Genomic DNA, 117,257 nt, shown 5'->3' on the forward strand with positions numbered 1-117,257 from the left:
ATATATGACTTATGTTAAATCATGTTTTAAGAGCTAATTAGAATTTTAAAGTCTAAGCTATGTGACAGAAAATTAATACCAATTTTTTTTTGAATTGTAGTAACTGATTCTTTTGCATTTGATGAGGTCAGACATTTTAAGATATATAATATTCAGTGGATATGTGTTGATCAAGCATTTAATAACATGCCAGCAAAGCAGAATATTTATTAGGTCATTTTTTTTACTTCAGACCCTGGGGCAAGTTTGGAGAGTTGCACAGAATGCTTAAAGAACTAAAGTGTTGAGAATCAGTTCCTGTTTGCAGTGTGTGTATACCACATGATAAATTGCGTCATAAATGCTATGTCAGAAGGCAATATTTTGATTTGAAAAAAAGACTTTAAACAAAGATAACTTTACTATTTCTTCACCATTTTAAATGAAACAAAGCGCAGTCTACGCCACCTACGGAGCCTTGCTTTCGGCCATTTACCAGAGTTTGATTGCGAGTTTAATTTCTTTAACCACTTCGACAAACCTTTTCACAATACGGCCGTCTGATGGAGCACTGTCAAAACATGATTTTGAAAACGGGTTTGTCGAAGTGTTTGATGAAACTAATGACTTTATCAAATGTCGGTAATAAAACAAATGCGGGGCTCTTTAAGCGGCATAGACTGCCCTTTGTTTCATTTAAAATGGTGGTGTAAAAGAAAAGGTATCTTTAATTTAAGTGTTCATTTTAAGCAAAATGTTGCCTTCCGACGTAGCATATATGACGTAATTTATCACGTGGTATACACACACTGGTTTGACTATTGGTAATCGGTTCCACTCACGTTGCTGTTTATTAATAGAAGAAATGTTTTTTGACAATACCTGGTACCGTACTTGTAATTTTATTCTTGTACAAAAACTCATCAACCTTTACTCTACTTAAATGTTAGGTAAAGGATTGAAAATATCTAATTGGTGTATTTTATGGAATTATTTTTACCACCTGTACAATACAATTTGGGAAAAAAAGTTGACATTGGGAAAAATACAAAATCAGGCTTACAAAATCAGGCTTAAGTATCTAATTTAGATTTTAATGGCAAAATATATCATCGAAATTAGAGTTCGGGATGAACAAGCCTGAATTATTACTCTATTGCTTGGCATTTTTTTTTAACAAGCCCTGCTATATTAAATTCAGAATTAGAACAAGCCCAGATGACATAATTTTCACCAGTGCAGGGTTGTGGGCTTGTGCTAATTCGATATACTACATGTTTTTAAGATTTTTATGCATATATTATTTTGTTAATTTATAGTAAGTGTTGTCAAGATTTTTATTCATTAATGTTATGAAATCTCCACTTATCAAATTTGGAAAACATAAAATATGGTGAGAAATGGACAAGTTTTCACTAGGGAAGAAGGCAGTAAGGCAGTAAATTTCACCAAAAAAAAACACACTATTAATGTTGTTGTTGCTTTAGCCATATTGTTAATGATTACAACTGAACAAAATTGACAAGATGAAAGAAGAAAAACTGAGTTCAGGAACATACCAGTTATTTTTTCATTATAATTGATCATCAGAACATCACTAATTAGTATAGTCTATCTATATCATAATTAAAAAAAGAACATGGAAATTATATGATATGTATATGAAACATATTACTTGAAACTTAATGAAATCTCAAAACGCTGAAGTATAAGCAATAGTGTTGTGCCGATGATCAATTATAATCGACAATTGATCGGAAAGGCCTTCATCGGCGACAATCGATAGTGAAATTTGAACAATCGATTATAGAAACAAGAGACGTAAACACTACCAACTACCAGTTAAAAGATTGTCTTGAAATATATTTTGTTTCTGGTCAATACATGTTAATGTTGAAATGTTCATGTGGTACTATGTTGTGTTATCTAGTCATATCATCATGTCAGTAGCTCACTACAGTACATTATTACAAATTTTCTTTGAAATTTAACTGCAAAAGGATTTGTTCTCAACATCACACTTTTGTGGTTTTAAAATGTTATTGTTTACTTCTTATATCATGTAAGAATTTAGTTTTCTCAGTTTTCTGAAAGAAAATGTTCTTGTAAAACATACAGAATATTCAACTGCTTGTTTTACTTGTTACTGACTGATTATCAAAACGAAATTGATATTTTTCTTTGTGTTTACTTTACACATGTATTCAATACCGTACACAAAATTTAGAGCCTGCGGTCTCATGATCTGTAATAGTAACTTGTAAACACTAAAGTATAGTTGCGTTGTGAATAAATAATGTAATTTATACAAATAAATGTACAAATAATATTGTAAGGGAACATTTTTTCTTAAACTGGTTCATGTAGTTTATCTATATGCCTTATATATGATGACCAAAGATAGTTAAATAATGATTAAAGCGATTAATAATCAATCATTGATTGTTTTTATAAACCGATTATCTATAGTAATATTTCAGTCCGATTCCCAACACCTATAAGCAATAAAAACAGTCAATTGTATATATAATATATATCAACATCTACAGATACTTAGCCATAAGTTTTCAATTTTGGATAAAATTAACAAAATTAGAATTGCATACCTTCTTGTGCACATCTGTTTAATAAAATGACAGTTTTTAAAATAACAATTGAAGGATTAAAATGTTGAGCTACTAATTGCATTACCATAGATCTACTCAAATTTCGACACTTTTTAAAGAATAACCAATAATAATTTCCAAATCTTCAAATTTCAAAATCTACAGCATTCTTCCAAAATGGAAATATTTCATACTTGACTGAGTTCTTATTGAAAAATTGTCCTGAGGTAAAATGGTATTATTAAAACATGTGCTAACAATATTCCCAAATAATTTGGTACAGTATGACAAACAAATAAGCTCATGATTGTGACGAATCACTGTTTCTATGTCTGCATAAGCTCACGATTGTGACGAATCACTGTTTCTATGTCTGCAATCATTTTTTTGGAAATAAAAGGTAAAAAATGTTATTGTTTATCCTTCAAACTAAATTCAATGGAACGCCAAGTCTATTGCTAATTATTGCACCAGTCAATTGTAACCATGGCCTCCCCAGGTCCGGGGAATTAAGTGGGGATTTTCGGTCCAGCCAACCCCGGCTTTATAAAGCTACAATAATTAGCGATCAGGGATACTTTTTTATTATTTTGACATTTGTTATTAAAGTAAACCTGGGAGGAAAAGTTTGCCCGGTGTGGGGCTCGAACCCACGACCGCCGGAACACTAGCACGGCGCTCTAACCAACTGGGCTACCCGGGCGGCTGGTTCTAACCGACACTAACTACATTATGTATCCCTGTCTCGAGTCTGCCATAGTCTAAAAATCTTCAAAAGACTTGTTGAAGACCATTTAGGTGGACAACCCCCCCCCCCCGCTTAAATTCCTTCCTGCAGGGATGAACTGATGGTAAAATGTCCTTGCACCAAAGGGAACCTAGGTTACGCCCATTACCGGTTAAATTTTGCGGGGAAAAAGCAGACAAAGCTTTGCGGAGTAATGTCACTATGTGGGGGGGGGGGGTGCGCATACCTGTGCGTGATCAAATATAACAAACATTTCTTATCATTTAAACCATCATGAAAACAAACGGCATTTAGACTTACCATACAGTTGTCTTCAATAAGTCCATAGCCCAAAATTTTATGATTGTCCATTTCAATCCATTTTTTACACGAATGTTCGTCTGAGGTCACCGGAGTAGGTCCTACTTGATTTGATGCTAAACCGGTTTAAGAAAATGTTCGTCTCCTATGCAGTAACCTCCCCTATTGTACAGTAGCAAATATAAAATCTATCACAAAACCTTCGCCTAACTCTCATAAATGTGATTTAAAAATATGTTAATATTTAATCAACGTGTTTAACGATCTAGCATTCATCTTTGAAACATTATTACAGTATCTTTATCCTCCATTCACAAACACGTGGACATGATAAGCAAAGTACATGCGTATATTTGATAAACGGACAAAAACATGCAAACAGGTAGTAGGATAAAATGATATGAACAATATCATTCCTAATGCTTAGAACGTATACTTGATCAAAGATAATGACATTCAAGACATGAGTTTTTAAACTATCATGAATTGCGTGAAGGGCTATACACTTTTGCAAAAAAAAAATACCCCTTGCAATAGTATTTGGATATATTTACTTCTTATTTATCAATGTAAAGCTATCATTCAGTTACGGCAGGTGTTCAATGTAACTGGCACAATTTAAGAGTGTAAACGAATTTCGTCACTGCTTTTAGCTACAGCTCCTAAACCCTGACAATAAGTGAACTGAGAAAATGGCTCCTTTTCAAAGAATCATTTGAAATGGGTGAATTCTGAAACAAAGAATGATTGTTGAGCTTATTTTTTACGAAGTATTAAGTCAATACACAATTTTATAGAACATTTATAAATAATATCACTGACTTATAAATAATTGTTTAACCTATAATAGGTTCGTGATAGTGCTATCATACATATATGTACCCATTTCATATGGCAAGAAAAATAACATACCGTGAGACGAAATAATAAAAAGAAGCCACTTTTGCATAAGATAAAAGATACACATCGAAAGGTTTTTTTCTTTAAATTGGAGTGATCAAATTAAGTTTGTCACTAAGTCAACATAGTTTAATGTACCTACTGACAATATAAGATGGTGTTCTCTAACCTATTCGATTAAATGAAAGACACAAATTGAGCCCACCAGGAAATGAAAATTAGTAAGTTATTCTTTTTAAAAGTATTTAATATTTTCGAGCATCTAGGACCACAAGGCTTCAGAAAAGGATAAATAATTCGCAAATCTGACGCAGTTGTATATAAGATCACTGTTTTAGATTGCACACAACGTCACAAGTGAAAACACCGATGTAATACTCGAAATCATGTAACATCTTGCAGTGTTATTTTCTTGAATAATCTATAATATTAAATCAATGAGCAATAATATCATGGCATGTATAGATCTCAACTTTATTTCTCCCCAGCAGATGTTATACGGTGGAAGTCTCCAACTGGTGATTCCTCCAACTTCTGTGATCACCAACTTCTGTGATCTCCAATTGGTGGCTTTTATCAATAGAAATTGACTGTGGAATTCTCCAGTTGGAATTTCCCCAATTGGAGAGCCCTTTTTACAAAACCATAATTTTTGATTATTTATTAGATTTTAATTATGTTTATGAATCTAGTACTACAGACATACATAGAAATGTAATTTTCTGTTCCAAATTGTAATATTTGATTTTTTTTCAAATTGCTGATTTTTTCCCCTGTTTCGGCTCATATGGAAAATTCTCCAATTGGAGTTTGCCAAAACCCCGCGGGGGACCTAAAATCCAATTGGTGGCCAATGGGAGAAATCAATTTTGGAATTAAAATTTTCATATTTCTTAAAACTTTTTTTTAATTTTACTTAAAATATTTCTTATTTAATGGGCAAACTTTCTTTGTGTCGCTTTTGAAGTTGATATCTAAGATAATAAAAAACTAAGTTTGCAAGTAAACCAGATTTGCAAACTTATACCGCATGCTGTTTTTACCCGTTTCTTGCTTGTGCGTGCATTTGCGGTTGCTCGTTTATTTGATAGTAAAGGCTTTATCAATTGAAATCGTAATTTGCTTTCAAGGATGTTTTTATATAGTTTGAAACAAAGATTGTACGCATTAAAAGCCTAGTTTAAGGATTATTTGGCATAATAATCCCCTGTTGTACCCACAGGCAAAATTAATATCCAATCACTTCTGTTTAGTCTGTCTGACTTGTTTATGATCACAGTCTTCAACGATCAATATCAAACAGTTGCAATCAAGTTAAACTTATAACCAAAGACTGGTTTACACGCTTTCCTATAAATAAGATTGATGATTACTACCTACAGATAAATGATTAAATTACAAAAAAATGCAATATTGCTTGAAAAGCAATGACATACACTTTTCATCAACATGTGTCACAGGACATGTGTTGAATGTATTGAATACATTAATAAAATATATTAAATTTGCATTAAGTCAGGAGTCTTTGTATTTATTACATCCACGATATTCGTATTATTCTTATTTCCTATATTTCTACTTTTGTCCTTACCTTGATCCAACTTAACTCCGCCCTAGGTGTCCTGTGATCATTATTTTACTTTACATTTTATTCTACCATTGTTCGTACTAACCTGTCACGCGTGATTGGTCATCAGGTGTCGAGTGTGTTAATCTTTGCACTTGCCTTCCTGATTTTATAGTGACCAGTCACATTATTGTTAGAATGAAATATCTAGGATATTTTGATTTGTTACAGGTTAGTACATTTTTGGTATTTAATAAGCATATAATATGTGTTGAAATATATCTTAATAACAATTAACATCTGATGTAATTATATCTTTACATGAGTATTATAACTATATAAGTATATAGCCTGAATCTCGTTTGTCTTAATATCTACATGTTTGTTATTTGTATTTGCATTGTGCATTTGTAAATCGGCACTTGCCTTCCTGATTTTATAGTGACCAGTCACATTATTGTTATAATAAAATATCTAGGATATTTTGATTTGTTACAGTGGTTACTCTACACAAACGGATCCTAATTAAAAATATATGCCGACTGGGCTACGTCGACATTGGCGCCCAACGATTGGTTTTGTGTGAAGCTTCAACGTCTTGGACTGAAGTGGAAATTTGTTGAGATATAACCACATTTTGTACATCAGTATACATTATACAGGTGTATCCCTGTTATACCTGTGTTTACCTGGACAGTCCAGTGTGTACATATATTTCCAATACTCGGATTTAATGAGTATTCACGAATTGAGTGTCGTGTTGTAAAGAAGGATTCTCATTGGTTAATAGCAGTGCGGCATTATGCACTTGACCTGGTAAACTTCATCACGTTGACCGGAGGAGTGTATCTTATTGGACGGTCACAGTGCGCGATTATGCATTTGACCCGGGGACCTTTCCGCCTTGAAAAAAGATCGCTTCTATTGGATTAGCCTCTAGCGGCTTGCCATATTTGGGATATCATATCCAATATACCTTTACGGATATAAACATTGTCACGTGTGCGCAACGTTATTTTTTTGGGCCCGTTTAAAACATTGTTCCATGGAATTAAACGTTAACTCGAGACGTCGAGTTGGATTTACTTCGTGAGGTGCAGCGGTTCTTCGTGCAGGATTGTGCCACAGACATTTGGATTTATATTTCACCTATGGTGAAATTGAGTGCTTTGACACTTAACTTTGACAGTGTGTTTGTGTTGTGAATGTGTTTATTTGTGTATGGATTTAGGATTAGACCTGTAAGATTTATTTTATTAATTATAAAATGCAATTTTAGATTTTTGTGTTTATATTGTTTAGTTTAAGTGTGCTAGATTTTGATATTAGAGTTAATTGATTGACTTAGTCTTTCATTTACACGTGCATTAGTATATATTTTTTCTCGCTGTTAGATTAAGTGTTTCATTTTTTAAGTGCTAATTAAATTATTGCCTCAGATTCTTAAGGTTTGATAAATAGGCATGTAGGTTCACTTGCACGATACTAACTAGCAAATTAATCTTGCATTGTATTTCCCAGTCCTCTCATTGACCTATTCATATCCATTTATCTACCTGTGTCTGAATATCAGTCCCGATAGCCCTGTGGTTACGTTGAGAGCTCGCAGTCTAGAGGTCCTTGGTTCGAAATCCCGTCATTCTACATTATTTTCTCTAATTTTTTTTTTATATTTTTTTTTTCTCTTATTGGATGTAAAAAGTACATGCATTTAGATATTTTTGTGGAAAAGCAAATAATAGATCACAAGTTTGAGTTTACTTCAAATGTGATTTCATATCTGATTTTACATTGGAAGTAGATCATTGCGTATACAATCCTTGCAAGGTAGACTTATATAAAATACGCAGAAACCTTCATACGGTATTTTTGAGTTCGCGCTCTCTTGAAATATTGTAAAAGTTTGCAGATTTAAATATCTGGAAAATTTACATATATTTTAAGGATTTGGTATCCGAGGTTTAAATTATTGATTTCTTTCGACACAAAGGTACTGGAGATTTAGCGATAGTTGTAAATTAGTAGTATCCTGTATCTGTATAGAGCATCAGAAGCGATAGCCTAGTGGTTAAGACGGTAGCTTTGTAAGCCTGAGTTCATGAGTTCGACCCCGGCCAGAGACAGGTTGAACATTAAAAAGTTGGTAGTTTAATATTCTGCAGATATCTGTGTGTATAAATGTAATGATAGCTTCTAAGTAATACTAGTGCTATGATGTAGTAATTGCTATGGTGTAGGTAGGCACGATAAATCTACAGATAACGTGAAATTATTATGATAGCCAATAATAGTGAGTTGCTTCCCTTGTTTCTAATATAGTCATTAATTTGTCTCAAATATTAGTTTATGTGACTTTGCACTGTGTACTTTGATTATTGTGTTGATATTGATATGCTTTGTGTGCATTTTTATTGATTGATTTGCGTGTATGTGATTATCTTTATTGTGTGTTTTGTGACCAGTGATGTGTGATTCAAATGGATTTATGTGGAATTTAAGTGACCGAATAGTGTTTTAATGAACTTTACATTTTACAGACACATTTCCAGCGAAATAAAGTTATTGTGTTTGAAGCGTATTTAGTGTTGTGTAAATTGTGAATTATGGTTGAAGGGTTCCCTTCTCAAAAAAGTGCGGAAAAACGCGCGTTTAACACGCGTTAAACGTGCAGAAAACGCGCGTTAAACGCAGCGGTATTGGCACTGCGTTTTAAGCGTATTTTTCTTACCGAGTGCGTAAAAAGTGAATAAAATTGAACAGAAAAGCGCACTTAAGCATATTTTTTCTGCGCTTTTTATAAAAAAACGCACTAAAAACGCACTTGAGTGTATTTTAAGTGCGTTTTTAACCAAAAAAATACACTTAAAAGGAACTTACACAAAAAAAACGCACTAAGTGTGTTTAAACCGCGTTTTTTTTTATAAAATGCGCACTTAAAACGCAGTTGAGTGCGTCTTTTCTGAAAGTGCGTTTTTTACCTCCAAAAAGCGCAGTTAATACGCACTTAAGTGCGTTTTTTAGAAAGAATACGCACTTCTTGAAAGTGCGTTTTTAGTTCGCTTTTTGGAGGTAAAAACGCACTTCTAGAAAAGACGCACTCAACTGCGTTTTAAGTGCGCATTTTTTGGTTAAAAACGCAGTTAAACGCACTTCAGTAAAGAAGTGCGTTTTGATCCCTAAAAACGCGCTTAAAAACGCACTTCCGTTTTTACTGATTAAAAGTGAATCGTTTGCATCCAAATTTTATGAAAAAAGAGCATTTTTCTGTGTTAAAAAAGAGCACAAATTCACTCAGGTGCATTTTACCTGCTGAAAACAAAAACCTAAAAGATTCACTTTTAACGCACTTCTGTATAAAAAGCGCACTTATTGACAGAAAAAAATACACTTAAACGCACTTCTGTTAGAAAAGACGCACTTATTCACACAAAAAACGCACTTCAGTTAACAAAAGACGCAGAAAAAATACACTTATTTAGAAAAGATACACTTATTACGCAATTATTCATAAAAATACGCAGAATAAATACACTTTTTCAGAAAAACGCAGGAAAAAAATACACTTTTTAATGCGTTTTAAGCGCGTTTTGGTATAAAGTGTATTTTTTTTTTTGAGAAGGGTTAAGTGAACGTGAAAAGAGATTGATTCGTCGGAACATAGTGAGGGATACAGAGTTAAGTGCTGAGCCTGACAGAATGAATATCGAAAGTGATGTAAGGAGACGTTTTAGTGAAAGTAAAAGCTATGTTGGTGCATATGATCATGGTGCACATGCTATTGAAATGGATAGATTAAGTGACATCTCAGATTTGAACACGATTGATGAATATTTTCACGAGAGTACTTCAATGGAGATACGGGCCATGGAAAGAAGTGTGGATTCAAAAACCAGAGTGAAAGAAAGCTTAAATGAAAGTAACTTAAAATATCTTGCTGATCACTATGAAAGGATAGAGCATACTTTGCGAGAGCTTAGATACGATGATGATTTGCTTGATCAGAAGCTTACAACTGAGCCTATGAGTAAATATGGAATTAGGGCCAATTCCATCGGGGAGAGGGGAGAAATAGAAAAAGCTAAACGTCTCAGGCACTTTGACGATTTGAGTGAGACAAAACTGAAAGGTAGCTATAAAGCTTTTGATATGAGGTATGATGTGATGAAAGATGTAAAGCACAAAAATGTTCAAAACGAAAGTTCTCGTGATTTAAAGACTGAAATTAGAAGTTTAAGATTGGACCAAGAGGAAATTAAAAGTCAATCTAGTAGATATGAGCGTGAAAGTTTGAAACTGAAACAGTTACAAATGGAGGAGGATAGAAAGCAGCGATTCATGATGGAAAATAGACAGAGATTGAACTATGAAATGGAAATGAAGAGAAAAGCGGAACATGAGTTAGTAGAAAGAATCAAAATATTAGAGCAACAAGAGTTGGAACTCAATAAAAGAAGGAATGAAAATGAGAGAATTGAAAGAGATTTAGAAATGAGCAGAGAACATGAAGAGGAATTGAATCATAGATTAATATTATTGAAAGAGAAAGAACAGTTGCTTCTGGATAGAGCTGATAACAGAAAAACTGAATTTAATGATCGAAACAAAAAGAAAGAGGAAAGATTGAAAGGTAGAGAACAGAAAGCTGAAAGCGTTATGTATAAAGTTGGTTCACCAAAGATACCAAACTTGAACGGAAATCATTTTGAGCAGTGGAAAGTGGATGTTTGTAGTATTCTAGAAAGTAATTCTTATCCAGATCATGCTGTAGTACAAGCAATTAGAAACTCATTGCAAGGAGATGTAAGACAAGTTCTCTTGAATCTTAAAACCACTGCTAGTGCTGAAACGATAGTGAATAAGTTGAAAGAAGTATATAGTAATGTGAAAACAGGTGATAGAGTAGTAACGGAGTTTTATTCAGCAAAGCAAAAAGAAGGAGAATCGTGTTCGTCTTGGGGAGTAAGAGTAGAAACATTGTTTCAACAGGCTGTTGAAAAGGGTGAAATTGATGAAGAGAAACGAGATAAGAAGTTGAAGGAAAGATTTTGGAGAGGATTGAGATCTGAAAAAATACGAATGACCACTAGAGTGGCATATGAAAGTAAAGACTCATTTGAATGTTTAAGGAGAAAGGCTAGGTCAGAAGAAGAGGAAGAGAATAGTGAAGTCAGAGAAGAGAATACGCGTAGTGCATCTGTAAATCAGATAAGGGATGAAAGTGGAATGAAAGAACTCTTAGAAAGATTGAAATCCATGGAGATAGAAATGAAAAGGTTGAAAGGGCAAAGTACTAGTTATAGAGGAAATAATTACAACAGTAACTTCAGAAGACCCTTTAGAGGAGGGTACAGAGGTGGAAATAGAGGATTCAGAGGTAGAAGTGACGATGGGAAAGAAGAGCAGAACAAGGAAACAGAAAAAGGACCAGAGCAGAATGAGAAGTCTTTAAACGAGAAGAAGCTTTTATCGGGGGGCACGATGGAAGCGAAAAAGTAGATAGCCCCATCAGAAATTCAAAGAATAACTTACATGAGAGATTAGTAGGGAAGTCGAATGAGAACTTTGTTGAAATAGAAGGGCAGACAGTTAAAGCGTTGATAGACACGGGGTCTATGATAAGTACACTATCAGAGGAGTTTTATTTGTCCATGAATGAAAAGCCTAATTTGAAAGGCCTAGATGAGTTTGAATTGAACGTTACAGGAGAAATGGTCAACAGATACCATATGGTGGTTATATTGAGGCCAACGTTAGTTTACCTAACACTGATATGCCACCATTAACAATACCTCTGCTCATTGTTAAAAGCACAGAGTATAACAGAAAAGTACCTGCAATAGTTGGCATGAATGTTATTCGTGAATGTGCCGTGTGGTGTAAATGCGAGAATGTAGACGACATTCCTGATGAATGGAGCATGGCCTTTGAAATGTCGTGTTGTTCTAGTGTCGGAGTAGTTAAGGCTACCAAAGATTTTTCATTACAGCCGATGGAAGTGAGAACTGTAACAGGTCTGGTACGAAAGACATCAGAGATAGAATCTGCTGTAACAGAGAACTTCGATAATGCATGGTCCAGATAAACCCACTATAGGTCCAAGAGTTGTTACACTTAGTAACCCAGGGAAAACTACAAGAGTGCCTGTACGTGTGTGTAATCTTTCAGCAAAGGTTTTGAAAATCAAGGCTAAGACGCCTATCTGTCAATTACAAGAGGTGAAAGTGCTTAGATCAGCACCAATTTTTGAAAAGAAGAAAGACGCCGAAGAACATGAAAAAGAAAATAAGATACTTACCTCTGAAGTTCCCTCCGCCTCTGTCCATCAGCAAACCGCACCTGAAAAAGAAAACATAGATAATGAAACAAAGTGTGACATGAATGATTCTCCTTTAACTAAAGAGCAAAAGGAAAGGGTATTAAAGTTATTCGACAAGTGGGAGTCGATATTTCCCAAAACATCACTCGATCTAGGAAACACATCAGCAGTGAAACATCGAATAGTACTGACGAATCCAGAACCTTTCAAAGAAGCGTGTAGAAGAGTACCTCCTTCACTATTCCAGGAAGTGAAACACCACCTGCAAGACATGTTGGATATGTGTGCGATCAGAGAATCAAGCAGCCCCTTTTCGTCCAACGTCGTGATCGTTCGGAAGAAGGATGGCACCATCCGATTTTGCATCGACTTCCGGAAACTCAACTCCCGCACCAAGAAGGATGCCTACGCACTTCCACGCGTCGAAGACACGCTACATATGTTGTCGGGAGCGAAGTATTTTTCTAAACTTGACCTCAAGTCAGGTTACTGGCAAGTGGAACTTGAAGAAGATGATAAAGAGAAGACAGCTTTTCAAGTCTGGGGTCTAGGATTCTATGAGGCGAACCGTATGCCTTTCGGCCTCTGTAATGCGCCAGCGAGGTTCCAACGCCTTATGGAACGTTGCATGGGAGACCTCAACTTGAAAGACTGCCTAATCTTTCTGGACGATATCATCATCTTCAGTCAGGACATCGATAGCCACCTTGATAGACTCGATGCCGTATTCCAACGCCTTGCCGACTATAACCTGAAGATCAAGCCTAGCAAGTGCGAGTTCTTCAAAGAGGAGACTACGTACCTCGGTCACGTTGTATCAGCTGAGGGGATCAAGGCTGATCCGAAAAAGACGGAAGCCGTCAATAACTGGCCCAAGCCTAAGTCCACAAAGGAAGTCCGGCAGTTCCTTGGTTTCGCCGGCTATTATAGGCGCTTTATTCGTGGATTTTCGACTATAGCACGGCCTCTTAATGATCTTTTGATTGTACAACCGACCAAGAGGAAGACGGGTTCTAAGACCCCGAGGAAGATCAAGAAGGTACCATTCCAATGGTCAGAATCACAGCAGAAGGCATTTGAGGAGCTGAAGGCACAGCTTACAAACCCTCCAGTGTTGGCCTACGCGGATTACAGCAAGCCGTTTTCGGTGCATACTGATGCCTCATCACTTGGTCTTGGTGCCGTATGGTACCAGCGTCATGATGGGAAGGAGCGGCCCATAGCATACGCCAGCAGAAGTTTAAAGCAGAGCGAGCGCAGTTATCCAGCGCACAATCTCGAATTCCTTGCCTTAAAGTGGTTGGTCACTGAAAAGTTTCACGACTATCTTTATGGCGGGAGATTTGAGGTTGTGACTAGGGATGCAAACGAATATTCGAATATTCGAATATTCGATCGAACGTTTAGTATTCGAATGTTAAAATCGGTATTCGAATATTCGATTATTTTTTTCAAAAAATAATGATATAAACCTTGGATCTTTAGGGCAGTTGTTGTGTTTAAAATTATATTGTCTTGTTTTTACAACAATACGCATCTTGTGCCTGAGGCGTTAACGAGATGACAATCGAGTGTGCGTCATGTGTCAATTAGGGATCGATCGTAGGGTACTATAAACAGTGTCCATAATTGTAAAATAACTGGCTATTAGGAAGTAACATCAAACAAGTTTAATTGATTTTCAGTTCTTTTAAATGACCATGCCAATTAAGAATTTAAGGAAGCGGCCTTCACACCCTCTTGTCAGTTTGCCTGCCAATTAAGCTGAGCAATATTGCTCAAATCGGTGATTGATATTATACGCTGAAAGTAGATACCACTTCATTCCTTCAGAATATATGTTCGCATAACATTATAAGTTAAACTTATTATTATTATTATTATATATTAGATTTGTATTTCTTAACAACGTAAAAGATGCCAGCCACATCTGAAGTATGGACTTATTTCACGCGCTCTGTTGACAAGAAATCTGTCACGTGCAAACTATGCAGTGTGAGGTTGTCGTACATGGGCACGACGACTAATCTCTGGAATCACGTGAAGGCTAAGCATCCGAGTTCTCAAAGTGAAAGCAGTAAACAGCAATCAATGAAAAAGTTTAGCGTTTCTGGTCTTAAACATGATTTGTGTTTTGGGTGCTTTGGGCAAAAACTGCAGCTGGCCATCAAGCCGGCATTAGCTCTCCCGGATGTCAACAGGGTCGTCTCCAGATGTCGTAAGCTGGTCGGGCACATCAAACACTCGACTACATTGACGGCCGAAATGCGCAAGCGCCAAGCTACTCTAAAGGTGCCCAAACACGAGCTGGTGTAGGATGTTACAACCCGATGGAACATCACGCATGCTATATTGGCCCGGCTGAACGAGCAACGCCGCGTCCTGTCCAACCTCATGCTGGACACTCGGGTACCCGGAAGGCCGACCAGCACCTGTCGTTGAAGGACGGCGAGTGGACCGTCGTCTCCGAGCTGAGTGACGTACTCCGTCATTTGACTGAGACGACTTCGTATATGTCAACGGAGAAGAACGTGTCATGCAGTGAAGTTTATCTCATCGTGACAAGTCTTTTGGACAACACACTCCGTGCATGCGAGGCTGATTCTCATGTCGTCAAGGAAGTGAATGGTGTTATTGCTGCTGAGCTTCGTCGCCGCTTCCGACCTTCGAACGATGCCACCGCCACATCCACCCTAGTCCTTGCCGCTCTATTGGACCCCCGCTACAAAGACCTGGACTTCCTGTCAACGGAACAGCGGCGCTACACGGAAGACGCGCTCGAGAGTAGATTGGACGATGTTCCATTTCGGTTGCCAACCCCGACGAGAGTGCGTCAACACCCTCCAAACGACCCCGTCTTAGCTTCATGGTTCCAAAGACGACCAAGACGGCTAACGACGAGCTGCGTCGGTACCGGCACGAATCTTCCGACGAGGAGGCCACTCCACTTGCATGATGGAAAAAGAACGAGGGACGCTTTCCTCGCGTTGCACATGTTGCTCGCCAACTGCTTGGGATACCTGCGACGTCTGTGCCATGAGAAAGAATTTTCTCCTGCGCCGGACTCATTGTTAACAAACTTAGAAACAGACTGTCATGTGATCTTGTTGATAAGATAATATTTCTGAATAAGAACAAGGCCATCATATGTGATGATTTTATCGATGAGTGATTTCATTGAATTGTACGTGCTTGTTATGTGCTTGTTATGTGCTAGATATGTATTTCATATGTCGATGTAATAATATTCGACACGCTGCTATGTATTGTATTGTATTACGATAACACTAGAAACATTCGACAGATAAAGAAAAGGGTATCGTGGTTTATAACTAAAATTAATAGATAACTATAACTTTTTAAAGATTCAATTTTTATCGAATATTCGAATATTCGATCGAAAGAATTACCGAATATTCGAATATCGATTTTGCCATTCGTTTGCATCCCTAGTTGTGACGGATAACAATCCGCTCACGTACGTAAACACCACTGCCAAGCTGGATGCCACTGGACATCGATGGCTCGCTGCGCTTTCCAACTATGATTTTACGATCTCTTACCGGAAGGGAGCGAATAACCAGGATGATGATGGCCTCAGTAGGAATATTCCGACCGATGTCATTCACGCCGTCAGTCATGCTGCGACAGCAGAGACAGTACCGCTGTCAGAGACGGTACGCAATCCGGAATCGACACCACCCAGTCATCATGTGGATATTCCAGATGATATACTCAGTGCCCATAGTCTATCCTCTACGGATTGGCACAAGGCACAAGTCCAGGACTCGACCCTCTCACTGATTGCAGACCATATATCACGCGGAACCCGACCGGCTACGCCGATGGACCGACATATGACTACATATCTGAGGGAGTGGAACCACTTTATTGTGCTTCAGGGTGTGCTGTATCGGAAGTCCAACCTCCATACAGAAGAACGCCTCCAGTTGCTGTTGCCAGAGAACCTCCGTACCGAGATATTCAAGGCGCTTCACGATGACCTTGGTCATCAAGGACGCGACCGGACGGTTGCACTCTTCAAGGAGCGATTCTACTGGCCTGGGATGGACAGTTTTGTCGCTGATGCTGTCAGGAACTGTGGACGTTGTATTCGCCGGAAGTCCCGCGCATCTGTGGCAGATATGTGTCCAATCACGTCTACAGCTCCGATGAACATTATCTGCATCGACTATTTGTCATTGGAGCGGTCCAAGGGAGGCTTTGAGAACGTCCTTGTATTGACAGACCATTTCAGCCGGTATGCTCAAGCTTACGCCACACGCAACCAGACTGCGAAGACCACCGCCAGAAAATTGTTTGAAAATTTCATCGTGCACTATGGTTTTCCCGCAAGAATCCACAGTGACCAGGGAAGGAATTATTAATCTGCGCTCATCAAGGAGTTGTGTGCCCTGGCAGGTGTGGAAAAGACACGCACTACGCCCTACCACCCCATGGGTAATGGAATGGTCGAGCGGTTTAACCAGACGCTACTCAAGATGCTCGGGACCCTTGAGGAGTGTCAGAAGCTTGACTGGAAGTCTCATGTATCGGGTCTGGTGCACGCCTATAATGCCACGCACCATGAAAGTACAGGGTTTTCTCCGTACTTTCTGATGTTTGGGAGGCACCCCAGGCTCGCTATTGACGCTTTTCCTGGGCTCCCCACTGACAGCTTGTCGTCGAGCACACATTCGGAGTACCTTGGTAAGCTGCGAGGACCGTCTCCAGTTCGCCTACGCCAAGGCCCGGGAGGTAGCAGCGAAGACCTCGTCGACGAACAAGGCCACCTACGATAGCCGTGCCCGCAGTTCTGTGTTACTGCCAGGAGACCGTGTTCTAGTCCGCAACGTGTCCATCAGGGGGAAACAAAAGTTAGCAGATAGATGGGAGCCACATCCGTATATTGTCATCGACAAGCCCATTGATGACATACCTGTATTTGAGGTGAAACGCGAAGGAGCACGGTATAAGAAGTCTAGGACTCTGCATCGTAATCTACTCCTTCCGTTCATGTCTACCACTGACAGGGATGCTCTTGTAGATGATGTAAGAGCGGATGACAATGAGGCATCAGATGTCAGTGTTTGTGTGGATGAACGGGAAGATGATAATAATGGCGGTGTACAGGATGATGATGACGACAACGATGTGGATTCCGTACCTAGATTTGCTACCCCTGCCAGAGAACATCCACAGGATATTGGTATCACCCCAAGACCAAAGAGGATACGGAAGAAGCCGACCTGGATGACTACAGGTGATTGGAAAGTGTGAGAAGTGACCCTTGAGTGGTGTTAAGTGGAGTACAGATTTTAATGAACTTTACTATTTTAGCAGAAGGTATGCGTGATACGTGTAAATTGCTAATGTTGACATATGTTATACGTTGTCATTGTTATTTGTGGAAATGTATGATTTTCAAGCCCATATCTAGAAGAAGATATGAGTTTGGTAGGTTTTGATACAAGGTACTTACCTTTTGTAATACTTACCTGATGTATTAAGTATGGTATGAAGAGTACTTACCTGTAGTTGATACTCACCTTTGGTAAGTGTCCGTTGATCGCCCTTAGATCTGCATGAGTAGATGTTTATACTTACCTTGGGTAGTTATAAGTTGTATTTCGTACAGGTTCATATTTACCGTATGATCTGTATGTAGTAGAGATTGCTCTAGTTGTTGAGTTCCCCAATTACTCTAGTTTAGTTTAATACTTAACCTTCTAGATGTAGATACGCTTACCTCTGGTAATGTGCATATTATTGAGCGGTAGCCTAGCCAGCGTGCACATATTGATTTATTTGTGTGCTTACTATTCTTTTAAATTTGCATGTTTTCAGTATTTTATATATTTTCAGGCTGTATAACGGAAAAGTCAGGAGCCTTTTTATTAAGCAGGGGGAGTATGTCACAGGACATGTGTTGATTGTATTGAATACATTAATAAAATATATTAAATTTGCATTAAGTCAGGAGTCTTTGTATTTATTACATCCACGATATTCGTATTATTCTTATTTCCTATATTTCTACTTTTGTCCTTACCTTGATCCAACTTAACTCCGCCCTAGGTGTCCTGTGATCATTATTTTACTCTACATTTTATTCTACCATTGTTCGTACTAACCTGTCACGCGTGATTGGTCATCAGGTGTCGAGTGTGTTAATCTTTGCACTTGCCTTCCTGATTTTATAGTGACCAGTCACATTATTGTAATAATAAAATATATAGGATATTTTGATTTGTTACAGGTTAGTACATTTTTGGTATTTAATAAGCATATAATATGTGTTGAAATATATCTTAATAACAATTAACATCTGATGTAATTATATCTTTACATGAGTATTATAACTATATAAGTATATAGCCTGAATCTCGTTTGTATTAATATCTACATGTTTGTTATTTGTATTTGCATTGTGCATTTGTAAATCGGCACTTGCCTTCCTGATTTTATAGTGACCAGTCACATTATTGTTATAATAAAATATCTAGGATATTTTGATTTGTTACAGTGGTTACTCTACACAAACGGATCCTAATTAAAAATATATGCCGACTGGGCTACGTCGACACATGCATATGCTACTTACGGACATATTACAGAATGATATTATTTGTTTATTTCCTATATTTAATCTGGATTGTAACTTAACTGACTTAATATTCGCACCCGCTATCAATGTACACGCCGTTACGATTGTGTCTGTCTTGGGTATTGATGATTATGGTATAACATTATGGTAGTTGATTTATGTGTATATCGGGTAAGCGTAGGCCTTTTTCGACCATACCTTTTTCGACCATAGAAGTTGCGAGGAAAAAGCTATAATTATTTGAAAAACTTTGATCTTGTTTTCTGACTGTCAATTACCCTCCTTGCTTGTGTCGATTTAAATCCAAATGCATGTCCGATAACCCTATCTGATAATTCCTTCGATTTATCAACATGCAAGGCTTCTGGTCCTCATCACTAACTTTTTTTAAAGGAGTTGGCATGTAAACTAGCAAAACCCTCTATGTTGCCTTTTCAATTATTGCCTTTGCATGTGTAAGAACCTAAGAAGCCGAATTCACCCATGTATTTGTTCATAAGAATAACGACTATTTCTAGTTTGCGATTTATGGAGCGGTATTTGGGTCAAAAATGAAATTGGCAATGTGTTAACATTTGAATGTTTTATTAGTAATCTCTACAATACATTCCATTCATGTATTGTTTAAATCGTTGTTATAAAGTGCTATATCGTAATTTACATTATGTTTTCCATGTTTCATGAATATACATTGTCCGTATCATGCTAGCGAATTTCACGATGTTGCAAACCGCTATGTGTCTAATGCTAAACACCAAACCGCTATGTGGCAGACGCATTACGGCAAACCGCATTACGCTTAAACTGGATTTCGATTACGAAACTAAGCATGTCCATATTAACAAATCACAGTGAAGATATGTCGTTATAAATAAAACTCGTTTATTTAAAATGCAGAACTCTATTCCTCAAACTTCTAACTCGAATCTGCATTATTCTAAAACTGCAAATTGAATACGAAACCAATCACGAGCTTGTAAATGATAGCTCCATCTAATAAAAGTAAAGTTACTTCCCCTTGATTTAAAATTGTCATTTACTATAAGGAAACTTGCGCGCTTTCACTAAACACATGGCTGGTTTAGGAAACATATTTTGTAAATCAAGAAAACAAGACCGATGTAGCTACGTTTTCAAAATTTAGGTAAGAAACACATTTATTAAAACATATTTCTGTATAAAAACTGGCTTGCCATCTTTTTTCTAAAATGTCTGAAATTAAATGTCATCTGTTTCGCAACCCGTTTGAGCTTCCAGTAGCCTAGGCCTCCCAGTGCCTGGTGACTGTATTGGTTTTGTCTTCTCGCAAATATAGCGGGAAATTGGCTTTAACTAGAGTCCCTTGCGTGCGGGGGCATATGGTGTGTGTGTGGGGGGGGGGGGGGTTAACTAGCAGATCGTTCCCACAGGGCAGAGATTTAGTCTAAAATAATAGACGTGTTATACGGGATTCTTCCAATCCCTAACGTCTAAAGGGGAATGTGCAAAAACGATTGAAATTGTTTTAAGTGAAGTATTTTATGGTTGAAATTGATCATAAAGAGTTATATTCATATTTTACCATGTACGTGAAATGTTATTTTGCACTAAACAAGCATTTAATGCATTAAAACAAGTTGTTTACCTTTCCAATAAAACGAAAGTTGACTGACACAGACAACAATTAAGCGAAGGGGAACAACTCGATACAATCTTAATAACTCGGCCTCCTCCGACAAAGCTTCGAGATAGACCTCGTTATACAATCGTAACAACTCGGCCATGGCCAAAGTGTTCCGAGCGATTTAAAACTGTGCCCTGAAGCCTTGCAGGTGCCCTTCATGTAAATATCGTTATGTTTTGACAGAATGAAATGAAGAAAAGCCGTCAAAACTCATAATTATAAGTTGGATATTTATTTTTGGTGTACGGAACTAATATAAAATAACATTATCTGGTAATAATTCTTGTTTTTATTATATTTTATAGACGCAATGTGCTTTAACCCGGAATCCCGATCGGAACAACTACCCACTTTTGATACTAAATAATTTGTACGTGAAGGATTTGCCATATCAAAAATCTAAAAAAAATCCGTCAACGTACAATTATTTGGACTAGGCAGAGATTCTGCCCGGGCTTGGCTGGACCGAAAGTCAAAGTCCCCGCTATTCCCCGGACCTCGGGGGCCTAGGTTACAATTAACTGGTGCATGAAGGGTTTGGGTCTCTCAGAGCCACCGCTTATATTTGTGCATGGTACAAGATCTTTCTCCTCTCTTCTGTTTCCCATTGAGCCACCATTGGACCTAAGACGAACCGGGGATCTTTCTATTCATGGAATTGAGGATGTTTTATACCACAATGAACTAGGCAACCTTGACGCACCTGACATTACTGCCCTTGGTATCATTTATTTTGATTCATGGCAATTTTTTATTTAATTTTAGATAAGATGTCCCAGCAACAGAAAAAAGTGGTGTCTTTGTTGCAACAAGCTTGCTCTCGATTGGGAGAATTGCAAACAACACAACCAGCACAGCAATCAATTCATCAAGTAGTAATAGTAGTAATACAGCTTCTACGTGTGCTAGGCCTACTGTTCGGCAGCTTTTCGCACGGTACAGGACTAATGGACCTGCAAGGCGACGGATGCAGCATCCGTCACCAAGTGATGAGTTTACAACATGGACTCGTAGGTTTTTCTGCCTTTCAAGGATAGATCAGGTTAATAAAGAAAACAAGGTTTAACAAATCAATAAAACTTCCTTGCTTACTATCTTTTACGTTCTTTATTATAAATTTATAAACATATCTTCCGACTAGTATGTTATTGGTCAGTTTTTTTCATTTTTCAACCAAATGTGCATGTTCGAGCAAACTTGATTTCGTATTAGCCAGAAGGTTTGTTTTTTTCATGTTGATATATTTTACAGTCTAAACAGATATTTCTGTTTGTCATAACTTTAAATATTTTAAAATTTGAGGTTAATTAAAGATATTATTAAATTAGTAAGGCATTTTACCTAATGTTGTTGCTGCTTCAAGCATGTTATATTCAATAGTGTATTTCAAAGTAGGATCTGTTATGTATAAAATAAAAACAGTAAGTTGAAAGTTATAATATGTCCTCATGATACTTATGTACTTCAATTTAAAAGCATTTTATTTCATTAATGAATTGAAAATTGCATATGAATCAATTTTGTTATCATATAGGATGGGACTCCATCTCGGGAAGAAAAAAGGGTGCTTCAGGAGGCGGGGCTAGGGGAAATTAAAATCACAATTCCAAAAACCAACTCCTTCATTGACCTAAGACAAAAACTGTCAGAGTTCTTTCCCAAATTAAAAGAGGCTGGAGGATTTCAACTGCTAAGATCTGCAGTTGGGTCCAGAAATTTGCTAGAAGTGATCCGTTTGCCACCAGAAGGCTACACAACACAGTATTTAGCTGACAGATGTGGCCTTGGACAGGCCATTATATATGTCCGACCATTACAGACATGTCTGTCTGTAAGTCCTGTGAAAAGTCAGAGTGGAACGGTAAATATGCTTTGAGTTTGTGTTTAAAAAAATGAAACAGTAACTTATTGACATGCCCTAAATTTGAATGTTCATAAATGATGAACTAAAACTAATGAATTATTCAGGGAAGAGCGTGCAGACAACTTCTTTAAACCATTCAGGGCTTTTTCTATAGTACCCACGGGTCCGACTATCGGACCCATTCCCAAAGCAAAATATAAGATATTTTTCCCAATCTTCAGAAAAAAATCCCAATCCAAAAAAAAAAATTTTATTTTTTAATTTTTTTTAGAGATTATTTTTACCTGTACTGGTTCATTTTCAACATCCTAATAAATTAGGTGATGTGAAGTTTTTTTGGTAATTGAACTCAGAAATCATTGATTTTCATCACATTCAGAGATATGAAATATTATCTGTCATGATTTATTGCAATAGATATTTACACCCCAAGGATTGATATTTCAGCCATTGTGGGTCTTTTAAAAGGGAAAACAAACTAATATTAAATCATTTCCTAATTCACAGGAGACTAGACTAGACCTTTTTCTTTTCACTGTAATATTTCCCAATTTCCGCATTTTCACGACGCAAAATTTCGCAAAATGTCTAGGGTCTTTTTCCCAAAATGGGCAGAAAAAGCCCTGCCATTGTATAATACCGGTACATGTAGTTGCATTAATTATTTTGCTTTATTTTTACTGGTCCAAAGAAATAAATTGAAAAAATCATAGAATAATTTGAATAATTGTCAAAAAGTGTAAAGTTATTTAAATAACTTTGAACTTCATCACTCAGAACTACCAATAAGGTCAGAAAGCAGAATATGATATGCACTCAAAAGCTTTAAGAAAATAATGTTTTTACCAATTGCTTTCAAAGAAAGAGGGTTCTTGACTGATTTCTACACAGTAAATACATATATCTATGTTTCTCATTCATCGTTGCAGGAAGTTTTTCATGAGAAGTGCCTGAAGTGTGGAAATGAAGCATATAGAAGTCTGCGGAAATTCTGATTTGGTAAGGTATCATATGTTATGATGTAATTCATGAATACCGGTACAGGTTTAATTTACAAGAACCTTTGTTATTGTTCATTATGCCACTAGTTCACTATATGGATGATTTTTTAATGCATGCACAGATGATTGGGATTGATGTATAAATGTTTGTATAGAAAGGATTTTCTTTTATGTTACTATTTTAGTTGGGCATTTATTTGCCTTCTGAAGTTATCATAAGTAAAGTGCATCTTATGCAATTTTGGAGAACATTTGCCTCAAGCTCCTCTATCCACTAAGTGCCGTGTTTGTTTCAAACTAAGATAGATGATCATCAAGGATATATTTTCTCCAGTAAAGTTTTAAAGTAAGAGTATTGTTCTGATATTTGTCTTATATAGTAGACAGTAGAAATTTATATGTCGCTAAATGCATGAGTTGAAGTATCAGTTTTCAGTGAACATCTAGTTTAATTATGCCCCACTTCGAAGCAGAGGGGTTATATAAATTGCTTTGCACATGTCGGTCGGTCTGTTGGAAGACCAAAGCTTGTCCGAGTGATAACTCAACAATTCCCGGACCTATGGTCATCAAACTTGACATGAAGATTAGGTATGACCAGTAGATGACCTGCCTCATATGCATCCAATGTCAATGACAAATCAGCTGTCATTTCAGTCCATGCATATTTCATTCAATTGTCCAAATATTTCTGACAACTTGGCACTCAGGGGGGCATAATGTTTGACTAACATCTCTTGTTAATATATCCATAATGTGGTTGCCTTGATTACCAACTAGAAACACTTAGAAAACTATTAGGAACCATGTTGCTTGGCAATATAAGAGTGTCTTCTTATTAAATCATAAACAGGTAAAAGAAAATCGATCCGAAGAAGAAGCGAAGTAAATATAGCACCTGTTTAAGTTCAAAAGTGTTCCCTTTAGATTTGTTTTGTTTCATGTTGCTTAACCTTACTTGGCCAACAGCTGAAAGTGAGCTCTTTAGGTCACCAGAGCACGAAGTGCTCTAGGTGAGCTATTGTGATCGATCTTTGTCAGGCGTCCGGCTGTCAGTCATTCAGTCCGTCTGTCCGTCCGTCAACAATTGCTTAAAAAACATATCCTCTTGAACTACCTGGATGAATTCAATGAAACTTTACAGGAAGCTTCCTTGGGTGACACTCTACAAAAATACAACAAGGGGTCAAGATTGATCAACAACAACATTATTATGAAGTTGATCCATGAGGAATAACAAATTCAAGGAAGTTTCAAATAAATGATTGTAGTTGCTCCTTGACCAAATATCTAATTAATGTACCAACTTATTTTTTAGATCAATATGAGATCCTGATTGCATGATTTTTCTTATGATTTGTTTGTTATGTTTTGTGTTCATATTGATCATTTTTGTTTGAATAAGCAGCATGTTTATTACTTTGCAAATGCCTGTTAGACTGTTTGTTGGAAAACTAGAGAATGATTTGAACTATGTTACTCAAATAGTAGGTGGGTTGATCATAACAAGTACCGGTAGATGAACCCTATCAATTTCAAGATAAACAGGAGGAAGGTCATGGTGAAATTTAACGCAAAAACATGTCTGATCAATATAAGAAAATTCAAACTCATTAATTTGGTGCCATCAGGGGGGAATACATGTTGTACAAACATCTCTTGTTTAGGCCTGAAATGTTTGTGCCTTAAAGTTATAACCCTTTCTGTCTGTTCACATTTTCAATGTATTTTTTCTTTATAACAGCTTTAAAACTATTGAATTTTTCAACTTTTAACTTTAAACACTCACTTCCAGTAACAATGTGTTTTTTCTTGACAAGTTTTATTATAAAAACATTTATAGTGTCAAGATTTATAGCCCTTTATAACCTACATGTATTAAAATTTAAAAAAAAAATGATATGTTTTGAAAGGAATTCAATGAGACATAAATAAAATAATGGCAATATGACCTTGAAAAATCAAGAACCACAACTCTGACCTGTTGTCAAAGTGCTTCCATTGATTTGAAAGAAAATGATTCAGCATAATAATATTAATCAATATATTATATATTGATAAGAAAGGTTTTGGATGAAATTAACAGTCATTTTTACAATAAAACACTAAATATCATGACAGTCACATAGGGATTATATTTATCAATAGGCCAGGGTAAAAAATGAATATCAATATATATATAGCCTGTAATTCACACTGGGTTTTCATGTGCCGGTACAAATAGAAGGTAAATTTCGAGCTATTGAAATTCATGTAAGAGTCCAATGACTCTATTGTTTCCCAAGTATTGTGTGTATATTAAAAAGGTATAATTTTGTTTGCACTGGTGGATTAGCTTGGGAAAAACAGAATATCTATAACTGCTGGCTTAAACTATTAAGAGGCTATAATTTATTCCATTTTTAAATATCAAAAAAACAGTTTATGGTTTCTTGAACCAACATATGCTAAATATGTTCAGAATACTTGTACAAGTAGTACTAATGCACAATTTGAAGACAATTTACTATTTTGCAGAAGAGATGTTTGTTCCTGTCCAGTTTGTGGAATGTCTGTTCCAGCAGTTGATATTGAGCTCCATGCAGATCAGTGTTGTGAAAATGATCAACTCGAAGGCTTTAAGACAGGGCCCGTAAAACACAAGTAACCAATTATTTTGAGTACAGGTACATATACTAAGCTGAATATATAAATTAAATGAAAAAAAAATGTAATGAGGTGTCTGTTGAAATTCTGTATTAAGTTAGTATCATTGTTTATCTCATTTAGAACAAATGGCTATTGGCTAGATTACAGTATGCCTTAAGGTATGGCCTACAATTCGAGAGGTGAAAGCGAAAAGGTTATATCTGCTTCTTTATTTAATGTCACTTAGAACCTTTTCGCATTCACTCCTCAAATTGCCTGACTGCCTTTATGTTACCATAGCTGTAAATAAGTCGTAAAATTCAACACACATGTTTACCCTAAGTTTTTTAACATGGTATTTGACACAGGTATTCAAAAAAGTGCCTTTACCCTGGGAATTATATGTTTAAATGGAATAGCCCTAAAGTTTAGTTGTATCATCTATAAATTTCTATAAATGCAGGTCTCTAGAGGAGACGGTTACAGAGATTCGGGGTAAGCTGAAAAATAAAAAATGGACACTGTCTATAAGGCGCACCAAAATCATAGAAACAACAATGGAAATGATGGCAGATGCAGATGAACAGGATTTGGCGTCAGAGCTTATGGTCAAGTTCATAGGGGAAGAAGGGGTGGATGCTGGTGGTCTTCGAAGAGAGCTCTTTAGTCTTGTGTTTGAAAAAACTCCTCTCTTAGACAGAAATACATTTTCCAATGAAGCATGTTCACTTCAACATGGAGAATATATTATTCTTGGAAAGCTTGTGTCTTTAACATTTATCTATGGGCACCCTGGATTAAAGACATTGCATCAAACTATCATAAAATACATATTGAATGAAAAAACGCCAACTACAGAAATCCCTTTAGCAGATGTTCAGAATGCCACTGTACTGAGGGCTATAGATACAGTAAGGATCCGTTTTTAAAATATTTTATTGCTAAATAATAGCATTTTGTAACGAGAACCACTACCACCATTTTACACTTGAAAGGAGAGCATATTTTCACAACTTGGTGTGTCACATATTTTGGTCCCGAATATAAAACAAGAACCATTAAATGGATCTTATGAGCTTTAAGTATACTGCACAAGTTGCATAACTCAAACTTATATTACAACTTTTTTTTTCCATTTTCAAAATACAATAATGACTAAGTGCAATGAGAAGATGTGCTGTGCAATGTTTAGTATTAAATTGTAGAACTAAGCTGCAACTGATGATTTGCTGGAACTGCACTTTATAAAGCAACACTGTTTATCACCTGGTCAATGTTATGGTACACAAAGTAAGTGAGGGTATTATTAGAACTTGCATGTTGTCATGTCTCTCCGTTCATTCAATCCAAATTTCATTTTCTGTCCATATCTGTGTCAATCATGGTTTGATTTGAAAGTTTTTTGGCAGAAATGACCATCATAGTATAAGGATGTGTGTGCACAGGACTCATGTCCTTCAAGGTCAAGGTCATAGCAACCTTTTGAACTTTAAGCTAATTTTGTTATAAAAGGCCTTACTGATGATGTGTCCAGTCCATTCCTTTCTCATGTATGGTTGGTTTTTTAAATATTTTGGCAGAATTGACCACAATGATATGGGGAAGTGCCTTGATTTCATAAACTGTTCCATTCAGGCAGTTTTCCTAACACTTGGGCATACGGCATTTATCATATTCTGTGATAGCTCTAGTTTGATTTCAATTTCAGATCCAGAAAGCATCATCTAAGGAGGAGTATATGGAGGCAGCCATAGAAACAAGTGATTTGTTAGAAAGATCAGGCTTCAACAAACCTCATACACAAGATTCCTCTCAATCAGCAGTCTACACAGTTAAAGAGTACCACATTTTCTACAGGTGCTTTGGCCATATCAGACAGTTCATGGATGGTGAGTGATATAATAGTCATTTATATCATTTGCATGGATGTGTTGAATATAAATGTGTGCATTATAAATGTATCATTCCTTCAGTCTGGACTTAATACACAAATAATCATTTGATAGGCAATTTACTCAATACAGGGTCTTTATTTGTACTTTTCAATAATTTAATTTCATTTAATTTCTTGGTTATGCCTTTGTTTTTGATATGCAGGGCTGAAACTGCATGGAGTTCTGGATATAATGATACTTCATCACCAGGAGGCAACACAGTTTCTGGGCGAAGCTACAGCTTTAACTGCAGAAGTGGTGAATAACTTTTACAGTTTCAGCTTTTCTGACAAAGGGGATCCAAACTGGGAAACGGAAGAGGCAATTGAATACAACTTTCGCTGTTTCATATGTCAAGTTAAGAGTAAGTTTTCCACACCAACATAACAGCATAAGTTTCCTGAAAATGCATCCATTAAATGATAATTGTGCTCTAGCTGAGCTTTTCCAATCGCCCAACGTATGTCATCTATCGACAACTTCTAACCACAGAACCAAATTGCTTGGCCCATTTAATTGAAACTCAACGGGGATTTTACTTTGTGGTGCCCTTTTGAAATTAGAATTATTCAAAGACATTAATTCAATGTAGAACACTGGTTGTCATGAAAATTGAAAGGAAAAAAACTTGACCTAAACTGTAAGGCCTTCCCTTAAATATTTGGTGTGTATAATGATAGTGTAATTGTCCTATAAAGACCTTTGAAAGACTTTTCTTAAACTGCCAAGCACAGGCCTTTGATATTTGATATGCAGTCTTGTGCAGTAACCAAGTTCTGCCCCTGGGTCAAAGCCCGACTCCCTCCAGAGGTCTCATGTGACCTATAGATTTTCCAGGCATTTTTTCGATACTCTTTCCTGAAACTTCACAGCACTGTCCTTTTAAAAAGCTTAGGTGGGTGAGTCTGGGCCACAATGGCCCTCTTGTTCACATGCAATGTAGTCATATTGCGCAGAAGAGCAAAGTTAAGAATTAAAAATACTTCTCTTTTGTTTTTAGCTCAGCTGTAAACAACCCATATCAGTCTTATCTGTTTGTTTTCAACATTCTATACCTTAAAAAATCTTTTATAATTTGTGAAATATTTACTTCTTTGAAAGTATTTAGGCTTGTATTGAGGTGTATCTGACTGATAAATGATGTGAACTGATTTTCAATATGATTTAAAAGGAATTTTAAAACAAATAGCACGTTATGAAGCTTAGTTTCCTGATATTGGGGCCTTGTCCTGAAAACTGTTATGTGGTCTCATAAAGACCCATAGGGTCTCAGATGAGCATTTCAGGGCTACAATGGCTCTTAATGAGTTGAGATTTAATTTAGTGATGTTCATTTCAGAAGGCCGGATCAGCTCAACTGTAATAAACATTTCCACAGAAACTGCTGAGGAAGACAGCATTCAAGTTACCCTTGAGCTGGTGTTGCAAGCCTTTGTTGGTTGTCAAGGATTACCAAAAGACATTCCATCTGGACTAATAGAGTTCAATCATAACAGTTCAGCTTTGAGCCATGTCAACACTTGTGCCCCTAGTATAACATTTCAAAATACATCAAAACTCCTAAAATTTGAAGATTTTGAGCGGACAATGCTGGATATCATTTTTGGATGTAAAGGCTTTGGCCAAAAGTAGTGATCAACTATTAAAGTTAATTGTTACTGAACCAGAAGTATTTTTATGTTATCGAAGTAAGAGCATTTAGTCTCCGCTTCGTCTGTCTGTCCTTTAAAACTACTGATGGTGATTGAATTAAAACTTGATTCATAGAAAGATGACAATGAGAGGAAGAGCACTGCACAAGAACCATAATCCTATCATGCATATATGTATTAAGTTATCTCCACTTAACAATTTCTTTCATAATTGGTGCTTGTTTGGGCCTTACCATTGAAAAAAGTTTAGGTTATTGAAATAAAACTTGAAATATAGACAGATGGCAGGAAAGGCAGTAAACAAGAACCATAACCTCCCATTCTTTTTTATAATGGTTGCTTGTCTTAAAGTTATCAAGGGATTGCAATCAAAGAAACTTGTAGATAGATGGAGATAAGAGTAAGTTCCCAAGAATCGAATCCTATCCTGCATATTTATTTAGTTATCTCCCCTTTTGTTTCTACATACTTGGTGCTTGTTCGGCAATATTATGGAAGGTTATGAAGGGATTCAAATGAAACTTGGTATATAGTTAGGTGGCAATGACATAATGAAACATTTGAAGATCAATATCAGGCCATCATGCCAATTCCCTTTAAAATTAATTCTCAAGCCTGCCCATATCTTTCCAGGTTATGGTTTATTTTCAACTTGTGTATAATAATGCTACAGTCATTCACATTCTACCAGAATTTCAATTGTAGGTCAATTTTTGCCTAGTATCCAAAGAATGTGGATGAATGGGGCATCCATAGCTACCAGTGATACCCTTTTTTTAGAAAACACCAACATTGGTTTTATAGAAATAGTTCATTGGCAATAACAAAGTGCAATTCACTACAAATGAGACTGATTTTCAAAAGATTATAGCGTGGGGATAATTGTTATATTCCTGCAATAAATGACAAATCATTCACTAATTAAAAACAGTGTGCAGGTGGATGCAGATTAGACTTTACTCACTTTTAGTGGAATAATTATATCTTTATTATTCATCTATAATCTTGGGGGAAAGAAATTTAATTTCCGTAAGGCACAACTATTAATTTAGTGACATTGTAGTATGTAACCATCTTGTGGTATGTAACATTTATTGTGGTCTTTCATGAAAAGAAAACAAAGTTATCAACACCCCTGAGCTGACTCCGCTATGAATGCTTTAGGGCCAAATGGTCCTCTTGTTAAATGGTTTGTATTGGCAATATTTGTAATCGAAATGTATGACTTGTATATCATGAATTTTGCTCTATATTTTTAGCTCTACTGGCCAAAGGCCAGAAGAGCTTATGCGATGGTACTGTGTACGTAGTACATGTATGTGCGTCCGTGCGTCTGTAAACAATTCATGTTAACACGATACAGCCTTAAGTTTTGTATCTTGATGTAACCTGTACAGTATCTACATATCCATTAGAGCTCGGTTCCTTTCGAACACCAGCCAGATCCGCCCATGCATGCCTAGATTATGGGCCTTGATAGTATAAAAATCCTGTAAACAATTGCTCGTAAACACGATTCAGTCTTCAGTTTTGATTGTTTCTTGATGAAACTTGTACAGTATTTGGATATACATTAGAGCTTTGTTCCTTTAGAAAACCAGCTAGATCTGCCAATGCATGCCTAGATTATGTGCCTTGAAATGATTAGATTATGGGCCTTGATAGTATAAAAAAATGTTATTGTATAATAAATGCTTGCGAACATGATACAGTCTTCAGTTTTGAGTATTCAGATACTCATAAGGGGTTGGGTCTTTTCGAAAACAGTGATGTTGACCACACAAACCCAGCCAGTAGAGCATAGGCCTCTTGTTTTCAATGGTTTCTATTTGTGTTAGTGTTTCATGTCAGACTAAAAGAACGAAACCAGGGTTGTCTGCACAGCTTGTGCTGTTAACCAACTTCATTGTTAACTGTCAACAACAACCCCTGGAATGGTTTTTGAAAATTTTGCTCAGAGTACTTAAGGGGATGTAGTTAAGTCAATATTTTTTTACGACGTAAGTCTCCTACTTCTCTCCTGCATTTAAGGCATGAATATGTGCATGCTAGTATTGTGAATAAATCACAAGGTATCTTACTGTCAGAGAAAATATTTAATGCTAACATTCTAAAATTTTTGGTGACCTAAAAAAGATGGTTATAATTTTCATATCATTTTTACAGTGAAAACATTACTATTGCTCAATCATAAAGACAACACTACTAAGTTCATCGTTCTTTATCTGTGATAAGATCAAATTGAACAAGTTAGATATTTGGAAACAAAATACGCTTGGTATATAAGTATAAAAATAAATGAATCTTTTATTTTCATAATTATTTGCTTTTCATTTCTTTCTTTTTCTAATTGGAGATTGAATAATATGTTGTCAAGAACTAATCTTAGTTGCATTATGTTTGTAGATAATTATTGCATGTATTCATTGAATTGCTGGTGAATTGGTAAAGATTTTTACAGTAGCAAATACTAGGTTATTTAAAGTTAGGGTTATTCTGGACAACATTAAAAGCATGTGATGCCTCCTTGTTTACATTATCTATTGCTAAGAAGTGATCATGAAAGTAAATGTTTAATTTCATATTCATCTATCTTGCACTATATGTACAATAAATTTTGCAAACTAAAACTTATAAAATTTGGTATTTATAATGCAAGTCTTTAAGTTTGATCATACTTAAACAAAATGTAGAATGCATCTAGTTATTTTGCCACCCCTTGTCATTGATCAATTATGTTAGGATTTCTATATTAAAGCTGCACTTTCATAGATTAAAAGTTTGACAACTTTTTCTTTTTTTGTCTTGAAACGAGCCAATTTTTGCGAAATGCATGGAAACCAGTTATATAAGACTGCTGACAAAAAAATTAGATTGCAGATTTAATTAGATTGCAGATTTTTTTATTCAAGTTCAAAAACTGAAAAATGTTTTATGATTTTTAGCTCTACTGGCCAAAGGCCAGAGGAGCTCATGTGATGGTAATGTGTACATAGTATGTCAGTCTGTGTGTCAGTGCTTCTGTAAACAATTTCTTGTTAACGCGATACAGTCTTTAGTTTTGATTGTTTCTCGATGAAACTCGTACGGTATTCAGATATCAGATATTCAGATACCGCCAAGGCATGCCTAGATTATGGGCCTTCAAAGTGTTAAAGAAATGTTATTTTTAGCCAGGCCTGCATGAGCAAATTCTCCTTTTAGCCACGTTAACATGTCAAGTCTAGGATTAAGGGAGACAATTTGCTTTTTGGTTCTGCAGTTGATTTTGTGAATTACTGTGCCTTGTTCTTGTTGATAGCCCAAAGGCCATTTTTTAGCTCAATTCTAAGTGTCTGTAGGTTGTGCATTCATCTTAACAAAATTGGTTGTGAATGTTTGTTCAAATTATGCACCTGGGGTCATTACTGGCCACGCGCAGGATTCCCAGGTTTGGTAAACTTGAATAGGGAATGGTTTGAAAATATTTTTGTTGGAACCAGCTTTGCAAACACTTGCTATTTTGAATTAGGCACCACAAGGCTCAAAATATGCCCCTGATGCGAAAGCTGGCCACACCCCTTTTGACCTCTGTTATTCTTAAAGCTTCAGCAATGATATTTAGACCATGTCTACAGTTTTGCAAATGAGCATCAATGTTGTCCTCAGATGCCCTTGACTTTGACCTTTTGACCATTTTTTTATTTTTTAAAACTACAGAAATTATTACCATGAGTACAGTTTTTAAACCATTTTTAGCTTGACTATTCGAAGAATATGGAGAGCTATACTACTCACCCAAACGTTGGCGTCAGCGTTTGCATCACACCTTGGTTAAGGTTTTGCATGCAAGCACACATAGGTTAATATCTCAGCAACTACTTGAGGTATTAAGCATTCAGACTTTATACAGTGGTACTGAACCTTTCAACCTACTTAATTAACCAAGTTAGAAAACTTGCAAATATGCCTTTATTATTGGACATTTTTTGGAATAATTTTTGCCCCTTTATTATCGGGTATGCGATTAAATTCTGGTTAAGGTCTTGCATGTTAGCACACATAGGATAATATCTCAGCAATTACTTGATCTCAGCAACTACTTGAGGTATTCCATTGAGACTTTATACAATGGTATTCAACCACACAATGCAATTGAATAACCAAGTTAGATAACTGTATTTTGCAAATAATTGCCCTTTATTATTAGAATTCTGGTTAAAATGTTCCATGTAAATACATTAATGTTAATATCTTAAAAGCGGCAGAATAGTCGAGCGTGCTGTCTCTGTGACAGTTCTTGTTTTTTGTCAGATGACCTTAACTTGGCACATATTATAATAGTTCATGCAACTAATCTGCTTACAATACTTTCTGGGCTCAGATGTTGAAAGCGCAACGTTTTCAGGTAACCCAAACACAAAACGTGAACTATATGTCTGTTGCCTTTTACACATACATACATGCTCTGGATTAAAAATGACCTCAAGAGCCATGCCAGTAAAGCATAGTTCCCTATGGGCCTCTTGTTTTAAAACTGTTAGTAATGGTTTAAGCTGATCTCTTGTCAGCCATTTACACAAAAATTTGCTATTTCATGACAAAAAAATACCAAAAATTGTAAAAACGGTATATTTGTGAGAGTGCAGTTTAAAGCAGTCTTTGTTTATGAAATATTTAAATTCTTCCCCAAATGTTTACAGTTGTATATGTATTTTTATGTTAAAAAACAGTGGCTATATTCTGAAATGGCCTAGTTGTTTGTTATAATGAATAAAAAGGTTTGAGTTAATTTAAGTTAGTTTTTAGCTCAACTATTTGCAGAATAAGGTGGCTTTACTAATCGCCCCAGCTTCAGCATCAGCGTCCTGTTAAGGTAGGGAAGGATAACATTCTTACACAGTTGTTCAGGGCCATTACACAATGAGGTTGCATAACTCCATATATTCTTAATACAAATTATGGCCCCTGATTGACTTAAATACTAACTTGGTTAAAGTTTAAGGGCAAGTTGGGATTTTTACTAAGAATGTCAATACTGTTCATCTAATTGTCTTAATACCTGTCACAATTATAAATTACAATCTTACAATAACTTAAGGTTACATATCACAATGTCATCCTAAATACAAACTATGGCCCCTGGTGGACTTAAGAACTTGGTTTTAAATTTTAGGGCACATCATTTCTGGTTAAAGTTTATGGGCAAGTTGAGATTTACTTAATATATTCTCTTCATTAAATTGACTTAATCTTTTCACGCAGTCTGTAACGGGCAGCACACAATTATGTTACAAAAATCCATTTTAAGTTTAGTTTGACATATGTTAAATAGAATAACATTTGGTACTGAATAACTTGAGATATAGTTGACATATTGCAGCTGTTTATCTTTGAAAAGGAACAGATTATAGGGACCTTTCATAAGATTGTATTTTGGGCTCTGAGTCACTGTCACTGTTACTTAAAATAGAAAACTGTTTGGCCCCAAAACCTTGTAAATGACATATTGTGACTGAACTTGGAATATAGGAAGTGTATGCAGACCTTTCATAGGATTGTTATTGGGGCTCCTAAGTTCAAGGTCACTGTTATAAAAACACAAGCTCTTACAGTTGGTACTGATAACTCCAGTTAAGAGTTTACATTTCGCAACCGAACTCTGGAAACTGCGAGTACACAAGACCATTATCTCTCAAGCAACTATGTGCTTAAGAGAATCATAACTTTCTTTATGATCGTTGTAAAATATGTTCAAATTAACTTTTGTCTTAAGCTTAAATATCAACGTTACAAAATATGGACTATTCACCATGTCTAAGCAACTCCTTTACCATTGGATGGATTTCAATGAAACTTAGCAAGCAATTACTGTACAAAACTTGATTTATTTTCATTAAAAAATATTGTTTGGGGTCTGTATCTTTAGGGTAAATGTGAAACAGAGAGTTCGGTCAGAGTGAGTGTTTTATTAAATATCTATGTCCTGAATATTTCAATATGATACACTAGTGCTTAACTGCTCTACTCTCTTAAGTTTTGGCATAGTTGAGAATACAATCATGCTGGTGTGAACTATCATTCGTCTTTACATATTAAGCTAGTAGTCATTTTGTGGCTGAAACACAATCAGAACATTTCTTGGCTTGACAGATCAAATCCTGATGTATACTGGTGAACTTTGTTCTAAGCCTTGTTAGGTGCATGCTGATAATTGTTTGTATGCTTTAGACAAGATTGCCTGAATGCATCACAAGTTGGTGTATATACAGGTGAATGCGTTCTGTACTGAATAACAATCAGCGAACATTGTTTACTGCTGAAGATGGATAGGAATTAAAATGTGCAAAAACACACATTACACACATAACACTACATGTGCATTTTCTAAGAATTAAAGGGTCTCATGTTAAATAGCCACTTTCAACATTTAAAGGGCCCATAATTCATGAACAGAACTGGTTGGTTAAGAAAGAAACCAAGCTTTTATGTAAATCTAATGACTGCATAATTTTATTGAGATACAACCAAAATTTTATTGTGTTGATGTACACTGCACAATCTTGTAAGCTCTTCTGGTCTTTGGAAAGTAGAGCTAATAATATAATTGAATACACAAATCCTGGTAGTTTCATCTGATGACACAGTACGGTAGATAATAACTGCAATTCTTTCTAATGATTAATAATTGATAACACTTCCTGATAAATGTCAATACCATTATTCAATGACCTCCTGTCATGAATATCTTGTATATTGTCAAGCACATGAGGATCCACATTCTCTTCATTTTCGGGAACAACCACAGCTTCGGGAACATTATCTTCATCAGGAATAAGGTCACCAAATTCCATACCAAAGGTTTGAAGCTCATCCTAAACAACAAAAGAACAATAAGAAAAATTATGTTAAGTATAAGAAAAATTATGTAAAGTATAAAGACAAATAGATATTGTGCATATTTCATGATCCGGTTCAATCTCGAACTTAGACCCCCAAACCAAAAAAGGTCGTCTACATAATAAGATATATCATCATAGGAAGGGTTTGAAAATCTGAGAAGTTCTGGCAAGAGTGACAAATGACAGAAAAATGAACCTAATATGTATGATACTTGTGTAAAACAATAAAGAAATATTTCTCAGAAATGCTAACATTAAGAAGAAATGGTATAATTTGAAAATAAATGTATTGTATCAAATGATCTTGACCTTTTCACAAAGTGATTGATGTCATGTGATGTGATGGTAATGCTCTGTATCCTACACTCATCATACATGTGAAATTTCTTTGGATTCTTCGATATACTTATAAACCTATTGCATTGTTAGTTAAACCTACACGCCAATTGGTATTTATGTATTTATTGAATCATATAAATAAAGGTAATCTTGTTACTTTTGTTATACCTCACTATTTGGATTCCATTTAGGATCCAGCATTTGACCACTTATCCAAAGTTGTAGTGGGCTTTTATTTCGTTCTGTTCTTAATGGCCTGTGAGAAATAGCTTCTCTAAAGTTATCCAGGTGTTGCTGTATCCTGGGCTTGAACACAAGATGCAGTGCTAGCATGTGCCTCTCATTGGTGACATCCAGAATACCATCATCCTCCATCGAGAAGAAGAGTCCATAGTACAAGGCATTGCAACCAGTCCAGACTTCCCGCCATAGTCTCTCAATTCTTAAGAAAACAATAACCAATACAGTGATAGTAACATTTTTGGGATCTGAAAATGAATCAAGAAAAATGTATATACATTTTTTTCAGTGTAATAAATGCACACACAGTTGCAAGCAAACATCATGTGCTAACAAGGCATACTAATAAACACTAGAGATTGCTTTTTTGAAATAGCGCTAGTCACCCCTATTGTGTGGTCGTAGCAGAATAAAAATAAATGATGGACATGTCACGGCGACCTTTACCTTCTGATCTCAAAATCAATAGGGGTCATCTACTAGTCGTTACCAAAAAGCATACCAAATATAAAGTTCCTGGGTGCAAGCATTGTTTATTTATTGATTGGAAACGAAGTGTGACATACAGACTGACTGATGAACTGATCACAATATCAATAGGGGTCATCTACTAGTCATGACCAACTTGCATACCAAGTATGACGTTCCTGGATGCAAGCGTTCTTTAATTACATAATTCCTGTTATCTTTCATTATTAGGCTAATTCGTTTGAGCAAGGTGCAACACAAAAAGGCACATCTAAATTTACACTAATCACTGTTTTAGTTTAATCTATTTAAGAGTTGTCACCGAGACAGTGCACTAGACCTTTCCACTGTCTTTTAGTTAAGGATTGCAATGTTAAGGTGAAACATCAAAAACTATCAAAAATAATTCATAATGGATAGACTAGGTCCTGATGGGTGCACTCAAGCACAAAGCCTGCCCCATGCCGCCTTATCATGATAGAACCTTCCAAGGTTTTTGGAAATTCTACAATCATGTTTAAGATACATGTACAGCCAAGACAAGGCTTTCCACAGAGATGATTACCTTTGATTATGTACACTGCGTCCGGTTATAAAAGACCTTGTGCCATTATGTTGAACCATGTATTCAGCAACCAAAACATTATCTCCTCCTTTGTCAGACCGAACTCTCTCTGGCAATCCATACAGCTGTGTAGCTTCTGTAAAAACACTAAGGACACTCACTGCACTGTTGTTAGTGTTTACCTTCAAGAAAACTGGCAGTCTAGAATACCCGTCAATTCCACCATGAATCACGAATCTCCATCTGAAAAACATTATGCTGTTCTCATTTCTACAAAGGGTAAATGAACAAATAAGTATGGAAGTGGCAATACAGAAGATCCCTTAAACTGAAGTAACTGCATACACTATTGTTCAACAACTGGATTTTTTAATGAAAATTAATTATTTTTAGTAAAACAATCTGCCTTCATGATATCAGCAATCCTATTGATTTTAGAAATAAACAAAATCACAGTATAAAATATTTTATTGCGGTATACCTGCTATACTGTTGAATATTATTGCTGTTTTGATAGCAACCATCAACAATTGTGTGATGTTTCTCTTAAAACATGTGACAACATACATATATGTATCCTAATGAAAAGTGCCATGACGAGTGTCATTATGTCTCAACCAAGTTTGCGGAGACATGCTGACTCCATTTCTTGTCCACTCCATATCTCATGAACCACTTGGAAGGATTTTAAAATAACTTGCCACAAATGATCACCATATATATATACATATATTATACCTTACTTAAATGTGTCCTTTCTTTGCGTATATAAAGTTGATCGGTCCGTATATCAATGTATTTTAATAAAAATCAAGTTTTTATGACGTCAGCGGTCCATATCATGTTTTTGGCCGGTCCGGACCTTGCCAAAATATAATATGGACCGATGACGTCATATAATATGGACCGCTGACGTCATAAAACCGGTGAGTGCTGCTTGCAGTTTTCACAAGGACATTTTTTTCGCATCTAAACATTATTAGATTTGTTCAATAAAACACATCAAAGGCGCTTTAAAATTATCAAATGGTAAAAAAGTGTTTGGTATGATATAAGAAATATAACACACCATTTCGGACCATATGGCATTATAAGGACCGGCCAGTCAGCCCCGGAAGGTGAATGGACCTTGGCTAACGCCTCGGTCCATATACACCTTCGTTGGCTGACTGGCCGGTCCTTATAATGTCATATGGCCCTCAGTGGTGTGTTATATTTCTTAAATATACGGCTAAATGTTAAGGTCACAATTTGCAGTCATATGACCATAATATAACTAGATGAAAACAACAACTGTGTGCATATAGGAAACAGACGTTCTGACATGCTGCGTTCTCCATAAATCTGCTTTTACATTTTGAATATCATAACTAAATCCTCTAAAGATCCCCATGGTGCACAGCATCAATACCTTAACAGCATTATCCAGCATTCTCCAGGGTTAAATGACTAGTGCAACACAAATTTGAATATGAACAGATATGTCTGTATCATTTTTGACCCCTCCCCAACCACTTTTATGGGGGCATCTTATAATGTACAAGATCAGGACACTACATAAAGTTTATTAACTTAGCTATGCTATTTTATCAGTAAAGGTCACCATGCAGAACATCTCAGTGTTGTTATACTTTCTTGTCCATTAGGACCATTCCACAACAAAATTGATTAAGGCAAAAATGAATCTATAAGTATTGGAATACTCAGTGGTCAAAGTTAACACAAGTCTGCAAGCCCTGCACTGGTTAAACGTATTCTGGGCTTGTTAACATTTTCAATCTTATATAGCAGGCCTTGTTTAACAAAGCAATAGTATAAGAATTTGGGCTTGTTCGTCCAAGAGTCATATTTCAATGGCTGGAACACTTCAACATTTCTGGAAATCATACCTGGTCAATTTATGATTTCCATCAATGTGCCACAATGCTAATGGTGCACGCACATTGTATGCTCTACGCTGCACTCTACAAGCTGACAAGAACAACCTCCTGAACAGAACACCTTGTGGATCACAATATTTGAGGGCATCTCTCACTCGTTTTTTCTGCACTCGGTGACCTACATGTAACAATAAAAATAAATTTACCAGGCATGAATATGTTGCTGTGTGCATATTATCTGTACAGTTTTCACTTACTTTTAAATCGAGATGTTTTTTTTTAACCAAGACTAGTTAACAACAAAACTTGAAAAGCATATTTCTAATAAAAAACAAAGCACCCACATATTTTCAATAAGGTCATTTTGGACCTTCTGAACAATACAATATTTATATATTAGTTATTTTAAGTATTCATCCAATTTCGTAGTTGGAATGACTACCATTGTCATGGACTGGCAATTCAGCAACCTTGGTTAGATTCCTGGATGTGGTGGCTTCGATTCTTCCTAGTATTTAGAAATGATTTCAAACATGTCACATCTTAGTCCATAAGAAAAAAATTGAGTAAAAAAAAATTGTGCAGTTTAATTTGTATATGACATGACAGTTACTATACTAATCAGACACAGAATGGATTTTATTTGAAAAAAAAAATTAATACATAATAATAAAAAAGTATATATAGTTTAAGCTCTCAGTAATCATGCCTTTTCCAGACATTTTTTTCCAAAATAACAAACAAAGTATATTCAATCTTTAAAGGATTATGCTCCTAAAATTCTTACAAATATTACTAGTAAGTACAAAATATACCCTTTTTCTATTATGATTTTAACACTTCCTGTGATCAGTCACAGAGTTTACCATACAAAACACATACCTTTAGATGATAAAACTCGCATGACAGTTCGATATCCTGCATTTGGATATTCGTTGGTGATGTTCCTCACCAAGTCCTCTAACTCTCCCTGTTCCATAATAGAATAGGTGTTGCCGATCTTTATATTATAGTCCTTAAGTCGCCTTTTTATAGTACTTTCACTGGTCATTAATAATCTCGAAATGTCCTTCACTGTAAATTTGTTGTCTACCAAAAACTCAATTACTGAAACAGGAATTAAAAACTTCGGTCGACCTCTCTTTCCACACTCTAGTGGCACTTCTATGTGGAAAACGTCTTCGATCCTATCAGTACCATGCAACATCAAGTCCATGGCTTGCCTTACACAATTCAAAGGCCCATCTAAGCAGGTAAGTAATGATAACTGTTGCATTAGTTCATATGTTTCCCTCATCTTCTCCTCAATATTTAGAGTACGTCCATTTTCAATGCATTGTATGACATGGCAAAGTTTCACTCTTAACATATTCTTCATTTCTACTATTTCTTGAGTCATTTTCCTTTATGAAGGACCAAGGTCAAATTGAGATTAAGTTAATAACCTTTTATTAAAAGGTCAGTAAGAATCTGAAACGAGAAATGAGCATTAATTAAACAATTGCATTATTTGAGTTTTTAAGCACTTCAATATTTAATATGAGTTTCCATAACATGCCTAAACTGTTGTTTGCTCAGTGTAGTCTACTGTTGTGACAATGATCAATTATAATCGACAATTGATTGGAAAGGCGACAAACAATAGTGAAATTACGGGACGTAACCATTACCGACTAACTTTCTTTTTCTGGTTAATACTATTTAATGTTGAAATGCTAAGGCGTTACTATCTTAAGTTATCTAGTCATATTCTTTTCAAGTCCTACAGTACCTTATTACGAATTTTCTTTGAGATTTAACTGCTAAAGGATTGGTTCTCAACTTCTCATGTTACTAATATTCATGTACGGAGAGGAAGTCTTGGTTTAGTGGATAATGTAATGATACACACTTCAAAGCATAAGAAAGCACCCTCTTGATATGTTTTCAACCGATCACCAGCAAACTTTGAAAAGGTTAAGGGCAGTAAAAAACTATAAATATACTGTAGGTAGCGCGAATTGTAGCTACAAAATTCAGAAACGAAACAAATGCATGGCTCAAGTCGATAAAGGCCAAGTGAATTTCGGAAAATAATTAAAAAATCGAAAAATCAGGCTGACCACACTTTAAGTCTTTTTTGACTATTTTCAAGATTAAGCGGATAATTCAAATCAAGGCCCGGATATAATACAGACATTCTTAAATGACTTTGAAATGAATAAATCGGGCCGCAATGTGATGATTGAAGAGCTTGATGATAGAATTACAGCAACTGAAATCGCAAGGGCAATTAAAATGCTAAATATAAATAAAGCCACTGGATGTGACACTATTTTTACGATTACTTCGTTGAAAGTGCTAATATATTAATCAAGCCCCTAAGCGTACTTTCTTATAACATTTTCGGCTTTGTTATATCATCAAAGTTGGTAACATGGAGTGCTTTCACCAGTATTGAAACAGAAGCAAAAGATGAAATTAAATTTAATTAATTAACAACAGGGATATAACCCTTATACGTTGGTTATGGAAATTAAACTGTACTGTTATAAACGAAAAATAGTTATGGTCAGTCGGTCCGCATAAATGAGCGGCTTGAAAAAAACACGCTTGCATACGTGTATTCTTCATTCAAGGTTGTAAACCGGGCTGTTATACACAGAAAACTGGTTTGCCTTCCCTTTCACCCTTTACGATATTGTATATGCGTGTGTAATCTTGAATGAAAAATAGCAATGTTGGTGGTTCCAAATGCTCTCAGGATACCAGTTTAAAGAACAGAGGAAGACGACAAATGGAATAATGTAACATGTCGGTAACATTCAAACGAATCGTATATGGCAAGTGGCTCAATGGTTTTAAAATCACTTTCGTTTCAAATGTACAACAACTGTTTCATCATTTCAGTGATGACATCGCCTTGTTCAGCTGAAAAACAACTGTTTCATCAATTTAATGTTGACATCGCCTTGTTTCCGTTAAACAACAACTGTTTCAACATTTCAGTGATGACATCGCCTGTTTTAATTAAACAACAACTGCTCAACAATTCAATGTTGACATCGCCTTGTTCAGTTGAACAACAACTGTTTCAACATTTCAATGATGACATCGCCTTGTTTTAGTTAAACAACAACTGTCCCAACAATTTTATGTTGACATCGCCTTGTTCAGTTGAACAACAACTGTTTCATCATTTCAATGTTGCCATCGCCTTGTTCAGTTGAAGAACAACTGTTCCAACAATTTAATGTTAACATCGCCTTGTTCAGTTGAACAACAACTGCCCCAACAATTTAATGTTGACATCGCCTTGTTCAGTTGAACAACAACTGTTTCAACATTTCAATGTAAACATCGCCTCGTTCAGTTGGACAACAACTGTTTCAACAATTTAATGTTTGCATCGCATTTTTCAGTTGAACAACAACTTTTTCAACAATTTGATGTTGACATCGCCTTGTTTCAGTTGAACAACAACTGTTTCAACAATTTAATGCTTCCATTGCCTTGTTAAGTTAACAGCAAATGTTTAAACATGGCAATGTTGACATCGCCTTACGGACATAGATAATCGTGTTTTGTACATCATGATGTATAGTTTGAATTGTCATGTGACCGACGCCAGAATTCACGCCAAAATGGCAGACATCGCAAACCCCAAATGAAATCACATTGTCATGATTTAGGACTTCGTTTGTGTATTTCAGCCATTCAAGCGTTTATTAACGTGCATAAAATTTGACGTTGCGATAAAGAATATATAAGACTGCTGACAAAACATTAGATCGCAGATTTTTATATTTATGTTAAAAAATTGATGCTTAATGCATTTTTCTTAAACAATTATTAACGGTTTAAGCCATAACACATTAATTTTCGAACGGCAATATGTAAATCTACGATCTGATTTTTTGTCAACAATCATATATTATTGGTTTGCAGATATTTATTTAAAAATTTGCTCTTTCCAAGACAAAAAATAAAAAAAAGTTGTAATAATGGTATATCTGTGAGAGTGCAGCTTTCAGCCCTAAGGTTGACATTTTGCTGATAGGGAAACTGACATTTATCAGACATAAAAAAAGAATTCCATGAAATAAGCAACGAATGTAAAACGTTATAGAACACACATAACATATTTTACAAATAATGACACTTTTTTAATTTTGCAATGAAACAGGGTCGCTGCGTATGTGAGATACACGCTCCAGCAGTCTTAAGGATGTGGTCAAATTGTAACCGGGGATAGGGACCAAGGCCCTAACAGAGTGAAAAGAGAAATTGAACAAATCATCAGTAACATGCATTTTTTTAATTCTCGAACATATACAAAACTGCAAAATGACACTGCAAAGAGGATTGGAGATGTATGCCAAAATAATAAAATAGATTTCAAGCATTCGAAAATATTTGGTAACTTATATCTTTGAGCAATCCACAAATTATATTTTATGCGTTATAGATGGTTTTTTTTAAATGACCTCAAGTTTTAGCATTTTATTTGAACGACGTCACATTTCTTCATATATGATTGATACCATTGTTTGAAAACAGGAAGATTAACCTAAAATGTTTTGGCTGTCTAAATATCAAATTTTAAGATCTTCATTTAAATCATACTTGAATATAGGTATTGTTGTGGAATAGCCCATATTCATTTTACAGAAAGAGTGTTTTCATTAGCAATAGTAAATCGTTGTGTCAACTTTCAACTTTGGTACATTGTAACAATTGGAAAAGGGACAAAACCATATTTGCTCAGTGGAAGGGAGGAAATCCCTTGCGGTGTGATGCACAATATTTGAGTGTTGCCTACCCTGATAAAATTGATTTAAAGCGAGATTAATTCGAATTAAAAAGGCATTAGATAAGCAAACAGGTTACATAAAATTGACGATGATGAACACAATTATAATGATGAAGTAGTTAAATCACAGCTATCGTTAATGTAGATTTTCCAAATCATATTCAAAATCAGGAACTCATTTATACACGAATTCTAAGGCTTTTGGAGAAACCATTCTGTCTGGGTAAAAGCTAACAGCGTGGGCCCGTGTTGTCCCCGTATGTCAAGAAACCGCCGTTACAAATCGGCTGGTACAAAAAGAAGACGAAAATGTGAAAGTGAATATAACGTTTCGTACCCTTTCTTAACCTGGGAGAGATATAACAAATGAATGAGGATTTCCTATCTGCAACACCTTCCCAACTGGAAGCAGTAGTACTTGACTGCCAACCCGTTGTCAATTTCTAATTGTATTATAAACCCATCAATTAACATTTCTTATTCTTACTATGACAGGCACAGGTCACTCAAAAGATGTTTTGGATTCGATTGTTATTACCTGTGAACATAATTATTATTAAACAAATCAGAACTCTTCAACGCTTTCAGCACTTTAATTGTAATTAGGAAGCGAATTTAAGTTTATGTTACTATCTTTAAATCATGTCAAATTAAGAAGCCACAAAACATTTGTGAATGGAAATATTTAAAATGTTGGCACACTTTTTTTCCTTTTGAAGTAACTCTCTGTCAAATGAAATCGGAATACTACGGAGTACTAGTGTACTTTTGAGAGGTAATGAGAAGGTACTGCTGATGCTCACGAACCAACAATCTTTATACCACCAGATCAATCGTATGCTCAGTAAGGAAAATGGATGATGATAGCAAGTCAATAATATTCATCAACAGCAACATGTATATAGACGTGTAGGCTATTAAAACAAAACACTCATATATACAATCATAATAACCCAGGCATTGATATACGATAGTATATGTTATTAAGTAAATTTAGCAACTTCTTTAATAAAATCCCCAAGACACCAACACACATTTGACTTCATAAAATGACCATAATGGTCATACAATAGAATCTTATGCTGCTAAGAGTTCGACGGCCACCCTATCACATCGTATTTGATTCTTTCTAGAAGTGTTTTCCGGTACGTATAGGACTTGTTGTTGAATGTCTGCTCGGCTTTCTTGTCGTTTGGGCGCCATCCTTTAGAAGTTCGTGTTAGCTGGCAGACTTTCTGTAAAAGGTATTAATTTGTCATTTCTAATGATGCGAAATAGTATGACTATAAAAAGCTTAGGTTGAAACATTAAAAGGATGTTCTGGTTTTTGTATACTTTAATGTAAATAGTGTGCTAATGCCTTTGGTCGGGATAAGTTTGGAAAGCAATCGACGTATGGACAAAACCCATATCGGTACGCCCAAAATAGTTGCTGAACATACAAGAACAAATGGATTGAGCTCCGGCCTTGGTTGTTTTCTAGAGAAAGATAAATCCTACATTTGTTACACTTTCATCAGTTTGTTTTTTTTCGTTCTGCTATATGGTCAATTATTTTGCTTCTATGGTTGGCTTGCTTTATTCTTATCGTATATAAAATGGTATTGGCTCAGATGAGGTTTGAGTTTATATGCATAAAAAACTTGTTTAAAAAACCAATTGAACTCATGTCAGAATGAACGCGTTTTTCACTGACCGCTTAGGCGATAATCTCATCTTTCAATGATAAAGCTGTGTTGATGCGTGTGTGGTCTCTATGTGTTTCCTGTTCAGTGCCGTGTGTGCTCTTTCTGTGTGTCTATTAACATGGATTATATCTCAATAGTTATGTGGAAAGCTACAGAAACAAGCTCAGCAGCAAAAAATTTAAACATAAACCCAGTTTAATGGCACTGGGTTAACGCCAAAGACATAGAACATAAAAACAAAAATTCACAAACAACTTGGAAGAACAGCACAAAACACCACAAATAGCGCAGTGCATTCATACTATATATATTTACACCTCAACTTCCAATCCTTAAATGAACTGCCTTTCAATAACAAAATACAAGAAAACTATTGATCTTTTTAGTGATTGTATTGTGTCAGCATGTCCCGTAGAATATAAATCAACATTTTAGAAAGTGCTAAGTTATTATATTTTAGACGTTTTGTTGCCAAAAGTGTTTCAATTTTAAGTTTAAAAGTGATTTCAAGTTGTTGATCTTTTCCCGCGTTATTATGACGTCATTTGAAAAAAAATGTTTCAGGTAACAGTCGGGTCGTCCTATTTACAGAATGGGTAAGAAAGCATTACTGAATGGTAATCCGAAATGAAATGAAGTATTTTTTTACGTTTCTTGAATAAAATGTTGAACTAATGGTGTAAATATAAGGAATGAATTGCGGGGTTCATGTCATTATCGGGGATATGAACGCAATTCATTACTTAAATAAAAAATGGGTACGTTTATCAAGAATTGTTAGTTGTTCCGCCTTGGAACGGTCAGTAAAATGTAAATTTACTTGGGGGTTAAACCAGTTTAAAGTTTTGTCAAGTTTAAAGTCAAGTTTTGACTACCGGTCTTGTATCGTTAAGTTTTCTATCATTTACATTTGTAGCATATTCATATTTTTGTCTTATAATTTAAAATTATCCTTGATATATTAAATAATATCTAAGCCGAGGAAACAAACCTGTGTTAATGTGCCCGTGCCTTTAATAAACACCAAAACAGCTGCCACAGCAAAAATGCTGATCAGCGGAGCGAAGGCGAGCACGTCACCCAGCACAACAGCACAGTACGGGTACTGGTAGCCCCCCTTGCCGAACGACGGCGCGGCGAAGTTGATCGCCGAGGTAATCAGAATGGTCTAATGGAAAATGTATAATTTACTTATAAGACATATCAAATGTATGACCATAATGAGTATAATATTTCAGGCAAAAAGGCAATCACTTTATTAACAAAAAGCTTAGCATAAATGAAAAGATCACATGTCAAAGATATTCATGGATCAAATTGCAGATAATAATTGTGTTTTCGCACTGATCACACCGTTATAAATCTGAATGATTTTTTTTTCTAAACAATAAAAGTGGTATTCATACACATCAGTTAATATGATGATGGTGCAATACATTGACAAACAAACAAAGTCTAAACGTATGTTGTCGGATACAGGCCCAATAATTTAAAAAAAAAGATATCATCGAGCCGTTGGTAATGTTATATTTTGCTTCCTGGCGACCCAAAGTAACCTCAGTATCATTTAAAAAGATATTGCCTACTAATAACAACATGCAGTATGTAAAAAAAACTACTTGAAAAAATATTTTCTATTTCTGCTCAACTGCAATCGGACAAAATATATTTTTTTGGTTTTATATTTACATATATTTATTATTTCTTTCTCGACACATTAAAGGCTTGTTAATACCAAAATAATATGAAGTCACAATATATCAAATATTCATATACTTGTTCATAAAATATCTTTACATCGTAATTTAGAGTAAGTCAGAAATAAAAACAGGAGCATCGCTGAATGAGTGCGACGCTAGTCTGTTTATTTGAACAAGGGACTAACTCGACAAGTACTAAATCCATATTTATTAGCATTACATGTGCGTTTTGTCTGTGGCAAAATTTGTTCCAATGTTTCTTTTGAACATTTTGAATAATTTCGGAGTAATGGCATATTTTAAAACTGTTGTAACTGTGTCGCCGCTTACATCAAGGGGATGACTATATCTTGACATTTTTATCTCAAAAACAAACGAGCAAAACATCATATAAGAGCTGCCTCCGGACAATTAATCAGTGATACTTATACCGGAAATAGATGATACCGAAAGTATTTTACTAGATTTATTTTAGTTACTTCTACTCATATGTGAAATAGCATATAAATTGTGCGCTATTTCTAGATCATGCAAATGAGTAGGGGAAAACCCCAACCCATGAAATATGATATCAAGTATGCTCCGCCGATCGTTCGCTTTACCAATGAAACACTGTCGATACAAACGTATGATTAACAACAGTATGTATTCCCATATCTTCAGGGTAACCCGATGGTTTCAGAACAGATTTAGATTTCGTTGCAACTTTAATCACGAGCTACTTACGGATATGAATATCGGTATAACCAATGACCAGACTATTCGGACTAACAGAGGCGGTCGGTTGCCTGTCATCATCTCGATGTCTTCGCTGAAACGGTTTGCACCTGGAAAAAAGATGAATATTCTTTTACACACGTACTGAAAAGAGAATCGCAATAAAGCACAAACTTAATCAATCTGTAGGAAAAAGCCTTCTCGGTTTGATTGATGTTTTCCATTGATAACAATGGTAAGTGCTTACACAATTAATCCGTTTGTTTTAAATAAATTAGAAATGTCTCTGCACCATTTAGCTACGTCACTGGTTTGAATGAGTATGTATCAAACAACACATTTATACGTATTACGTTATGGAAAAAGAGTTATGGTCCTGTTCATAGAATTTTTGTTTTACTTTAAGCAAAATAATGGTAGGTGCCATGAGAAAACAAACAGTTTTGTCTTTCATCTAAATGAAGGAGGTGATGTTAAATACTTACTATTATTAGTAAGAATATAATCAAATCAAATATCAGTTTTGTTTATAAGACTTTACCATACAAAAACAAATTATCAACATTTTCGACCGTCACTTTGGAGGGTTGTTGTCAACTCGCGTTACCTGTGTTAACTAATCACGATTTAATTTGACACAAGCATCGACGTTATATTCAATAGGAAAATATCAATTAAAATACGTAGTAGTTTTCCCTTTTATCATGTTTTGGTTTGCGCATAAATGCGCACTAGTGCTACGTTAGGTATTGTATGACATGGGGCACAGCATTAGGGTGTGTATTGCGAAAAGTATTTCATCGTCCATATCAAAAGATTTATTATACTCAATCACATAACGTTAGCAAGTATACAATAATTTGTCATTTTTCTTTCTTCCCACTTTACCGTATATCCAAGAAATGATAATCGTCTCCAACAGGGCAACGAACACGATGTTGAAGGTTGCGATATACCAGTCGGTCAACATAAAGATGTAGTATCCTCCCTGGAAAATTACCCCGGTATGAATTGTATCAATTGCGAAAGCGTCATCATGATTATCAGTATTGATAACAAAATTCCATAGCATACTGTTAAAAAAACTAATCTGCGTATGAAAAAAGGAACACGGGTGGTGGTATCGTATGATTTTGCCTGTTTCGCTATCACAACATTTTACGTTATATAGATAAAATATTCAAAAGTTTGGTTAAGAAATCCATGTTTTCTTAATACAACAATACCTTTGCTTTTTGAAAAATTAAATCATATGTTAGCAACTTTGTATTTAACACAGTCAAATAAGGCATACATATGTGAAAGTTCAATTGTCATATTTATGATAGGGAAATTTATGTAGATAACGACTGAGCTCCTTAAATGAAAAATACGAGTATATTTAATAGAATCAACTTAGTAGTACACGCTCTGATATTTCTTTTCAACGCCGTATTGTTAATATGAGTTTCATTGAATGAAATATACTACACAATTTTACGGTTTACCAAAACACATTCATCATCAACAGTCAATGTTTGATAATTTATGTCCTTACCGAAGTGCACAGAGGAATGCTGCCGACAATAATCAGGACGGTAAGAAGAGAGGTGATGTGGATGCGATATCGATGGAGCCGCCGGAAATCATAATCAACGATCGCATTTATTACCGTTTCAAACGTCCCAAACTAAATTAAGTGTAAGTATTAACCCGATGAAAACAACATGCATAGCATGTTTAAGTAAATGAGTTATTCAATTTGTTAATCGAATGAATGCTAAGTAATACAATGAAACACACTGATGTAAACCGAATAGTGGACAATGAAAAACAACAAAGATATCACTTGGACCGTATCTGTCAATGTTCAGTTATGTTTGATGAATACGAACTTTTAAAATGGATCACCAACAATAAGTACTTCCAAGTGCTAATTCAGAAAGGATTCAAAAACGTGGCAGTATATGATGAATCAACATTTGGTGTCCACGTAAATAGCGGAATAAAATCTTGTACAAACCAAACATACCGCTTCCTAACAAAAACTTATATATAACGGTTATTGAGGTTATACTGAAAATTGTCATTTGTAGAAGGGACATACTTCTTTTATCATCATGTAGCTTGTTAAGCAACTTAAATAGGTGGGCAATATTTCGGTTTACTTTTACAATCAAATAAAATGGTATCTATCTATCAACGTACCGTTGTGTCGACGCTTACTAAAATGAGAGTAATGAAAAAGAGGACTGCCCAGAGGTTCGGTAATGGAAGTCTGCTTAGTGCTTCCGGGTAGGCAATAAACGCCAGGGAGGCACCTGCAACAATACAGTTACGGTGTGTGATCCATTAGTTAATTGTTATAAATTAATAGAGGCAATGCATTTTTGAGTTGTAGTTAAAGTGATAAACATACATAAACCTATAAGTGTCACAATTTCTAAAACATATGATCTCAAATTGGATGAAACATATTATTGACTTAATCCGGTTAGTATAATACATTTATAACACAACTTACAGAAAATGAATATTCGTTTTGAGATTTTATTATTGATAAAGCAGCTCAAATTAGGCTAAATGACAAAACTCTTTCGTCTGTTTGAACACTTTAAAACCAAACATTTCAATCCAAGATTTCCATCAACCTGCACTAATAAATCTATCAATAGCCTTACCTGAAAATGGAAGGTCGTCAATTAAGACGCCAATTTCCTTGGCAAGGAACCCAAGAACTGAAAAAACAACCAGTCCTCCAAAAAAGCCCGTAAACCCGTCCGCAAAACAAACGATCATCGTATCCCTGAAAATTATCAATAATTCAAAATATAGCTACAAAGCAATTGGTTAACACGTTGTTTTTAGGCTTTTATGTTTTCCAAGATAAGTGATAATTCATTTTATTATATGCCTATCAATTTCCTTTTCCATATCCCATAGTGAAAATACAGCATGCCTATTAAAAACTGTGTATCACCATACTGTCGTTTTCTGATTCCGTATAATGCGAGTACCGTGTGTAGCCTCGGAACTACTTTTGCTCAAGAAGCATGTAAATATTCAGGAACTTGGTTCTTCAAAAACATGAGGATAGCCACGAAGCAGAGAAAACTTCCAATTTGTCTAGACAACCTTTTGTTTGCCATTTCGAAGTTCATAAGAAGTTCATATAACATTATCATCAACATGAGCGGCTCGCCAATACAAAGAAGGCAAATTCGCGTCATCGATAGAAATAGCGATTGACTCACGAACTTCTTTCAATTCTGCATTAATTGATCGTCAAATAATCCCACGAATATTCAATTTGTGAAAAAATGGCCGCGTTACGTCTACATGATATGACGATTAGTGTATACTCGTAAAATAAGTACCGTATTTTTTCTTCTCCCTTTTAGTGCTGTGACATTTAATAATTGTTTTTGTATAAGCAATTTGTTAATTTTGCTAAGATGTAAAATAATTCCATCTTGTTTTGCTCAATAAAAATAATTCTGTAATTTCTGACTTCGTTTCGCTGTAGTAACCTCCCTTGACTTCAAAACAACACAAGAGTACGTAACACATTCATACGCGCAAGCCATTCCATATTTTGGCATTGACAGATGAATCGAAATCGAAAATTAAAAAGGAATAATTAGATAGGCAGGTATGTTATAAATGGAATATTACGATAGTGCGATTTTCTGGAGACCTGTATCACGTCTCATTCGGTAAGTAAATATGTATCCGTCTCGACCTGCGGTCTCGGCGGATACGTGCTTACACACCTAACTCGACGTGATACAGGTCACAAAAAAATCGTCCTATCATAATATACCCAATATATTAAAAAAGTGCTTTATAATACTTTAAAGACAAAAATAATGTTGATAAGGACATCAATTTTACTTTTAGAATATTTATAATTTATGATATTACTAAGTATATCCGAACACAAATGACTTTTCTTTCCTAAATTAATACATATAGCATGTAAAGGGATTTAAACAAAGGAGTCTACTGCTACCTGAATGCGTTATGGTTGAACTTGTTGAAACTAGCCATAGTGATGACACCTCCCCATGCCGGTCCCAGCGAATAGAAGCATTGCACCGCAGCCTCAATCCATAACTGTTGGTTTAGCAGATTAATAACATCAAGCTTTAAATGCTTTCTTTGTTTTCTTTTGTACATTAAATCTTTAACAGTGGTAGTGTTGAACAGTGAAATTAGTATCGTGCGGATAAAATACAGCGATACATACTGATACACACTTTAGTTACTTAACGTTGCCATGGTACAAAACAGTAACTTCACCACAAACACTTTGATTAAATAAGCAACTCGCGGCATGTGCTCGTGTATTATTACAATAATTATTGATGTGAACTCAGATATTTTTTACTAGAAGTTTGGCTTACAAAATAAACTCGATTATGAATAGTTTGCGCTTGTGATTTTGTTTTAAAACTAATACAAGATACAGTTTCAAAGAAAGAAAGCATACGCTTAACGTGCTAAAACAAAATGTTTGATAAACCGTAGTGATATTAATAACTATAACTCGATTCTTCTGTTACAAGCCCTAACAAATTCCAATGGCACAAAAGGCACTGATTACATAAATGCTATAATGACGCGTTTTTGCCATCAAACTTTCGGCAAAACTGCCAGGATAATTAAACAATCATCATTCTTTTCCCAACAGTAATCGTTTGATAATACCAAAAGGAAACAGAACCGATGATACAATAATTATTATAATTGTAATAGAATTGTTTCACCTGTCCTTTCAGGAGTTTGCTTAAGTCTGGATAAATGTAGTGCTTAATTCCATCAACTGCACCGTCCAAAGTCACGCCGCGAATCAGGAGCACAGTCAGTAATACGTAAGGCAATGTCGCCGTCACGTACACAACCTAAAAACGTTGTATTGTTACGATTCGAAATTGAAATATGTATACGTGTATGGAAACGTTGTATCAGTCATATCAACTCAATAATACATTTTGAAAGAAGTACTGTTATAATTATAAATATTGAACAACGTAAAAAAGATATCATTGATCACATCACATTCATTGTGTGAATTTACATGATCGCTTTAAAGTTTTGGTCTCTGTAAACAAGGATCTCGAAGTGATACATCCCCATAAAACAGCCGACTAGCCTAATGAACTGTATGCGAATTTAACATGATAATTTAAAAAACAAAATCTGAATCAAATATTTTACTCACTTTTCCAAGTGACTTGACACCTTTCCAGAGGCAAAGGTACACCACAAGCCATCCGAGTGCCAGGCAACCAAGCAGGTGCAACTGAACAAATCCTAGGTCGTCTATACCACGCGACTTGGCCAGTGCATTGTTCCTGCGAAACAACCCGAATGAATAAATAGAAAAAGCAAATTTGACTTCTGTGGCCTTGACAGCGAGAACGATGCCTATGGGGTCAGTTAAACTAATTGAGAATAAATTAATTCAATGTATCCAAGCAATACAATGAAACAAAAACAAATCACAATGTGTCAAAATACATTGGAGAAGATTATGTAAAAAATATTTTTTTCAAAAATCTATGATTGCAAAATGTTGAGGCAAAATGCTTCGCAAAATATGCAAATGTCAATTTTTACCATGCATTTGTAACCATGATTTATTTCTTTTTGTCTCTATCGATCGTTGTTTCCTACACAAAAGTAACTAGACTATACGTTCCTACCTTTCTGTCCTGAGCGTTGAGCTGAATAAGACTGAGTATTAAGATCTTCGTTAAATGTGTCGATACTTAGCTTGTTTCAAAGGCTTCAATTACTCTATTCAAAGACTAGCTAGCGTTGTTTTGAAGACCTATACGTGTACTATTGAAACGCATGCAACATAAAACAATGCGAAAGAGAACGTTTAAAAAAAGACATAAACATAAACTATAGCATCTGTATCTAAACATACAAAACAAAAGGTATTATGTTTTTCTATTAAATGATCTTTGTTCTCTTTTATTTTTTATTTTAGGCTTTTCACTTGAAAACGCATCAAAACCGTTTATGATAGATTTAACATTTAAACAGTCGAGTTTCATTAAAACCTGTAAATTTATATAAATTTAGAAAACATGTTCTGTTTTAGACTAAAGGAACTCGTATGTGAGCTTGCGACATTTAAGAGTATTTAGTAGCACATGTGATACATTTATTATAAATAAAACTGAAAAAAGAGAATTTAATCAATTAAATTGCAAATGTCATTTAGTTTCCACTTGCGTTATGTTACATTAACAAGATTGTCAGAATATTGTACAATTGACGGTAGTCGTAACGTTCGTAAAAAGATGTTTACGAAGTAACAACTGCCAATTGCTCTGAGTTTTGCTTTTGGTTGAAAATATAAGCAACGTATCGACACTTTTCTTTTTGTATATTTCGTCAAAACAGCGTGTAAATACTAAACAGTTAATAAAACGTGTGTAATACACTCATTGTGCTCTCATACATAAAGATTTCGCTTACTCCCAAAATTCTGTGGCCGAAGTAGAAAATTTAAATTTAGCAGATATGTTTGATGCCAGCTGCAACTTCTTTTCCGTCAAATTCGTTGATGCATCTGAAATAATTTGGTCGCTAGAAATCTACGAAACATAATCACATTACTAAGCAAATAATTGATATAATTGTGAAGCATACCGGCATGCGCAATGAAATGGTTAAAATAAGTATATAATCGGCAGGTATTTTTGTCAATACCACTAGCATACTTCTTATTATATATAAAATAATTGTGTTTTATCTCAGCGTCTAAGGGCATACAAGTCGAAGGGCAGTTTACAATAAGCGTATTTAATAGGATCATTTACATTACAAAATAGTTTTACAACAATAATAAGTCTATTTTTCTAGAGTATGTAAACTTTACCTATGCACAAATCCGTGTTCCAAGGCTGACCACAAGTGGCCCAAGCAAGCCTAGGATGAAAGGAGTGAAAAAGGTAGTAGATGACCCAGGCAAAACACGCCCCGAAGTACCAGATGTACATAAGGGATAATCCAACCATCACAAACCCAATTCCTGGAAAAAAGCAGTAGCCACAAAATGTACCAATAAAACTTATTTAGTGTTTATGTTCTAGGACAAGAAACTATTGTGATGCTATGTGTCCCGTGTTCTTGGCTAGTTTATTTCAGCATACATTGTTATAAAAGTACAGGAATTTTACCAGAAATTGATTCAAATTACTTTATCAAGTGATTCTGTCAAGTCAAGGGCCATCATTCAAGTACAACTGACTTAAGATATATTATATTGCAAAATTAAGCTTTATTTTCAGTCTTGTTTTATGACTAACTAACGATTACGAAATCAATTTTAAATTAGTTAATTTTGATTTGAAGTACTAGTATATTTTGATATTTAAAATGGCTTAATTTTAGGACGTCAATTCACTTAGTACTGTAATTATCTGGTCGAACAATAATTGTCTTATTAAATTTTTAACTACGTATAGACTAGCAGTTAATATTTCCTATAACAGCTATATATTTTGAAACAATAATTATCCTAAGCAAAAGTCAAGTAAAATATATAATACTATATACCCAATCGGTCATGACAAATACTTTTAAGCATGGAAATACTGATGACAACACACTCTTTACAACGAACCTCTGAATAACGGACATATATCCCAGACATTAACGGGGGACTTTCCAGAGAACTGACCAAGGCACACCTCGATGTAGTAAAGAGGTCCTCCACACGAGACCAGAAATAGCAGGAAAGGAATCAAAGCAACACCTGCAACAAGGTTATTTTTTAAAATAATATTACTTGAGACTCAATGTTCGTACAGATTATTAAATAACATGTGTTTTAAGTAATAAGTATTGCATTTTAAATCCAGAAACAAAACTGCTCCTAAGTTATATCAATATATTTATATGCATTCTGTTCTAATAATATTTGAAATAGTGTGTATACATACCTCCGCCATTACGCTTCACAAAATACGGGAACCTCCAAATGTTTCCCAGCCCCACTGTGTAACCCACAACAGAGAGGAGAAACTCAAACCGCCCTGACCACGTCTCTCTTACCGCTTCCGGTCTTGTTGAGCTAGAATCATTAGAACCAGATTCATAGTCACCACTGTGACTGGCACTTCCGTCGTTAACATAAATGTCCACTGCGACATCATCTTTAACGTCCGTGCTTTCACATCCTGCTCCAAATTCGTCTGCATTACTATCTACTCCATTCAATCTCTGAAGTTCTAACTTGTTTGCGGCTGCGTTCATTTTCTTTTGTTATGTTAACAGATCAACACATAACCAGCCGATAAATTTGTCAGATATTACGAAGTTGGACACGCTTGGCGTATTTCTGTCAAACAAACATATTTTACGGTACAGTTTTTTACTTTTCGTTAATAGTTTAATTCATTCCATACGCCGGATGCCTTTACTGTTCACATGTGCTTACAACAGCATCCGGTATAAGTTTGCAAATCCGGTTTACTTGCAAACTTAGTTTTTTTATTATCTTAGATATCAACTTCAAAAGCGACACATAGAGAGTTTGTCCATTAAATTAAAAATATTTGAAGTAAAATTAAAAAAAAAGTTTTAAGAAATATGAAAATTTTAATTCCAAAATTGATTTCTCCCGTTGGCCACCAATTGGATTTTAGGTCCCCCGCGGGGTTTTGGCAAACTCCAATTGGAGAATTTTCCATATGAGACGAAACGGGGGAAAAATCAGCAATTTGAAAAAAAATCAAATATTACAATTTGGAACAGAAAATTACATTTCTATTTATGTTTTGAGTACTAGAGTTATTAACTTTATTAAAATCTAAAAAAAAAAATCAAAAATTATGATTTTGTAAAAACGGTTCTCTAATTGGAGAAATTTCCAATTGGAGAATTCCACAGTCAATTTCTATTGATAATATTCACCAATTGGAGAATACAGAAGTTGGAGAACACAGAAGTTGGAGAAATCACCAGTTGGAGATTTCCACAGTATTACAGCTGCTGGGTTAAAAAAAGTTGGGATATATACATGTCATCATATAATTGCTAATTAATTTAATATTGATAGAATATTCAAGAAAATAACAAATGCAAGATGTTAACTGTTACCTGATTTCGCGTATACCATCGGCATTTTCAACTTGTGTGTAATCTAAAGCAGTTTTATGATATACAACTGCGTCAGATGGGTAGTTTTATTATTCCTTTTCAGAAAACTGTTTTTATCAAAATGCATATCTAAAAAATCAAACTGTTTGCTTAATTTTGCATTTTCCAAAGATACTTCCTGGTGGTACTTGGTTATAATATTGAAATTTTAATCGACTTTAATGTTAGAGAACACTGAATGTATTCCTTAAGACCACTCGGTCAAGGATTACCCGTGAAAGCGCAAGCACTTGCTTCAAACAGGGTCTTTTAATTATTTTTCAAAGCACCGATGAAGGGGTACAACTTTCATTGGTTAAATCTAACTAAAATAAACAAGCTCGATTTTGCTAAAGGTGATTAGCTGATAAAATCACTCTCGAGTCCGTTTCCTGGCTAGAAACTGTTACTGTGTCATTTTTGAGAGGCCATCCATGAGATAGTACACCTGGTAGGGATCGAACCCACATAGTCATGGGTAAGAAGCAGAAACCTACACCACTAAACCACTTTCATCCTTAAAGTACCGAGAGGCAGGCATCACGCGGCAAAGGGATCGAGCTAAATGGACCATGGAATGAACCCACGACTACGACTTCAATAGGCTACACCTTAACCAGTAGGCTACGGAGACGGTATTAATGCATGTACTCAATTGCAGATTCAGTGGGAGGAGGGGGGTCAGTCGTCCGTTTATACATTCTTAGTCAATATCGGGGAAAATACAATATTAAGATAAAAATGTCCTATTTCGGACTATAAATTAGAGGAGTACACCTACCCCGGCCCAACATTTTAAGCCATTCAATTTCTGTTCTGAAGGAGGGGCGGATGTGGAAAGATTGAGCCAATGAGTTTCTGTAATCAGAATTGTTGTTTCATAATGTTATAGTTCCTTTAAAAAGTTTAAACGTTTTAGGACATCGAAATAAACAGACGCATGTTCAGTTTAAACATACTCTCTATACAACGTTCTCGTACTCCAGTGCGATGATGCTATGCATTATATTTATCATCCGACCTCTGATGAACAGGAATGACAACGTTTAAAAGCTATTATTTATACAATTACGATCATCTGACTATCTGCCAAAACTTTTCTGTTTAAAGAGACTCTCTCATGTTTTAACACCAGACATATCTTTTTCTCGTAATGCATCTGAACACTTATATTTATTTTACTCCTTGGTACTGAATTTGCAGAAATAATAGTAACCAGGTTGATTTTCTTTTATACTTCAATTGCATTTTTAAAAAAAGATGGGCGCAAGCCGGTGCAGATAACACATACTCGAAGATTATGTCAATCAACTGATTGTGCAACAGCCTTTTGTTGAATCGTGTTTGTAACGCATTTCAAAATTTTGGACTTCAAAGACTATATATTTTAGCACATATAAACATTGAGGGTTCCAGCCATCAATAGCTTAGCTTTAACACTTAGTTTGATTCACAATACTTTATTTCGTAATAATAAGCTATAAAATCCAAGTAAAAGATGCATTTTCAAAACCCTGTACGCTTCGCTTAAATTCACTAAAAAACTCAAGTTAGAAAGTTTTAAAAAAGTATGTCATAAACATATCCCTTTAGCGGCTGAAGAAGCCGGTCCAAACCATTCACATACTAAAAAACTGAGTTTCTTAATATATAAATCTCTAATAAATTTGCCAAATAAAATTCAACATGGGTGAACAATTATAAAAAAATAACGTATTTTATGTACTGCAACATATATTTATAAAAAGATAAATGAATCAAATGAATATTTTCAATGTACTTTCTTTAAGATAATCATACAAGTGTTGTTTAGCCACACTCTGATTTCAATAATGTCAGGGGCGTAGCTACCCCTCTATTCATGTGGATTCATAAATGTGCTGGGGGTTCGGGAGCATGCCCCCCTCAGAAAATTTTGAAAACCATGGTGCAATCTAGTGCATTCTGGGCGTTTCGATGTGCATTATTTTGTACTGGAAAATAACCAGTTTTTGGATCATGTAGTCAAGTTCGCATACTGCTACTTCGGTGGGTTTTTTTTTCAGAACCATGTTTTTTCAGCCACGTATTCACGTATAGGTGGCTACGCGCCTGTATGTTGTGCATATGAATGTATAATTTGGTTTATATGATGCATCCTTAATGTAAATCCTCCTTGCTGCTACACTAATAGAAACTTCATTGGATATTAGCAGTAAAAGAACTAGCACTGACGTTCCCAATTTTCGTCTGGGTCATTTAAATAATAGAAAACAAATTACAAGATAAACAAATTTGTTTTGACTTCTTTAATGAATTATATAAACACATTGTACAAACATATCATGACACTTTTAAACAAAAAGTATGGCTGTCAATTAAACAGTATGTTAGCTTTAAAGATTGAGGCAATCCATTGGAATTTTACAGCGGACTTAAAAAGGTGTATTTAAAGCTGCAATCTCACTAATTGATCGTTTTGACTACCGGCACTCTTTTATTGTTGGTCTATAAATAGACCATTTTTTGCATAGACCCAATTTTAAGTGATATAAGCATTTTGTCATATTTATGGCTAAAATGATGTTTTATGGGTATAGTAGCATTACGAACAATTTAATGTAAATGAACTTTTCGGCAGACTTACCAAACATTTTGATTGGTTCTATTGTGAATTATCTAATATGACTGAATTAAAGGAATGATAACCAAATCAGCTTTTGAGACAAATTTTTTAAAGTGTCTAAAATGACAATCTGTGAAAGTGCAGCTTTAAGTTTTGATCATTTACACATTGTTAAATTATAAATAACTGTTTAAAAGGTCTCATGTACAAAATAAGATAATAATTTTCATACAAATATCTAAAAATGATTAAAATAATAATGTACCATTAACATATTTCTTAATAGTGCTGTTTCTCAACTAACAAAACCATTCAAAGCCATCATTTCAACTATGAAGTTATTTTTAACTTTCAACGTTTTTATAGCATATATGCAACAAAATATACCAAAAATACAAGCCATGAACAATATGATTGTTCAACTTGCATTGTCCTTGACCTTTTAAAATGATCATTTTCCTGTTCTGTCTATTTGTAACTTGTGCCCTGGGGAATGAAGTATGACTGTATGAATCACAAAAAGCAATAAAAACACTAAAAAAATCCCCCGTTACCCCTGTAATTTCTAATACAGCAGTAAAATCAAGCAATGTTCAAGATTGATTGTGCTGCCGAATCAAAAACATGTTTGCCAAAACATTTAGAGCTGCATTCTCACACAGATTTACCGTTTTAACAACTTTTGTTTTGTCTTGGAATGAGCAAATTTTTGCGTAAATATCAGCAAACCAATGGTAAAAGATTGCTGACAAAACATCAAATCCCAGATTTCATATTTCCTTCGAAGATTAATGTTACTAACGGTTTAAGAAAAGTGCATAAAACATCAATGTTTTCACTTAAATAAAAAAGTCTGCAATTGAATTTTTTGTCAGTAGTCTTATATTACTGGTTTCCATGCATTTTTCGCAAAGATTGGATGGTACCAATCCAAAACAAAGAAATGGCCCAAAAGGGCCTATGCTCTACTGGCTGGGTTTGTGTGGTCAACATCACTGTTTTCGAAAAGAACCAACCCCTTATGGGTATCTGAATACTCAAAACTGAAAACTGTATCATATTCGCAAGCATTTATTACAAAATAGCATTTTTTATACTATCAAGGCCCATCATCTAATAATTTCAAGGCCAATAATCCAGGAAACATGGGCAGATCAGATTTTTGAAAGGAACTGAGCTCTAATGGATATACTGGACAACTTTCATCAAGATACAATCAAAACTGAAGACTGTATCGTGTTACCGAGCAATTGTTTACTAACACACTATTTTTATTATTATCAAGGTCCATAATCTTGGCATGCATGGGCGGATCTGGCTGGTTTTCGAAAGGAACCGAGCTCTAGTGGATATGTAGATACTGTACAAGTTTCATCAAGATACAATCAAAACTGAAGGCTGTATCATGTTAACGAGGATTGTTTACAGACGCACATACTACGTACACATTACCATCGCATAAGCTCTTCTGGCCTAAAAATGAAAAAAGTTGTCAAAACATCCAAAGTGTGAGAGTGCATCTTTAACATTTGAAAGTAACTCTGTTTGCCTCATGCCCCTAAACAAGGTTTAATCATATTATATGAGCAGTGGGATTGTCCCTGTATTTTTATTGTATAATTGCAGTAATGGATACTGGTCTCATTACCTTCTGACAATTTTTCATCAATTTTAAGGAAACAGAAAACACATATTAAGCTCATATAACGCTGTACAAATTTAATCTATTTCATGACGTTGAGAAATAGTCCCTAAAAATATTAATTGTGGAAACATATCTTATTTAAATACATACAGGAAATGGCGACATCATTTTACCCTTTAGTATGAAAAATGCAGTTTCCTGATATTTGAATAGCGGTTCTTTATATATCAGTAATAACATTATAATAAAGTCCGTGTATAAACAGGCCATTGATGACTGTAATAAGGGTTATATAAACTGGGTTTCTAAGGTAAAAAAACTGTTAAATGATTATGGTTTTGCATACGTATTTGATAACCCAAATATTGCGCATGTTAATGTATTTATAAACGAATTTAAATGTAGAATTATTTATACTTTGTTAGATTGAGAGTTTCTGCACACCCTTTAAGAATACAAACAGGACGTTATGCACGTTACAATATACCTCGTAACGAAAGATAGTGTTATGTTGTAATAGTAGGGACATAGAGGATGAATATCACCTCATATGTATTTGTCCATGCTATCGTCAGTTACGTGTAACTTATATAAAACGATGCTATTAGGTTAATCCATCTGTGTTCAAATTCCATCAATTATTGGTATCATGTGATAAAAAGGAAGTTATGAATGTTTGTAAATATATTAAAGAATCATTTATTATACGCAACTCACTTATAAATAATTTAACTTGATATAGTAGTTATGTAACATTCTCTCACTGCCAAAGTTAACATAATAACTATTTGGTATCCAATTTACATAATATTTTTGCTTATATTTTATTTTATTATATTATGTTTGTAAGTTTAGATACGTGACATGTTTATATGTATAACTATATGTATTACGACGATGTACACATGTATAAGTCGAATAAACTGTCTGTTCTGTTCTGTTCTTTATATAAGCATCTCAATTCATTCAACATACACATAGTATGTATCAAGTTTCAAAGGAAATCAAACCATTGTAACAATTGTTTTCAAAGCAAATATTCACACTCTTCTTTTCCTAGTTTCAACTTTGAGACTTTTTGATGAGCCTGCACCTTCCCTTCTCTTATGCAGTGGCTTCAAGCAATAAAGCTAAAAGTTCAAGTTGCACAGCTGGTGAACAAGACTGCTGTGTTGATAGTTAGTTGACAAACTGCACACTTGATGCCATAAATCATGTCCATCAACCTCCAGAATGAAGAAATGACACAGCACAGAATTGATTTCAATTGGACCTCTCTGTACTTTCATCCCCTAAGGCCTTGTTGTAGTCAAAGACTATGTCTTAGTGTGCAGTGCGTGATCTTGAGAAGCCTAAATCTGCTCGCCTGAGGAAGTAAGTCTGGCAGAGTGTGAAACTCCTGTCTACTCATATGGCTAGACGAATGTGATCTATGTCTTCTTGTGTGTGCCCAACCATCACCTGAAGATAATTTAGAGGAAGTTAGTGCTTGATTACAAGTTAATGTGACAAAACAAGGTCTTTTATTTATGCCACCAAGATCTAGAATTCCAAGTGTCATATCTTGTATGTTAACTCAAAGCAATTGAGCATAAACTGTTTGGTAATTAATTTTAAGTCACTGCTTCCACTTATACTATCAGTAATATTGAACATGAACCGACTGACCCAAATATTATTCTATATATTTTTATGTGCAGAACCCATAATCCTATTAACCCAAAAGTAATCCAATTGTATGTCTTCACAAAACATTTTACAACAATATTTGTCAATTTAACTCAAATATTGATTATTGTTTTTTTGTCAGACAAACACAGAGATGGCACTATATATATTGCTCACCAGATTTGAGAAAGGATTCTAAATTAGTTATTGTTTGAACACTTACTGGACACTTTTGGTCTGACTTAATAATGCAGCTGGTGAAAATATTAAATGTCCCTTTATAATGGGCTTACAAAAACATAAAAAAATGTATTTGTTTGAAAATTACAAAGGGCCATACTACTTACAAAATAAGTTTGTATTGAGCAGAATAAAAAGATTTTGCCTAAAATACAACCTCAGAACTATATTTACAAGTAAAACAAAAAAATCTACAACTTGAAATATGTTTGCTATATCTGGTTTTGAGAGAGAATGATCAGAAGAAAACATCACACATTCACAATCATATTAAAAAATAATTTAGTTTTTTTTTTTAATAAATTCTATTTCAAAAACACTGCAAAAGACAAGACACTTACATTTCAATTTCTTGATTTAATACATTGATGATTATCAATTCTTATGAAGCGAGATGGGTCTTACACTCTAACCAGTGCAACTTGCATGTTCTTAGTTGCTCAGTTATTACCTTCTTTAAATTTCTCCTCTTGATCTGAGCCACGCCAAAATGATGGGAGATGCTTTTGTTGTCTTTTCCATCAGAATGTATAGCACCTCTGTGTTTCTGTTTGTCTCCTGAAACAGTAATAGTTTATTAATAATAATAACAATAATAATAATTAGTGACTTTTATTGGAATTATTTTCTCCGCTTGTGCCTTGCACATTGGGGAACAAAATTGACTTTCGGAAAAATACAAATTCAGGCCAACATCAATAATATATTGGTATATACATATTTTATTTATAACAGTATGCAGTTTTGTTTTTTTTTCAAATCCTACATAATTATATTATCAATGATATTTCATAATACAATATAATTTATATAAAAATTGAAATAACACGGCATAGTTGTTGACAGAACATGAACAAATAAATGTGTAAGACTACTACTTTATGGGCCGTAAATAACTCAGGGCATTCACTTTAGGGACATTTGAACACTTTTGGTAAAGATCCACTACCACACCCACTAATCCCCCCCCTTCTGAAACCATATTTTTTATGGATCAACATATGGTAAAGGAATTTGACAGATGGTAACCTTAGGAACATTTCTGTGACATTATTTTGAAAACAGGCCAGCCTCAGAGGAGAAGATTTTTCCATTTAGACATATAGCGAAAAGTAGCTCCGCACCCTACAGCAAGTTTTTTTATGAATCAATATCCGGTGAAAAAAATTCATACAGGGTATTGAAACATTTGTTTGCTTCATATGAAGATAACTTAACTAGATCTTCATCATATTAAATAAAAAATAGCACAGTCTCACAGAGCCCCGCATTTGATCTTTTACCAAAGTTTGATTGAGAGTTTAGTTTCTTGGCACACTATGACAAGTCTTTACAGGTCTATTAAAGCTGCACTCTTACAGATTGATCGTTTTGTAAAAGTTTATTTTTTTATCTTGGAATGAGCCAATTTATGCGAAAATGAATGGAAACCAGTGATATAAGAGTGCTGACAAAAAATCAGATCACCGATTTTAAATTTTAATTTAGACAAGAGGGCCAAATGGCCCTGAATTGCTCATCTGTCATATATTGCACATTGGTTTGATAAGAAATCTGGATGGTTCAAAGTAGTTAAGGTTTTTTAGAAGTCTGGAATAAGCTAGGACTTATGGAGTATATCAAGTAAGAGGATGATATGTTGAACAGTGATGATAACATTGAGTCTGGTGAATGAACAACAAGGTGTGGCCAATTTTGAACCCAGGGCCATAATATGAACAAACTTTGTAGAGGTCCACTAGACGATGAATCATGCCAAATATCTAAGCTCTAAGCCACGTAAGTTCAGAGGAGATGATTTTTGAAGTTTCCACTATAAACATATAGAGAAAACCCATGACCCCCCAAGGGGGCGGGACCAATTTTGACCCCAAGGCCATAATTTGAACAATCTTTGTAGAGGTCCACTAGACGATGAATCATGCCAAATATCTAAGCTCTAGTCCAAGTAAGTTCAGAGGAGAAGATTTTTGAAGTTTTAACTATAAACATATAGAGAATACCCTAACCCCCCGGGGCGGGGCCAATTTTGACCCCAAGGCCATAATTTGAACAATCTTTGTAGAGGCCCACTAGATGATGAATCATGCCAGATATCTAAGCTCCAAGCAACGTAAGTTCAGAGGTGATTTTTTATTTTTTTTTACTATAAACATATAGAAAAAAAACCATGACCCTCCGGGGGCGGGGCCAATTTTGACCCCAGGGCCGTAATTTGAACAATCTTTGCAGAGGTCCACTAGACGATGAATCATGCCAAATATCTAAGCTCTAATCCAAGTAAGTTAAGAGGAGAAGATTTTTTAAGTTTTCACTATAAACATATAGAGAAAACCCATGACCCCCCCAGCGCGGGGCCAATTTTGACCCCAAGGCCATAATTTGAACAATCTTTGTAGAGGTTCACTAGACAATGAATCATGCCAAATATCTAAGCTCTAGTCCAAGTAAGTTCAAAGGAGAAGATTTTTGAAGTTTTCACTATAAACATGTAGAGAAAACCCATGACGCCCGGGGCGGGGCCAATTTTGACCCCAAGGTCATAATTTGAACAATCTTTGTAAAGGTCCACTAGACGATGAATCATGCCAAATATCTAAGCTCTAGTCGAAGTAAGTTCAGAGGAGAATATTTTTGAAGTTTTAACTATAAACAAAATATAGTCACAAAGTGACAGGTGAGCTAAAAATGGATACTTGTGCACTTTTCTTAAACTGTTAGTAATGCTTTATGCCATTAAAATTATTCTATTTAGATCTTATGTCAGCAGTCTTATATCACTTCTTTGCAGATATTTTGGCAAAAATTGGCTCAGACAAAAAAATGTCAAAATGGTACTGTGAGAGTGCAGCTTTAAAGTGTTTGAGAAAAGTAATCACCTTATCGACACCGGTAAGAAAACAAATACAAGGCTCTTTGCAGCTGTATAGTCTGTCCTTTAGTTAATTCAAAATGGTGAAGAAAAATAAAAGTTGTCTTCTGTTTTAACTTTTAAGTCATTCAAAGGAATATTGCCTACTGTTGCAGCATTTTTGTGACTGCACATAGGCCTAAAAAATAATACATTTGGTTCGGGTTACCCGACCCTACCTACGGAATAGGCGCCGACCCTAACGTTTTTATAGTCAGTTTGAAAAAATAAAATAAAAAATAAATATATTTTTTTTTTCTTTTTTTTTTTTGCTTTTCAATATGTAGTTTAAAACCTTAATTGCTTATATAGAAGATAACTTTAACACCATTCTCCAATGATGAAAATGACATTCTTATATAAAGCCTAATAAAAAAATAAATATTTTTTTTTAAAAAGACTACCTACCCTACCTATTTTTGAAAAGGATGTAACCCTAACCAAACAATTTTTTTAGGCCATATCATGTAGTATACACACACTGATATATAACAAAACCAAGTTCATTTGTCTCAGTATTTGCCAATTTTGGGCTTTCACTTCTTGAACATGTTTTGAGTTTTAGTGATATGAATAGGCTAATGTTTTTATGACAATGATGACGGTGATCTAAAACATATTTTTTTCATCAAAAGATCCAGGAATGAACAAATATTTTTTGTGTGAAAAAACAACAGATCAATTCATTTTTTTATGTAATTTAGTTAAAAACAAAATTTATTTAAGTTAACTATATATATCTCTATATAATTCAATTATTAAAATATTTATTCCACAAAATATATTCCAACAGCAAATTTTAATGATATGCTTTTTTCAACCATTCCAATTTATTTTGTCAATAAGATCATTTAAACTATTAGCGGGCAATAACCACCCTTTTGTTGACTATATTTAATAAATATCAGTAGGAAAATGACCAACTAAGATCTTAATTATACACAGTAAAGACAGTTACCATGACAATACTTGGTGCTTTTAGATGAAGGCAAAGATAACAGTCAGAGAGTTGCTACTGAAAAATTTCTTATCAAAATTTGATCAGGGTCAGTAGCCTTCAATGATATATTATGTCATGGACCTTATTAACTATGGTTTATAGATCCGTGATTTATGTATATTGAATTAAAAATAAATAAAAATGTACATTATTTTTACTATATTCTTCTTTATATCTTAAATTCTGAACAATACAATTTTATTGTTTTATGTCACTGAATGCATGACTTGTATTCTTTTTTAGTTGCTAAACTTTTAATACTAACATGTCACACATATACATTAATGTTTTATGCAGTTTTCTTCAATCGTTAATAAGGCTTAAGCCATTAATTATTAATTTCCGAACGAAATATGCTAATCTTTGATGTTAGCTTTTGTCAGCAATCTTCAATCATTGGTTTGCAGATATTTAACAAAAATTTGCTTTTTCCAAGACAAAAATAAAAAAAGTTGTAATATTGGTAAATCTGTGAGAGTGCAGCTTTAATTTATTATAATTTGGCGATAAATTCACGTTTACATATCATATATGTATTTCAAGAAATGGAACTTGATTGGATATTTTAAATATCAAAATATATATTTGATAATCCTATGTGAGTGTCAACAATTATTAAAGTGTGTCAACGTTAATATACCATCCTCCACAGCTTCAACCCTGAAGAACACTCGCACAATATTGTCCCCCACCGCCACTAAGGAAAGTCCCAATAAAATTTAAAACATATTGACCTTAAAACTACTTGTGAATAATAATTTATCATTAATATACTGTCATTTAAACCTTAAAGTTGTTGAAATTATAAGAGCTGCATTTTCCACATACTAATAAGTCATTTAAATAGCATTATTCTAGGCACCACCATACTTGTAAGTTTTCTTTTTCTAAGTCTAAATTTAAGTTACTATGAAATGGCCTTATTTATTGCTTTTCCTATGTATTGAATGACTTCGTTCTTTGAAAAGGGCCTTTTCATTGTTTTTATGATCCTTGTGGGAAACAGAGACACCATTCTGTGTATATCATAAACTTGTCAGACACTTTTAAATGTCCCCACAGTATGACCAGGGGTGTAGAAAATAATTCAAGTAGCAGGGAATATCCTAAAAGTAGGCGGGGGTCTGGGTGTCCTCCACCTGTTAGGGTCAAGGGGGCAACGCCCCTTGTGGGATGAATTTAAGCCTTTTTAACCAAACATTCTAGTCTTCTGGTGCATGTTTATTTTGTAACAGGGAACCTTAACATAAATGTACTATAATATGATACTGAAACTGAGTACTATCCCCCCACCCACCGGTGAGGGCTAACTAATGAACCAAACTACTGTCAAATTCAGATTCAGGATAATATTATAACATTCCAGACCACATGCCTTGACATTTGCTAGCTATTCCCTCCTAATAATATATGTTATTTCTTCTCTACCAATTATATACTTTCACTGAATCACTATTAACCTCTGAAAATTAAACATCTAACTTCATTTTCCGTGGTTCTTTGTGACATTTAAAGCGTACTAAATTTCACCCAACGTACATGTAAAATTCATCAAAATAATGGATTATTTTTAGCAGTGACATCAGCGCAAGCTTGTTCATTTTGTTTACACCTGGTTAACAGGTGTATATAAAATTTACTGTTGCGTAAATGGTAATAGGACTAACAGAAGGCCAGACACGCTCATGTTGCATACTTACTACGCTTTTTTGTGTCTGGAAAAAAATATTTATTCCACCCTCCATTGCTTCGCAAATCATTAATTTCAAAACATCCGCCGAGGGGGATGCGACTAATAAGGTCATGTATCGAGCTAATGTTATTGTATTCGGAACACTGGGAAACCCAAACCTAATACTTGAAAACATCCCAGAGGGGGATGCGACTAATGACGTCACGTTTCGAGCTAATGCTGTATTGTAGTCGGAACGCGCGGAAAGCAAAATAAACAATACCAACAATCAAGGTTTTAAACGGATGTAAACAGAACAGACATGACAAAAAATAACAGATTTTATTTTTGTTGATGCGGGGAAATTAGCCGGGTGGAGATGCTAAAGTAACCGGGTTATTTTACCGGCTCCCGGCCCATTTCTACACCCCTGTATGACTGCAGGAAAAACCTTGACACTACCTAGTACAGAAAAGATGCTACACTAAATATTAAAAGTTGTAAGTTTCTGGATCTCAAGCTCTTCAAATTTGTCTACATTATTACATATAGCTCGATATTTTTAGAATCATTCAATTTTTAAATTATTATCAAAGTGAAGAGTTTGATAAAGATTGAATTTAATACTTTCAATCAATAGCCTTTTTGATACTATAAAATCTATTACTTTAATTATTTTTCCTCCAGAAACCATTCTCTTATATTCTAACAAATTGTTCAATAAGGGTAAGATTAAGTAAAATCTCCTATAATAAAGAGTACCATATATATTCATAAAAGAAACACAACTTTCACTGCACTACAATTGACCTTACGACAGGATTTGATTGACAGGTCCTATCAGCCAATCAGAATGCAGGGCTGATAAGCCGTGTTGCTATCCGCCATTTTGTCCGTCAAACTGACCAGAGTCCGTCATATACATGCGCTGGCAATTCCTCGCCTTTTTAAGTATTATGGTAAAAAGGTGTTGTCGTGGCACTTGTAATTCGGATACAAGGTAGCCAGGCCGACTAAAGATGGCTTCCAATTCGTTCCGTATTCGAAACCAGCGAGTTATTTAGAAAAATACAAGTGCTGTATCAGACTCTGTGGAAGACCTCATCAACAGCTGAACTTGGAAATTTTGAAAGATCGTTCAAAGGCGAAACATCTATACGTCTGTACAAAAGTATTTTTTGAACAAAACTACTTATTTCAATCCGCTCAAAATTTATTTAATACTGAAATTGTCCGTGCATGACCTAAATAAGTGTTACTATTTTTAAACTATAAACATCGTACATTTATGCTTTGGCTTGTGTTGTCAAATCGGCATTAATGGCCAATTAATATCAGGTTCAACATGGACACGATTGATTTCATTCAAGATAGAGGTATTTTTGTTGATACCGTTATGTAGTTTTTATAAACTGCTTTGCTTTCAAAGTAAATCAGGAAATATCGTACAAATAAATTTTTGTCCGAACCATCGCATGCTTCCGAATCTCATCTACTCGTATGGTTCCTATGTAAACAATGGCTTTTGTAGCTTTCATTCCGACACATTTCATAGATTTCTTATTTTCATATCAGCACTTTGTCGACGGGAAATCCAATCAAGAAAACCCTGACCCTCAAGCAGCTACTGTATTTGACCAGCTCACACCTGCTAGGCCTCCTCCAAAACTCAGATAAATATTTGAGCCACCAAAAAAAACGAGAACAGATCGGTCTGAATCGTTAAGGTATTATTTTCTGTATAAAACAATTTATTTCACTGTATATTTAAATCAATTATTATGTTCATTAGAACTTGATTCTGCCAAACATGTGCTGTAAAGACTTAGACTTATTATGAATAAAGAACAAGTCAAACATGTACATATTTTCATTGTTATTCTTATATTTTGGGCCATTTACGTAAATCTACAATATTTAATGATAGTTTTCATCCAATGTTCAGAGTCCGGATCACATGCACACTCGATTAACAGTATTCTTAAAGTTGCACTCTCACAGAATTCTAGTTTGACACTTTTTGTCTCAGAATCGGCTTATTTTGGCATTCTTTAAATTAAGAACTAATATATAAATCACAAAGCAAACTTCTCCGAGCCAAAATATTGCCATTGCAATAAAGAGATATTCACCTACAATATCATACATAAACACCAAAGAAATATCAAAGTTTAAGTAATGTTTGCAAAACAACAATGTATTTAATAAATCTGATATTAATTATGCAACAACTGGTGTTATAATCCAGAACTGAAGCTAACATCATAGAGGTACATCCTTCCAAGAATCCATCAAAACAACATGCTGAACAACTTCAAGAACTCTCTTCAAAAGACCACACTTTCCTGAAATAAATAAAAGATGCCAATATTAAAATAAATCAGTTACATGTATTGTTAAATATTTTAATACTAGCTGTAAATGCTACTGCCTTTGATGTTTGCTTCCTTCATGTATATCATAATGAAATATTGACAAGATAATAGCTAATGTTTTGTGGTTGTTGTTTTTCTCTGGACAAATAGTCCATTACTTTTGTACAGCAAAGTAAAACTAAATGTTATAAAAAGCTTTAAAATTGGTCCTACCGATTATTTGTAAAACTTGTCATCACTGGTTTTCTCTTGCGGTTGACATTGCCTGGACTGGCAAATATCGTGTGTGTGTGTGGGGGGGGGGGGCGGGGGCGGTTTCCGGTCTTATGCTAGGTCCCCTGTTGCGCTAGGCTTGTTGAAGACAATAATAAGGGGACTTCCTTATCTCCATCAATCAGAATACTTTAATGGTGTCAACGGTAAATAGCAGGAGACCCTCCACCAGCCTTAACCAGTAAATGGGGGGAGGGTAGTGTGTGTGGGTTAGAACCAGCTGCCCGGTCAGCTTAGTTGTTTAGAGCGCCGGGCTAGTGTTCTGGTGGTTGTGAGTTCGAGCCACACACCGGGGGCAATTTTCCTCCCAGGTCTTCTTTTCAGCCAGAGTGTGTGAACATGTTCCACAATTTCTGTAAGAACAAAAATCAAAGCATGTGAATGTTTGAGCAATGCAAAAGTTACAGATTGGTATCACCCACGATTGTCACTTGTCAACTATTACATTATTATTCATAAGGGGGAGAGTTCAATCGCTTAGAACTAAACTTTTTATGCATAACTCCAATAAACCATTTCTACTCATACTATAGAATACAAGGTTATACTGTATAGCTGGCATGTATAACGGTTATTTAATGTCACTTCCGGGTTCCCCATTCGGGCCATTTATGATTTACTCATATTGTGCGATGATTTAATCTTTGTTTCAACAATACTGTAAGAAGGACCGGTGTTATTAAAAGTTTAACTTACCCTTGTTTGCATTTACAGTATCCGTCACACACACGCTTTTCCTTTGTATCGATGGCGGCTATCCGATTTTCTCTGACTTCGATAGATTTCACCCCGTCAATGTTAGATATCGTCATTTTCTAAAGATATATCGAGCCTCCCGATGTAGCAGCCAGTTACAAATTCCTTTGACTTCTATTTTTTTCGCATTGTAATGTCACATTTATGATAATATGTCAGGAATATCGGAAAGCGAAACAACGCGAGACGCCATTACTTCCTCGTTTGTTTGACGGACATAGACAGAGTTCACTCCCTTGATATCAGGGGGCGTGGCTTAGAAGCCGCTGTCGTAAGGTCAATTAAAAAGACAAAGCATTTGCAAAGCAAAGCAGAACATTAGGTCTCTGACTAACTGATACATTCACTAATCATATGACTGAAAATTTTCTTTCTAAAATATATTTCTTTTTCTTAAGTTCTTCAACTTTCTTTAAAAATTCTAAAATGGAAAATATGACATATATCTCTACTTCAAGAATAAAAAAATAAATAAAAAAAAATCTTTTTCAGATAAAGAGTATGATTTAGATTTGAATTTTAACAACTTTTTTAAATGTAAAATCTATTATTTTTCATTCTTAAAGCAAATCCCCTAAAATTTCCATTTCCAAAATCTCCAATTATAAAGAATTCCATATATTCATTACAGAAACACTGTCTGTTTCACTATTAACTAGTCCAATAAATAAGCAAAGCAATTATTTAAACATAAAATGATATGATGTAATAAGAAATGCTAACAGCAACACAAGATTATATTTACATTTAGAAATGGGATCAAAGATGAGACTTGACATTCTAAATGAACGAGAATGCTTAGAAAATATACAGAAATATCGAAGATAGTTTTGTTTCTTAATGACACAAATTCAAAGTAATGTTCCTTTCTTGATTAAACAATCTGATTGGATCAAAATCCTGACCAATATAATAAACTCTGAATGGAGGCATCCAATCAAAATCTAGTAATATTTCCATTTGTTTCCAATTGATTCACCATCAGTGATTTACACAATCAGTGATTTATGGCCTTTTAACTTGTAATGGTCTAGTGGCAAGTGCATATATATGACTTATGTTAAATCATGTTTTAAGAGCTAATTAGAATTTTAAAGTCTAAGCTATGTGACAGAAAATTAATACCAATTTTTTTTTTGAATTGTAGTAACTGATTCTTTTGCATTTGATGAGGTCAGACATTTTAAGATATATAATATTCAGTGGATATGTGTTGATCAAGCATTTAATAACATGCCACAAAGCAGAATATTTATTAGGTCATTTTTTTTACTTCAGACCCTGGGGCAAGTTTGGAGAGTTGCACAGAATGCTTAAAGAACTAAAGTGTTGAGAATCAGTTCCTGTTTGCAGTGTGTGTATACCACATGATAAATTGCGTCATAAATGCTATGTCAGAAGGCAATATTTTGATTTGAAAAAAAGACTTTAAACAAAGATAACTTTACTATTTCTTCACCATTTTAAATGAAACAAAGCGCAGTCTACGCCACCTACGGAGCCTTGCTTTCGGCCATTTACCAGAGTTTGATTGCGAGTTTAATTTCTTTAACCACTTCGACAAACCTTTTCACAATACGGCCGTCTGATGGAGCACTGTCAAAACATGATTTTGAAAACGGGTTTGTCGAAGTGTTTGATGAAACTAATGACTTTATCAAATGTCGGTAATAAAACAAATGCGGGGCTCTTTAAGCGGCATAGACTGCCCTTTGTTTCATTTAAAATGGTGGTGTAAAAGAAAAGGTATCTTTAATTTAAGTGTTCATTTTAAGCAAAATGTTGCCTTCCGACGTAGCATATATGACGTAATTTATCACGTGGTATACACACACTGGTTTGACTATTGGTAATCGGTTCCACTCACGTTGCTGTTTATTAATAGAAGAAATGTTTTTTGACAATACCTGGTACCGTACTTGTAATTTTATTCTTGTACAAAAACTCATCAACCTTTACTCTACTTAAATGTTAGGTAAAGGATTGAAAATATCTAATTGGTGTATTTTATGGAATTATTTTTACCACCTGTACAATACAATTTGGGAAAAAAAGTTGACATTGGGAAAAATACAAAATCAGGCTTACAAAATCAGGCTTAAGTATCTAATTTAGATTTTAATGGCAAAATATATCATCGAAATTAGAGTTCGGGATGAACAAGCCTGAATTATTACTCTATTGCTTGGCATTTTTTTTTTAACAAGCCCTGCTATATTAAATTCAGAATTAGAACAAGCCCAGATGACATAATTTTCACCAGTGCAGGGTTGTGGGCTTGTGCTAATTCGATATACTACATGTTTTTAAGATTTTTATGCATATATTATTTTGTTAATTTATAGTAAGTGTTGTCAAGATTTTTTATTCATTAATGTTATGAAATCTCCACTTATCAAATTTGGAAAACATAAAATATGGTGAGAAATGGACAAGTTTTCACTAGGGAAGAAGGCAGTAAGGCAGTAAATTTCAACAAAAAAAACACACTATTAATGTTGTTGTTGCTTTAGCCATATTGTTAATGATTACAACTGAACAAAATTGACAAGATGAAAGAAGAAAAACTGAGTTCAGGAACATACCAGTTATTTTTTCATTATAATTGATCATCAGAACATCACTAATTAGTATAGTCTATCTATATCATAATTAAAAAAAGAACATGGAAATTATATTGATATAGTATATGAAACATATTACTTGAAACTTAATGAAATCTCAAAACGCTGAAGTATAAGCAATAGTGTTGTGCCGATGATCAATTATAATCGACAATTGATCGGAAAGGCCTTCATCGGCGACAATCGATAGTGAAATTTGAACAATCGATTATAGAAACAAGAGACGTAAACACTACCAACTACCAGTTAAAAGATTGTCTTGAAAATATATTTTGTTTCTGGTCAATACATGTTAATGTTGAAATGTTCATGTGGTACTATGTTGTGTTATCTAGTCATATCATCATGTCAGTAGCTCACTACAGTACATTATTACAAATTTTCTTTGAAATTTAACTGCAAAAGGATTTGTTCTCAACATCACACTTTTGTGGTTTTAAAATGTTATTGTTTATTTCTTATATCATGTAAGAATTTAGTTTTCTCAGTTTTCTGAAAGAAAATGTTCTTGTAAAACATACAGAATATTCAACTGCTTGTTTTACTTGTTACTGACTGATTATCAAAACGAAATTGATATTTTTCTTTGTGTTTACTTTACACATGTATTCAATACCGTACACAAAATTTAGAGCCTGCGGTCTCATGATCTGTAATAGTAACTTGTAAACACTAAAGTATAGTTGCGTTGTGAATAAATAATGTAATTTATACAAATAAATGTACAAATAATATTGTAAGGGAACATTTTTTCTTAAACTGGTTCATGTAGTTTATCTATATGCCTTATATATGATGACCAAAGATAGTTAAATAATGATTAAAGCGATTAATAATCAATCATTGATTGTTTTTATAAACCGATTATCTATAGTAATATTTCAGTCCGATTCCCAACACCTATAAGCAATAAAAACAGTCAATTGTATATATAATATATATCAACATCTACAGATACTTAGCCATAAGTTTTCAATTTTGGATAAAATTAACAAAATTAGAATTGCATACCTTCTTGTGCACATCTGTTTAATAAAATGACAGTTTTTAAAATAACAATTGAAGGATTAAAATGTTGAGCTACTAATTGCATTACCATAGATCTACTCAAATTTCGACACTTTTTAAAGAATAACCAATAATAATTTCCAAATCTTCAAATTTCAAAATCTACAGCATTCTTCCAAAATGGAAATATTTCATACTTGACTGAGTTCTTATTGAAAAATTGTCCTGAGGTAAAATGGTATTATTAAAACATGTGCTAACAATATTCCCAAATAATTTGGTACAGTATGACAAACAAATAAGCTCATGATTGTGACGAATCACTGTTTCTATGTCTGCATAAGCTCACGATTGTGACGAATCACTGTTTCTATGTCTGCAATCATTTTTTTGGAAATAAAAGGTAAAAAAATGTTATTGTTTATCCTTCAAACTAAATTCAATGGAACGCCAAGTCTATTGCTAATTATTGCACCAGTCAATTGTAACCATGGCCTCCCCAGGTCCGGGGAATTAAGTGGGGATTTTCGGTCCAGCCAACCCCGGCTTTATAAAGCTACAATAATTAGCGATCAGGGATACTTTTTTTATTATTTTGACATTTGTTATTAAAGTAAACCTGGGAGGAAAAGTTTGCCCGGTGTGGGGCTCGAACCCACGACCGCCGGAACACTAGCACGGCGCTCTAACCAACTGGGCTACCCGGGCGGCTGGTTCTAACCGACACTAACTACATTATGTATCCCTGTCTCGAGTCTGCCATAGTCTAAAAATCTTCAAAAGACTTGTTGAAGGCCATTTAGGTGGACAACCCCCCCCCCCCGCTTAAATTCCTTCCCTGCAGGGATGAACTGATGGTAAAATGTCCTTGCACCAAAGGGAACCTAGGTTACGCCCATTACCGGTTAAATTTTGCGGGGAAAAAGCAGACAAAGCTTTGCGGAGTAATGTCACTATGTGGGGGGGGGGGTGCGCATACCTGTGCGTGATCAAATATAACAAACATTTCTTATCATTTAAACCATCATGAAAACAAACGGCATTTAGACTTACCATACAGTTGTCTTCAATAAGTCCATAGCCCAAAATTTTATGATTGTCCATTTCAATCCATTTTTTACACGAATGTTCGTCTGAGGTCACCGGAGTAGGTCCTACTTGATTTGATGCTAAACCGGTTTAAGAAAATGTTCGTCTCCTATGCAGTAACCTCCCCTATTGTACAGTAGCAAATATAAAATCTATCACAAAACCTTCGCCTAACTCTCATAAATGTGATTTAAAAATATGTTAATATTTAATCAACGTGTTTAACGATCTAGCATTCATCTTTGAAACATTATTACAGTATCTTTATCCTCCATTCACAAACACGTGGACATGATAAGCAAAGTACATGCGTATATTTGATAAACGGACAAAAACATGCAAACAGGTAGTAGGATAAAATGATATGAACAATATCATTCCTAATGCTTAGAACGTATACTTGATCAAAGATAATGACATTCAAGACATGAGTTTTTAAACTATCATGAATTGCGTGAAGGGCTATACACTTTTGCAAAAAAAAATACCCCTTGCAATAGTATTTGGATATATTTACTTCTTATTTATCAATGTAAAGCTATCATTCAGTTACGGCAGGTGTTCAATGTAACTGAGCACAATTTAAGAGTGTAAACGAATTTCGTCACTGCTTTTAGCTACAGCTCCTAAACCCTGACAATAAGTGAACTGAGAAAATGGCTCCATTTCAAAGAATCATTTGAAATGGGTGAATTCTGAAACAAAGAATGATTGTTGAGCTTATTTTTTACGAAGTATTAAGTCAATACACAATTTTATAGAACATTTATAAATAATATCACTGACTTATAAATAATTGTTTAACCTATAATAGGTTCGTGATAGTGCTATCATACATATATGTACCCATTTCATATGGCAAGAAAAATAACATACCGTGAGACGAAATAATAAAAAGAAGCCACTTTTGCATAAGATAAAAGATACACATCGAAAGGTTTTTTTCTTTAAATTGGAGTGATCAAATTAAGTTTGTCACTAAGTCAACATAGTTTAATGTACCTACTGACAATATAAGATGGTGTTCTCTAACCTATTCGATTAAATGAAAGACACAAATTGAGCCCACCAGGAAATGAAAATTAGTAAGTTATTCTTTTTAAAAGTATTTAATATTTTCGAGCATCTAGGACCACAAGGCTTCAGAAAAGGATAAATAATTCGCAAATCTGACGCAGTTGTATATAAGATCACTGTTTTAGATTGCACACAACGTCACAAGTGAAAACACCGATGTAATACTCGAAATCATGTAACATCTTGCAGTGTTATTTTCTTGAATAATCTATAATATTAAATCAATGAGCAATAATATCATGGCATGTATAGATCTCAACTTTATTTCTCCCCAGCAGATGTTATACGGTGGAAGTCTCCAACTGGTGATTCCTCCAACTTCTGTGATCACCAACTTCTGTGATCTCCAATTGGTGGCTTTTATCAATAGAAATTGACTGTGGAATTCTCCAGTTGGAATTTTCCCCAATTGGAGAGCCGTTTTTACAAAACCATAATTTTTGATTATTTATTAGATTTTAATTATGTTTATGAATCTAGTACTACAGACATACATAGAAATGTAATTTTCTGTTCCAAATTGTAATATTTGATTTTTTTTCAAATTGCTGATTTTTTCCCCTGTTTCGGCTCATATGGAAAATTCTCCAATTGGAGTTTGCCAAAACCCCGCGGGGGACCTAAAATCCAATTGGTGGCCAACGGGAGAAATCAATTTTGGAATTAAAATTTTCATATTTCTTAAAACTTTTTTTTTAATTTTACTTAAAATATTTCTTATTTAATGGGCAAACTTTCTTTGTGTCGCTTTTGAAGTTGATATCTAAGATAATAAAAAACTAAGTTTGCAAGTAAACCAGATTTGCAAACTTATACTGCATGCTGTTTTTACCCGTTTCTTGCTTGTGCGTGCATTTGCGGTTGCTCGTTTATTTGATAGTAAAGGCTTTATCAATTGAAATCGTAATTTGCTTTCAAGGATGTTTTTATATAGTTTGAAACAAAGATTGTACGCATTAAAAGCCTAGTTTAAGGATTATTTGGCATAATAATCCCCTGTTGTGCATGTCCTGCTAATTGCACTGGTGTCACAGTAGGGGCCAATTTCCTGTGTATTCGGTTTTTGGATCAGGGCCATTAAGGGTCCATTTCTATAATTAAACATCCAAAACTGCACAGCAGGATACTCAGATCGGAGATCTTATAAGACAATTAGGTAATTAGATTAAGATCAATTAACAGACTGAGGTTGTGTACAAATGGGTGTGTCACTTATAGAAGGCTTAAACTAGACCTTTGAGATCAATGTAATATATACATAACTTACCCACAGGCAAAATTAATATCCAATCACTTCTGTTTAGTCTGTCTGACTTGTTTATGATCACAGTCTTCAACGATCAATATCAAACAGTTGCAATCAAGTTAAACTTATAACCAAAGACTGGTTTACACGCTTTCCTATAAATAAGATTGATGATTACTACCTACAGATAAATGATTAAATTACAAAAAAATGCAATATTGCTTGAAAAGCAATGACATACACTTTTCATCAACATGTGTCACAGGACATGTGTTGAATGTATTGAATACATTAATAAAATATATTAAATTTGCATTAAGTCAGGAGTCTTTGTATTTATTACATCCACGATATTCGTATTATTCTTATTTCCTATATTTCTACTTTTGTCCTTACCTTGATCCAACTTAACTCCGCCCTAGGTGTCCTGTGATCATTATTTTACTTTACATTTTATTCTACCATTGTTCGTACTAACCTGTCACGCGTGATTGGTCATCAGGTGTCGAGTGTGTTGATCTTTGCACTTGCCTTCCTGATTTTATAGTGACCAGTCACATTATTGTTAGAATGAAATATCTAGGATATTTTGATTTGTTACAGGTTAGTACATTTTTGGTATTTAATAAGCATATAATATGTGTTGAAATATATCTTAATAACAATTAACATCTGATGTAATTATATCTTTACATGAGTATTATAACTATATAAGTATATAGCCTGAATCTCGTTTGTCTTAATATCTACATGTTTGTTATTTGTATTTGCATTGTGCATTTGTAAATCGGCACTTGCCTTCCTGATTTTATAGTGACCAGTCACATTATTGTTATAATAAAATATCTAGGATATTTTGATTTGTTACAGTGGTTACTCTACACAAACGGATCCTAATTAAAAATATATGCCGACTGGGCTACGTCGACATTGGCGCCCAACGATTGGTTTTGTGTGAAGCTTCAACGTCTTGGACTGAAGTGGAAATTTGTTGAGATATAACCACATTTTGTACATCAGTATACATTATACAGGTGTATCCCTGTTATACCTGTGTTTACCTGGACAGTCCAGTGTGTACATATATTTCCAATACTCGGATTTAATGAGTATTCACGAATTGAGTGTCGTGTTGTAAAGAAGGATTCTCATTGGTTAATAGCAGTGCGGCATTATGCACTTGACCTGGTAAACTTCATCACGTTGACCGGAGGAGTGTATCTTATTGGACGGTCACAGTGCGCGATTATGCATTTGACCCGGGGACCTTTCCGCCTTGAAAAAAGATCGCTTCTATTGGATTAGCCTCTAGCGGCTTGCCATATTTGGGATATCATATCCAATATACCTTTACGGATATAAACATTGTCACGTGTGCGCAACGTTATTTTTTTGGGCCCGTTTAAACATTGTTCCATGGAATTAAACGTTAACTCGAGACGTCGAGTTGGATTTACTTCGTGAGGTGCAGCGGTTCTTCGTGCAGGATTGTGCCACAGACATTTGGATTTATATTTCACCTATGGTGAAATTGAGTGCTTTGACACTTAACTTTGACAGTGTGTTTGTGTTGTGAATGTGTTTATTTGTGTATGGATTTAGGATTAGACCTGTAAGATTTATTTTATTAATTATAAAATGCAATTTTAGATTTTTGTGTTTATATTGTTTAGTTTAAGTGTGCTAGATTTTGATATTAGAGTTAATTGATTGACTTAGTCTTTCATTTACACGTGCATTAGTATATATTTTTTCTCGCTATTAGATTAAGTGTTTCATTTTTTAAGTGCTAATTAAATTATTGCCTCAGATTCTTAAGGTTTGATAAATAGGCATGTAGGTTCACTTGCACGATACTAACTAGCAAATTAATCTTGCATTGTATTTCCCAGTCCTCTCATTGACCTATTCATATCCATTTATCTACCTGTGTCTGAATATCAGTCCCGATAGCCCTGTGGTTACGTTGAGAGCTCGCAGTCTAGAGGTCCTTGGTTCGAAATCCCGTCATTCTACATTATTTTCTCTGATTTTTTTTTATAATTTTTTTTTCTCTTATTGGATGTAAAAAGTACATGCATTAAGATATTTTTGTGGAAAAGCAAATAATAGATCACAAGTTTGAGTTTACTTCAAATGTGATTTCATATCTGATTTTACATTGGAAGTAGATCATTGCGTATACAATCCTTGCAAGGTAGACTTATATAAAATACGCAGAAACCTTCATACGGTATTTTTGAGTTCGCGCTCTCTTGAAATATTGTAAAAGTTTGCAGATTTAAATATCTGGAAAATTTACATATATTTTAAGGATTTGGTATCCGAGGTTTAAATTATTGATTTCTTTCGACACAAAGGTACTGGAGATTTAGCGATAGTTGTAAATTAGTAGTATCCTGTATCTGTATAGAGCATCAGAAGCGATAGCCTAGTGGTTAAGACGGTAGCTTTGTAAGCCTGAGTTCATGAGTTCGACCCCGGCCAGAGACAGGTTGAACATTAAAAAGTTGGTAGTTTAATATTCTGCAGATATCTGTGTGTATAAATGCAATGATAGCTTCTAAGTAATACTAGTGCTATGATGTAGTAATTGCTATGGTGTAGGTAGGCACGATAAATCTACAGATAACGTGAAATTATTATGATAGCCAATAATAGTGAGTTGCTTCCCTTGTTTCTAATATAGTCATTAATTTGTCTCAAATATTAGTTTATGTGACTTTGCACTGTGTACTTTGATTATTGTGTTGATATTGATATGCTTTGTGTGTATTTTTATTGATTGATTTGCGTGTATGTGATTATCTTTATTGTGTGTTTTGTGACCAGTGATGTGTGATTCAAATGGATTTATGTGGAATTTAAGTGACCGAATAGTGTTTTAATGAACTTTACATTTTACAGACACATTTCCAGCGAAATAAAGTTATTGTGTTTGAAGCGTATTTAGTGTTGTGTAAATTGTGAATTATGGTTGAAGGGTTCCCTTCTCAAAAAAGTGCGGAAAACGCGCGTTTAACACGCATTAAACGTGCAGAAAACGCGCGTTAAACGCAGCGGTATTGGCACTGCGTTTTAAGCGTATTTTTCTTACCGAGTGCGTAAAAAGTGAATAAAATTGAACAGAAAAGCGCACTTAAGCATATTTTTTCTGCGCTTTTTATAAAAAAACGCACTAAAAACGCACTTGAGTGTATTTTAAGTGCGTTTTTAACCAAAAAAATACACTTAAAAGGAACTTACACAAAAAAAACGCACTAAGTGTGTTTAAACCGCGTTTTTTTTATAAAATGCGCACTTAAAACGCAGTTGAGTGCGTCTTTTCTGAAAGTGCGTTTTTTACCTCCAAAAAGCGCAGTTAATACGCACTTAAGTGCGTTTTTTAGAAAGAATACGCACTTCTTGAAAGTGCGTTTTTAGTTCGCTTTTTGGAGGTAAAAACGCACTTCTAGAAAAGACGCACTCAACTGCGTTTTAAGTGCGCATTTTTTGGTTAAAAACGCAGTTAAACGCACTTCAGTAAAGAAGTGCGTTTTGATCCCTAAAAACGCGCTTAAAACGCACTTCCGTTTTTACTGATTAAAAGTGAATCTTTTGCATCCAAATTTTATGAAAAAAGAGCATTTTTCTGTGTTAAAAAAGAGCACAAATTCACTCAGGTGCATTTTACCTGCTGAAAACAAAAACCTAAAAGATTCACTTTTAACGCACTTCTGTATAAAAAGCGCACTTATTGACAGAAAAAATACACTTAAACGCACTTCTGTTAGAAAAGACGCACTTATTCACACAAAAAACGCACTTCAGTTAACAAAAGACGCAGAAAAAATACACTTATTTAGAAAAGATACACTTATTACGCAATTATTCATAAAAATACGCAGAATAAATACACTTTTTCAGAAAAACGCAGGAAAAAATACACTTTTTAATGCGTTTTAAGCGCGTTTTGGTATAAAGTGTATTTTTTTTTTGAGAAGGGTTAAGTGAACGTGAAAAGAGATTGATTCGTCGGAACATAGTGAGGGATACAGAGTTAAGTGCTGAGCCTGACAGAATGAATATCGAAAGTGATGTAAGGAGACGTTTTAGTGAAAGTAAAAGCTATGTTGGTGCATATGATCATGGTGCACATGCTATTGAAATGGATAGATTAAGTGACATCTCAGATTTGAACACGATTGATGAATATTTTCACGAGAGTACTTCAATGGAGATACGGGCCATGGAAAGAAGTGTGGATTCAAAAACCAGAGTGAAAGAAAGCTTAAATGAAAGTAACTTAAAATATCTTGCTGATCACTATGAAAGGATAGAGGATACTTTGCGAGAGCTTAGATACGATGATGATTTGCTTGATCAGAAGCTTACAACTGAGCCTATGAGTAAATATGGAATTAGGGCCAATTCCATCGGGGAGAGGGGAGAAATAGAAAAAGCTAAACGTCTCAGGCACTTTGACGATTTGAGTGAGACAAAACTGAAAGGTAGCTATAAAGCTTTTGATATGAGGTATGATGTGATGAAAGATGTAAAGCACAAAAATGTTCAAAACGAAAGTTCTCGTGATTTAAAGACTGAAATTAGAAGTTTAAGATTGGACCAAGAGGAAATTAAAAGTCAATCTAGTAGATATGAGCGTGAAAGTTTGAAACTGAAACAGTTACAAATGGAGGAGGATAGAAAGCAGCGATTCATGATGGAAAATAGACAGAGATTGAACTATGAAATGGAAATGAAGAGAAAAGCGGAACATGAGTTAGTAGAAAGAATCAAAATATTAGAGCAACAAGAGTTGGAACTCAATAAAAGAAGGAATGAAAATGAGAGAATTGAAAGAGATTTAGAAATGAGCAGAGAACATGAAGAGGAATTGAATCATAGATTAATATTATTGAAAGAGAAAGAACAGTTGCTTCTGGATAGAGCTGATAACAGAAAAACTGAATTTAATGATCGAAACAAAAAGAAAGAGGAAAGATTGAAAGGTAGAGAACAGAAAGCTGAAAGCGTTATGTATAAAGTTGGTTCACCAAAGATACCAAACTTGAACGGAAATCATTTTGAGCAGTGGAAAGTGGATGTTTGTAGTATTCTAGAAAGTAATTCTTATCCAGATCATGCTGTAGTACAAGCAATTAGAAACTCATTGCAAGGAGATGTAAGACAAGTTCTCTTGAATCTTAAAACCACTGCTAGTGCTGAAACGATAGTGAATAAGTTGAAAGAAGTATATAGTAATGTGAAAACAGGTGATAGAGTAGTAACGGAGTTTTATTCAGCAAAGCAAAAAGAAGGAGAATCGTGTTCGTCTTGGGGAGTAAGAGTAGAAACATTGTTTCAACAGGCTGTTGAAAAGGGTGAAATTGATGAAGAGAAACGAGATAAGAAGTTGAAGGAAAGATTTTGGAGAGGATTGAGATCTGAAAAAATACGAATGACCACTAGAGTGGCATATGAAAGTAAAGACTCATTTGAATGTTTAAGGAGAAAGGCTAGGTCAGAAGAAGAGGAAGAGAATAGTGAAGTCAGAGAAGAGAATACGCTTAGTGCATCTGTAAATCAGATAAGGGATGAAAGTGGAATGAAAGAACTCTTAGAAAGATTGAAATCCATGGAGATAGAAATGAAAAGGTTGAAAGGGCAAAGTACTAGTTATAGAGGAAATAATTACAACAGTAACTTCAGAAGACCCTTTAGAGGAGGGTACAGAGGTGGAAATAGAGGATTCAGAGGTAGAAGTGACGATGGGAAAGAAGAGCAGAACAAGGAAACAGAAAAAGGACCAGAGCAGAATGAGAAGTCTTTAAACGAGAAGAAGCTTTTATCGGGGGGCACGATGGAAGCGAAAAAGTAGATAGCCCCATCAGAAATTCAAAGAATAACTTACATGAGAGATTAGTAGGGAAGTCGAATGAGAACTTTGTTGAAATAGAAGGGCAGACAGTTAAAGCGTTGATAGACACGGGGTCTATGATAAGTACACTATCAGAGGAGTTTTATTTGTCCATGAATGAAAAGCCTAATTTGAAAGGCCTAGATGAGTTTGAATTGAACGTTACAGGAGAAATGGTCAACAGATACCATATAGTGGTTATATTGAGGCCAACGTTAGTTTACCTAACACTGATATGCCACCATTTACAATACCTCTGCTCATTGTTAAAAGCACAGAGTATAACAGAAAAGTACCTGCAATAGTTGGCATGAATGTTATTCGTGAATGTGCCGTGTGGTGTAAATGCGAGAATGTAGACGACATTCCTGATGAATGGAGCATGGCCTTTGAAATGTCGTGTTGTTCTAGTGTCGGAGTAGTTAAGGCTACCAAAGATTTTTCATTACAGCCGATGGAAGTGAGAACTGTAACAGGTCTGGTACGAAAGACATCAGAGATAGAATCTGCTGTAACAGAGAACTTCGATAATGCAGGTCCAGATAAACCCACTATAGGTCCAAGAGTTGTTACACTTAGTAACCCAGGGAAAACTACAAGAGTGCCTGTACGTGTGTGTAATCTTTCAGCAAAGGTTTTGAAAATCAAGGCTAAGACGCCTATCTGTCAATTACAAGAGGTGAAAGTGCTTAGATCAGCACCAATTTTTGAAAAGAAGAAAGACGCCGAAGAACATGAAAAAGAAAATAAGATACTTACCTCTGAAGTTCCCTCCGCCTCTGTCCATCAGCAAACCGCACCTGAAAAAGAAAACATAGATAATGAAACAAAGTGTGACATGAATGATTCTCCTTTAACTAAAGAGCAAAAGGAAAGGGTATTAAAGTTATTCGACAAGTGGGAGTCGATATTTCCCAAAACATCACTCGATCTAGGAAACACATCAGCAGTGAAACATCGAATAGTACTGACGAATCCAGAACCTTTCAAAGAAGCGTGTAGAAGAGTACCTCCTTCACTATTCCAGGAAGTGAAACACCACCTGCAAGACATGTTGGATATGTGTGCGATCAGAGAATCAAGCAGCCCCTTTTCGTCCAACGTCGTGATCGTTCGGAAGAAGGATGGCACCATCCGATTTTGCATCGACTTCCGGAAACTCAACTCCCGCACCAAGAAGGATGCCTACGCACTTCCACGCGTCGAAGACACGCTACATATGTTGTCGGGAGCGAAGTATTTTTCTAAACTTGACCTCAAGTCAGGTTACTGGCAAGTGGAACTTGAGGAAGATGATAAAGAGAAGACAGCTTTTCAAGTCTGGGGTCTAGGATTCTATGAGGCGAACCGTATGCCTTTCGGCCTCTGTAATGCGCCAGCGAGGTTCCAACGCCTTATGGAACGTTGCATGGGAGACCTTAACTTGAAAGACTGCCTAATCTTTCTGGACGATATCATCATCTTCAGTCAGGACATCGATAGCCACCTTGATAGACTCGATGCCGTATTCCAACGCCTTGCCGACTATAACCTGAAGATCAAGCCTAGCAAGTGCGAGTTCTTCAAAGAGGAGACTACGTACCTCGGTCACGTTGTATCAGCTGAGGGGATCAAGGCTGATCCGAAAAAGACGGAAGCCGTCAATAACTGGCCCAAGCCTAAGTCCACAAAGGAAGTCCGGCAGTTCCTTGGTTTCGCCGGCTATTATAGGCGCTTTATTCGTGGATTTTCGACTATAGCACGGCCTCTTAATGATCTTTTGATTGGTCAACCGACCAAGAGGAAGACGGGTTCTAAGACCCCGAGGAAGATCAAGAAGGTACCATTCCAATGGTCAGAATCACAGCAGAAGGCATTTGAGGAGCTGAAGGCACAGCTTACAAACCCTCCAGTGTTGGCCTACGCGGATTACAGCAAGCCGTTTTCGGTGCATACTGATGCCTCATCACTTGGTCTTGGTGCCGTATGGTACCAGCGTCATGATGGGAAGGAGCGGCCCATAGCATACGCCAGCAGAAGTTTAAAGCAGAGCGAGCGCAGTTATCCAGCGCACAATCTCGAATTCCTTGCCTTAAAGTGGTTGGTCACTGAAAAGTTTCACGACTATCTTTATGGCGGGAGATTTGAGGTTGTGACTAGGGATGCAAACGAATATTCGAATATTCGAATATTCGATCGAACGTTTAGTATTCGAATGTTAAAATCGGTATTCGAATATTCGATTATTTTTTTCAAAAAATAATGATATAAACCTTGGATCTTTAGGGCAGTTGTTGTGTTTAAAATTATATTGTCTTGTTTTTACAACAATACGCATCTTGTGCCTGAGGCGTTAACGAGATGACAATCGAGTGTGCGTCATGTGTCAATTAGGGATCGATCGTAGGGTACTATAAACAGTGTCCATAATTGTAAAATAACTGGCTATTAGGAAGTAACATCAAACAAGTTTAATTGATTTTCAGTTCTTTTAAATGACCATGCCAATTAAGAATTTAAGGAAGCGGCCTTCACACCCTCTTGTCAGTTTGCCTGCCAATTAAGCTGAGCAATATTGCTCAAATCGGTGATTGATATTATACGCTGAAAGTAGATACCACTTCATTCCTTCAGAATATATGTTCGCATAACATTATAAGTTAAACTTATTATTATTATTATTATATATTAGATTTGTATTTCTTAACAACGTAAAAGATGCCAGCCACATCTGAAGTATGGACTTATTTCACGCGCTCTGTTGACAAGAAATCTGTCACGTGCAAACTATGCAGTGTGAGGTTGTCGTACATGGGCACGACGACTAATCTCTGGAATCACGTGAAGGCTAAGCATCCGAGTTCTCAAAGTGAAAGCAGTAAACAGCAATCAATGAAAAAGTTTAGCGTTTCTGGTCTTAAACATGATTTGTGTTTTGGGTGCTTTGGGCAAAAACTGCAGCTGGCCATCAAGCCGGCATTTGCTCTCCCGGATGTCAACAGGGTCGTCTCCAGATGTCGTAAGCTGGTCGGGCACATCAAACACTCGACTACATTGACGGCCGAAATGCGCAAGCGCCAAGCTACTCTAAAGGTGCCCAAACACGAGCTGGTGTAGGATGTTACAACCCGATGGAACATCACGCATGCTATATTGGCCCGGCTGAACGAGCAACGCCGCGTCCTGTCCAACCTCATGCTGGACACTCGGGTTACCCGGAAGGCCGACCAGCACCTGTCGTTGAAGGACGGCGAGTGGACCGTCGTCTCCGAGCTGAGTGACGTACTCCGTCATTTGACTGAGACGACTTCGTATATGTCAACGGAGAAGAACGTGTCATGCAGTGAAGTTTATCTCATCGTGACAAGTCTTTTGGACAACACACTCCGTGCATGCGAGGCTGATTCTCATGTCGTCAAGGAAGTGAATGGTGTTATTGCTGCTGAGCTTCGTCGCCGCTTCCGACCTTCGAACGATGCCACCGCCACATCCACCCTAGTCCTTGCCGCTCTATTGGACCCCCGCTACAAAGACCTGGACTTCCTGTCAACGGAACAGCGGCGCTACACGGAAGACGCGCTCGAGAGTAGATTGGACGATGTTCCATTTCGGTTGCCAACCCCGACGAGAGTGCGTCAACACCCTCCAAACGACCCCGTCTTAGCTTCATGGTTCCAAAGACGACCAAGACGGCTAACGACGAGCTGCGTCGGTACCGGCACGAATCTTCCGACGAGGAGGCCACTCCACTTGCATGATGGAAAAAGAACGAGGGACGCTTTCCTCGCGTTGCACATGTTGCTCGCCAACTGCTTGGGATACCTGCGACGTCTGTGCCATGAGAAAGAATTTTCTCCTGCGCCGGACTCATTGTTAACAAACTTAGAAACAGACTGTCATGTGATCTTGTTGATAAGATAATATTTCTGAATAAGAACAAGGCCATCATATGTGATGATTTTATCGATGAGTGATTTCATTGAATCGTACGTGCTTGTTATGTGCTTGTTATGTGCTAGATATGTATTTCATATGTCGATGTAATAATATTCGACACGCTGCTATGTATTGTATTGTATTACGATAACACTAGAAACATTCGACAGATAAAGAAAAGGGTATCGTGGTTTATAACTAAAATTAATAGATAACTATAACTTTTTAAAGATTCAATTTTTATCGAATATTCGAATATTCGATCGAAAGAATTACCGAATATTCGAATATCGATTTTGCCATTCGTTTGCATCCCTAGTTGTGACGGATAACAATCCGCTCACGTACGTAAACACCACTGCCAAGCTGGATGCCACTGGACATCGATGGCTCGCTGCGCTTTCCAACTATGATTTTACGATCTCTTACCGGAAGGGAGCGAATAACCAGGATGATGATGGCCTCAGTAGGAATATTCCGACCGATGTCATTCACGCCGTCAGTCATGCTGCGACAGCAGAGACAGTACCGCTGTCAGAGACGGTACGCAATCCGGAATCGACACCACCCAGTCATCATGTGGATATTCCAGATGATATACTCAGTGCCCATAGTCTATCCTCTACGGATTGGCACAAGGCACAAGTCCAGGACTCGACCCTCTCACTGATTGCAGACCATATATCACGCGGAACCCGACCGGCTACGCCGATGGACCGACATATGACTACATATCTGAGGGAGTGGAACCACTTTATTGTGCTTCAGGGTGTGCTGTATCGGAAGTCCAACCTCCATACAGAAGAACGCCTCCAGTTGCTGTTGCCAGAGAACCTCCGTACCGAGATATTCAAGGCGCTTCACGATGACCTTGGTCATCAAGGACGCGACCGGACGGTTGCACTCTTCAAGGAGCGATTCTACTGGCCTGGGATGGACAGTTTTGTCGCTGATGCTGTCAGGAACTGTGGACGTTGTATTCGCCGGAAGTCCCGCGCATCTGTGGCAGATATGTGTCCAATCACGTCTACAGCTCCGATGGACATTATCTGCATCGACTATTTGTCATTGGAGCGGTCCAAGGGAGGCTTTGAGAACGTCCTTGTATTGACAGACCATTTCAGCCGGTATGCTCAAGCTTACGCCACACGCAACCAGACTGCGAAGACCACCGCCAGAAAATTGTTTGAAAATTTCATCGTGCACTATGGTTTTCCCGCAAGAATCCACAGTGACCAGGGAAGGAATTATTAATCTGCGCTCATCAAGGAGTTGTGTGCCCTGGCAGGTGTGGAAAAGACACGCACTACGCCCTACCACCCCATGGGTAATGGAATGGTCGAGCGGTTTAACCAGACGCTACTCAAGATGCTCGGGACCCTTGAGGAGTGTCAGAAGCTTGACTGGAAGGCTCATGTATCGGGTCTGGTGCACGCCTATAATGCCACGCACCATGAAAGTACAGGGTTTTCTCCGTACTTTCTGATGTTTGGGAGGCACCCCAGGCTCGCTATTGACGCTTTTCCTGGGCTCCCCACTGACAGCTTGTCGTCGAGCACACATTCGGAGTACCTTGGTAAGCTGCGAGACCGTCTCCAGTTCGCCTACGCCAAGGCCCGGGAGGTAGCAGCGAAGACCTCGTCGACGAACAAGGCCACCTACGATAGCCGTGCCCGCAGTTCTGTGTTACTGCCAGGAGACCGTGTTCTAGTCCGCAACGTGTCCATCAGGGGGAAACAAAAGTTAGCAGATAGATGGGAGCCACATCCGTATATTGTCATCGACAAGCCCATTGATGACATACCTGTATTTGAGGTGAAACGCGAAGGAGCACGGTATAAGAAGTCTAGGACTCTGCATCGTAATCTACTCCTTCCGTTCATGTCTACCACTGACAGGGATGCTCTTGTAGATGATGTAAGAGCGGATGACAATGAGGCATCAGATGTCAGTGATTGTGTGGATGAACGGGAAGATGATAATAATGGCGGTGTACAGGATGATGATGACGACAACGATGTGGATTCCGTACCTAGATTTGCTACCCCTGCCAGAGAACATCCACAGGATATTGGTATCACCCCAAGACCAAAGAGGATACGGAAGAAGCCGACCTGGATGACTACAGGTGATTGGAAAGTGTGAGAAGTGACCCTTGAGTGGTGTTAAGTGGAGTACAGATTTTAATGAACTTTACTATTTTAGCAGAAGGTATGCGTGATACGTGTAAATTGCTAATGTTGACATATGTTATACGTTGTCATTGTTATTTGTGGAAATGTATGATTTTCAAGCCCATATCTAGAAGAAGATATGAGTTTGGTAGGTTTTGATACAAGGTACTTACCTTTTGTAATACTTACCTGATGTATTAAGTATGGTATGAAGAGTACTTACCTGTAGTTGATACTCACCTTTGGTAAGTGTCCGTTGATCGCCCTTAGATCTGCATGAGTAGATGTTTATACTTACCTTGGGTAGTTATAAGTTGTATTTCGTACAGGTTCATATTTACCGTATGATCTGTATGTAGTAGAGATTGCTCTAGTTGTTGAGTTCCCCAATTACTCTAGTTTAGTTTAATACTTAACCTTCTAGATGTAGATACGCTTACCTCTGGTAATGTGCATATTATTGAGCGGTAGCCTAGCCAGCGTGCACATATTGATTTATTTGTGTGCTTACTATTCTTTTAAATTTGCATGTTTTCAGTATTTTATATATTTCAGGCTGTATAACGGAAAAGTCAGGAGCCTTTTTATTAAGCAGGGGGAGTATGTCACAGGACATGTGTTGATTGTATTGAATACATTAATAAAATATATTAAATTTGCATTAAGTCAGGAGTCTTTGTATTTATTACATCCACGATATTCGTATTATTCTTATTTCCTATATTTCTACTTTTGTCCTTACCTTGATCCAACTTAACTCCGCCCTAGGTGTCCTGTGATCATTATTTTACTCTACATTTTATTCTACCATTGTTCGTACTAACCTGTCACGCGTGATTGGTCATCAGGTGTCGAGTGTGTTAATCTTTGCACTTGCCTTCCTGATTTTATAGTGACCAGTCACATTATTGTAATAATAAAATATATAGGATATTTTGATTTGTTACATGTTAGTACATTTTTGGTATTTAATAAGCATATAATATGTGTTGAAATATATCTTAATAACAATTAACATCTGATGTAATTATATCTTTACATGAGTATTATAACTATATAAGTATATAGCCTGAATCTCGTTTGTATTAATATCTACATGTTTGTTATTTGTATTTGCATTGTGCATTTGTAAATCGGCACTTGCCTTCCTGATTTTATAGTGACCAGTCACATTATTGTTATAATAAAATATCTAGGATATTTTGATTTGTTACAGTGGTTACTCTACACAAACGGATCCTAATTAAAAATATATGCCGACTGGGCTACGTCGACACATGCATATGCTATTTACGGACATATTACAGAATGATATTATTTGTTTATTTCCTATATTTAATCTGGATTGTAACTTAACTGACTTAATATTCGCACCCGCTATCAATGTACACGCCGTTACGATTGTGTCTGTCTTGGGTATTGATGATTATGGTATAACATTATGGTAGTTGATTTATGTGTATATCGGGTAAGCGTAGGCCTTTTTCGACCATACCTTTTTCGACCATAGAAGTTGCGAGGAAAAAGCTATAATTATTTGAAAAACTTTGATCTTGTTTTCTGACTGTCAATTACCCTCCTTGCTTGTGTCGATTTAAATCCAAATGCATGTCCGATAACCCTATCTGATAATTCCTTCGATTTATCAACATGCAAGGCTTCTGGTCCTCATCACTAACTTTTTTTAAAGGAGTTGGCATGTAAACTAGCAAACCCTCTATGTTGCCTTTTCAATTATTGCCTTTGCATGTGTAAGAACCTAAGAAGCCGAATTCACCCATGTATTTGTTCATAAGAATAACGACTATTTCTAGTTTGCGATTTATGGAGCGGTATTTGGGTCAAAAATGAAATTGGCAATGTGTTAACATTTGAATGTTTTATTAGTAATCTCTTACAATACATTCCATTCATGTATTGTTTAAATCGTTGTTATAAAGTGCTATATCGTAATTTACATTATGTTTTCCATGTTTCATGAATATACATTGTCCGTATCATGCTAGCGAATCCTTCCATCCTGCAGAAGTGTTCTTGCATTTGGTGAAACCGATAACGTAGAAGAAATAAGAGTACAAATAATAGCTGAACTTGTTAGAAATTAAATCAAATACCTGGATGGTATGGTTTTGATTGACGGGATTGAACATAAGAAGAGCTGTATAAAAAGACCAGTCGACCCCTTCAGGGTTGAGCATGCTTTTCTCTGAAGGGATCTGTTGCGTCTATTGCTTTGTTGGCCTCGCATGATACAATTGGTGGCAGCGGTGGGATGAAGATAACTACCGGACCGGAGTTGCCTTACCCACGAATTTCCCAGGCCAATACTCGAGACGAGTCTTTTCGGAGGCAGAAGTAATGTAACGTTCTATGTAGGCGGAAGTAAGTATAATATAGTATGTTGGTGTACTTGGTTGGTTGTATGCAAATTGGCATATTCAGGTCTCCGTGTGGATGGAGAATATACTGCATTATAAGACCAGTCGACTCCTTCAGGGTTGAGCATGCATTTACCTGAAGGGATCTGTTGCGTCTTTGGCCACGCACGCTACAATGGCAAAAACGGGTTTGAATGTCATTCAAAGCAACTACATTTGAATGAGTCTGAACTCAATGTTGATGTTTGTGAAAAGGGAATCAAAAATGAAGATGTAGAAATTTCGATCATTATGATATGAAGCTAGATCAAAATGACAAATGCGTAACAATGTATGTTCACAAGGATACGGATGGTGGATATGCCATTGACAGAAACATTACAAAACATAGCACTGAAACAATTATGATACAATAAATGTATCAATTGGTCAAGAAGAGTCGTCCAATCCTTATATTACACCAGATTGTGACAATGCAACTGTTCAAATAGAAGTAACAGATGTCACTGTTCCAATAGATGGCATCATTGAGACAGTAATACTGGAAACCCTGAATGAAACTGTTTCGATAGAGAGCATAAATACAATCTCCAATAGAAAGAACAAAGTAGATTGTTCCGTAAAAAACATCAATGGAACTGTTCCGGACAAACAAACACATGATACTATAAAGATAGACGAAACGAAACTAGATGGCACGAGTGATACTATTATAAAAGAAAGCACAAATGAGACTGGATCGTTGAAAAGCACAAATGAGACGGTCCTGAACATAGAAGAAACAGATACAATAGAAAGCACAAATGAGACTGGATCGTTGAAAAGCACTAATGAGACGGTCCTGAACACAGAAGAAACAGATATGATAGAAAGCACAAATGAGACAGTTCAAATAGAAATACAAAAAGAGAGCTCTGAAAGAATGCAAAAATGAGACTTATCCTATAAAAGTAATCAGTCAAAGTGCTCCAATTGAAAACGCCAACAACACTGTTTCCAATGAGATTGTCTCGATAATGTTCCAAATGAGTTACCTCCGACAGATGGTATCCATGAGACTACCAAGACATAGTGTGACAATGATACAATTGAACCTTTTGACATCAGCAACCCTATGATGTGCATAGGAAAATATGTAATGAGTCTTTACAATAAAATACCTTATCAATGTATTTTAGTGGACGCTCAAGGAACAAAAATTCGTGTTAGCTGTATGAAACAAACTGGGAGTAAAAAGGCGAACATTATCACTTGGTCAAGAGTAAATAAGATCAAGATTGGTATACAATCGACAGTGTTATGGGAATCATTCCTGTCCAAAGCATGTCAAAGGCATTTACTTTAAAATAAATGAAACAATTTGGTTTGGATGTATGGGTAACTATGGAGCCGTGCCATTACACCAATCGACAGTGTTAAGGGATACATTCATGGGCTGAAACATTTCAAACTCAGTTATTATAAAATTAATGATACTGTTCGATATATATGTGAAAAGTGTGGCCAGTTTTTCAACTTCTGCTAAAAATGAACATAAGTAAACTTCTCGTACTTTCTTCGGTGTGAGGAGATTACGTTCCTAAATGTTTAAAAAGCGGAAGTTGAAAAACTGGCCAAGTTGTCAGTTATGTGTTAATTACCAGCTTGTCGATTTCTTTGTCACTACTGTAACTCAGATAGGCTAACAACTCATTCGAAAAACAATAAACCAAGATCTTTAAACTGTTATATTCCATTTATCATTATGCAGTCATTTGTTATTTTTAGTTTCATAAAATTAGACATGAATGACAAATTGTGTAGGAGACGGTGCCCATAAAGTGTAAATATTCACTTTTGTCAATTTATTTGTCACTACTGAAACTGAGATTTGCTTATAATGTAAACGCATTCGCATATCAGTTTAGTTAAAGGGTTTTAGTGTTTAAATTTCTATTCATCATTATGTAATTATTTCCGTTATTTTAATACAATGAGTTAGACAATAATGTCAACATGTTACATGTTAACTTTAGTGTCTTTACTGTAACAATAACCGTCCATCATGTACGGTGTTCACACTTTTATTACCTTACAATGTTAAAATGTGTTTGTTACCTAGTAAAGTTTAAGTAGTCTTAGTATTAAATACATTCCTAGTTTCGAGAGTATTAGTTCTTAATCATATGTTTAATAAAAACAGTTAAAGATAAAAATATTGCCTTGAAATGTCACTCCTATAACATATAATTGTCTTTCGTGTAACACAAGTGTCCCTACAGTAACAGGGACAAAATGGTATTGATGTAAGTTGTTTGTATACAATATTTTAAATTACAAATAGTGATTCTGACATGCTAGGGTGTCCCTATTCATGATTTTTATTTATTTTTGTACAAAATAACCCGCAATTTTTATCATTTTTAACAAGTTGGTGCTATAAATTGTATGTTTTCAAAAAGTGAAGTTCATTTGGATAAATATAAGGATCATTATAATTAAAATCCATATATCTTATGATTTAAATAGTGAAAAACAATTCACTTTTCATATTTATTAATGGTTGCCTGGCTCATTGTATTTGAATAGAAAATATGTGTTCAGATGTAGGTGTTACAGTAGGGAAAACAAGATGGTAAAGTCCTTAACAATTGATCAAATTCTACTGAAACATAAATGAATTGAAAATGCTGTTGATCATTTTTATATAAAGTATACATCCCCACATCACCCTAAAATGAAGAAATTATGAAAAGATGATGTTTATTTTTCAATTTTAATTTTATCAAATTGTTGCCAAAATATATAATGACTCTTATATCTTAAATTCTGAACAATACAATTTTATTGTTTTATGTCACTGAATGCATGACTTGTATTCTTTTTTAGTTGCTAAACTTTTAATACTAACATGTCACACATATACATTAATGTTTTATGCAGTTTTCTTAAATCGTTAATAAGGCTTAAGCCATTAATTATTAATTTCCGAATGAAATATGCTAATCTTTGATGTTAGCTTTTGTCAGCAATCTTCAATCATTGGTTTGCAGATATTTAACAAAAATTTGCTTTTTCCAAGACAAAAATAAAAAAAGTTGTAATATTGGTAAATCTGTGAGAGTGCAGCTTTAATTTATTATAATTTGGCGATAAATTCACGTTTACATATCATATATGTATTTCAAGAAATGGAACTTGATTGGATATTTTAAATATCAAAATATATATTTGATAATCCTATGTGAGTGTCAACAATTATTAAAGTGTGTCAACGTTAATATACCATCCTCCACAGCTTCAACCCTGAAGAACACTCGCACAATATTGTCCCCCACCGCCACTAAGGAAAGTCCCAATAAAATTTAAAACATATTGACCTTAAAACTACTTGTGAATAATAATTTATCATTAATATACTGTCATTTAAACCTTAAAGTTGTTGAAATTATAAGAGCTGCATTTTCCACATACTAATAAGTCATTTAAATAGCATTATTCTAGGCACCACCATACTTGTAAGTTTTCTTTTTCTAAGTCTAAATTTAAGTTACTATGAAATGGCCTTATTTATTGCTTTTCCTATGTATTGAATGACTTCGTTCTTTGAAAAGGGCCTTTTCATTGTTTTTATGATCCTTGTGGGAAACAGAGACACCATTCTGTGTATATCATAAACTTGTCAGACACTTTTAAATGTCCCCACAGTATGACCAGGGGTGTAGAAAATAATTCAAGTAGCAGGGAATATCCTAAAAGTAGGCGGGGGTCTGGGTGTCCTCCACCTGTTAGGGTCAAGGGGGCAACGCCCCTTGTGGGATGAATTTAAGCCTTTTTAACCAAACATTCTAGTCTTCTGGTGCATGTTTATTTTGTAACAGGGAACCTTAACATAAATGTACTATAATATGATACTGAAACTGAGTACTATCCCCCCACCCACCGGTGAGGGCTAACTAATGAACCAAACTACTGTCAAATTCAGATTCAGGATAATATTATAACATTCCAGACCACATGCCTTGACATTTGCTAGCTATTCCCTCCTAATAATATATGTTATTTCTTCTCTACCAATTATATACTTTCACTGAATCACTATTAACCTCTGAAAATTAAACATCTAACTTCATTTTCCGTGGTTCTTTGTGACATTTAAAGCGTACTAAATTTCACCCAACGTACATGTAAAATTCATCAAAATAATGGATTATTTTTAGCAGTGACATCAGCGCAAGCTTGTTCATTTTGTTTACACCTGGTTAACAGGTGTATATAAAATTTACTGTTGCGTAAATGGTAATAGGACTAACAGAAGGCCAGACACGCTCATGTTGCATACTTACTACGCTTTTTTGTGTCTGGAAAAAAATATTTATTCCACCCTCCATTGCTTCGCAAATCATTAATTTCAAAACATCCGCCGAGGGGGATGCGACTAATAAGGTCATGTATCGAGCTAATGTTATTGTATTCGGAACACTGGGAAACCCAAACCTAATACTTGAAAACATCCCAGAGGGGGATGCGACTAATGACGTCACGTTTCGAGCTAATGCTGTATTGTAGTCGGAACGCGCGGAAAGCAAAATAAACAATACCAACAATCAAGGTTTTAAACGGATGTAAACAGAACAGACATGACAAAAAATAACAGATTTTATTTTTGTTGATGCGGGGAAATTAGCCGGGTGGAGATGCTAAAGTAACCGGGTTATTTTACCGGCTCCCGGCCCATTTCTACACCCCTGTATGACTGCAGGAAAAACCTTGACACTACCTAGTACAGAAAAGATGCTACACTAAATATTAAAAGTTGTAAGTTTCTGGATCTCAAGCTCTTCAAATTTGTCTACATTATTACATATAGCTCGATATTTTTAGAATCATTCAATTTTTAAATTATTATCAAAGTGAAGAGTTTGATAAAGATTGAATTTAATACTTTCAATCAATAGCCTTTTTGATACTATAAAATCTATTACTTTAATTATTTTTCCTCCAGAAACCATTCTCTTATATTCTAACAAATTGTTCAATAAGGGTAAGATTAAGTAAAATCTCCTATAATAAAGAGTACCATATATATTCATAAAAGAAACACAACTTTCACTGCACTACAATTGACCTTACGACAGGATTTGATTGACAGGTCCTATCAGCCAATCAGAATGCAGGGCTGATAAGCCGTGTTGCTATCCGCCATTTTGTCCGTCAAACTGACCAGAGTCCGTCATAACAAAGTACTGTAAAGAGGGGGAAAAGGAAGAGGGAAAGGGGTGGGGAGAAAGATGGGGGATAAAGAGGGGAAGAAAGAGATGGGGAGAAAGATGGCGGAGGGTTGGGAGAAAATTGGGAAAAAACAAGAGCTGTCACAGTATGTGACGAATGCCCCCCGAATGTGACATTGACCTTTGAACAAGGTCAGAACAGGAAAAGTCTTGCCTTCACATGTCAAATACATATGGCAAGTTATTTTAAATTGCCTCTAACATACCACCCATATCTGACAACCTACACTCTTATGACCTTATATTCAGCATTCCATTGTGAACACTAAGTGTATCTTTCACCTTAGGGGTAGGGATATGGGTCATGCACGCAACACGTTGTCTTGGTATGTCGAACACAAGTGGCAAGTTATTTTAAAATCTGTACATACAAGAAAAAGTAACAGCCCGGACACGACAGCCTATAATCATTGTCCTTATAAATATATGCAGAATTCCACTTTAAATAAACACCTAAGTGTGACCTTGACCATAGAGGTAAGGACACTGGTCTTGCATGCGACACGTCATCTTGGTATGTGGAACAAATGTGGCAAGTTATTTTAAAATCTTCTATACAAGGGAAAGTTACAGCCTGGACATGAGTAATTGAGACAGACACAAGGGCGGACAGATGACGGACGGTGCAATTTTAATATGCCCACCTTTGGGGACATAAAAAGAGAATTGGAAGTGAATTTGGTAAAAATTAGATGAAGGTATGGGGGATTTCGAAACATGTGCAACCAAATACGTCCAATGGTGGCTCAATGGGAAAGACAGAAGAGAGGAGAAAGATCTTGTACCATGCACAAATATAAGCGGTGGTTCTGAGAGACCCAAACCCTTCATGCACCAGTTAATTGTAACCTCGGCCCCCGAGGTCCGGGGAATAGCGGGGACTTTGACTTTCGGTCCAGCCAAGCCCGGGCAAAATTTCTGCCTAGTCCAAATAATTGTACGTTGACGGATTTTTTTTAGATTTTTGATATGGCAAATCCTTCACGTACAATCCAATGTTTCCGATCGGGATTCCGGGTTAAAGCATATTGCGTCTATAAAATATAATAAAAACAAGAAATATTACCAGATAATGTTATTTTATATTAGTTCCGTACACCAAAAATAAATATCCAACTTATAATTATGAGTTTGACGGCTTTTCTTCATTTCATTCTGTCAAAACATAACGATATATACATGAAGGGCACCTGCAAGGCTTCAGGGCACAGTTTTAAATCGCTCGGAACACTTCGGCCATGGCCGAGTTGTTACGATTGTATAACGAGGTCTATCTCGAAGCTTTGTCGGAGGAGGCCGAGTTATTACGATTGTATCGAGTTGTTCCCCTTCGCTTAATTGTTGTCTGTGTCAGTCAACTTTCGTTTTATTTGAAAGGTAAACAACTTGTTTTAATGCATTAAATGCTTGTTTAGTGCAACATAACATTTCGCGTACATGGTAAAATATGAATATAACTCTTTATGATCAATTTCAACCATAAAATACTTCACTTTAAACAATTTCAATCGTTTTTTGCACATTCCCCTTTAGACGTTAGGGATTGGAAGAATCCCGTATAACACGTCTATTATTTTAGACTAAACTTCTGCCCTGCGGGAACGATCTGCTAGTTAACCCCCACCATATGCCCCCGCACCGAAGGGACCCTAGTTAAAGCCAATTTCCCGCTATATTTGCGAGAAGACAAAAGCAACGCAGTCACCAGGCACTGGGAGGCCTAGGCTACTGGAAGGTCAAACGGGTTGCGAAACAGATGACATTTAATTTCAGACATTTTTAGAAAAATAAATGTGTTTCTTACCTAAAGTTTGAAAACGTAGCTACATCGGTCTTGTTTTCTTGATTTACAAAATATGTTTCCTCAACCAGCCATGTGTTTAGTGAAAGCGCGCAAGTTTCCTTATAGTAAATGACAATTTCAAATCAAGGGGAAGTAACTTTTCTTTTATTAGATGGAGCTAGCATTTACAAGCTCGTGATTGGTTTCGTATTCAATTTCCAGTTTTAGAATAATGCAGATTCGAGTTAGAAGTTTGACGAATAGAGTTCTGCATTTTAAATAAACGAGTTTATTTATAACGACATATCTTCACTGTGATTTGTTAATATGGACATGCTTAGTTTCGATTACCCAGTTTAAGCGTATTGCGGTTTGCCGTAATGCGTTAGCCACATAGCGGTTTGGTGTTTAGCATTAGACACATAGCGGTTTGCAACATCGTGAAATTCGCTAGCATGATACGGACAATGTATATTCATGAAACATGGAATACATTATGTAAATTACGATATAGCACTTTATAACAACGATTTAAACAATACATGAATGGAATGTATTGTAAGAGATTACTAATAAAACATTTAAATGTTAACACATTGCCAATTTCATTTTTGACCCAAATACCGCTCCATAAATCGCAAACTAGAAATAGTCGTTATTCTTATGAAGAACAAATACATGGGTGAATTCGGCTTCTTAGGTTCTTACACATGCAAAGGCAATAATTGAAAAGGCAACATAGAGGGTTTGCTAGTTTACATGCCAACTCCTTTAAAAAAAGCAAGTGATGAGGACCAAAAGCCTTGCATGTTGATAAATCGAAGGAATTATCAGATAGGGTTATCGGACATGCATTTGGATTTAAATCGACACAAGCAAGGAGGGTAATTGACAGTCAGAAAACAAGATCAAAGTTTTTTAAATAATTATAGCTTTTTCCTCGCAACTTCTATGGTCCGAAAAGGCCTACGCTTACCCGATATACACATAAATCAACTACCATAATGTTATACCATAATCATCAATACCCAAGACAGACACAATCGTAACAGCGTGTACATTGATAGCGGGTGCGAATATTAAGTCAGTTAAGTTACAGTCCAGATTAAGTATAGGAAATAAACAAATAATATCATTCTGTAATATGTCCGTAAGAAGCATATGCATGTTGATAAAAAGTGTATGTCATTGCTTTTCAAGCAATATTGCATTTTTTTTTGTAATTTAATCATTTATCTGTAGGTAGTAATCATCAATCTTATTTATAGGAAAGCGTGTAAACCAGTCTTTGGTTATAAGTTTAACTTGATTGCAACTGCTTGATATTGATCGTTGAAGACTGTGATCATAAACAAGTCAGACAGACTAAACAGTAGTGATTGGATATTAATTTTGCCTGTGGGTAAGTTATGTATATATTACATTGATCTTAAAGGCCTAGTTTAAGCCTTCTATAAGTGACCCACCCATTTGTACACAACCTCAATCTGTTAATTGATCTTAATCTAATTACCTAATTGTCTTATAAGATATCCGATCTGAGTATCCTGCTGTGCAGTTTTGGATGTTTAATTATAGAAATGGACCCTTAATGGCCCTGATCCAAAAACCGAATACACAGGAAATTGGCCCCTACTGTGACACCAGTGCAATTAGCAGGACATGCACAACAGGGGATTATTATGCCAAATAATCCTTAAACTAGGTTTTTAATGCGTAAAAGCTTTTTCAAGACTATATAAAACATCCTTGTAAGCAAATTACGATTTCAATTGATAAAGCCTTTACTATCAAATAAACGAGCACCCGCAAAGTCTTTGTAAACACTTGCCATTGTGTGCAGGAGTCTATGATCGGCCGTACAGCAATTACGGGCCGCTTTGAAAAGAAACTAATGGTGCGTAATAAGAAAACTCATTAAAGCGTAAAGTATACGTTGCATAATAGAGAACAATTTATTCACAAAGATACACCAAAACAATTGGATATCTACACTCGAAACTCATAGAAATAAATATCACTCGAAGAGAAAAGGATTGAAAACAGTACAGTGTATCGAAAGTTACAGACTTTCCATAGTAATGTTATTAATGTAACTCGCACATGGTAAAATGCACTTTTAAAATTACGATTTAAGGTGTGGCAAATCATTAATTACGGCTGCGATGTTGCGTGATTGGTTGACATTATCACGTGATGTTATCAATGTATCATTAATAGGTCAACATATTCATCAATTTTGTTCATGTCTCAGTGGTCGTGTAGACTAGACGGCTGTTTTATATTTTTTCTTCGCTTTACCGGCGTGGGTTCGATCCCCACTAAAACCAATATACTTAAGTTATGATATAAGTGTATTTTTTCTGCAATTTCGATTTTATTTAGTAAAATAATGATAAAATAAGTGCTTTTAGATGCATCAGCGGGAATACTTGGTCCAAAAACATGAGCAAGTCAATTTTAACATTTAACGTATGCCGTCTGAAACTACACCACCTAACTCAAACAACACACAGTGGCTGAACATGGAACATTCACCCGACCAAGCATTCAACCAGCATGTTGACAACATACTTGTAGCAGGTGATTTTAACATCAACATCAGCTTGAATTCGTCAAATAAAATGTGTAGATTAATAGACTCCTTATATTCTAAATTCTGAACAGCTCATTAACTCACCAACTCACTTCATCGAGCACTCTAGTTCACTTATTGACCTCATGTTCATTAAACACACTAATCAAGTTCTTTTAAGTTTCGTCGCAGATCCAATTGTTCCAAATCTTGTCCGGTTTCACTGTCCGACTGTTGCTGTCGTAAAATTCACAAAACCTAAGCAGACTTACTTTCAGGACCAAATATGGTTATATGACAAAGACGATTATGTAAAATATAACGATAAACTCAGATCCACCGACTGGTCGTTCATCGAAAACAATCAACATCTAGATGCTACCGCAGACCCAATCGCTAGCTCAATCTTAAAATCAGCCTCTGGGAGCATTCCAAATAAAAACGTAACTATTCGTTCAGGCGACGTCCCTTGTATAAACAAAGAGGTAAAACAACGAATCAGAAAACGTAACAAATTACACCAAAAAGCTAAACTTTCAAATAATGCACTGGCTTGGGAACAATTCAGTACCTATCGCATAAAATAATAAACGAAATTAACTCAGATAACATAACAACTAAAGTATGGTTCAAACTAGCTAAACAACTAACTCAAAAACAAACATCTTCACCAATTCCAACTCTTATTGATGGAACAATTATTGATGAAGAAAAGGTAGACCTTCTAAACCCCAGCAACATCCCCTTTTTACAGTTGAGAACGTTCCATCCACTTTCCTCTCAGAAATATTATTGACAAGCCAGGACGTTAGAGGTGCAATTTCCTGTATTGATCCTAGTAAAGCTAGTGGCCAGTGGTCCTGACTCGATTAGTCCTAAACTTATTAAAGAGGGCAAAGACGAACTTGCTTTACCTCTCTCGAAATATTTTAACAGATTGTTGGCAAACTCTACCTTCTCTCCTCTATGGAATTTGGCGAACGTCTGCCCAATTTTCAAAAAAACCCTGATCAATCTAGTCCCTGCAATTATAGATCAATATCACTTTTTCTAAGTTGTATTGGCAAACTCATGCAGCGCTGTATCCACAAATACCTCTACAACTACCTCATCTCGAATAAAATACTTACATCCTTCCAATCTGGTTTCATCAAAGGCGATTCTAGCGTCAACCAGTTAGGTTTATTTTACAACGACGTCAGCAAAGCCTTAGATGAAGGGAAAGAAGTAAGGGCTGTCTTTTGTGACGTTTCAAAGGCGTTCGACCGGCATCATGGCCTTATTCATAAACTGTCATCCATCGGTATAAGTGGTTCACTTCTTCATTAGTTTTCCTCTTATCTTTCTGACCGCAAACAACTGGTAGTCTTATCCAACTCTGCTTCAGGAATCCTCACTATCAACGCTGGTGTTCCTCAAGGATCTATCCTTGGTCCTTGATGTTACTGATTACTGATTTTAACAATCTATTTTAAATAATAAAACAGTGTAAGATAGTATTCAGCTTTATGAGGATTAAATAATTATAAGAAAGAATAAATTGAAAAACAGAGTAACACTCAAGAAACATATAGACGGTTTTTAAAAAAGCATAAACTTTACATGTACAATCGTACGCATTTTGTAAAATTCAAGATCAGAAGAAGGTCATTGCAAACAGAACAGTAATGAACATTAATATTTTGACGGATGTCATTATTATTGCAAGATATTTGATACATTTGTTTCAATTGTATATATACCATAAAAACTAGAATCATGGTGCGTTTCCAATAGATAAGGAAACGACGAAGCATTTATCGGATGGACCTGTAATCATATTATAAAAGGTTATACATATATCATCTTGCCCTCAGTCGTTATAGTGATTAAGGTGAAAATCAAGACAGCAGATGTGAACAGTAAAGGCATCCGGCGTATGGAATGAATTAAACTATTAACGAAAAGTAAAAAACTATACCGTAAAATATGTTTGTTTGACAGAAATACGCCAAGCGTGTCCAACTTCGTAATATCTGATACAAATTCATCGGCTGGATATGTGTTGATCTGTTAACATAACAAAAGAAAATGAACGCAGCCGCAAACAAGTTAGAACTTCAGAGATTGAATGGAGTGGATAGTAATGCAGACGAATTTGGAGCAGGATGTGAAAGCACGGACGTTAAAGATGATGTCGCAGTGGACATTTATGTTAACGACGGAAGTGTCAGTCACAGTGGCGACTATGCATCTGGTTCTAATGATTCTAGCTCAACAAGACCGGAAGCGGTAAGAGAGACGTGGTCAGGGCGGTTTGAGTTTCTCCTCTCTGTTGTGGGTTACACAGTGGGGCTGGGAAACATTTGGAGGTTCCCGTATTTTGTAAAGCGTAATGGCGGAGGTATGTATACACAATATTTCAAATATTATTAGAACAGAATGCATATAAATATATTGATATAACTTAGGAGCAATTTTGTTTCCGGATATAAAATGCAATACTTATTACTTAAAACACATGTTATTTAATAATCTGTACGAACATTGAGTCTCAAGTAATATTATCATAAAAAATAACCTTGTTGCAGGTGTTGCTCTGATTCCTTTCCTGCTATTTCTGGTCTCGTGTGGAGGACCTCTTTACTACATCGAGGTGTGCCTTGGTCAGTTCTCTGGAAAGTCCCCCGTTAATGTCTGGGATATATGTCCGTTATTCAGAGGTTCGTTGTAAAGAGTGTGTTTTCATCAGTATTTCCCATGCTTAAAAGTATTTGTCATGACCGATTGGGTATATAGTATTATATATTTTACTTGACTTTTGCTTAGGATAATTATTGTTTCAAAATATATAGCTGTTATAGGAAATATTAACTGCTAGTCTATACGTAGTTAAAAATTTAATAAGACAATTGTTGTTCGACCAGATAATTACTGTTCTAATTGAATTGACGTTCTAAAATTAAGCCAATTTAAATATCAAAATATACTAGTACTTCAAATCAAAATTAACTAATTTAAAATTGATTTCGTAATCGTTAGTTAGTCATAAAACAAGACTGAAAATAAAGCTTAATTTTGCAATATCATATATCTTAAGTCAGCTGTACTTTTATAACAATGTATGCTGAAATAAACTAGCCAAGAACACGGGACACATAGCATCACAATAGTTTCTAGTCCTAGAACATAAACACTAAATAAGTTTTATTGGTACATTTTGTGGCTACTGCTTTTTTCCAGGAATTGGGTTTGTGATGGTTGGATTATCCCTTATGTACATCTGGTACTTCGGGGCGTGTTTTGCCTGGGTCATCTACTACCTTTTTCACTCCTTTCATCCTAGGCTTGCTTGGGCCACTTGTGGTCAGCCTTGGAACACGGATTTGTGCATAGGTAAAGTTTACATACTCTAGAAAAATATAATTATTATTGTTGTAAAACTATTTTGTAATGTAAATGATCCTATTAAATACGCTTATTGTAAACTGCCCTTCGACTTGTATGCCCTTAGACGCTGAGATAAAACACAATTATTTTATATATAATAAGGAGTATGCTAGTGGTATTGACAAAAATACCTGCCGATTATATACTTATTTTAACCATTTCATTGCGCATGCCGGTATGCTTCACAATTATATCAATTATTTGCTTAGTAATGTGATTATGTTTCGTAGATTTCTAGCGACCGAATTATTTCAGATGCATCAACGAATTTGACGGAAAAGAAGTTGCAGCTGGCATCAAACATATCTGCTAAATTTAAATTTTCTACTTCGGCCACAGAATTTTGGGAGTAAGCGAAGTCTTTATGTATGAGAGCACAATGAGTGTATTACACACGTTTTATTAACTATTTAGTATTTACACGCTGTTTTGACGAAATATAAAAAAAGAAAAGTGTCGATACGTTGCTTATATTTTCAACCAAAAGCAAAAATCAGAGCAATTGGCAGTTGTTACTTCGTAAACATCTTTTTACGAACGTTACGACTACCGTCAATTGTACAATATTCTGACAATCTTGTTAATGTAACATAACGCAAGTGGAAACTAAATGACATTTGCAATTTAATTGATTAAATTCTCTTTTTTTCAGTTTTATTTATAATAAATGTATCACATGTGCTACTAAAATACTCTTAAATGTTGCAAGCTCACATACGATTTCCTTTAGTCTAAAACAGAACATGTTTTCCTAAATTTATATAAATTTACAGGTTCTAATGAAACTCGACTGTTTAAATGTTAAATCTATCATAAACGGTTTTGATGCGTTTTCAAGTGAAAAGCCTAAAAAAAAACGAGAACAAAGATCATTTAATAGAAAAACATAATAACTTTTGTTTTGTATGTTTAGATACAGGTGCTATAGTTTATGTTTATGTCTTTTTTTAAACGTTCTCTTTCGCATTGTTTTATGTTGCATGCGTTTCAATAGTACACGTTTAGGTCTTCAAAACAACGCTAGTTAGTCTTTAAATAGAGTAATTGAAGCCTTTGAAACAAGCTAAGTATCCACACATTTAACGAAGATCTTAATACTCAGTCTTATTCAGCTCAACGCTCAGGACAGAAAGGTAGGAACGTATAGTCTAGTTACTTTTGTGTAGGAAACAACGATCGATAGAGACAAAAGGAAAGAAATCATGGTTACAAATGCATGGTAAAAATTGACATTTGCATATTTTGCGAAGCATTTTGCCTCAACATTTTGCAATCATAGATTTTTGAAAAAATATTTTTTACATAATCTTCTCCAATGTATTTTGACACATTGTGATTTGTTTTTGTTTCATTGTATCGCTTGGATACATTGAATTAATTTATTCTCAATTAGTTTAACTGACCCCATAGGGATCGTTCTCGCTGTCGAGGCCACAGAAGTCAAATTTGCTTTTTCTATTTATTCATTCGGGTTGTTTCGCAGGAACAATGTATTGGCCAAGTCGCATGGTATAGACGACCTAGGATCTGTGCAGTTGCACCTGCTTGGTTGCCTGGCACTCGGATGGCTTGTGGTGTACCTTTGTCTCTGGAAAGGTGTCAAGTCACTTGGAAAAGTGAGTAAAATATTTGATTCAGATTTTGTTTTTAAATTATCATGTTAAATTCGCATACAGTTTATTAGGCTATCCGGCTGTTTTATGGGGGATGTATCACTTCGAGATCCTTGTTTACAGAGACCAAAACTTTAAAGCGATCATGTAAATTCACACAATGAATGTGATGTTATCAATGATATCTTTTTTACGTTGTTCAATATTTATAATTATAACAGTACTACTTTCAAAATGTATTATTGAGTTGATATGACTGAAACAACGTTTCCATACACGTATACATATTTCAATTTCGAATCGTAACAATACAACGTTTGTAGGTTGTGTACGTGACGGCGACATTGCCTTACGTTTTGCTGACTGTGCTCCTGATTCGCGGCGTAACTTTGGACGGTGCGGTTGACGGAATTAAGCACTACATTTATCCAGACTTAAGCAAACTCCTGAAAGGACAGGTGAAACAATTCTATTACAATTATAATAATTATTGTATCATCGGTATCTGTTTCCTTTGGTCTTATCAAACGATTACTGTTGGAAAAAGAATGATGACTGTTTACTTATCCTGGCAGTGTTGCTGAAAGTTTGATTGCAAAATCACGTCATTATAGCATTTACGTAATCAGTGCCTTTTGTGCCATTGGCATTTGTAAGGGCTTGTAACAGAAGATTCGAGTTATAATTATTAATATCACTACAGTTTATCACACATTTTGTTTTAGCACGTTAAGCGTATGCTTTCTTTCTTTGAAACTGTATCTTGTATTAGTTTTAAAACAAAATCACAAGCGCAAACTATTCCTAATCGAGTTTATTTTGTAAGCGAAACTTTCACGCACTTCTAGTAAAAGATATCTGAATTCACATCAATAATTATTGTAATAATACACGAGCACATGCCGCGAGTTGTTAATTTAATCAAAGAGTTTGTGGTGAAGTTACTGTTTTGTACCACAAATTTGCAAAGTTAAGTTAATAAGGTGTATCAGTAAGTATCGCTGTAATTTATCTGCACGATACTAATTTCACTGTTCGACTCTACCACTGTTAAAGATTTAATGTACGAAAGAAAACAAAAAAAGCATTAAAAGCTTGATGTTATTGATCTGATAAACCAACAGTTATGGATCGAGGCTGCGGTGCAATGCTTCTATTCGCTGGGACCGGCATGGGGAGGTGTCATCACTATGGCTAGTTTCAACAAGTTCAACCATAACGCATTCAGGTAGCAGTAGACTCCTTTGTTTAAATCTTTTTACATGATATATGTATTAATTCAGGAAAGAAAAGTCATTCTTGTTCGGATATACTTACTGATATCATAAATTATAAATATTATAAAAGTAAAATTGATGTCCTTATCAACATTATTTTTGTCTTAAAAGTATTATAAAGCACTTTTTTAATATATTAGGTATATTATGATAGGACGATTTTCTTGTGACCTACATATTTACTTACCGAATGAGACGTGATACAGGTCACCAGAAAAATCGCCCTATCATGATATTCCATTTATTACATACCTGCCTATCTGATTATTCCTTTTTAATTTAGGTTTCAATTTGATTTAAATTGACCGCCATCTGTCAAATGTCAAAAAATGGAATGGCTTTCGCGTATGAATGTGTTACGTACTCTTGTGTTTTGAAGTCAACGGAGGCTACTACAGCGAAACGAAGTCAGAAGTTACAGAATTTACTTTATGAAGCAAAGACGTAACGCAGCCATATTTTCACAAAGTGAATATTCGTGGGATTATTTGACGATCAATAAATTAATTGAAAGAAGTTCGTGAGTCAGTCGCTATTTCTATCGATGACGCGAATTCGCCTTCTTTATATTTCCTGAATATTTACATGCTTCTTGAGCGAGAGTAGTTCCGAGACTACACACGGTACTCGCATTATACGGAATCAGAAAACGACAGTATAATTTTTAATAGGCGTGTTGTATTTTCACTGTTGGATATTGAAAAGGAAATTGATAGGCATATCATAAAATGTATTATCACTTATCTTGGAAAACATGAAAGCCTAAGAACAACGTGTTTATCAATTGCTTTGTAGCTATTTTTTTTTAAATTATTGATAATTTTCAGGGATACGATGATCGTTTGTTTTGCGGACGGGTTTACGGGCTTTTCTGGTGGACTGGTTGTTTTTTCAGTTCTTGGGTTCCTTGCCAAGGAAACCGGCGTCTCAATTGACAACCTTCCATTTTCAGGTAAGGCTATTGATAGATTTATTAGTGCAGATTGATGGAAATCTTGGATTGAAATGTTTGGTTTCAAAGTGTTCAAACAGACGAAAGAGTTTTGTCATTTAGCCTAATTTGAGCTGGTTTATCAATAATAAAATCTCAAAACGAATATTCATTTTCTGTTAGTTGTGTTATAAATGTATTATACTGACCGGATTAAGTCAATGATATGTTTCATCCAATTTGAGATCATATGTGTTAGAAATTGTGACACTTATAGGTTTATGTATGTTTATCACTTTAACTACAACTCAAAAATGCATTTCCTCTATTAATTTATAACAATTAACTAATGGATCACACACCGTAACTGTATTGTTGCAGGTGCCTCCCTGGCGTTTATTGCCTACCCGGAAGCACTGAGCAGACTTCCATTACCGAACCTCTGGGCAGTCCTCTTTTTCATTACCCTCATTTTAGTAAGCGTCGACACAACGGTACGTTGATAGATCGATACCATTTTATTGGATTGTAAAAGTAAACCGAAATATTGCCCACCTATTTAAGTTGCTTATCAATGTACATGATGATAAAAGAAGTATGTCCCTTCTACAAATGACAATTTTCAGTATAACCTCAATAACCGTTATATATAAGTTTTTGTTAGGAAGCGGTATGTTTGGTTTGTACAAGATTTTATTCCGCTATTTACGTGGAAACCAAATGTTGATTCATCATATACTGCCACGTTTTTGAATCCTTTTTGAATTAGAACTTGGAAGTACTTATTGTTGGTGATCCATTTTAAAATCTCGTATTCATCAAACATAACTGAACATTGACAGATACGGTCCAACTAATATCTTTGTTGTTTTTTCATTGTCCACTATTCGGTTTACATCAGTGTGTTTCATTGTATTACTTAGCATTCATTCGATTAACAAATTGAATAACTCATTTACTGAAACATGCTATGCATGCTGATTTCATCGGGTTAATACTTACACTTATTTTAGTTTGGGACGTTTGAAACGGTAATTAATGCGATCGTTGATTATGATTTCCGGCGGCTCCATCGATATCGCATCCACATCACCTCTCTTCTTACCGTCCTGATTATTGTCGGCAGCATTCCTCTGTGCACTTCGGTAAGGACATAAATTATCAAACATTGACCGTTGATGATGAATGTTTTTTGGTTAACCTTAAAATTGTGTAGTATATTTCATTCAATGAAAATCATATTAACAATACGGCGTTGAAAAGGAATATCAGAGCGTGTACTACTAAGTTGATTCTATTAAATATACTCGTATTTTTCATTTAAGGAGCTCAGACGTTATCTACATAAATTTCCCTATCATAAATATGACAATTGAATCTTTCACATATGTATGCCTTATTTGAATGTGTTAAATACAAAGTTGTTAACAAATGATTTAATTTTTCAAAAAGCAAAGGTATTGTTGTATTAAGAAAACATGGATTTCTTAACCAAACTTTTGAATATTTTATCTATATAACGTAAAATGTTGTGATAGCGAAATAGGCAAAATCATACGATACCACCCGAGTTCCTTTTTTATACGCAAATTAGTTTTTTTAACAGTATGCTATTGAATTTTGTTATCAATACTGATAATCATGATGACGCCTTCGCAATTGATACAATTCATACCGGGGTAATTTTCCAGGGAGGATACTACATCTTTATGTTGACCGACTGGTATATCGCAACCTTCAACATCGTGTTCGTTGCCCTGTTGGAGACGATTGTCATTTCTTGGATATACGGTAAAGTGGGAAGAAAGAAAAATGACAAATTATTGTATACTTGCTAACGTTATGTGATTGAGTATTATAAACCTTTTGATATGGACGATGAAATACTTTTCGCAATACACACCCTAATGCTGTGCCCCATGTCATACAACACCTAACGTAGCACTAGTGCGCATTTATGCGCAAACCACAACATGATTAAAGGGAAAACTACTACGTATTTTAATTGATATTTTCCTATTGAATATAATCGTCGATGCTTGTGTCAAATTAAATCGTAATTAGTGAACGCAGGCAACGCGAGTTGACAACAACCCTCCAAAGTGACAGTCGAAAATGTTGATAATTTGTTTTTATATGGTAAAGTCTTATAAACAAAACTGATATTTGATTTGATTATATTCTTACTAATAATAGTAAGTATTTAACATCACCTCCTTCATTTCGATAGAAGACAAAACTGTTTGTTTTCTCATGGCGCCTACCATTATTTTGCTTAAAGTAAAACAAAAATTCTATGAACAGGACCATAACTCTTTTCCCATAACGTAATACGTATAAAAGTGTTGTTTGATACATACTCATTCAAACCAGTGACGTAGCTAAATGGTGCAGAGACATTTCCAATTTATTTAAAACAAACGGATTAATTGTGTAAGCACTTACCATTGTTATCAATGGAAAACATCAATCAAACCGAGAAGGCTTTTTCCTACAGATTGATTAAGTTTGTGCTTTATTGCGATTCTCTTTTCAATACATGTGTAAAACAATATTCATCTTTTTTCTAGGTGCAAACCGTTTCAGCGAAGACATCGAGATGATGACAGGCAACCGCCCGCCTCTGTTAGTCCGAGTAGTCTGGTCATTGGTTATACCAATATTCATATCCGTAAGTAGCTCGTGATTAAAGTTGCAACGAAATCTAAATCTGTTCTGAAACCATCGGGTTACCCGGAAGATATGGGAATACATACTGTTGTTAATCATACGTTTGTATCGACTTTTTTTCATTGGTCAAGCGAACGATCGGCGGAGCATACTTGATATCATATTTCATGGGTTGGGTTTTTCCCCTACTCATTTGCATGATCTAGAAATAGCGCACAATTTATATGCTATTTCACATATGAGTAGAATAACTAAAATAAATCTAGTTAAATACTTTCCGTATCATCTATTTCCGGTATAAGTATCACTGATTAATTGTCCGGAAGCAGCTCTTACTATGAAGTTTTGCTCGTTTGTTTTTGAGATAAAAATGTCAAGGTATAGTCACCCCCATGATGTAAGCGGCGACACAGTTATAACAGTTTTAAAATACGCCATTACTCCGAAATTATTCAAAATGTTCAAAAGAAAAATTGGAACAAATTTTGCCACAGACAAAACGCACATGTAATGCCAATAAATATAGTCCCTTGTTCAAATAAACAGACTAGCGTCGCACTCATTCAGCGATTGCTCCTGTTTTTATTTCTGACATACTCTAAATTACGATGTAAAGATATTCTATGAACAAGTATGTGAATATTTGATATATTGTGACTTCATATTATTTTGATATTAACAAGTGTTTAATGTGTCGAGAAAGAAATAATAAATATATGTAAATATAAAACCTATAAAATATATTTTCGTCCGATTGCAGTTGAGCAGAAATAGAAAATATTTTTTCAAGTTTTTTTTTTTTACATACTGCATGTTATTATTAGTAAGCAATATCTTTTTAAATGATACTGAGGTTACTTTGGGTCGCCAGGAAGCAAAATATAACATTACCAACGGCTCGATGAAATGGCAAACTTATTTGTACATATTAAGATATCTTTCTACACTGATATCTTTTTTTAAATTACTGCGCCTGTATCCGACAACATACGTTTAGACTTTGTTTGTTTGTCAATGTATTGCACCATCATCATATTAACTTATGTGTATTGATACCACTTTTATTGTTTAGAAAAAAAAACATTCAGATTTATAACGGTGTGATCAGTGCGAAAACACAATAATTATCTGAAATTTGATCACTGAATATCTTTGACATGAGATCTCTTCATTTATGCTAAGCTTTTTGTTAATAAAGTGATTGACTTTTTGCCTGAAATATTTTACTCATTATGATCATACATTTGATATGTCTTATTAGTAAATTATACATTTTCCATTAGACCATTCTGATTAACCTCGGCGATCAACTTCGGCGCGCCGTCGATCGGCAAGGGGGGTTACCAGTACCCGTACTATGCTGTTGTGCTGGGTGACGTGCTCGCCTTCGCTCCGCTGATCAGCATTTTTGCTGTGGCAGCTGTTTTGGTGTTTATTAAAGGCACGGGCACATTAACACAGGTTTGTTTCCTCGGCTTAGATATTATTTAATATATTAAGGATATTTTTAAATTATAAGACAAAAATATGAATATGCTTCAAATGTAAATGATAGAAAACTTAACGATACAAGACCGGTAGTCAAAACTTGACTTTAAACTTGACAAAACTTTAAACTGGTTTAACCTCCAAGTAAATATACTGACCGATCCAAGGCGGTACCTTTCTTGATAAACATACCCATTTTTGATATATAGTATAAATGCACTGTGCTATTTGTGGAGTTTTGTGCTGTTCTTCCAAGTTGTTTGTGATTTTTTGTTTTTATGTCTTTGGCGTCTACCCAGTGCCATTAAACTGGGTTTATGTTTAAACTGTTTGCTGCTGAGCTTGTTTCTGTAGCTTTTTGCATAAATATTGATATATATTGAGATATAATCCATGTTAATAGACACAAAGAAAGAGCACACACGGCACTGAACAGGAAACACAAATGTACAAACTCCACATAGAGACCACACACGCATCAACACAGCTTTATCATTGGAAGATGAAATTATCGCCTCAGCGGTCAGTGAAAAACGCGTTCACTGTGACATGAGTTCAATTGGTTTTAAACAAGATTTTTATGCATATAAACTCAAACCCTTCCAAACAGCCTCATCTGAGCCAACACCATCATATATACGATAAGAATTAAGCAACCATAGAAGCAAAATAATTGACCATATAGCAGGACGAAAAAACAAACTGATGAAAGTGTAACAAATATAGGATTTGTCTTTCTTTAGAAAACAACCAAGGCCGGAGCTCAATCCATTTTTTCTTGTATGTTCAGCAACTCTTTTGGGAGTACCGGTATGGGTTTTGTCTATACGTCGATTGCGTTCCAAACTTATCCGGACCAAAGGCATTGGCAAACTACTTACATTAAAACATAAAAAACCAGAACATCCTTTTAATGTTTCAAACTAAGCTTTTTATAGTCATACTATTTCGCATCATTAGAAATGAAAAATTATTACCTTTTACAGAGAGTCTGCCAGCTAACGCGACCTTCTAAAGGATGGCGCCCAAACGACAAGAAAGCCGAGCAGATATTCAACAGCAAGTCCTATACTTACCGGGAAACACTTCTAGAAAGAATCAAATACGATGTGTTAGGGTGGCCGTCGAACTCTTAGCAGCATAAGATTCTATTGTATGACCATTATGGTCATTTTAAGAAGTCAAATGTGTGTTGGTGTCTTGGGGATTTTATTAAAGAAGTTGCTAAATTAACTTAATAACATATACTATCGTAAATCAATGCCTGAGTTGTTCTGATTGTATATATGAGTGTTTTGTTTTAATAGCCTACACGTCTATATACATGTTGCTTTTGATGAATATTATTGGCTTTCTATCATTTTCCATTTTCCTTACTGAGCATACGATTGATCTGGTGGTATAAAGATTGTTGGTTCGAGAGCATCAACAGTACCTTCTCATTACCTCTCAAAAGAACACTAGTACTCCGTAGTATTCCGATTTCATTT

The 117,257-nt window shown here is 35.3% G+C and overlaps 5 protein-coding genes across 5 annotated transcripts; 3 read left to right on the forward strand and 2 right to left on the reverse strand.

Moving 5' to 3' along the window:
* Positions 1-9,796: 9,796 nt before the first annotated feature.
* On the forward strand, positions 9,797-11,596 carry LOC128237728 (trichohyalin-like). The gene has a single exon (XM_052953310.1). The coding sequence runs from the start codon at positions 9,797-9,799 to the stop codon at positions 11,594-11,596; it is 1,800 nt and encodes a 599-aa protein (XP_052809270.1).
* A 10,726-nt stretch (positions 11,597-22,322) lies between these two features.
* On the forward strand, positions 22,323-28,076 carry LOC128237729 (uncharacterized). Its single transcript, XM_052953311.1, has 5 exons — positions 22,323-22,547; positions 23,480-23,549; positions 26,069-26,194; positions 26,643-27,090; positions 27,888-28,076. Exons 3-5 carry the CDS (start codon positions 26,100-26,102, stop codon positions 28,074-28,076), a joined length of 732 nt encoding a protein of 243 aa, XP_052809271.1. The 5' UTR covers positions 22,323-22,547; positions 23,480-23,549; positions 26,069-26,099.
* Positions 28,077-36,305: 8,229 nt separating this feature from the next.
* LOC128237730 (uncharacterized) lies at positions 36,306-41,354 on the reverse strand. Its single transcript, XM_052953312.1, has 5 exons — positions 41,021-41,354; positions 40,148-40,316; positions 38,259-38,363; positions 37,154-37,427; positions 36,306-36,619 (listed from the first exon to the last, which is right to left on the reverse strand). The coding sequence occupies exons 1-5, from the start codon at positions 41,352-41,354 to the stop codon at positions 36,419-36,421; spliced, it is 1,083 nt and encodes a 360-aa protein (XP_052809272.1). The 3' UTR covers positions 36,306-36,418.
* Positions 41,355-44,575: 3,221 nt separating this feature from the next.
* LOC128238936 (sodium-dependent dopamine transporter-like) lies at positions 44,576-80,618 on the reverse strand. The gene is made up of 15 exons (XM_052955272.1): positions 80,387-80,618; positions 56,979-57,376; positions 56,660-56,791; positions 55,913-56,065; positions 55,510-55,603; positions 54,239-54,371; positions 53,784-53,918; positions 53,027-53,130; positions 51,696-51,820; positions 51,223-51,335; positions 50,573-50,704; positions 49,924-50,023; positions 49,045-49,145; positions 47,610-47,786; positions 44,576-46,165 (listed from the first exon to the last, which is right to left on the reverse strand). The coding sequence occupies exons 2-15, from the start codon at positions 57,289-57,291 to the stop codon at positions 46,016-46,018; spliced, it is 1,962 nt and encodes a 653-aa protein (XP_052811232.1). The 5' UTR covers positions 57,292-57,376; positions 80,387-80,618; the 3' UTR covers positions 44,576-46,015.
* A 22,542-nt stretch (positions 80,619-103,160) lies between these two features.
* On the forward strand, positions 103,161-115,583 carry LOC128237731 (sodium-dependent dopamine transporter-like; the record flags this gene model as incomplete). Its single annotated transcript, XM_052953314.1, has 14 exons — positions 103,161-103,186; positions 106,343-106,742; positions 106,930-107,061; positions 107,582-107,734; positions 108,044-108,137; positions 109,272-109,404; positions 109,725-109,859; positions 110,526-110,629; positions 111,506-111,630; positions 111,991-112,103; positions 112,623-112,754; positions 113,301-113,400; positions 114,180-114,280; positions 115,563-115,583. Coding segments are annotated over exons 2-14 (1,656 nt in total), but the record flags the coding sequence as incomplete, so codon positions are not given.
* Positions 115,584-117,257: the final 1,674 nt, after the last annotated feature.

This window comes from Mya arenaria, chromosome 6 (assembly GCF_026914265.1).
Source record: "Mya arenaria isolate MELC-2E11 chromosome 6, ASM2691426v1".
Lineage (NCBI taxonomy): Eukaryota > Metazoa > Mollusca > Bivalvia > Myida > Myidae > Mya > Mya arenaria.

Bases quoted from the DNA above. Each gene is read 5' to 3' on its own strand.
- LOC128237729 (XM_052953311.1), top strand. From the start codon at position 26,100: ATGTCTGTTCCAGCAGTTGATATTGAGCTCCATGCAGATCAGTGTTGT. The intron at 26,195-26,642 runs GTAACCAATTAT...CTATAAATGCAG, and splicing joins ACAGGGCCCGTAAAACACAA to GTCTCTAGAGGAGACGGTTA. The intron at 27,091-27,887 runs GTAAGGATCCGT...TTTCAATTTCAG, and splicing joins TACTGAGGGCTATAGATACA to ATCCAGAAAGCATCATCTAA.
- LOC128238936 (XM_052955272.1), bottom strand. From the start codon at position 57,291: ATGAACGCAGCCGCAAACAAGTTAGAACTTCAGAGATTGAATGGAGTA. The intron at 54,372-55,509 runs GTAAGCGAAATC...GTTGTTTCGCAG, and splicing joins TCGGCCACAGAATTTTGGGA to GAACAATGCACTGGCCAAGT. The intron at 51,336-51,695 runs GTAAGGCTATTG...GTATTGTTGCAG, and splicing joins TGACGACCTTCCATTTTCAG to GTGCCTCCCTGGCGTTTATT.
- LOC128237728 (XM_052953310.1), top strand. From the start codon at position 9,797: ATGAATATCGAAAGTGATGTAAGGAGACGTTTTAGTGAAAGTAAAAGC.
- LOC128237730 (XM_052953312.1), bottom strand. From the start codon at position 41,354: ATGGACTTGATGTTGCATGGTACTGATAGGATCGAAGACGTTTTCCAC. The intron at 40,317-41,020 runs GTATGTGTTTTG...TGTTACATGTAG, and splicing joins GCGAGTTTTATCATCTAAAG to GTCACCGAGTGCAGAAAAAA. The intron at 36,620-37,153 runs GTATAACAAAAG...TTTGTTGTTTAG, and splicing joins AATGGAATCCAAATAGTGAG to GATGAGCTTCAAACCTTTGG.